Source organism: Triturus cristatus, chromosome 5_1 (assembly GCF_964204655.1).
Source record: "Triturus cristatus chromosome 5_1, aTriCri1.1, whole genome shotgun sequence".
NCBI lineage: Eukaryota > Metazoa > Chordata > Amphibia > Caudata > Salamandridae > Triturus > Triturus cristatus.
In genome coordinates this window covers 882,928,713-883,072,891 of record NC_140587.1, presented here as the reverse complement: position 1 = coordinate 883,072,891, position 144,179 = coordinate 882,928,713, and the positions used below count along the sequence as shown (strand labels likewise).

General features: G+C 46.7%; 1 long non-coding RNA gene across 1 annotated transcript; it reads right to left on the bottom strand.

The window, feature by feature from the left end:
• Positions 1-74,513: 74,513 nt before the first annotated feature.
• LOC146831569 (uncharacterized) lies at positions 74,514-120,208 on the bottom strand. Its single transcript, XR_014961313.1, has 3 exons — positions 120,132-120,208; positions 75,546-75,925; positions 74,514-74,856 (listed from the first exon to the last, which is right to left on the bottom strand). It is a non-coding gene; the product is annotated as an uncharacterized LOC146831569 (long non-coding RNA).
• Positions 120,209-144,179: the final 23,971 nt, after the last annotated feature.

Sequence of the window (144,179 nt, the reverse complement as noted above, 5' to 3'; positions counted from 1 at the left end):
AATTGATGCGATGCTAACAGGCCACTAACTGGCAGCCCTTTTCATTTTACTTTTAACATTTAACTAAAGCTGAGCATACATTCAGCTTACAGCTTTTAAAGTATTATTAGATTGAGAGGTGAATTTTGTTCTCTACCTCACTTGTTTAGTTTGATACTTTTATATATTTTAGAGATTATGTCACATTCAAAAACAGAATTATTTCAGCAGCGTAAATATTGTTTAAATCAGTTTATGGGCTGGACAATTATTTCATATTTTCCTTCACGAGGCTTTATTTGATATATTCTACAATTTTGTATGAAGGCGCTATAGATACAGTAAACAGCACTGCATATCTGTTTGAAGGATTTGTTATCATTCTTGAACATTACATTCAAGATAGTTACATATATGTGTGCTAAAGAGCTGCCAGGAGCATGACTATAGATACCAACATATTGGTGTGTCTTTCATTTTTGAATAAATAATTTAGCATTGAAAAAGCAATCATCTTGTTCATCATTGTAGCACAGTCACTGGCTAGGAAGCAGTAACATTGATGGTATTCTTGATAATGTTATGAAACTTGTTAACACAAAAAAGCTAAGGATTTTCCAGCGGGGGCTGGGGGGGGGTACGGCGCGTACATGCGGGGGCTGGGGGGGGTACGGTGCGTACATGCGGGGGCTGGGGGGGGTACGGCGCGTACATGCGGGGGCTGGGGGGGTACGGCGCGTACATGCAGGGGCTGGGGGGGGTACGGCGCGTACATGCGTGGGCTGGGGGGGTACGGCGCGTACATGCAGGGGCTGGGGGGGTTACGGCGTGTACATGCGGGGGCTGGGGGGGGGTACGGCACGTACCGGGCACCTGTTTGGACGTCTCCATGGTTGCTATGGGAGTTCGGTGCGGACGGTCTTTTAACCATACGGTTGTGAGATCGGACGCACGGGATGGATCGTGATTCCTCGGTCGGACTTGACTGTTCACGTTTGTACGGTAAATCGTCCGAGGACGTGTCGGACGCATTTTCCGACCCGAGGACGTGTGGAGACTAATTCCCAAGGCGGTTCGTATGGACTTTTTACCATGCGAATCGTGATTGCCAGTTCGTACGGCACTTGTACGATTCGTACGGTAAAAAGACCGGATATGAGTCGTAAGGGAATTTTTTTTACCGGATCGTAATTGGCACCTAAATGTCCTTAGAATGGTAAATATACATTTTAGGGCATAGATTTACCAATACCTGGCAAACAAGTAGTGCAAAGCCACACATGCTATTTGTTATCCTGCACAAAAGGAGTTTTGAGCTGGAGTGATGCATTTGTTAACCTGATTGGTGTTGCTGTGCTGCTTTGCATCAAGGGGGAGTTACTGGAGAGGATCAGTGCACACTCATTTTGTTTGTTCTGCAAAGCTTGATCTACTAATATTGCTTGACCAGTCTTTGGTTGAAAAACAAGCACATACTTGAAACAGACGTGAACAGAGGGAAATATTTTAATTTCGCACAAAAACCAATATAATGCACGTGCACTGAAGTGCATGGCAAACATACAAAGAGCTGGATCCTTCTGAACTTGTGTATTTATAAGAATTTGCACTCAAACCTTATGCTCCAGTATGAATGCTCTGCTAAACAGTGCAGACTCACCATTGCACTATGCTAAGAGGCAGTACTTCATACAAGGCAGTCATGTTTGCTCACCACTGCTGAGGATGACACCAGTAGCAGACCAAACTTCGTAGCTATAGAGGTATTTTTTGTTTTCCACCTTCACAATGCAGCACAGCAAATTAGAAGGTTGTGCTGCATTGGGTGAGTAAATTAGTAAAACTGGGCCTACATTTCTTTAGTAATGTGGTGGACCGTAATATTTAGTTCATACCATAGTCTCTTTTCAACTTCTAATTAAATCAGAACCTGTTAGTCTCCACATTGCTTAGTGGGAAAACAATATTCCATTAAATAACTTAAGTAACTGATGGGCCAAATTACAGTTTCACTGACAGGCTGCTCTGTTGCTAATGCAACAGAGTACCCTGTTAGCCAGACTATCAGTCTGCCTGTCCCATTTAGAGATGGGTGGACTATAAGCTTTCAAATGATGGACCCCTTGTTGGCTCAATTAATAGAAAGCTTCCTCTGATGCCCTGAGGAAGTAGGGGTCTCTGGAGGAAGGGCACTACCTACCTTATTTAGGGTGAATGGTTTAATGTCCTTATTTTCAAACTTTAACGTCCAGGAAAAATGTGGTGGAGAGGGACTCCCATAACTTGGGAGCAAATGATCAGGGAGAGGAGGTCATTAGGTTTTTGCTTTTCAAAAATAAACACTCCTTTGGGGCCTATTTTTAGAAAAAGCAAAACATATTACATGTTTGGTGAATGACCATGAAACTGACCGTGGCATGCAACACACTTTTTGACAAAAAATCCTTTCAAGGTACAGAGATGACTGCTGGTCCGGTGGTCATCTTTAAATTTGGTAGATGGTAGTCTGTCAAGGTGGCCAAGATAATATTCTCTGCCACCCTGGCAGAATGTACTCTGTCTGTCATTGGCCCATAAATTGTTACACAAACTTCCATGCTAAACACAGCTATGCATCTCACTTTCACTACCCATTTCCTCACCTGTTCAATTTATCCTAGGTTGGAGAACTGTGTTTCCTGGGTAGGGGCCCTGGAGCATTTCTATGTTTAAGGAATATACTCATTTGTTTCTTTCAATTATGTAGGAAGTGTCTGTATCATTCCAACACATCCATTTAACTACTAAGGAAATGGTTTTAGGCTGCTCAGCCTGAAGTAATTAGAATGCAAGTGATTGAAAATAAGAGCGGTAGAAGATCAATGTTGAGTAACATTGGACACTCCTATTGGTATCGTATAGTGTGCATCAGTGTTACTCTTACAATCGCAAAGCTGACAAACTGCCCACAGCTCTCTTTTTATTTCCCAAACATAAAGCAATTATATTGTTTCTTTTTGTTTTTACTGTACTTTGTTGTAATGAGATGGTGTCTGGCATCTGTTTACATCCAATAAACTTTTCATTAATGTTGCTTTTACGCATTTTGATAATATTCTCATACCTTTTCCCCTTTTTCTAACTGACATCTTTTGACTTATTATTTGTACTAATTACTCTTAATTATGGTACTTTTCCTGTATGTTGTCTTTTGCCACTTTGCTCTCCCCTCCTGCCCTTTTTCAGAGTTGGTCATGGTGACACTTATCTCTTGCTTCTTAATTCCCATAATAAGCAGCTATATTGCAAAGCTTTTACAGCACCCACCTTTAGGAGCATTTGATGAATGCCTAAGGCAAGCTAGTCTAAGTTATCGAGGCCCAATTGAGACCAAAGGCTAGTCTTTCTGGTAGTTTCCTGATCTACTCTACTGCCAAGTTTCCCAGGTCCATGCATGATGTGCTGGTCTAGTCCAGGGTTTGTTCTTTGAAATCTGAATTTATAGTGCTGTTTTATAATGGAATAAACAAGACTACAAATTACAGAATTCAAAGAAAAAACCTGGAGCAGCATATCAAGCATGGACCTGGATAATTCGACAGGGCTGTAGATACTATAGTATAGAAGAACCTAGTTATTCACTGCTTCCTAAGCTCTTAATTGTTTGGTTGAATGTTTGAAATTGGGTTTCTAGTTGGCAGAGTTATGCGCCCTGTCTCAGCAGAAAGAACAATCCTAGTCAGGGTAAGTCACAAATGCACCTTTAATTAACCTGGGCTCACCCTCTGGTAGCTTGACATAGAGCAGTCAAGCTTAACTTAAGTGACAATGTGTAAAGTATGTGTTCCACACTTTAAGGTGAAAAACAGTAAAAAAAACACTGCACAGAAAATCCCACACCAGGTTAGAATAATAGAAGTTAATTTAATGAAAAGAACCAAGATTAAAACAACAAAATTCCAATTATTAAAACTGGAGATATAAATTTTTAAAGAGCAAACAGTAGAATAGTGCTTAAAAGCACAAGGCGCCAACCGGGGGTATCTGGTCACCCTAGCCAGGGTCAAATCCAAATGTTCAGGATGAATGTGATGGAGCGCTGATCAGATAGAGTCTTAGATAAGTTCTGCTGAACGTTTACTTTCTCAAGCTTTGTGCTAAGAAGCCTGTTTGCAGGGAAGCAGGCTGCCAGGAGCAAAAAGAGCGTCACTGGTGGTGGTCTGTGTGGTATAAAGAGCAGGCCGGGCATCGTGGATGGGTGGGATGGAGCCTTGCAGTGGCAACCCACAATGGTGGATGATGCTGTGTGAAGAGATGAACTTGCAGCGACTCGAGTGGATCCTTTGTCTTTGTGGCGTGGTTTCAGAGCAAATGGGCCTGTTCACGTTCGCGAAGAGTCACAAAGCTTGATTTAAGGAGCCAAAAACCACTTCCAAGTGCCCAGGACCTGAAAGGCTCCTCTTGGAGGTCAGGAGCTTGTTGAAGACCGGTCCAGGAGCTGTGGAGAGCCTGTTGTGTCCCTGAAGCTCAAATTGAAAGGCCAGCAGACTAGCCTTTTGTGTCCTGGATTCAACATGGGTTCCAGGTCCAGTTCTGCTTCCCCAGGCAAGAGGGCAGCAGGCACAGCAAGGCAGTTGCTCCTTCAGAGTAGCAGTCCATCAAAGTGACAGTCCTTTCAGCATCACAGCAGGCCTTATTCCTGGCAGAGTTTCCACAGGTCCAGAAGTGTACTGAAGTGGTGGTGTGAGAGTTCCATTACTTATACCACAGCCTTTGAAGTGGGAGGGACTTCAAAGACTTGCCTTTGCCCTGCCTTTCCTGCCCTGGCTCCAAACTCACTACAGGGGAGAATGCAGCCCTTTATGTGGGGGACATGGCACAGCCTATTCAGGTGTAAAGGAGGCTGGGCCCAGCTCCTCCCTCTCATCCTGCCAGGATTTCCATTAGGTCCTACCTAAGCTCCTGCTCTGTGTGGCTGTCTAGAGGGAATACAGAAATCCCAGTTGTTACTCACCCCAGACAAGTGACCAGAAACAGGCAGCAGGTGCCAAATGGCTATAGCAAGAATATGCCACCTTCTTAAAAGCTTGCAGACCATTCAAGACTCCAAAGTAAAGTTTTGAGCAAGAGGTTATCCTCAACATGTCATTGATCAGGTGAAACAAGATCGCTTACTGTTAATCGTGATGACTTATTAAAAAAGAAAGTGAAGTCTTCTGGCCCTGCGCGAGAAGTATTTGTTTCAAAATTTTCCACACACTCAGATTTTGTAAAGAAGAGTATTTTACAAAGATGGGACTTGCTTCAATTCGAACCTGATTTCAAAGGATTGTTTGCTGATCCCCCGTTATTTGCTTACAAAAGATCTAATAATTTGAAAGAAATTCTCAACAAGACCACGGGTAACTTACAAGTTCCCTTCAAAGGAATGTCTAAATGCATGAATTGTTCTCATTGCAACAATGTGATTACAGGGAGGTATGCATCGCATCCCTGGTCTGGTAAGAAGATTTTCCTGAATTTTAATGCAAATTGCAACAGCCATCATGTAATTTACATGATTAAGTGTCCTTGCGATCTGTATTATGTGGGGAAGACAGAGAGGGTTCTTCGAACTCGTATCACTGAACACAATACGTACTAAGACAGTGAGTTCCCCGTTAGCACAACATTGGCTGGATAACAAACATTCTATAGCTCAGCTCAGGTTCTGTGTGTTGGAAAAGGTTCAATTACGCTTGGACAGAGATATGTCTTAAGTTCTCTCTCAGCGAGAGTCCTATTGGAACTGGTTCATGCAATCACTATCCCCCAAAGGGCTGAATGATACATTTGAATTGTCTTGCTTTCTTTAATGTCATTACTGATATCTATCTCGTAATTGTAATGTTTTCCCGCTGTGCATTTGTTGCTCTATTCAGACAGACTTATTCTATATGTATTAGACTGGGTCTTAATCCTTGATTATGTCATTTACTTCATGAGTACAATGTTTGTGTACTATATTTTGCTCTATTATGTTTTCTATTATATCAGTACATTGTTTGTGTATTACATTTTGCCACACTTCAGGTTTTCTTTCTCCTTTTTCTTTTCTTTTTTTCTTCACTTCATAAAACATTTCTTCAATTTTTTTATCTCACAATTTCTTCCCCTCTTTCTTATACTGGTACAGGTCACTATTTATTTATTTTGTTGATTCTGGGCTATTTGCATCTTTCTGTGATGGACCATAGGGAAACTCTGGTTCCATCACGCTTCTTCGTCCACAGGCACACAGTTTTTATCCAGCACCTCGTCTTTATTTATTTATTTAGCGACTTGTAAAGCGCCTGGTGACCCAAGGGCATCCCCGTGCTATACAAATTGGCTGTCCAGATGAGAGGGAGGAAAGAAGGGGGATGACGTTATTTAGGGAATAAAAGTGTTTTCAATTTTTTTCTAAAAATCAGATAATTGGATTCCAGTCTAAGGGTACGTGGGAGGGAGTTCCATCCAGTGGAAGCTTTCACTGAGAAGCGTCGACCTCCAGTGCGTGTCTTTTTAAATTTGGGGATGTTGGCTAGGTGCTCACTCTCGGACCTCAGGGATCTGGACGTTTTATATGGAGTAACCAGGTCGCTGAGGATCGAAGGACCACCTCCATTGATCAATTTGTATGCCGTGCACATGGCTTTGAATTCCACTCTTTGGCGCACAGGGAGCCAGTGCAGGGCCTTGATAGCAGGTTTCGCTGACACTCTGGAGGGAAGGTTCATGAGTAGACGGGCAGCTGCATTCTGTGTTCGTTGCAGTTTCGCCAGGGTGGCCTCAGGGGCTCCCAGGTAGATCATGTTACTATAGTCCAAACGTGACAGTATGAGCCCTTGGACCAGTAGTTTCCTGGATGCGGGGGGGAGTAGAGGGAGAATCCTGCGGGTAGTACGCATAAGCCCAAAACAGGTTCCTGCAGTTTTGGCCGCTTGCGTTTTCATGGAGAGCTCGGTTTATAACCATACTCCTAGGGTCTTAATTTCATGTTTCGGGGTAGGAATTTCTCCGAACACGTCTGGCCAGACCGCTGGGGGGATGGTCACCCATTGCTTTCCCATGAGCATCACTTCGGTCTTTGACCCATTTAGTTTTAGTGATGACTCACACATCCAACCGTGGATTTCCGTAAGGCAGTTTGCCAGCTTGTCTGGGTGGTCGTCTAGTTGGGATAGGGAGACGACCAGCTGTGTATCATCAGCGTAGCTCACTATTTTTATACCGAATGGGATCACCACGTCTTCAAGGGGGGCCATGTAAGCATTAAAAAGCGTTGGGCTCAGGGAAGATCCCTGAGGAACCCTGCTCATGAGGGGAAGAGTGGACGAGCGATGGTTGCCGTCCCAAACCTGGAACGTGCGCCCAGCAAGGAAGGACTCTATCCATCTGAGTGCCGTCCCGGTGAGCCCTGCTGCCGTCAACCGATTGAGGAGGACACGATGGTTGACTGTGTCGAAGGCTGCACTAAGATCCAGGAGGATCACTGCCACTGACCCTCCTGAATCTAGAATGCGCCTTGCCTCCTCGATGACGGCAAGAAGGGCAGTATCTGTGCCATGGCCCGGGCGGAACCCAGTTTGGGATTGCCGTAGGATGTTATTTACCTCGAGAAACTGAGACAATTGTCCGTTGACCAATTTCTCGGCTACCTTGCTAATACCAGGGAGGAGTGAGATTGGCCGTTAGTTGGCCATATCTGCTGGGTCTAGCTGGGGTTTTTTAAGGAGTGCCTTCACCACTGCACTCTTCCAGCTAGCGGGAACCGATCCCCGGGCAAGTGAGCTGTTAATAAGCTCCGTGATCGTGGGAATGATGACGGGGGCTACAGTTTTAAGGAATCTAATGGGTACAGGGTCCAAAGGTGATCCGCTTTTCATTTTGGTCAAGGTTGCTTCTACCTCATTGCAGGTTACTGGCCTAAATGTCGCAAGTTGAGGGCGTAAGCTGCTTCCAGATTGGTTGGGGGGTGAACCATTGTCCATGTAGCTAGAGGGACAGGAAGGGGGAAGGGATGCTAAGATGCGGGCAATTTTGTCGTTAAAATAAGTGGCTAATTCGTTGCTTCGGTCCACAGGGGGGATATTGGAGGACGGATTGGTTGGTACTTTCAGAAGCTCTTTTACAATTAGGAAAGATTCCCTGGCTGAATTAGTGGATTCTTTTATCCGAGTATCATAATGGGAAGCTTTAGAGCGCCTAATAGCAGTTTTGTATAATCTAACTGAATTTTGGTAGGCTTCCTTGCTGGCATGCTGCCAGTCTTTCCTCCAAAGTCGTTCGGCTCTCTTACAATTTTTGCGTAATAGACGAAGTTCCGGTGTATACCACGGGGCGTAACCTAGTTTCCCATTTTTGTCCTCCCGAGTCCTAAATGGGAGTACGAGATCCAGGGAGGTAGTAATCCATTCTCTATATTTACTATCGGCGACAGCCGGGTCTTCTGCGTAAGCAGGGGAAGTTGACTTTAGGGTCCTGGCCCATTCTTCGGTGGGGAGCCTGGACCAGGCCCTGTCCCTGGTATAAGTGGGCGGTTTTTGAGGTTTCCTAAAAGTTCCTGGTAGTTGGAAGGAGACTAGAAAGTGGTCCGTCCAAGGGAGGGGAAGGGACTCACTAGCTAGCATAGTGAGGGAACTCGTGAACACAGGGTCCAGCAAGTGACCCTTATTGTGAGTAGCTCCAGAGTTTAGAAGGCGGATGTCAAGGGCCGCCAGATCAGTGATCAGGTCGACAGCCCCAGAATCTAAGGGGTCATCGAAATGAATATTCAGGTCTCCTATTATCATAAAATTAGTGATGGAGTGGGCCTGTGTAGCTACTGTGTCCAGGAGAGTACTAGCAAAAGGACCTGGATGACCAGGGGGGCGGTACACTAGGATCCCTGACAGAGAGTTAGTCGGGTCTAACTTAATTGTAAACTGCAGGCTTTCAGAATCGGGAATATGCGCGTCATTAGTATTGCAGAGGAAATGGTCCCGATGAATAATGGCGACACCACCACCCCTACCTAGGGGACGAGGTAGGGACTGGATGAGGAAGCCTGGTGGGGTTGCTAGCACCATATCTGACTCCGAGTGGGCAGAGAGCCACGTTTCCGTCAGGAAAAGGACGTCTATGTCATGGTCTTCTACGAGGTGGTTAATCAGCGTCGCATGTTTGGGGAGAGAGCGACAATTCAGCGAAGCGAGTTTGAGGGCTGAGAGCTTGGGGGCTCGAGTAGGGAGAGTAAGCTGGACTGGATGGCAGTAAGTACAGCTGATGAATGGTCCATTCAGGTCGTGAACATACTCACAGGAGGAGGCGATGGGGGGGTCTGAGACTTAGGAGGTCCCGACGAGAGTAGCTTACCTTCGGGGCAGCTTTATCAAGCAGGGGTTCTGGCCCTGGGCCCGGCCGTGCACGGACGGGCGCAGACGGGCTTGCCTTAGGGGCGCCTTCAGCGCGCCGGCGTCGCGCCCGCTGCGCGCGTCCGCTGCGCGGCCAAAGAGACCGTCCCATGATAAAGGGGTGGTGGTGGGCGTGGCCGAGCGTCAGTGGGCGTGGCCAGGCTCGAGGGCTTGTCAGGGTGGCGGCAAACACCGAGGCAGCTCTTCGTTCAGCTGTGCGGTGTGCGGGGATACCGGTGTGAAACAGGAATGACAGTGAGTTTTTAAAACAGAGTAACAGGTTTAAAAACAAGAATTACAGAGTAAAACTCCCGGCTTCCGCCTCAGGAGACAACAGCAGCACTAATGCGCGTAGGGGCGGAGTCGCGCTTTAAGTAGTGTGATGGTGGGCGTGGCCGAGCGTCAGGGGGCGTGGCCAGGCTCGAGGGCTTGTCAGGGTGGCGGCAAACACCGAGGCAGCTCTTCGTTCAGCTGTGCGGTGTGCGGGGATACCGGTGTGAAACAGGAATGACAGTGAGTTTTTAAAACAGAGTAACAGGTTTAAAAACAAGAATTACAGAGTAAAACTCCCGGCTTCCGCCTCAGGAGACAACAGCAGCACTAATGCGCGTAGGGGCGGAGTCGCGCTTTAAGTAGTGTGATGGTGGGCGTGGCCGAGCGTCAGGGGGCGTGGCCAGGCTCGAGGGCTTGTCCGGGTGGCGGCAAACACCGAGGCAGCTCTTCGTTCAGCTGTGCGGTGTGCGGGGATACCGGTGTGAAACAGGAATGACAGTGAGTTTTTAAAACAGAGTAACAGGTTTAAAAACAAGAATTACAGAGTAAAACTCCCGGCTTCCGCCTCAGGAGACAACAGCAGCACTAATGCGCGTAGGGGCGGAGTCGCGCTTTAAGTAGTGTGATGGTGGGCGTGGCCGAGCGTCAGGGGGCGTGGCCAGGCTCGAGGGCTTGTCAGGGTGGCGGCAAACACCGAGGCAGCTCTTCGTTCAGCTGTGCGTGTGCGGGGATACCGGTGTGAAACAGGAATGACAGTGAGTTTTTAAAACAGAGTAACAGGTTTAAAAACAAGAATTACAGAGTAAAACTCCCGGCTTCCGCCTCAGGAGACAACAGCAGCACTAATGCGCGTAGGGGCGGAGTCGCGCTTTAAGTAGTGTGATGGTGGGCGTGGCCGAGCGTCAGGGGGCGTGGCCAGGCTCGAGGGCTTGTCAGGGTGGCGGCAAACACCGGGGCAGCTCTTCGTTCAGCTGTGCGGTGTGCGGGGATACCGGTGTGAAACAGGAATGACAGTGAGTTTTTAAAACAGAGTAACAGGTTTAAAAACAAGAATTACAGAGTAAAACTCCCGGCTTCCGCCTCAGGAGACAACAGCAGCACTAATGCGCGTAGGGGCGGAGTCGCGCTTTAAGTATTGTGATGGTGGGCATGGCCGAGCGTCAGGGGGCATGGCCAGGCTCGAGGGCTTGTCAGGGTGGCGGCAAACACCGAGGCAGCTCTTCGTTCAGCTGTGCGGTGTGCGGGGATACCGGTGTGAAACAGGAATGACAGTGAGTTTTTAAAACAGAGTAACAGGTTTAAAAACAAGAATTACAGAGTAAAACTCCCGGCTTCCGCCTCAGGAGACAACAGCAGCACTAGTCTTTGCATGTATTCACATGTACTCACATGTACTCACTTTCAGAACAGGCGCGTTTTCGGCAGCCGCATTTAGTTTTTGTGCTCATAATCCCTTTTCTACTTTCATGTCAGCTCACCGTCACGTATTTAAGTGACACAGATGCGCGGGCTCATTGTTGTGAAACCGGCGTCTTTGTAGAAGTATCAGAGACCAAGTTCCTCGTGTTCTCAGTAAGCATTATTTAACAACAGGCGTTTCGCCTGCCCGCTTTTTGAACCATTTTGGATATTCAGTGCATGTTAGTTTTACTTTGCAGACATCACAATTGCGTACCACGCTGTTTCGGATTCTTGAATCAGCCGAACGTTACCGTTCTAGTAAGCGTCATTTTAGTTCTTGTGATTGTTGATTCTGCTGTTACACCACATCGCCTTAAGTTCTCATGCACTGTTTTTTTCTTTAGGAGCTAATTCATTTTTTGGTTTAATACTTCATTGTGATACCACTCATAGTGATACTCATTGACGCTGGCATATACGCGCGTTTTGAGTGTGTTCACTCTATCGCTTGGAGGTATGATTATTACCATTATTTTAGCCCACTCGCGTTATCACATTTGGACACTAGTTTTTCTCCTTCTTCCACTATTTCTGCTGTTTCATGTCACTTTTGAGTTGCACATCCAGGTACTTTAGTTTTTTCATTTTCTATTTTCTCCTTGGTGTAACTCACGTTTACCTTGGTGTGGTACACATTTTGTACAAGGTGACAGGACCTTGCCGCACTCTTGTGAATCCAATAGATTACAGGCTTTATGATAAACTCAATGTTGTTTTATACTGGTTATTACATTTAGCTCATTGATATATTGCAGTCCCCTGATGAAGGGCTCATTCCTGGAGCCCGAAATGCATTGGGATTTTTGAAGAATGTGATCGTTATATGCTGAATATAAGCTATATATTTTTGGTCTTCAATTTAACTTGAAACTATCTGCGACTATCAAGATTAAAGCCGATTATCATCTACCTCATGGTTTGAAGATCTGATTTCCTGAGTGTGATTCATTTAATGGAGGACTGTCATTTACTTATAAATATCGGATACAATTGATGAATGCATTTTTTAACATTGAGTACACTGTATAGTGACATTATTGTAGTGTGCTTGGTATTCCCAGATACATATCTAGGATTGTTTACTTTCACCTTCCTAAAAGCGGCATTTTTCAGAATTGCAATTTGAAATCTGACTTAACCATAATTTTGGATCTTAAATCGTGATTCTAGAGATACCAAACTTGAAAAGTCTATCTCTTCACAATTGAGACTTACACTTATAAAATATAATAAGTTAATTCCAACTGTATACATTAGGAGACATAGGCCTTACAGAAGTGAAGAAAGAATTTAAGAGTTTTGTACTACTAGTGCATGTAAAACTTAAAGGTATTTGTCCTACATTTCACCCTCCCCTTGTGCTGTCCAAGACCTACTTTAGGGGTGACTTACATGTATTAAAATGGAAACTGTGTGCCTGGAAAGAGGTTTAAGGTACCAGGCCGACATGGCAGTCTAAAACTGCACACACAGTCCTGCAGTGGCTATCCTGATATATGGTTAAAGGGCTACTTAAGTTGATGGCACAATCAGTGCTGCAGGCCCACAAGTAGCATTTAATTTACAGGCCCAGGGCACATGTATTGCACTTTACTAGGGACTTATATGTAAATTACTATGTCAATTGTAGATAAGCCAATGTGTTTTAAGCAAAGAGCACTAGCACTTCAGCACTGATTAGAAGTGGTAAAAAGCACAGAGTACTAAACAAATTCCGCAAAATGGGGAGGAGGAAGGCAAAAAGTTTGGGAGTGACCCTGCGTAAAGGTACATTTCCAACATTAGCCAAATGGAATATTCTAGGTCCTACTTTCCACCAATTACTCTACCTCAACTAAAACTATGAAACCTCTAACATCATAAAGTCTTAAGGTAACATTTGTTAATGCTCTTCCTCTGATGAAACATGTTATGGACGTCCATGTCATGGTTACTGCCTAAAAACAAGAACTAACCAGGGATATTACTTATTCCAGAAACATGGTTAATGGAAATCACCTTTTTTTTAACTAAAGAAGCCATGCCACTAAGATATGGTATTTGCATAAGAGATCTACCGAAAGTAAACAAGCGGGCAGTGTAGCCATGATAGACGTAAAGGGCCTCATTTACAAGAAACTGATGCATCTATACATCAGTTGCCTTGCACCTACGTCAAATGTCCTTGCAAAACCATGGATGTACTGTATTTATAATACAGGGTTCCATGGCGCAAGGATTCTACAAATGCATCAGAAATTCTGACACATCTGTTGGCACAGAAGTGACGCATTGCTGGAGCTGGTCGTAAAACTGCAGCATCTCCAGCAATGCGTCACAACACATAGGCGAGTCTCATTGTAAAAGCCCAAGGATCCTCCCTCAGCCCGACACTGTCCAACATTTACATGGCCCCGCTCGCACACGTCGCACGACCTCAACATAATCTCCTATGACACTCAACTGATCCTCTCCCTCACTAAGGACCCCATCACCGCCAAAGTCAACCTCCACGAAGGAATGAAGGCCGTCGCTGACTGGATGAAGACCAGCCGTCTGAAGCTGAACTCTGACAAGACGGAGGTCCTTATCCTCGGCACCAACCCTTCAGCCTGGGACGACTCCTGGTGGTCGACGGCACTGGGAGCAGCCCCGACACCCACCGACCATGCACGCAACCTGTGAATCATCCTCGACTCAATGCTCTCAATGACCAAGCAGGTCAACGCCATCTCCTCCTCCTGTTTCAACACTCTCCGCATGCTCCGCGAGATCTACAGATGGATCCCGACAGACACAAGAAAGACTGTCACCCAGGCCCTCGTCAGCAGCAGACTCAACTACGGAAACGCTCTCTACGCAGTAGCCCGACCAAGCACATCAAACGACTAGAACGCATCCAAAACGCCTCGGCATGACTGATCCTCGACGTACCACGCCATGGCCACATCACACAAGGCACTCCACAAGACCGGCCCAGCCTACCTCAACAGACGGCTCTCCTTCTACATCCCCAACCACCAGTTACACTCCGCCGACCTCTCACTAGCCACCGTTCCGCGCATCTGAAGAACAACCACCAACGGGAGATCCTTCTCCCACCTCGCCGCCAAGACATGGAACACCCTCCCATTGAGCCTACGACAGACCCAAGACCTGCTGACCTTCAGGAGGATGCTCAAGACCTGGCTGTTCGATCAGTAGCGGCCCCCCAGCACCTTGAGACCCTCCCGAGTATGTAGTGCACTTTACAAATGACTGATTGATTGCGTCGATTCTAACGCCTGGTCTGAGCAGGCATAAGGATTTTGACGCAGTTAAGACGTTGAGAGACGCAGTGAAATGTTGTCAATTTCCCTGTGCTACTTCTACGTGGATGTTTTGCATGGGAAGTCCCACCCTGCACACATTATACCTGGCACAGGTATAAAGTGACAGGGGGACCAAATGCATCAGTCTGTAGAAATGGAGCAGTGTGGTGCACTGATTGCGCTGCCGCTGTATAAAGATAAAGTGATGCAGCGCAAGGGGCTTGTAAGTAAGCCCCAAATTCTCTTATTCTATCATTGCCACAGTCTGTACATAACAGGACTCAAGAGCTTTCAATTACTTATCTCTCCAACCCCCAACTTCTGCCTTCTCATTTGTACTAACCTATCGATCACCCAAGCATGTGCCTCTGTTTGCTGCAGACCTATTTGATATCTACTTCTAAATTAAATTGTCAGTGGATCATTATGATTATTGGGCTAACTCCATGTCAGATAGATCTACCTGGAATTTTTAAAACACCTTTCCTCAGTCAGCTCATACTTAAGGACTGAATGGTCAACCCACTTTAAAGCTTTATTCAGGCTTGATGTGCAGAGCTGCATTTAACAGTAGAGCCTTAGCTACCTCTCTAGCCATATGAAAAGAATATCCATTAGCAATGTTTTGCATTCTTTATTATTATTTTGTTGCTCGGATATAAATTTACCATAAATAAATTAAAAGACAGGAGACGATGGCAAAACAGGAACAAATTGGTTTAATTAAATGCTGTAGCTTGGAGAGCCTCGACAAAGTTTGTCTGCTCAAAGTCTCTCAGTGCCTAAAGTTTCACACATCATTATATACAGTTCATGAGGTACAATAAAACAATTTCTACATTCCAAAAAAGCATCAAAGTTATAAATTAACAAGAGCAGTAATCTAATAAGGACATAGATGTCTCTCGACCATGGGGAGAGTTGGTGTAGACCAGTGTGTGTATGTCCAGATATCCGACATGAGGAGTTTGTGATCATTATGTGTGTTATGCATGTCTTGATCTGATTGGCTGAGTGTTTCTATCTACATGTGGTATCTAGCTTTGTGGTATTTTTGGGGAACGTGAGCCTTTTGCCAAATGTGTTTGAGCCCATTTGCAACAGTCTATCTGTGAGATCGTTCATGGTTTTCCCTGGGGGCACGTTTGTCTCTGGGTGAAGAGAGACCCCACCTGTGACCCAGTATTCAATAGGCGTGGGTGTGGATCATAGCACCTGCCTAACCACAGCGAGGTCACCTTGGGCAAATCCAACAGCAATGATATAAGTTCATTAGAACTCCCAAAAATAATATGGCAGTTACTGTTTTCATTTTTATCAACATTCTTAATATTGTGCATACAGTTGTCATAGCATACATCAACATTGGGGCATATGCATCAACATTAGCATTTGCGATTCCTTATTAGCGAAAAATAAGGAATCGCTAATAAGGAATAGCAAAAGGCTATGCATGTAGGAATCGCTATTCAAATAGCGATTCCTTAACATTCCTTATTACCGAATCGGTAATACCGAATCGGTAATAAGGAATACCTACCCATTCATTCCTATGGGCTTGGAGGCCCATAGGAATGAATGTAAAGCCATTCTGTATTAGCGATTCGGTATTACCGAATCGCTAATAGCTGGAGCACTTTCAAGGGTGCCAGGGTGTCAAAAGGACACCCTGTTGCACCCCTGAAAATGATATGTGCACATATGTTGCACACACACATGCTCTAAGGGCATGTGTGTGCGCAACATGACACTTTGAAAAATGCACAAAAGTGCATTTTTCAAAGTTTTTGCAAATTACCATGCAGTTCATCTTCATGGTAATTTGCTCCCCTTATTAGCGAAATCGCTAATTTTTTAACTTTGATGCATTGCATTTAAGGAATCTCACTTTGGGATTCCTTAAATGCAAGAGCTATTTAAGGAATCGGTATTTAAGGAATCCCTATTTAAAGAATCGCTATTTAAGGATTCCTTAAATACCGATTTCTGCTTTTGGGTTGATGCATTGGGATTGGGTATTTTTTACTTAATACCGGGAGCTAATAAGGAATCGGTATTTTACCGACTGGATTTTGGCTTGATGCATAAGGGTGATTGTCCTTACTGGTATTGACAACGTTATGCTTGCATAGGTCATAACGTACATCAACATTGTTCTAACTGGTAACAACATTGTCATTTGTGCATGGAGTATGGCATGCATTGACATTGTTACTGCCAGTGTCGACACTGCTGTGTGGGCACAGGTTATGAGATACATTGATATTTTATTTATTAGTATTGCCGTTCTCAGGCCTGTACATATAATGGTATTAATGGACATTGTATTCTCTCATTCCAAGATTTTTGTAACATATGATGAACAAACTATGTGTAAATTTAAGACAAGAAGTTGGGAACATGGGTTAATGATTTGCAACATGGAAATAAGATCTAGTTGTGAGCATTAGTTTATTGAATTTAAGCTTGTGAAAACATACATTGCAACAATTGAGTTTCAAGCATCTGAATCTATTAAAAGCGCATAGCACATCTTCCCAGAAGAGAACTCTAGCAGACTAAATATTTGAGAATTAGGTCCGATGGGCTGATTGCAAAGGTCAATGATCCTCATTTTTATCAATCATAAAATTTGATGAAGATTATATTGCTAATATCGACTACTAGTACCAGAATTGTTCAGGGAACCATAGAAGGCGCAAGAAAGTGCTCCTCTGAGGGTCGTCATCCCCATTTTGTGTGGTCTGACACTGCTGTTTTTTTTTTCTATGTGAACTGGGACACTGCTAGCCAGGACCCACTGCCTTTGATCTGACACCTAAACCACGTAAAAATTGGCTTACTCCTAATTAGCCAATTTAACTTTACTGTAAGGACCTAGTATATGGTGTCCCAAAGTACATCAAAGCATACAAGAAAGTGATTGACGCAATGTTTGAATTAACGTCAGCCACTAGAATTTACTTTGGACAGCATTCCAGTCCATTGTTATCTTGCACACCATGCCACCTCAGTTTGGATCCAGCCGTAAACAAATCAGTCTTGACCCTTCTCAAATGGATCAGTCCAGCCCAAACTGTCAGGCGGGCCCTCCTTAGACAGGAACACAAAAAAAAACAGGTCCAGTTTCTCTCTATGTGGAAAGAGTATGTCCAGGCATGGGTCCTGTGCACACATTATCACTTGAAACCAAGATATACTGAGCCTTAACTAGGACGAAACTGGTCCTGAGTTGCTTGTGTTCTGGCTCAGGGAGGACCTGACAGTTCAGGCTGGACTTTTCCAGTTGGAGCATGGTCAAGCTTGATATGCATTTGGCTGGGTCCAAAATTAGATGTATGACGTGTAAAATAACGATGGACTGGGATGTGTCCCCAAATTTTTACCAGTGGCTTAGATTAATTTAAACATTCCAGCCATCACTTTTTGTATACTTCAAAATACATCCATGGCATGTCATTCACTAGTGTGACATGACAAACATGACTCCAGGCCTAACATTCTAGCATGGCTTTTGCAGTTTTAAAACAAGCTGCAAAAGTCTTTTTTCCTGAAGTATCCAGCTGACCAGTACCAAATGGTCCTGGCCTGAACCCTGCTGGTGGCCTCTGGCCTGAATCTTGACCATAAAGTGCTGTCCATGAGGTCCTGAGACCCTTAGCTGTGTCTGTGACTTCTCCTGCCACCTCTGAAAAACTGGGACTTTGAAAATCTTTGATCTCCTAGGATACCTATGGACCAAGACAATTGTGTTGATCCTCCCAAGGTGCAACTTTGCTGGGCTGAAAAATAGGTTTCCCCCAACTCAGAAGCACTCTGCAGCAACAAATCTGTATCACAGGGACCTCAGGAAGAATATATATGGCCTTGTGGAATCTTCATCAGGCACAGCCCTCAGGTGTGGATAGCTGGTTGATTTGGAGCTCAAAAAAAACAGACTAAGGGCCTGATTTGGATCTGGGTGGATGGGTTACTCTGTCACAACGGTGACATATGTAAATAGTCCATTGAAATATATATCCAGTAGGATATAATGGGATTTAGATGTCAGCAGACAGGATATCTGTCACTATTGTGACGGAGCAACCCGTCTGCCAAGATTTAAATCAGTCACATAAGTCTGAAAATAGAAATCTTGACTTGGCAAAAGTGCCAAAAGTTTTCGGCCGGCCAGAGGACTCCCTGGGGAGCAAAATTGAAATTTTGCTGCTCTGAGCTTTACCCGTGAAGGCCAGAGGCTTACCAGGAACTCGTCCACTAAAAGCTTTTAGCTCAGGGCATACAATGCACATATAAACATACTTGCCATCTGACACACCCCCAAAGGGTGCAGGCACCCCTCCTTATTTATATGAATAAGTGGCATTTCTTCACCTCAAGGTTGTTCCCGTCTTTCTTTGCATTGACTAAATGGACTCCTATTTAGAGCGTTTTCATACAACGGTTGCAACAACAGTTTCACAGAATACTAAGACCACTACTCAGAATAATGAGACTGATTCAGAATTAAGCAAACAGGTCCCAGCAGGAATTAAGTCTGCGACATGATGGGGGCCGCAATGCTTTCCACAGTATGAGTCCAGTCACCGGATCCTGCAGCCTAGTTTTACACACTGTTCTAGCAGCTACTCTACAAAGGCAAGAATTCACACAGCACTGCACTTGATTGTACAATGATGCCATACTGCCGGGTTCCTCATTAGCAAAATGTGCAGAAATTCTACCTAGGGTCTACACTCTGGGCTAGCCCTTTGGAATGATTGTTTGTTTTCATTTCTAAAAACAAATTACTTTCCTTAACCTTTAGCAAAATTATGTTAATTTTCTGCAAAGTATCTGTTGGACTTGGCCCTTTTTGCAGGGTCATCCCTAAACTTTTTGCCTTCCTCCAGTATTTTTTCTGACCTGTTGTTGGCTGTTTTATGACTCTGGGCACCTTACCACTGCTGATCAGTGCTAAGGTGCATATGTTCTCCCTATGGTAAAATGTATACATTGATTGGTGTCCATGTTTGGCTTATTTGGTTTACTATCAGCCCCTAGTAAAGTGCACCAGGAGTGCCAGGGCTTGTAAATACAAATGCTGCTGGTTGGCTTGCAGCACTGGTTGTGCCACCCACAGAAGCGGCCTAGTAAAATGTGTCTAAGGTCTACCATTGCAGAACCTGCGTGCAGTCTGGTACTGTCGCGCTGACTGCGCAAGTGCACCCACTTGCCAATCCCTAAACCTTCCCTTAACTGCATATTAGTCACCCCTCTGGTAGGCCCAAGGGCAGGGTGCATTGTAGGCATAAGGTAGGACATGCCCTGATGTGTGTGGCATGTCCTAATAGTGAATTACAGCCATTTTGTTTTTCACTATTGAAGGCTACCTGCTCTCCATAGGCCAGAATGGGCTGCTGGAATTACTACATGCTGTAATCCCAGTGGACTCATAGAGCATGGTAGAAAGTCATGTTTAGTATGCCTGAACTCAGAATAATAAAATACTTCTTTTAGTAAAGTTTATTTTAATATCCTGCGTTTGTAAATACTACTTTTAGAAAGTTAGTATTTACTGATCTGGCCATTCAGTCCGCCTCTGCGCTGTGTGTGTGTGTGTTCTGCCCAGCAAACAGTGAGGAGCAGGGCTGGGGAATTCCAGGAGACAGGCTGGCTGCCAGGTGGTGGGTAGAGAGATTACACCAGGATGGGTGGGATGAGTACACCCTGACTCTTGAATAAACCTGTGCTCTGCCACCACAAAGCCGGCTCCACCCCCTGTGGAGCGGCTGACGTCTCTGCCCTGCTGCTGAAAGGAAAGAGCAGAGTCACCACAACAAAGTGCTCCAAAACTGGACTGAGCCAGGCCCAGGCCCCCTGGCGCTAAAGAACAAAAGAATTGTGCTATAAAAGTAGGAGTCTGACTCCTAAGAAATCAGATCCTGTTTGCGCCAAGAAGAAACTCTGCCTGAAGGAGAAGGACCTGGAGAAGCTGAAGGAGGAATACTGTCTCTCTGCCTGAGAGACTGGCCTGCAGTGGGTGCCTGTCTGCTGGAAGGAGAAGGAAAGCCTGAAGAAAAAGACTTTAATTCAACTTGTGCTTTTACAAACAATCTCCAAGGGCTTGCGTGTGAACTTGCCCCCTGACCTGCGCCCCAGGAACAGTGGGCGCTACCATCCTGAAAGAAGAGGAGAAGTGCCTGGAAGTAATTCAGCAAGCTGACCCCGGAGAACATGTGCATCCCCTGATTTCCCTGAGCAACGCGACTTCTGCTGCTGGTGTGGCTGCAAACAACGTAAAGGCCTGACAGCCCGAGCACCGTGAAGAGCTGCCCCCTCGAGCCGTGCTCTCAAAGTAAGGTGGAGATCTCCGTGCCTGAGCGCCGAGCCCCTGTGACCCCTGTCGTACTTTGCAATTTGGGACCGCGTAGGAGACAGGGCCCTACCCCTGTCTATCCCGGTATTAGCGAACCACGAATGGTCAATGCAGTATGTACAAGTGCTTTATATAACGTTTCATTGATAAATGCACTATGTATACAATATCATACATCACTACGTGGGTTCCATCTTAGAGCGGTGGCCATCTTATGGTTGCCCTCACATAGGCTACATATTTTGAAGCAAATACGGGCCTTTGGAGCACATGTGCCTTCCTTTGACTTCTCTGTGACCTGGGCAGCTTGGCTCCGCTGCCCCAGGTCAGTCCGGTCTCACGAGCTCCCCGTCCCCTGGCCACCTGTGATTAGCATCAGGGCTTGACACACCATAAATCCTTTTCATCCCACACGAGCCTCCAGCTAATCTCTTTCACACCTGACTGTTCCTGCTTTATGGCTTGTTTTCCAAACAGGAGATGCTCGTGTTTATTGGGTCCTGTTGATATCTGATGTGGGATCTGAGCCTCGCTGGGTAAATAATTGTGGGCTGGCTTAACTGGAATGTGGGATGGTCATCATGACTCTGCCTTTTCGTTTGTAATGTATACATATGAGATGACCATGCCATAAAACAAGGAATGTGTGCCTGAAGCATGATATTTTGTATTTAAGGAGAAGCTCGTTTCTGTAACTTGAAGTAGTCTCCTGAGAACATACACGATGTTGTACTTCTAGGATGTCTGTAATTGGTCTGCAGCCAATAAACAGATCTTTGACTTCACCCAGAAGACTCTGTGTTTCTGTAGGTCTGAAACAGGAAGAACCCGAAGTCATAGGGTGTGTTCCCCTGCACCGCTGGGCTTAAAATTCCCAGTACTTCAGTTGGCGCCCAATGTGGGGCGATTTCAGCGGTACCGGTCCAAGCCAGAGGTTCGTGAGGAGCTTCGTGTGGAAATTCTGGAGGAAGGCCGCCACTTCATCGACCCCTGCATGTCGACGTGGTCCGAAAGTCTTTTCTGCGAGGTTCTCCGCGTCCCGACGGCTACGAAGGACTGCTGCCCTGATTAATCGCCCTGTTTTGGACCCTTGACGATTTTGGTAGAGCGAAACAATCGAGAGAGTCTTCTGGTGACGCCATCATCATCGATATTCAGTTAAGTATAAGTGGAGCGTCTCCCAGTTTGAATTTGGTATCCTTCGGGACTCGTGTATTCACGAGACTATCGTAATCGATAATCCTTTGAAGTTTGGAACTAGACTAGTGAGCGAAGATGCCTGGTTCTAGTGTATTTGGAAGATTGTTTTGTTTGGGTTGTGGAAGGGATTTCCAGTTGGAGGATTCATGTCCGGTCCAACTTATGAGCTTTATGTAAAACATGGCGTGGGCCCCATTGCATATAATGAAGTATGGATCCAATACACCAGAAAGGACGGTGTTTTAAAATGGCCCCAAAATGGTAGTTTCGATACAGATATCTTAGATAATTTGGAAGTGAAATTGTTTAAAAAGAAAGCCCGGCCGGCGATGTTTGATTCTTTCCGCCTATGGCGAAAGGAAGCCAAACAGAAGGAAATTAAGCTAGCGAAAAGGAATAAGAAAAAAAGAGGTATGCCAGTGATGCAAGCAGCTGTGCAATTTAAAGATAATGAGGAGGAACAAATGAATGAACAGTTACATAGACAGCGCAAACTAGGGATCGATAAATGTTACCCTGTTTTGTCACCCCTTGTGCAAGATGAGACAAAAGAGAAAGAGAAAGATTCCCTAATGTCCCATTTGCTAAGTTCGCCACCCCCGTATGCGCAAAATGCCACAGCACCTCCACCGCTTGTAAATGTGCAGCCTCCAGTGAATATGCCGCATGCCTTCCCACAGCCGCCAGCTCCTCCTCAGCTGGCTCCTATCCCTGCAGTGTAGCCCTCTCAAGGGCCGCCAGTTTTGTTACCTGTTGCCCCCGCGCTTCCTGCGACTCTGCCTAGCACGCCAGCGGCCTCCCCTGGCGCTCCTTCTTGCACTACCCAGGTACCTGTATCTGAATCCGTTTTTCTCCCCTCTGTCTATCCCCCCGTTTTTGCCTCAACTTCTCCTTCAGCACGCCAACGACTAGCTAATGTAGTTACTAGTTTAATGTCTCCTCTCTTTGGGTCATCTAGTGCGACTCCTGGTTTACAACGTAAGCAATTGCGTAGTCAGCTGCCTGGTCCCGACGAGAAAGAGGTGTTAGATCATCTGGTGCGTAGGTGGATTCGTTTCCCTTCACTCTATGATGTGGAATCAGTGGTTAATGTTTTTCACCAATGGGATGCCCCGAAACAGAGGTATGTCTTTGACAAAATGTGTGAATTCCTCTGTGAGGAATTGGAGGACCATGGTTCAAACCCCAACCCGCAGGAATTGTGTCGAGTGCGGTTTGATTTTGAAACAGGTACAATTGTGGGTCCCAATGTAGATAAAGCAGTTGCAATTTTACTGTCCTTCAGAAATGATGATTGTCAGCAATCGTTGTTTGAGCAGGACTTCCCTGTGGGGAAGAAGGTAAAAGCACGCCAATATGAAATGCGTGAGGTTCCTCCAGTTTGGAGACCTGGTGATTTGGCTGCTAACCCACCTGTTCAGCCATATTTTCAGCGTGTTTGGGTGCATGTCCCTTGGAAACGATCTGAAGTGTTAGCGCTTAAACAGACATTGCCTGACCCCTGTAAAAACCCTACAGGATATTATAAGGAGTTATCACAAACTGCAGAATCATGTGTAATGAATCTGGCTGACATAGATATGCTGTTTGGGAATGTGGTTCCACAGCCTTTATGGGGATCCATTCGTAATGTAGATCACGCTGCAGAATTGGGTAACACATGGGCTAATATTATTGCTGCAGATGCTGGACAAGTTGGTGGCGTGAAGCCTGACCCTTTAGTAGCAGAACTCCCTGGTAGAATTATCACATATATGAAGACTATAATGCCCGCGATGCGCGTAAATTGGGATAAACTATCTGCATGCAAGCAGAAGAAGGATGAGACAGTGTCCGATTTCTTTACACGGTTTGAAGAAATGTTTATCGACCACAGTGGTCAGGACATGAGTACTGAAGGTGGCCAACGGTTGTTTGTGGATACATTTGTACAGAATCTACTTCCCGAGTTGTGTAAGAAATTAAAAGATTCAGAAAGTTCTTGGGCTGTTTCCTCTTCAGCGCAAATACTGGCTACTGCACAGTATTATGAAAATAGAGACAAAGATGAGAAGGATAGAACAGATAAGAAAACGAAAGAACTGAAAACGAAGGTCCTCTTACAGCAGGCTTATCCGCCACGTGGAGGACAGAATAATTATAGGCAAACACAAGGTATTTATCAGCAGCCCCAACAGTTTCAGAATAATCAGCAAATGAATGGGTATTATCAACCACGCATCCCTGTAGGTCCCAACCAATGTTCATATTGCAAAGAGGAAGGTCATTTTAAATATAGTTGCCCTAAATTAATGCAGCGTAACAGTAATGCGTATGGCGCAAGAGGTAGAGGTGGTCAGCAAGCTCCTAGAGGCAGAGGGCGTGGAAATGTTCCCCAGAACGCGCGTCCTCTTCCGCCTCAAAATACATAAATAGCTTTGATCAGCAAGCCAACGCGACTGGTAATACAGCTCAGTACTACAATAATGATTATTATGCAGAAGACGACAATGTAGAAGATAATGATTACTAGGACAGCCGTAGACAGAGAGAGGGAGTTGTTTCAGTGCCAGTGGATCAGAGCGGACCTTATGTTAAAGTAACTACAGCAAATGTAACGGAGCCCTTTCTGCTGGATACTGGTGCTGCAAAGAGTTCAATCATGCATTCAAAACTCCCTGGCGCGCCTTTGTCTGGCGAAATGAATGTTTCAGTAGGTTTTTCTGGCGCCCCAGTTAGGAACCCGATTTCTAGTCCTATGTCTCTTTCTGTTGGACCTTGTGAGCTAAAAGCACCCCTCATCCTAACGACAGGTTGTGGTGAAAATTTGCTAGGATTAGATCTGCTAAAAAGATTGCATGCAACACTATATTGTTCTCCCTCAGGAGTACAACTTACATTAGGTAAGAAAGTGATTTCCCCAATGTATTTGTCTAAAAATGCAATGCCACCCGAACTGTCATCCCTTCCGGATGGCCTTTGGGCTACTGGTCCCAATGATGTGGGTCTTCTGGAAATACCACCATACGTGGTAACTTTAAAAGCCAATGTTAGACTGCCACGTATTCCCCAGTACAAGATCTCCAATGAGGGTCAGAAAGCTTTGTTAGCAATTGTCAGCAATTTGGTTAAAAAGGGTGTAATTGAAGAGACAAGAGGCAACGTTTGCAATAGTCCTGTTTTACCTGTCTTAAAACGAACGGACCCTTCACAGCCACCTGTTTACAGATTTGTGATTGATCTTAGAGAGGTTAATAAGATTGTTGTGCCACAGTTTCCAGTTGTCCCTGATATAACTGCCTTGTTAACCATGATTCCAGCCTCCGCTGCATGGTTCTCAGTGATCGATTTAAAGAATGCTTTCTTTAGCATCCCAATTGCAGAGGAGAGCAGAGACATTTTTGGCTTTAGTTTAGGAGGTCGAAGCTTTCGCTTTAAACGCGCTCCCCAGGGCTACTGTGAAAGTCCATCAATATACAGTCAGGTTTTAAAAGCGCAGCTTGATGCACTTGTTTTACCAAGTGGCGCTATCCTCATTCAGTACGTTGACGATTTGCTAATCGCCGCGGATACTAAAAAGATTTGCAAAGAAGCTACACTGTCTTTGTTGCGTCATTTGTCTGCCTTTCATCACAAAGTGTCTCTCTCAAAGCTGCAATATTGTCGACAAGAAGTGACCTACTTAGGTCATCTCTTATCGAAGGAGGGAAGGAAACTGACCCCAGAAAGAATTCAAGCCATTGCACAGTTGAGTATGCCAAGAACACAGAGAGAAGTGCGTGCTTTCTTGGGCATTACTTCATACTGTAGGCATTGGATTCCCAATTTTTCCTTGCTGGCAAAACCTTTGTTAGCATTAACATGCAAAGACACACCGAATCCTATTCCATGGTCTGAAGAGTGTCAGAAAAGTTTTTTGGAATTGCACAATGCATTATGTTCAGCTCCTGTGTTGGGTACCCCTGACTACAGCAAGCCTTTTACATTGTATGTTCACGAAAAGAACGGTTGCGCATTATCAGTGTTAACACAGCCTTTTAGCGACAGACCGCGTCCATGCGCATATTTTTCATCAACCTTGGACCCGGTAGCGAGGGCATTGCCAAGTTGTCTGAGAGCTACAGCCGCCGCAGCTATGTCTATTCGACAGTCTGCTGGCCTAGTAATGGATAATACATTGATTGTTATGGTTCCACATGCTGTGGACACATTGTTAAACAGGACCAAGACACAGCACTTAACTAGTGCGCGATTATCCGGATATGAGTTGACACTGTTAGCAAATCATATACACATAAAGAGATGCAACACATTGAATCCAGCTACATTATTACCAATCCCAGCAGACCTAGATGAGATTGAGCAACATGATTGTCTGTTCAGAACAGAAGAAGAGACGAAAGGGAGAGTAGATCTTAAAGATACTCCCCTGACTGAGTGTGATGGTACCTTATGGGTGGATGGTTTGTGTTTCAAGCTTCCAAATGGTGATACGACTGCTGCATATGCTATCACTACTTTGCACACGATTGTTGAAACTGCACGTGTGCCACAAAATTCGGCTCAAGCAGCAAAATTGATTGCCCTTACAAGAGCATGCGTGTTGTCTGAAGGAATGAAAGTGAACATATATACGGATAGCCAGTACGCCTTTGGCATGGCTCATAGTTTTGGGCGATTGTGGAAAGAACGTGGGTTCCTGACTTCGCATGGAGCTAAGATTCAGAATGGCAAGTTGGTGAATGATCTTCTTGAGTCACTGACCCTACCGTTGCAAGTTGCGATTATGAAATGCAGTGCGCACAAGAAAATCACTGATGATGTTGGTCGTGGTAATGCGTTTGCTGATGAAATCGTGAAAGAAACAGCAAAAGATGTGAAGACTCGAATGTATGTTGCAGGCCCTGCCAGATGGGTTGGTGATGTTGGAATGTGTGAAAACACCATAGAGAGTGTAAAGTCCCTTCAAGCTGAAGCCACAGAGAAAGAGTTGAGCAAGTGGAGAGAAAGTAAGGGTAAATTGGATGAGAATGGTTGTTGGATTGATCTGTCAGAACATAGGCGATGGTTGTTACCTGATGCATATGTGCTTCCAGTGGTTACTATGGCACATGGAATGGCACATTGTTACGATTTGTAGTAACAATCATGTGCAGAATCATGCACAAACTCTGTTAGAAGACCTTTAATGTAAGAGCCATGTTTAATTATGCTATTATTTTTTCTTCTGTTCTTAAACTGTTAGCCAAATGCTTACTTGCATGTATTATAACATTCTTTTCCACAGGGTGTTAGCCAATGCTTGTTAGATTTCTTTTATCATGGACTTGCAAGAGTGTGTCATCCTGTATTAGTAACGTGCTCCCCATAAACTCATTAGCATGCTTGTGAAACGTGCTCGCTCTCTTAGCCATGTTGCACGAGGGAGACACGTTTCTGGATAACCGGCAGTTACAATTCACGTGAAGGAGCAGGCTTTCTAGCACGTGTACTTCGGTCTTCTCCTTGTGCCGACCCCACCCGTTAAACAACTCTATTTAAACCCCAGGCTTCCTTTCCTAAGCGCTTGCGCTCGCTTCAGCCAACACTTACCGGAAAGCAGGAACCCGACGCCTTCATCTTGCTCCAGCTCCCGAGTCACACAGAGTTTCCGGTCCGGTCTGCATAATCATCCCCGTCGTCCTGGAAGCAAATAAAGCATCTTCCGGAGCAGCGTGAAAGACTCTCCCTCGCTGCACTCTCTGAACAAAAGAAACAAAGCCTGTAACTGAACAGTGAGTAATCGGCAGGAGTTTGAAGAGCAAAAAGTAAGTCTCTGATCCAGACTTATATTTAAATCACGTTTTCAGTGCTTTTAATCACGTTTTCAGCGAATTTAACAAAAGTTTGGCCAGATTTGCAGGACAATGTGTCAAATCACCAAATAAGGATTCTTTGAACTTAAATAACTTTGCACTTATCTGATTACTGGAAATCTTCATTTTTTGCATCACCATCTCTGCAGTCAAGACACTAAGGATAAAAGAGAAAGACAATATATTGTAAGGGGCAATCATTTTCTAAGAACACTTTGTGAATAACAGTGTGCTCATACAAAGGTTAACAGCTAACAAGTAAACAGCTGTTCTTTACTTTTGCAGCATTACCATACCATAATAACCAGTAATCAGGTCCTCAAAAGTTCCTGAATGTAATCAAGGTATACAGACTATAACTCAACTTAGCGTGCATAATAATAATTGTCGCTCTTACTTATTTCTGCGTTAATGCATGTCTTTATTGTTTATTTGTTATCATTATTAGAGTTTTTTCCGAGGAGAGCAGAGAACAGATAGAAGCCAGCAGAGAGTGGCAGTGTTTTCTCTATTTATTATTTTGTCCCTCTTCCCCCTTCCCTTAAGGGGTTTTGCTAGGTAAACTGTGTAAACTATCAGTTGCGCCCAGGGAAAGTTCTTGGGGGAAGTCGAGAGCAAGCTTCACATCTCTCAAGGTGAACGTCCTGCATTTCAGGTGAGTGAAGGTTTAACAGAAGCGCAAGCCTTCACAACATTTAAGTTCTCCTTGAGAGATGGATTCAGATTCAGAAAGAATTGATGGTCAAGCTATGGCTCATGCACTTGCAGAAGATGTAGTAAGGAACCAATCCATTTCAGAGATGTTACAAAAAATGCAATTAGAAATTGATTCATTAAAACATGAAAACACAGTGTTAAGACAGGAAGTTCTTCGTTACAAACCAAGAGAGCCTTTATGGACAGAGCCTCTTTTGTCGCAACATACGGATTCTGCTGGGTTTAGTAGGTCTAACACTTCAAAAGTAGCCATGGGTTCGAACTCTAGTTCAGCACCAGTGCAAGTGACAGTAGCAGTTCCTAATGTGGTTCCTTTGTCAGCCCCTGAACGCTTTTTGGGAGATTCTAATAAGTATAATGTATTTCTTAGTCAATGCCAATTGCATTTTATATGCAAACCACAATTATTTCCCACTGATGCAACTAAAGTAGCTTTTGTGCTTTCTTATTTGGGCGGCACAGCTGCAAATTGGTCCATACCCTACATTGATCGAGATGACCCTATTTTACACAACTGGCCTTTGTTTAAAAATACCATGACTAAATTGTTTGCAAAACACACTTATTTACAAGCTAGCGACAATGAGTTACTAAATCTAAAACAAGGCAAGCAAGATTTATTAACCTATGTAACCATGTTTAATAGACTCCTGACAGAAACACAGTGGCCAGAGGACAAACGTACCTCTTTGTTTTATAGAGGGTTGCGTGACGACCTGAAAGATGCCCTGGCTCATATTGTGGATCTTCCAGAGGACTACTCTGATTTTGTGGATCTAGTAGTAAAACTAGATCATCGATTAGGAGAACGAAGAAATGACAAAACACGATTTGAACCAAGGTTTTCTGCGTCCAAAAGCGAAAGGAAGGAACTGGATACTAAAGTATCAGAGTCCGAACCAATGCAGATTGGGACTATTAAAGGTCCTTTATCAATAGAGGAAAAAGATAGAAGGAGAAAATTAAACCTCTGCTTATATTGTGCTAAGGCAGGGCATTATGCCAAGGAATGCCCTAGTAAACCTAAAGGGGCAAAGAAGGTTAATTCAGTAATCTCACATCCTACAGAACAGGAAAACTAGGAAACTCGGCAAGAAGGGGGGTCTCTTGTGCGAGTGAGGAATGTTTATTGACCTCCAATATCTCCACTAATATGGTACCTAGAATACCTAGACATTTTGTGATACCAGTAGTTCTCATTATAAGTGTTCATGTGCGACACTCCGTTCCAGTCTTGTTAGATTGCGGAGCTACTGGAAATTTTATGGACATTAAAATGGCAGAGCAGTTACAGATTCCCACTGAGTGGAAAACCCAACCTGAGGCGGTTTGCGCTGTTGACGGGACAGCCTTATCTTCAGGTATGATAACCAAGAAAACTACTCCATTGGTGATGGTATGCCAGAATGGTCATACTGAAAAGATTGGTTTTGATTTAATTGATACACCTGCCTTTGGTTTGATTTTAGGAGTACCATGGTTAACCCAACATAATCCTAGAATTAATTGGGCGCAAAGAACAGTGACTTTAGATTCCACGTTCTGTCGAGAATCTTGTTATCAAGAAGCTCTCAATGAATCTATGACAACTTTACACTGTGCCACTACACACACACAGATGACTGGTCTACCTCTTGAGTATCAAGAATTCCAAGATGTATTTGATCCTGTAAAAGCTAGTTCTTTACCACCACACAGGTCATATGATTGTCGCATCGACTTAATACCTGGAGCAATTTTGCCTAACTCTAGAGTGTATGCCCTCACAGAAGAAGAAACAAAATATTTAAGAACATACCTTGATGATTTATTGGCGTCAGGATTTATAAGGCATTCTACCTCTCCAGTATCCTCGCCTCTATTTTTCATTCCTAAACCAGATGGCAGTCTTCGTGCTTGCATAGACTACCGCGGTTTAAATAAGGCCACAATTAAAAATAGATACCCGTTGCCTTTGATACCTGTACTTTTAGATCAATTAAGGCATTCCACTATCTATACAAAACTTGACTTGAGAGGTGCATATCATCTGGTTAGAGTAAAGGAGAATGATGAATGGAAAACTGCTTTTAAAACCAAGTTTGGGTTGTTCGAATATACAGTTATGCCATTTGGTTTATGTAATGCGCCTGCAGCATTTCAATTTTTTATCAATGAAGTGTTGCACGAATTTCTGGATGTATGTGTAATCGTGTATATTGATGACATACTTATTTACTCAAAAACCAAGGAAGAACATGTACAGCAAGTAAGAGCAGTGCTCCAGAAATTGTCGACAAATCATTTGTTCGCTAAGCTTGAAAAATGTATTTTCAACACTAACACGGTAGATTTCTTGGGGTATTGTTTATCTCCAACAGGTATTATGATGGATGTTAAAAAGGTACAAGCAATTAAGAATTGGCCAGAACCCACCACAGTTAAAGAAGTACAAAAGGTTTTGGGTTTTGCCAATTTTTATAGGCGTTTTATCCCTCATTTTGCTGAAACTGTTGTACCTTTAACCAAATTATTGCATAAGGGTCAGAAGTTTGTATGGTCAGAACAGACAGCTAAGGCCTTTGAGTCACTTAAAGAAAAATTCACTTCAGCACCTTTGTTAAAACACCCCGACCCAGATATACCTTTCTTTGTAGAGGCAGATGCTTCTCAGGTGGCAGTGGGAGCTGTGCTCTCTCAAAGAGATATTCAGGACGGGCAATTACATCCTGTAGCCTTTTATTCGAAAAAATTGTTACCTGCAGAACAAAATTATACAGTGGCAGAGAGGGAGCTCTTGGCCATAAAATTGGCTTTTACTGAATGGAGACATCATTTAATGGGCACAAAGTTTCCGGTCACTATATTTAGTGATCATAAAAATTTGCAGTTTTTTAGTTCTGTAAGAGCTTTAACACCTAGACAGATGCGCTGGCTAAATTTTTTTAGTGCCTTTGATTTTGTTATAACTTACCGACCCGGAGCACAGCAAATTCAGTCAGACGTCTTATCTAGATATGGGCACACTGCAGAGTTAAAGAAAGAAACAGGTCCGCCCATAATTCCTTCACAAAAAATAGCGGCGCCAATTTTGCAACAAGGCTTTTTAAGTCAAGTCAGGGAGGAACATTTGAAAGTAAAGACACAAGAGTGGTTAAAAGATCCTCATAATATTGTACAAGATGGTTTGTTGTATCACAATTCCTTGTTATATGTTCCAACTAGGATTTTACAACAAAAACTGTTAACATGGCATCATGATTCGATTTTAGCAGGTCATCCAGGTTCACAGAAGACATTGGAAAATTGTAAAAAACATTTTTGGTGGCCTTCAATGATTTCTGACATTAAGGAGTATGTCAAGTCCTGTCCAATTTGTGCAAGAAATAAATCTGTACACAAGGCTCCTATGGGCTTATTGCAACCCCTGCCCACTCCTCCAAGTCCTTGGCACACCATAAGTTTGGATTTTATAGTTAGTCTACCTAAGGCAAACACTTACACAACTATTTTAGTAGTGGTAGATTATTTGTCAAAAATGGCACACTTCATTCCTTTGGTGAAACTTCCTACCGCAGCAGAACTAACAGATGTCTTTATTAAGGAAATTGTAAGGTTACATGGTTTGCCCACTAAGATCCTTTCGGACAGGGGGAGTCAATTTACTTCTAAATTTTGGAACAATTTAGGAAAAAGTCTAAAAATGGAAATAGCCCTTTCAACGGCCTTCCATCCAGAAACAGATGGCCAGACTGAAAGGGTTAATCAAACGTTATTACAAACTTTACGTTGTTTAATGGCAGAATTTACCACTGAATGGGATAAGGTATTACCAATTGCAGAGTTCATTTATAATAATAACGTGCATTCTGCAACAAAGTGTACTCCTTTTTATTTTTTACAAGGGTATCACCCACAAGCATTACCCGAGTCAGTAATCCCCTCTTTAACTCCAGGAGTTACGGAGAGACTTTCTACACTATTAGACATACAAGAAAAGGCAAAGAAACATTTAAACAAGTACAAAGACTCCATGAAAAGACAAACAGATAAGCATAGACTAGATGCTCCACACTATCAAGTAGGAGATAAAGTATGGCTTTCAACAAAAAATTTAAAGGTAATAGGAGCAAGAAAGTTACTACCAAGGTACATAGGACCCTTTATGATAAATAAGGTTCTAAATCCTGTAACTGTTCAGTTGGACTTGCCTCCAGAATATCCTGTGCATCCTGCCTTCCATGTATCTTTATTGAAACCCTATGATCCCCACACTAGGTCTGAACCTCCTCCCCCACCCATTCAGGTTGATGGACATTTGGAATATGAAGTGCAAAAGATTTTGGATGCAAAAAGAATACGAGGTAAACTGTTTTATTTGATAGCATGGAAAGGTTTTGATGCAACTGAAAATTCATGGGAACCCGCGTCATTTGTTCATGCTCCAAGACTGCTGAGACAATTTTACCTACGTTTCCCCCTCAAGCCTCGTCTGGTGGGGCGGCCTTTGAGAGGAGCGACTGTTACGATTTGTAGTAACAATCATGTGCAGAATCATGCACAAACTCTGTTAGAAGACCTTTAATGTAAGAGCCATGTTTAATTATGCTATTATTTTTTCTTCTGTTCTTAAACTGTTAGCCAAATGCTTACTTGCATGTATTATAACATTCTTTTCCACAGGGTGTTAGCCAATGCTTGTTAGATTTCTTTTATCATGGACTTGCAAGAGTGTGTCATCCTGTATTAGTAACGTGCTCCCCATAAACTCATTAGCATGCTTGTGAAACGTGCTCGCTCTCTTAGCCATGTTGCACGAGGGAGACACGTTTCTGGATAACCGGCAGTTACAATTCACGTGAAGGAGCAGGCTTTCTAGCACGTGTACTTCGGTCTTCTCCTTGTGCCGACCCCACCCGTTAAACAACTCTATTTAAACCCCAGGCTTCCTTTCCTAAGCGCTTGCGCTCGCTTCAGCCAACACTTACCGGAAAGCAGGAACCCGACGCCTTCATCTTGCTCCAGCTCCCGAGTCACACAGAGTTTCCGGTCCGGTCTGCATAATCATCCCCGTCGTCCTGGAAGCAAATAAAGCATCTTCCGGAGCAGCGTGAAAGACTCTCCCTCGCTGCACTCTCTGAACAAAAGAAACAAAGCCTGTAACTGAACAGTGAGTAATCGGCAGGAGTTTGAAGAGCAAAAAGTAAGTCTCTGATCCAGTCTTATATTTAAATCACGTTTTCAGTGCTTTTAATCACGTTTTCAGCGAATTTAACAAAAGTTTGGCCAGATTTGCAGGACAATGTGTCAAATCACCAAATAAGGATTCTTTGAACTTAAATAACTTTGCACTTATCTGATTACTGGAAATCTTCATTTTTTGCATCACCATCTCTGCAGTCAAGACACTAAGGATAAAAGAGAAAGACAATATATTGTAAGGGGCAATCATTTTCTAAGAACACTTTGTGAATAACAGTGTGCTCATACAAAGGTTAACAGCTAACAAGTAAACAGCTGTTCTTTACTTTTGCAGCATTACCATACCATAATAACCAGTAATCAGGTCCTCAAAAGTTCCTGAATGTAATCAAGGTATACAGACTATAACTCAACTTAGCGTGCATAATAATAATTGTCGCTCTTACTTATTTCTGCGTTAATGCATGTCTTTATTGTTTATTTGTTATCATTATTAGAGTTTTTTCCGAGGAGAGCAGAGAACAGATAGAAGCCAGCAGAGAGTGGCAGTGTTTTCTCTATTTATTATTTTGTCCCTCTTCCCCCTTCCCTTAAGGGGTTTTGCTGGGTAAACTGTGTAAACTATCAGTTGCGCCCAGGGAAAGTTCTTGGGGGAAGTCGAGAGCAAGCTTCACATCTCTCAAGGTGAACGTCCTGCATTTCAGGTGAGTGAAGGTTTAACACACATATCAGTATGAAAGGAATCTGTAAGTTGTTGGCTCCAGTATGGCAGAATGCTGGAATTCCCAAGTGTGCAGAGAATGTGGTCAAGAATTGTATGGTATGCTTGAAATACAACCCTGGTAGGGGAACCCCAACTCCAGCTGGTCATTTTGCGCCTCCATCATATCCATTCGAAGTTTTGCAGCTAGATTTTATCCACATGGAAAGGTGCAACAACCTGAAATATGTATTGGTGGTTGTTTGCGCTTTTTCAAAATGGATAGAAGCGTATCCCCTAAAAGACAACACTGCTCTATCCACAGCCAAAGCCCTTGTGAAGGAATTTTTCCCTAGGTTTGGAATGCCAAGAATGGTGTGGAGTGATAATGGGAGTGAATTTGTGGGTCAAGTGATGAAGAATGTGTGTGAGGGATTAGGGATCAAGCAGAAGTTCCACGCTGCAAATCACCCCCAATCAGCTGGATTAGTAGAGCGCTACAATGGCGCTCTAAAACTCAAGCTGGCCAAAATCCAGGCGAGCTCCGGTCTTAAATGGCCTGACGCTCTGCCTCTAGCACTCCTGTCCACCAGAATGACCGTACACTCACGAGTGGGACTTAGCCCATATGAAACAATTTTTGGCCGCCCGGCCAATGTATGGGGTGTGCCAAGACCGACGAAATTCAGCGAAATCGAACATCCAGTACTGCTTGATTACTTGTATGAATTGACGGCTAAATTGCGTGTTTTACACCAACAGGTGCATGATACTCTCCCCCAGGCCTCTGAAGCTCCAGGACACCCTATCGACCCTGGCACATGGGTGCTCATCAAGAATTTCCAGCGCAAAAGCAACGATGAGCCCCGTTGGATTGGCCCTCATCTCGTACTTCTGTCTACAAGATCAGCTGTTCGAGTAAAGGGGAAGAAGAACTGGATCCACGGCGCCCACATCAAGAGGATCCCTTTGCCTCTACCATATGACCAGTGGGTCCAGGAGGGTATCGCTGACTCTGAAATAGACACTGTACCTCGTTTTGTGCCGTTCAGTGATGCACGCGTAAGAGGCACAACTTCAGCACAACAGAGTGACGATATTTTGCAAGAAGCTGTGCCACCGTCAATTCGATTGGACACTACAGAGCCTGAACTCTTGTTTCAAGATCAGACAGTACCTGGCCGTTTTCACTATAACTTAAGACCAAGGCCTATGGACAAATAAATATTCTTTTTTCCTTACCTTTTTGTTTTTGATACCATAGCTCTCCCATCTGAAGGACTTTCTTGATTTTTGTTTTTCGAAACACCATCCGGGTTCAGCCGCAGGGTCGCGGTGCCAAGACTTTGGGGTACAGGCCGAAGACTCTAGGTCAACGGTTCTGGTTGGTCTAGGGCGTTCCCTGGACCGACAGGCGTACTCCTTAGCAGAAGATACTCACCCGCCGCGAGCGGCACGATTAGAGGATGGAGTTTTTCAAGATGGAGAGACTCGCTGAGGAAATGAACTTTAAAGCAAGAATGTGTAAAATAATGAAGAGCAAATGTTTTGTATTTTTATGTCTGTTTATATTATGTAGTATGATAGTGTTTACTGTAGGATTTGTATTCTTCTCCTCTCAAGAGCCTATTGCACCCACTGTACAGCCTATATCTCCTTCTACTGTCTCCTCACACTCTTTTCACCCTCTGCCTGAACACGAACAAGCCAGACGATCAGAGTTTGTAAACAACTCGTTTATTCAGCTCCTGCACCAGCACCAACTAGTCATGAACACAACCAATTGTTGGGTGTGTGGTTTAATGCCACATACCATTAATAAGGGTATTCCTTATCTAGTGCTGCCGTTTAGTTACAATGGGTCGTCATGGGCATTCCAGACCATGTTTCTCTTTGCACTAGATGCCTACTCCCCGCGACAACCGCGTTCCATCAGACCTAGCACCAATAATAAGGCCTTAATGAAAGGAGTTGCCGATATGAGCAGAGATATCGACGCATACTCATCTATACCCAAGGAAGAATTGAGAGCTTATGTAGGGTGGAACGCGACGGGGTATAGTATTAGTCTGGGTGAAAGACAAGGGAAAATCTCATCCCCAATTTGGGTTGTACCCCACATAGGTCGGTTCTGTTTACAAGGTAATGGTCAGAATCCAAGAGCTCAACTGGGGAGAAGTGACTGTACTGAAATGTACACTTTTCCATCGCAGTTTTCCCCTGCGTTTTTGGCTGCCAAGGGTACATATTTTGTCTGCAATGACCGAGCATATACATGGATGCCCCCTGATTTCTCGGGCACATGTTATATTGCAAATCTGCTACCGCCAACATTTCCTGCTGCCTCTGACTATCACAAGACCAGAGTTGTGAGAGGCGTGATTAGTAAGGAGGATACTGCCGGTCAAGAAGCGGGAGACTTCTTTTTGGGTTTCCTGCCGTTTTGGGGACCGATGGTCAATAGTAGGAACCTGAGACAACTGACTCGTGTGGTTGAATCCACCGGTAATGTTACGGCTGGTGTCCTTGGTAATTTAACAGCTGAGCTCCAAGCGGATCGCCTCATGACTTTGCAGAACCGCATGGTTCTAGACGTTATACTTGCAGACCGCGGTGGGGTATGTAAGGTTATCCAATCTAGTTGTTGCATTTTCATTCCAGATAACGCTCCAACAGTTTATCAAGCCATCTCCAAACTGCATAAAATATCTGAATCCATACACGTGGATAAAGGAGATTGGTCACTGGTGGGGTGGTTCTGGGAACTGATATCTGCCTGGGGTTGGAAGATTCTGATGGTCATTGGAATGATCTTAGCCATCCTTTTCCTGTTCTGTTTGTGCATCCAGTGTGCTCCTGCGATATGTGGCCTCTGTGCTACATTATGTGTAAGGAAACCTGTATCGAGGGACGAGCTAAGTAATAGGATGATGCTACAGCAACATCTCCATGACTTTGTGAATGTTGACCTAGACTCGGATTGAAATGAGTATAGTTATGGCCTATGTAAGGGCAAAAGGAGGGTCTGTCGTACTTTGCAATTTGGGACCGCGTAGGAGACAGGGCCCTACCCCTGTCTATCCCGGTATTAGCGAACCACGAATGGTCAATGCGGTATGTACAAGTGCTTTATATAACGTTTCATTGATAAATGCACTATGTATACAATATTATACATCACTACGTGGGTTCCATCTTAGAGCGGTGGCCATCTTATGGTTGCCCTCACATAGGCTACATATTTTGAAGCAAATACGGGCCTTTGGAGCACATGTGCCTTCCTTTGACTTCTCTGTGACCTGGGCAGCTTGGCTCCGCTGCCCCAGGTCAGTCCGGTCTCACGAGCTCCCCGTCCCCTGGCCACCTGTGATTAGCATCAGGGCTTGACACACCATAAAGCCTTTTCATCCCACACGAGCCTCCAGCTAATCTCTTTCACACCTGACTGTTCCTGCTTTATGGCTTGTTTTCCAAACAGGAGATGCTCGTGTTTATTGGGGCCTGTTGATATCTGATGTGGGATCTGAGCCTCGCTGGGTAAATAATTGTGGGCTGGCTTAACTGGAATGTGGGATGGTCATCATGACTCTGCCTTTTCGTTTGTAATGTATACATATGAATGACCATGCCATAAAACAAGGAATGTGTGCCTGAAGCATGATATTTTGTATTTAAGGAGAAGCTCGTTTCTGTAACTTGAAGCAGTCTCCTGAGAACATACACGCTGTTGTACTTCTAGGATGCCTGTAATTGGTCTGCAGCCAATAAACTGATCTTTGACTTCACCCAGAAGACTCTGTGTTTCTGTAGGTCTGAAACAGGAAGAACCCGAAGTCATAGGGTGTGTTCCCCTGCACCGCTGGGCTTAAAATTCCCAGTACTTCACCCCTGCCGGGTTGTAGAGGCTTCTGCAAAGGACTAAAGTGCCCTGGTTCGCGTCCCGGCCGAAGCTAATAGCGCGCGGCGCTGTGATCTCACCCCGAGGTTGCCCTCCTGCTTCTGACCCCCTTCGTGGCAACCTGCATCCTGTCCGAGCGCCCCACGAAGCTCCGCCGTCCCCTGGACACTGTGGACACCAGCGCGACGTGGGACACCCCTGGACTGGACCGCGAGGCCGCCACGATCCTTCCCCGTGAAATCTGCAAGGTATTGTGCAAGCGTGTGAAAAGTACGGCCCGTACTTGCCTTCGTACGGACCGTACCTATCTTTACAGCTTTGAGGTCTGGTTCGTCAGTTTGAGCCGTACCTGCCTTTGCCAGTTTGAACCGTACTGATTGCGCTCTGAAAACGTACTGCCTTGCCTTGGTCTGCACCGTACCTACACCTGAAGTGTTTTGCCCCGTACTGCCTTGCAGCGTAGTTCGCACCGTACTGCCTTTCAAAGAACAAGTGTTCGCACCGTACCGGTGCATCAATCTATGTTCGGCGCGTCCCTGGCTGTCCGGACCGTACCGCGCTAAAAGACTTTGTCGGTGCTCACGCGAGAAGAGTGGGACTCGGCAAGCGTACTCCGGCTCACGCGGGAAGCGTGAGAAACGGCAAGGCACTGCAAAAACCTTGCCCAGAGCATCACAAAGGCGCTACGAAGTGTGCAGAAGACCTAAGAACCTGATTTTAACAAAAACTGTGCCATATTGAGATCTGTGGACTGCCCTTAAGCAACTAAAGAGTAACTGGATTGATATTCTCCAAGAGAACTGTATTTATGCAACCTACCTGAAAGAAAACCTTTTATATAAAGAATTATATTTTGGATAAATACAGCCTTGTGTCTTTGTGTGGTAGGGTGGTGATTATTGTGTGGGACAACTTGAACGCTTAACCTTATGCCCTCTGGAAATTTAGCCTGACTGCTCGCGCCACGTTACCTAGAGGGTGAGCAGGGGTTATTTTTAAAGAGGTGATCCTTTGCCCTGACTTAGAGGAAAGGGTCCCTGCTTGTCGCAAGTGCATACCTGCGCCAACCAGTGACCCCGGATTCTAACATTGGTGGCAGCGGTGAGGATTTACGGATTTGCGTTCTTGGTGTCTGCGCAGTGATTACTAACCATTGCACAGTAGACAGTCCAGTAGCTTGAGCCACAGAACTTTTTATTTTTGCTTGCCAAGAGAAGAAGATCCCTTGTGTTTGGAGTCATGCCGGGCCCAAACAGCATAGCGAAAACTGCGCTGAAAGCCTGGATTAAATCAAGGGGTGCAACCAAGGAAGTTACACCATTGAAACCAGTGGGAAGCGTTCACAGTTTTGGCAAAGACCTGTCGCCAGAGGAGCTGGCAGACAGACAGGCCGCCAGGGATCATGAATTGAAGTTGGCAGAGCTGGAAGTAAATGCCCAATTGGAGCTAGAAAGCAAGAAGCTGGCTCTGGAAGAAAAGAAAACGCAAATGGAGCATGACTTGAGAATGAAGAAACTTGATATGGAGCTCGAGAGGCTTGAGACCATGAGTGTCTCAGCCCAACAACCAGAAAGGTGCGTAGCTCAGAGATTGAGTTTTTCTGAGTGGGAGGAGGAATCCAGCTCAGATGGTGGCAGCAGTATTGAATTCTCTAGTGCTGAAAGAGTAGTACGCACACCCAGAGATGTGGCGCCTGACTTGAAGGAGGGGGTTAACACACACCAGGAGGTTCAAGGGCATGAGGTAGCTCCAGTAGTGCGCAGTATCCCTGAAGGGAATAGGGTAACTGGCGCAGGGGTTCATAGTCCTAGTGGCGGGAGGGACACTCTACTGGCTCTAGATGAGAGGCGCAGGGAGAGGGGTTCCCCCTACATTGAAGTCCTGGTAGGTGAGTGTGAAGACCGCCCAAAAGAGTGTGGGTTGTGTGACAGAGACAGTCAGATACTGTCTTGCCAGTCTCAGGAGAGTGGTGTGGAGTACGTGTGTGAGGCACTGGATGGTAAGGTGAAGGCTAGTTTGGTTAACCCCGCTAGGGGGCTGTGTGATCCAATTGTGGGAGAGCATATTTAGTCCCTGTTTTCCAGAGCTATGTCAACACCTGTTGGAGAGTGAGTTCTCTTACCGCAGGGAGCTCGCATTGGAGGCAGACCTTTTGGTGGATTCCAGGGGGTCTGGAGAGGCATTGGGGAGTGACCCCGTGGGGAGTGGCTCAGGTATCTTCCAACCCAGAGTGGTGGAAGTGGTGCAGAGTAGCCCAGCTAGGACCCATGGTAGTGGGAGGGGTGTAGGGGCTCATGTCCTGTCTCAGTGGAGAAGGAGTGAGTGTGGGTCTGCGTGCCCCCAGGTGCCCGAAACCCAGTCTCAGAGCCTGGATGGTTCTTTAAGGGAACACCAGGCGGGGAGCCTAGGCTGTCCTGATGGGCCGTCCGTTGAGGGGGATCCCCTAGTGTCTGGTGAACAGGGAGTGTCTGTAAGCAGGCCTCCCTCAGTTCTGGTGTCTGGCAGTACCGCTCCGGTTGGGAGGGTGCAGAGGTCCAGATTGAGGGGTGAGAGGGGGAAAGAGTCCCCAGTGGAAAAAACAGTGGGTCAGGGGCCAACCAGAAGGGCTGAATCACCAGTGAAGGACCATGGTGACACCACTTCTGTCCTGGGGGACCTTCCGGCACTGTCGGGTGGACAGGGGTCGGGAGATCAGCGCCAGGCAGACTGTCACACGACATAGGAGTTCTGTGTCACCCTCAGGGGGGGCCTGCGTGCTCCCCGGGAAGTCCTGGTGCACCAGGCGAGCGTTCAAACGCATGGGTTGGTCCCAGGGTTGGGAAGCCAGGTTCAGGTGTTGTCTGACCTGGAGGGTGGGACCACTGTAACCAGTGTCCTGACCCATGTTGCTTCTAGGGGTACCATGCCAGTGGGGAGTGGGCAGTACTCTGGAAGGGGGTGCAGAGGGAGGGAGTCCTCGCCTCTGATCCCGGCTCAACTGAAGGGTTTAGACCCTAGGTTGGAGGGCCAGGTTCCGGGTGTCCCCCCTGACCTGGACGCCCAGTTGCAGGATAGAACCCCTGAACTGGTGGACGAATTGCGCAAGACACCTGCCCCAGGTGCCCTGGCAATTCTGGAAGGGCGTGCCACTCCAGGTGGGAGGGTACAGAGCCCCAAGGAGGAGGACCGGGTGTGGGAGAGGCCACCCCAATCTTTGGTCCACCCACTGGGTACAGTCCCGGGGCTGGTGGGTCAGTGCCAGGATGTCATACCTGACCTGACAAGGGGGAGAATGGACAAAGCGTGCCAAGCACCTGGGGCTACTGCCCCCCACTGCCTGGCGCCACAGCGGATTGAGAGCCCTGAGAGGCATGCGGCCTGGGTCTCATCCCTGACTACTGTCAGTGGCCACTGTAGCATTTTGCTGTCTCTCTGTTGGGACACACCTGTGGGCCAGTTAAGGTTAGGTGCTGCACAGGTGGTGTCCACAGGTGAGGAGAAGGGTTCCCCATGGATTGGCTTGGTGGGCCCTGAGAGTATGGACAGAGGGAGTCTGATAGGCTCAGATTGGCGTAGAAATGGAGTCTGCCCCTGCAGTTGCGGGCCAGGTCCTTGTTCTATCGCCCCAAGCAGGGAAGACCATCACGGTGGTGATTGGTCTACCCTGCGTTTTGGCTGGAAGGGGGTTGTGTTGGACTTGGCCCTTTTTGCAGGGTCATCCCTAAACTTTTTGCCTTCCTCCTGTATTTTTTCTGACCTGTTGTTGGCTGTTTTATGACTCTGGGCACCTTACCACTGCTGATCAGTGCTAAGGTGCATATGCTCTCCCTATGGTAAAATGTATACATTGATTGGTGTCCATGTTTGGCTTATTTGGTTTACTATCAGCCCCTAGTAAAGTGCACCAGGAGTGCCAGGGCTTGTAAATACAAATGCTGCTGGTGGGCTTGCAGCACTGGTTGTGCCACCCACAGAAGCGGCCTAGTAAAATGTGTCTAAGGTCTGCCATTGCAGAACCTGCGTGCAGTCTGGTACTGTCGCGCTGACTGCGCAAGTGCACCCACTTGCCAGTCCCTAAACCTTCCCTTAACTGCATATTAGTCACCCCTCTGGTAGGCCCAAGGGCAGGGTGCATTGTAGGCATAAGGTAGGACATGCCCTGATGTGTGTGGCAGGTCCTAATAGTGAATTACAGCCATTTTCGTTTTTCACTATTGAAGGCTACCTGCTCTCCATAGGCCAGAATGGACTGCTGGAATTACCACACCCTGTAATCCCAGTGGACTCATAGAGCATGGTAGAAAGTCATGTTTAGTATGCCTGAACTCAGAATAATAAAATACTTCTTTTAGTAAAGTTGATTTTAATATCCTGTGTTTGTAAATACTACTTTTAGAAAGTTAGTATTTACTGATCTGGCCATTCAGTCCGCCTCTGCGCTGTGTGTGTGTGTTCTGCCCAGCAAACAGTGAGGAGCAGGGCTGGGGAATTCCAGGAGACAGGCTGGCTGCCAGGTGGTGGGTAGAGAGATTGCACCAGGATCGGTGGGAGGAGTACACCCTGACTCTTGAATAGACCTGTGCTCTGCCACCACAAAGCCAGCTCCGCCCCCTGTGGAGCGGCTGACGTCTCTGCCCTGCTGCTGAAAGGAAAGAGCAGAGTCACCACAACAAAGTGCTCCAAAACTGGACTGAGCCAGGCCCAGGCCCCCTGGCGCTAAAGAACAAAAGAATTGTGCTATCAAAGTAGGAGCCTGGCTCCTAAAAAATCTGATCCTGTTTGCGCCAAGAAGAAACTCTGCCTGAAGGAGAAGGACCTGGAGAAGCTGAAGGAGGAATACTGTCTCTCTGCCTGAGAGACTGGCCTGCAGTGGGTGCCTGTCTGCTGGAAGGAGAAGGAAAGCATGAAGAAAAAGACTTTAATTCAACTTGTGCTTTTACAAACAATCTCCAAGGGCTTGCGTGTGGACTTGCCCCCTGACCTGCGCCCCAGGAACAGTGGGCGCTACCATCCTGAAAGAAGAGGAGAAGTGCCTGGAAGTGATTCAGCAAGCTGACCCCGGAGAACCTGTGCATCCCCTGATTTCCCTGAGCAACGCGACTTCTGCTGCTGGCGTGGCTGCAAACAACGTAAAGGCCTGACAGCCCGAGCACCGTGAACAGCTGCCCCCTCGAGCCGTGCTCGCAAAGTAAGGTGGAGATCTCCGTGCCTGAGCGCCGAGCCCCTGTGACCCCTGCCGGGTTGTAGAGGCTTCTGCAAAGGACTAAAGTGCCCTGGTTCGTGTCCCCGGCCGAAGCTAACAGCGCGCGGCGCTGTGATCTCACCCCGAGGCTGCCCTCCTGCTTCTGACCCCCTTCGTGGCAACCTGCATCCTGCCCGAGCGCCCCACGAAGCTCCGCCATCCCCTGGACACTGGGGACACCAGCGTGACGTGAGACACCCCTGGACTGGACCGCGAGGCCGCCACGATCCTTCCCCGTGAAATCTGCAAGGTATTGTGCCAGCGCGTGAAAAGTACGGCCCGTACTTGCCTTCGTACGGACCGTTCCTATCTTTACAGCTTTGAGGTCTGGTTCATCAGTTTGAGCCGTACCTGCCTTTGCCAGTTTGAACCGTACTGATTGCGCTCTGAAAACGTACTGCCTTGCCTTGGTCTGCACCGTACCTACACCTGAAGTGTTTTGCCCCGTACTGCCTTGCAGCGTAGTTCACACCGTACTGCCTTTCAAAGAACCCGTGTTCGCACCGTACCGGTGCTTCAATCTATGTACGGCGCGTCCCTGGCTTATTTTTAAAGAGGTGATCCTTTGCCCTGACTTAGAGGAAAGGGTCCCTGCTTGTCGCAAGTGCATACCTGCGCCAACCAGAGACCCCGGATTCTAACAGTATCCAATCATTTGAACAAATATCCTGAAGAAGGCAGATTTATCGAGATGTAAGTGTTCAGGCAGAAAGACAATAACAAAATAGTGTGAAATCTATTTTGACATAGAACTGATTCCCTCATTGTCTTGAATTTTCCCTATGGTAAATACACTTAAAAAATCAATCTAACATTTTGTGATAACCCAGAAGCTCTGGTACCAGCTCTCTCTACCAAAGATAGTGAAATCACTCTTCTCAGAAAATTACTTCAGAACTACCATCCAAGCATCTATACTCTTTCACCTGGATTGCAGGAATCACCTGCTTCTTGACTTCTCAGACTTCACACTGGTCAACCTTAAAAAGCAACCTGTACATAGCAGAATACCCCGGAAAAACAAAAAAACACAAGCAAAAAAAACAAAACAAAAGGGGGGAGTGAAGAGGGGTGAGAGTAGAATTGTCCTCCTCTAGAAACAAGAAAATTCTACCACTTTTACAATATATTCGTCCTTGTTTGGAGAGTTATAATGATGGTGGTGTTATGTTAAACCCAAGAAATGGTTATGGGAAACACTATGAGGTCCATTAGGATGTAGGGCGGAAAAACACCCCGATCACCCTGGAAGCGGAAAACAACCGCCCGCCGGCCCCGTGGGAAAACCGGTGGCCAAATTAGCATTAACCGCCTCAAAAACCGACCGGGGCGGTTCTTGTCCCAGAATAACAGCCCGTAGTGGGCAGAGATGGCCAAAATCAGTCCGCGGCAGTCGGAATGGCAGTGGAAAAACAACAGCCTGCAGCAAGTATAGCGGAGACACCGCCCCAGAAATTAGTATATCCCCGACGGTCCAGCGGTACGTACCGCCGTCTCCGACCGCCACGGTCGCACAATGGGATGTATGGGAGAGCCAGCGGAAGAGCTGAAGCACAGCCACCGCGGCTGACGAACCGTCAAAAATATGGCGGACGAAGCCAAAACCCCACAATAAGGCCAAAAAGTGCACACAGAAATCTAGACATGCCTCCCAAATACACAAAACACACCCCAATGAGACAACCACATGGCAAAACGAAAAATACAAATCCCAGGACTACACACCTGTCAGCAACACCTCAATTGGACACACCCACATAGCTGTGTATAAAACCAGCCCCTTCACTGACCACAATCCCTTGCAAAACTCCAGGAGAGAAGGGACACATACCCCAGCTGACAGGAGAGGCAGAGGACACCATCACCAGCCACACCACACACAGCACCACCACCACCTCCTAACCAGCACAATTAACCCCCCTTCACAACACACACCGTACACAGCACAACCACAACCACCACTCACACCCCTGCACCCACAATCACTTTGCACACCACACACCATGGCCACACAGAAAATGCCCAAATTCACTGAGAGTGAGATGAAGGTCATGGTAGATGAGATAGTCAGAGTGGAACCACAGCTTTTTGGTACCCTGGTCCAACAGACACTATTAGCCACAAAGACACAAATGTGGGCTAGGATAGTCCAAGGGATCAATGCAGTAGGGACCACCCCGAGATCAAAAAAGGAGATCATGAAGCGGTGGCATGACCTGAAGAGGGTGTTCAAGGAGAGGAGGAGCAAGAACCGTGAGCTGGCTCAGAGGACTGGCGGTAGCCCTCCCATTCCACTAAAAACATTCACACAATGGGAGGAGAAGGTGCTTGCCATACTGCATCCATTGAGTCTCACAGGTGTAGCCGGGGGAGTGGAGGCTGGTAAGTACAAACAAGTGACTACTGCCACTCTGCTATGTACTGCTTTGCACAACTCCAAAGCTACACCACCTAGGACACACACTATCCATCTGCACCCCACACTCACAAAAACATGGCTCACAGATCCAAGATTCACCCACTCCCATTCACCACAAACATAGCTAACAACATAACCATGGGGGCATGTGTACAGGCAGACAGCACTACAGCAACTACCAGGCCCCCTGGCCCACACCTGAGCAGGATTTATCCCTCCCCCACCCCACCCAGGAGCAGTTGGAAGCCATTGCAGTACAACAAACAAACTTACAGGTAGGTAGCCTTCTTCACAATGAGGGTGTCTGGGGTGGGGGGCCTCCAATACTACTCCCATTATGCCCCCTGTCCCACAGCCTAGCAAGATGTATCCCTCCCCCACCCCACCCAGGAGCAGTTGGAAGCCATTGCAGTACAACAAACAAACTTACAGGTAGGTAGCCATCTTCACAATGAGGGTGTCTGGGGGTGGGGGACCTGCACTACTAATCACACCATGCCCCCTGTCCCACACCTGAGCAGGATGGATCCCTCCCCCACCCCACCCAGGAACAGTTGGAAGCCATTGTAGTAGAACAAACAAACTTACAGGTAGGTAGCCATCTTCACAATGAGGGTGTCTGGGGGTGGGGGGACTGCACTACTACTCCCACCATGCCCCCTGTTCCCTAGCCTAGCAAGATGCATCCCTCCCCCACCTCACCCAGGAGCAGTTGGAAGCCATTGTAGTCCAACAATCAAACTCACAGGTAGGTAGCCAGTACGTGCACCCACACATTCTCCCCAAATTAAATGGTGCCACATGACAACACCAGCCCTCACATTGCACAAAGAGCCATACCTACCCCATTGCCAAGCACAGTGTGCACACAGGTAAGCCAAGGAAACTGTCACAACCACCAAAGTGTGACACACCAATGCACAAGTAGAAGAAAGCCTGGGCACATTCATGCACAGCAACTAGTTACGTGTGCATCACCATTGGGCAAGTGCAACAAGGACCATTCTCAAAATATGAAAGCATGTGTGGTGGCACAAATCAAGATATGCACATGACAGGACAAAGGGATGCAGGAGATGACAATGGCCAGTCCATGGCCAGATATGACGTCTGCTAGGTCAGACAACTAAAACATGAGTCCACAATTAAACACATGTTGTGCCAGGCCCTAGATGGCAACAAGTCCCAGTAAACCTCAATTGGACATGGTTTGCATGGTATGCCCTGACACCTCGTACCATGGACAAGTAATGCTTTTACCACTGTATCATGTCAGGGAGCACAGTACTGCACACAGTCAACAATGTGATGTTATGTCAATTGTGCAGTGTACAAAATGTGAATGACACACAGCTAACTCAAAGCTTGCCGGGTGCACTGCAATGACCATTTCCCATCTGACCCACAGGTGACCAAGAACTCACTGCAGAGGACAACACCAGCAACCTGCAGAGCCAGTCTCCAACCCCGGTACAAGGACTCTTGGATGTTGACTCCCAAGATTCCGTGGACGATGAGCTCGAGGCCGGCCCATCTGGTGTGCCAGGGAGCAACAGGTCCCAGGACCTCAGCGTCCCCCCACCACATCTGCGGCAAAAACAACTCCACAGCAGACCCCTGCTGTCATGGCCTGTGCAGCCACAGCCACCACCACCAGTGCTGCCGGCAACACCCTCCCTGTCCCAGAGGATGCCCCACACACACCACCCATGGAGGAGGGCAGGGAGAGGATGTGGGTGCCCACAGTGGTGAGGCAACAAGTCTGTGGCAGCAGGGCAGGTGGGAGGGGCAGGGTCACTCAGGGACACCAGGAGGCTGGGACCCACTCCCTGGAACACATCACCAGAGTCCTGGGCACATACGAACAGGCCCAGGGACGAACGGGCCAGTCGGACAATCTGTTGCATGAGCTCATCCTGCTGATGAGGTCCATCGACAGACGTATGGGACAAATCATGGACCCCCTGGGCCAGCAAATAGCGGTACTGAGGGACAGGCATGCACCCCAGACAACACCTCTGCCTCCCTCTGGTGGGCTGCACACTAACAGTTCACCATCCTCCCCTGCGCCCACAGAGAGGGGTGAGTCCTCAGACCCCACTGGCCCTGCAGCCCCCCATGCCAAACGAGAAAGGGGCCGTCCCAAGAAGACCCTGGGAGTATCTGGAGGCAAAGCACCTGCCAGACGCAAGTCATGGAGCCAGCCATGATGGCAACCCTCTCCACCACTCCATTGACTCTTTGGACTATCCTACCCCACACTGCCTTGTGAATGGCATCTGCCTGTTGGACTGGGTCACCACAGCAATGTGGTGACTACTCAACCATCTCATCTCCCACGACTGTCAACTCACTCCCCCCCAATGGAAATGTACACCCCCCTTGCATCTCACCATAGTAAATAAAATATCCTCACACGCATGTTGTTATGTCTGCTCCGTCTTTATTGGAGGGTGTACAGACTTCAACATGATCACAATGTACCCGGACCATGGGCTGTATGCAGGCAAGGAGAAGTCGAAGGCACCTAGGGAAACACAACAGAACAACTGTCACTGGTCTGGGAGTGGCATCACAGACATCACACAAGCCCTAACACCAGGATAACCCAACATGCACATGTCACAATGGCCCCCAAGTGTCAACATACACGTCCCGTTGATGTTCCCAAATGACATGTCCTAGAAACATTTCCAACCACCACTGAGTCTACACCTGGCTGATGCTACAATTCTCACATGCCCCTTCACAACAACAGCAATCACATCAGACAATGGGTATGTTGCATATTGCCACCCACTGTCAAGTAAAGTAGCGGGTGATGAGCTGTTCACGCAGGTCAACACCTTCCTCCTCTCCACTGTCCTCATCACTGGACACGGCTTGGTTTGCAGGCTAGGGCCTTGGGTCCTCACCATCATTCAGGAGCACGGGAATCTCCCTGCGAATGGCTAGGTTGTGGAGCATGCAGCATGCAAGAACAAACTGACACACCTTCCCGGGCGAGTATGCCAGTGCACCTCCGTTCTTGTCCAGGCACCGGAATCGTGACTTTAGCAGGCCAAAAGTGCGCTCCACCACACGACGTGTCCTCCCATGGGCCTCATTGTAGCGGACTTCAGCCAGGGACACAGGATTCCGCAGTGGGCTCAGCAACCAGGGACGGTTGGGATATGCAGAGTCACCTAGGTATGACAAACACAAATAAGGAATAAAAGTATGTGTGGGAACAGTTATTTCTTTGTATGGTGTCAGAAGAGCAATCATTTATTTGCAGACAGAAATTTCCCTGATGAGGAATAGTCCAAATTGGTGGAGATTTTCTTTGTTTGATCCTATCACTTAAGCTAGTGACATAATGGGTGACGTTCCAGTTTGTATACGCTTTCCTTTCGTCAATGGAAATCTTACTATTTTCCATGATTTTAGCCATAGCTACCATTCCCTTTATCAATGAGCTATGACTAAAATCTGGACCACCAATATATGAACTAATGGATCGTTTGAACTTGCTTTGGTAGGCATTGGAGAAGATGACAAAATAAGCCCAAGCAGAACCCTCATTAGAAAACGGGGGAACTAAATATGGCATTCCTTTCTCTGTGGTATGTGGCATAAGTCCGCACACCCAGCAGTCAGTTGTATTGACCACTAACTGGTGTTAATGCAATAACTGGATAAAGGAATTGTTATAATATTCAGTTCTTCTAATGAGTTCATGTTGAGGAAGGGTATGAAAGAGATGTGGAGAGACAGTAGAAGAAGACAAAGAGGAAGAAGGAGAGACAACTTTCCACTGCAGAGCATAAATAATCCAACTTATAAGGATACACAATAATATAATGATACATAAAGTTATACTGAAACGACTGTACAATAATTTACAGGATTCTTTCTTCATTTCATCCTTTCTCTCTCTTTTGCTTTGTGTAGTTTCCATCTTTTTAATGGATGTTCACGGCAATCTTCCTCGATCACTCAATTATGATTATCTGCCGTCCTATGACACTGCAAGTCCTGCAGGCCTATTGCCACTACTCAGGTCACAATCAAGACTCCTACCGTGACCCTGCAACCGGGACAGAATGCTACACAGGAGAGAGAAAAATCTTAAAAGTTCTTTGGTCTAGGTCTCAGATTATAGTGTTCTTTATCAGGAATGGTTTGGTTTTGGAACAATGTTCGTGGATTTGTCGTTTTCAAGCGACAACGTGGTGTTATTGCTTCCTGCAGAATGTCGTCGTCCTCTTTCTCATACAGTGTCCCATTCAGGCGTGCATCGCTAAAAGATACGAATCATGGAACCTTTTCACTTTCAGAGTCACCAATGCCCCTACGCACCCATTGATCGTAAGGTAAAGGCAAAGGCACTTTCTTACAAGGCACGCAGTGAATCCAGTTTTTCTTTCCTTCGACTTTAATTGCTGTTCTCGTGGTCAAAAGCACCAAACGAGGCTCCTTCCACCTGGGCTCCAAATTTCTCGTCCTTCGGAAATTCTTGGTGCAGACCCAAGTCATGGAATGACCTGGGTCTGTGGAGGCCTCTGCTAAAGCACTCTGAACCTGTTGATGGAGAACACGCAATTCAGTCGTAAGATCATGCAAGTAGTCAATCAACAATGGATATGGCAAGTCTGAGTATTTCTTAGGGCGAGGGACTCCCCATACATTAGCTGGACGCCCAAAGACCACTTCGTAAGGGCTAAATCCCAAACGAGTGTGCACAGCAGTTCAGGTGGACAGGAGAGCCAGGGGCAAAGCATTGGGCCAATTAAGTCCAGTACTAGCTTGGACTTTTGCTGGTTTTAACTTCAAGGTTCCGTTATAACATTCCATGGACTGCTGCCTGAGACCCCTCACCTGCTGCTGCCTCCAGGGACTGCTGCCTGACACCCCTCACCTGCTGCTGCCTCCAGGGACTGCTGCCTGAGACCCCTCACCTGCTGCTGCCTCCAGAGACTGCTGCCTGAGACCCCTCACCTGCTGCTGCCTCCAGGGACTGCTGCCTGACACCCCTCACCTGCTGCTGCCTCCAGGGACTGCTTCCTGAGACCCATCACCTGCTGCTGCCTCCAGGGACTGCTGCCTGAGACACCTCACCTGCTGCTGCCTCCAGGGACTGCTGCCTGGGGACCCTCGCCACCAAAATCCCCTGCTGTTGTCTCACGTCCACAGTGATGGCAGCGACAGAGAAGATCCGTGCCAGTCCCTTCACGAGCGAGGAGCTGGAGGTCCTGGTGAACGAGGTGCTCACACAGTACCCAAGGCTATATGGTGCCCCAAATGTTGTGGTGAGTCTTAAACAGTGTTGTGGTAGGGCAGGGGGGCCACACATGTAGTTGACTGATGCAGTATGTGCCTGGGAGTGTGGGGTAGTGTAATGCACTGCCTGACATGCTGTCTCCAGTGGGAGGGTGTGTGTACACAATGCCAAAGCTTTCCCTCCCTGCACATGTAAGTATGAGTGACCTGTGTTGTGTTGTAAGCCATACAGTGACACAGAAGGTTGTTCATGCTGTAGTCAGGACAGTGATTGCTTGGCTGGATGACTCTCTGTGCCCCTGTAGTCCATCTCAATGTGAGCCCAGCTGGCCTGCACAGTCCTCGTCTACTAAGACAAGGACACAGCACTTCACTTACAGAGTATGACATCAGTTTTTTCACATTGCACTCCAGCTGTGGCCCATCTCAGCACTGTAGATTGCACACAATCACCCTTGTGAAGGGCATTTTGTATTTGTGAGATCATGTCCCTCAATGTGACATCCATGACACAGTTATCTATTCACAGGGCAGGGACATTGAGGGCTGCACAGTGGGTCACCCCCCCAACACAGGTTGATATGTGATGTATGTGTTGCTCAACCCAACAATTGACTGGAGATGTGGGCAGGCAGTTTTCAGTGCTGGCATCCTGCATGTGTGTGAGATGTGCAGGGACTGTGTTCCCCTCACACCTGCATGCTTTAACATCAGCTTTTCCCATGCAGGGGTCACATGTGGGCTGTACTATAGTCTCTGATTAATCTATCTTTGGATATGTGATTTGGTTGTATCTTGCTGCTATACTGATAGATGTCGTTACATGGCACTGTATACCTGATAATTTCTCCCTCTTGTCTCCCATGCCTGCAGCTCAAGCTACACCAGCGTAAGGCCATGTGGAGGCCCATTGCAGCGAAGGTGCGAGCCCTGGAGGTCTAAAATTGACGGCGCACCCACTGCCACAAGAGATGGGATGACATCAGCCGGCTGGCAAAGAATGAGGCAGAGATGACCCTGAGGCTGCTTCCTCGCACTGGGCGTCTGGCATGGTGCAGCATGACACCACTAATGGGGCGTATCTTGGCAGTGACACAGTCTGAGCTGGATGCACGTTTGAAGGAGCATCAGCAGCAAGCCAGGGGTGAGCATTTGGGGAGTCAGACTTTGGATGGGAGTGGCTGCATGTGTACAGAGCCTGTGCCAGCGCTGGCCTCTGTGATGTTGGTAGTGTGATGCTGTGGCATGTAAGTGGCTGCTGGCCTGGCTGCCTGTGGCATGCATTTGCCCTACCTGTACTTACAAAGTTGATTTGGAAGCTGTGCCTTCACATTACATTCTGAGTTGTGCTCTTCAGGTTTCTTCTGCATTGGTGTAGTCTTGGGAATCCCATGGGAGGGAACGGCAGTGTGACCAATCTGACTGTGCGTACATCAATGCGTCCATTGCATGCACCCATATTGGGGAGGGCTAGATAACTTACAGCAATGTGCAGCATTCTATTGTCCCCAAGGTACGACATGGTGGGTGGCATGGGCTAATGTCCATTGTGGACTGTCATGTTGTAGTCTGGGTCTGTGTTGTCCCCTCCTGTTACATCCAGTTCTGTCATTGGCAACAAGTTGTGTGCCCCCATCATGTCCCTAGGTGTGCTCAGAACTAGTTGTGTGTCTGTTTGAACAGAACCACAAGCAGGGTGTTGTGCTGTGTGGTCATCACATGGCTCACTCATGCCTGAGTTTCTAGTTTCCATGCACTGCTTGAGTCTCTGTAGTAAGTTGGCACAATGTGATTGCACCGGGTGGTGTGCAACATGTAGATTTGCTCAACTTATGTCATGCATTGCTTGCATATGTTTGTTCTGATTTTGCCACTGACCTGACTCTACATCTCTCTCTCCAATGCAGCATCACCTGTGGTTACGGAGGGACAGGAGACGGACACCAGTGGGGGTGAAACTAGCACCACAGCTGCCCAGGAGCCCAGTGACACAGATGTCACCAGCGCCTCAGAGGGGGACAGGAGTCTGCTGGAGAAGTCCCAGCCTGAGACACAAAGCACCACATGATCCGATGCCAGCGAGGATGCATCCATGTTGGATTGCACAGGGAACGGGGACTCTGCATCGACTCAACAATAATATATATAAGGGTCCTAGGGGAACTAGTTTAAGGACTACAGCACCTTCAATCCCCAAAAGACACAGAACTACACTAACAGAAGGTCTTAAGTCCAAAAATAACAAACACAAAGCCGTGTGATACTGCAAACACCGTGCAAACCTATTCAGATAGTTAGTACATCACTGAGCCAGAAGATTAAGAGTCCATCAGCCCACACTGGTTGGCGGAGCTTCGTCATCTGAGGCTCTAAGGGGTCAAGGTCTGGGCCCACATTATCGAGCCAGCCGGCCCTACTGGGTGCCCAACCCAATGACCCCAAGATAGAAAAATCTCCTGCCACAGTGTGCAATACAACTTTTGAAGACTCGAAAAAACATATGCAGTGCTCTAACGTGAAAGTGCTTTAAAAATGATCACGTGGTCAAAAAATATGTTTATTAGGAATTGACCAGGTGTCATATCTAAAAACCAAAATAGTCTTAAACAACTACGACTATTTCCTGACTTGGTCTTGTAAGGTCGACTTGTTTCAGCCGATAAGGTCGACTGACCCGGCTTTCTTCAGGACCTCATTTCGATAGTATTCAAGGCTACTGCAGGATATATTTAGTGAAAATAGTGTAAAGAAACAACGATTCTCGAAGATAATTATGATATTATCATAAAATGAGTGTGTGGCTGGAGCCACCCTACCAGACTAGCAAGGTTTTTGCTTGGGTACCGTCACTTTATCTTCTTTCCTGAAAGGAATAATGAGAATCAAACCATTAAGAAGGTCTCGCACACAGACGTTTGCAGCATCCGCGACTTCTGTCATATAGTGCCCTTTTGTGCACTGTACTCCTTATGAATAACCCAAAACGTGGTTTACAGATCAATGAAGTTTTTTAAAAACATGGATTTAACTCACCCAGCTTTCTGTGGGAGGAAAGCCTCACCTCACCTGGCTGACTGCTCGGTGAAGGAGGCACCGCTCTGTTAAAATGTAAGGACAAAATAGAACAAGTTGCACAAAGATACTCGTACCCATGTCATCCCTACAATAAATTCAACATCTAGAACCAATAAACCCTTGACTCTAGAAGACATACCCCTCATGCGTGACAGGCCAGGTGTACCAGGCAAATGGTTCACTTGCAAACCAACTCGATATACGAATCCTGATGTCCCTTAGCAAAAACAGGGACCATTATTTAGACAACCTCATGCAGTCCAATCAGGGGAACCTTACTCCCTTCATATACTTTATGAGATGTCTGTGTAGGACTTATACCAACCGATCCTAGGGAGAACATAATGCCAACCGCTTCAAAAGGTTCACAACATAGTGATCTAGTTCTCTCCCCGAACATCCCACAGTGAATTAAAAGTCAAAAAGTCAGCCAAACTACCCAGTAATGGCGAAAAGCCTGGATGTCCCTTTCCTTACCTGTCCGTCGGTTCCTCGAGCTTGACTGCGAGCAGTCTGGGAGGTGACGGCAGGCAGGAAGGGAATCCATAAATACCCGCTCTGATTGGTCAGATTAGACGTTCAGGCAACAGGTGTTTGTATTTGACCTAGCTCCGGGCGCCCGATTCAGAACAAGCAAGCGCGGGAGTGGCGACACTGGTCTTTAAGCGCATGCGCAGTCCCGAGTGTTCCCAAGCCGGTAGTGTCTCTCCTGTGATTCAGGGCATGCTGAATAACTAGCTTAATTTATGCTTGCCGATATCGCCATACAGCAACCAAACCAAAACCGGGCATCAAACCTCCGGACATGAGACATTCATTAGCGATGGAGTGTAAGGGGCCAAAGGTTCCTATCCTGCTCCGTAAACCAGATGTGTCGCTGTCCGCGAGACCAATCGTGTAGGGACACTAGTCTCTACGTGTGCACGGAATTATCGTGTAAAGGACAGCCGAAGCAAGTGGAATAGTAAATGGCTGCCGCACTTCTAAGCTTCATGGAAGTAGTTGAAAACACGATCAGTGGGTGAATGAGCACCCGTGTTGACGTGCTCAGGCCAGCCAAAGCGAGATGGTAAATGGCTGCCGCCTCTTTCTACTTGGTAGGTGTAATTAAGAGATAGAAAGGCACTGAAACTGGCAGTCCAAATGTAACCCCTATACAGCAAATGTAATGACAGCGCAGATGTTCAATTGATTATTTCAACATCCAAGCCTCATTAGATAAGGCTCGTCTAGATGGGAGAGTTTAAGTTAGGTGGAGGGACCAAGCGAGTGAGAATAATACAGGTCAGCCATGAAGTCTAAATACAAGGGCTGACTCGATTCATTGAGATCTAATTTTATCATTAGGATATTTATATCTCTGCGTTGTAATACGAAGATGTTAAACAGTATAACAGTATTTGTCACTTGGATCTTGTAACAAAAGTGTTGGTGGAGTTTGTGAATGTGGATAGTGCGAGGAGAAGGCAAGCAACCCCAATCTAGTTCCTGTCCACGACACACGTGATCTTAGAATCCCTATCAAGTGGTAACTGGGATATACGATACTGTCAGTACTTAGTCAAGCTCTACCTTGAGATGTGGAATAACATAGAGCCATCAGATGTTTCTACTGTTGGGTCCTCATTAATATAGTTCCCTGTAAGTTCAGTACTGATCAAGGTCATGACTATCTTGGACAAACATTCTCATAAGTGATGGAATTGTAGGTAAAGTACAGAGATCGTGGTAAACTCAGTCAGATGGAGGTCTATGGAATGCTGTCATTCAGACCATGTGTGTCCGTTTTCATTTTGAAAATCCACCTTTGTTCCCTTGCAAACAGAAACCTAGAGATGTCACTTACATGTTGGGGAATCAAAGGTCGTTCGAGCACGATCCACCTTAGATCGTCAGCTTTATGTTGTTTACCCAGAAAATGATCTGTGAGGCAAGTGGACTGTTTCTTACATCGAATCGTGCTCTTGTGCTCACTGATTCGGAGCTTGATTTTGCGTGTAGTGTACCCCATGTAGTGTAGAGAGCAGGGGCACGTAATCATGTATATCACGCACTCAGAGTTACAGTTAGTATGGCTGTTAAGTATCCATGGGCGACTAGTCCCTATGTCAACTGATGTAGTCTTGGTAGTCTGAGGACAAACACTACAAGACCCACAGGGGTAGTGACCTCGTACCGGGGGTAATGACCACAAAGTATTGGCAGTACATATGGGTTGTGTAGATGGTCGTGTGTGCACCAAACTACTATGTAAACTAGGACCCTTTTTGAATGCAAATAAAGGAGATGGAATATTGTCTGTGGTCACATTTAGAATGTGCCAATGTTTACGTACCGTCTTTTGCAATCTGTTAGAGAGGGCACAAAAGGTGGTTACAAAAGTAAGCCATCGTTGGGGGTCCTCAGAGTGCTGTTATCCAACAGCGCATCCCGATTGTTATTGGATGCTCTCTTCCAAGCCTGACGTACTAATCGTTTGGGATATTGACGTGACCGAAGTTGGTGTGCCAGTTCTCCAGCATGTTTGTTGAAGAGATCCTTGGTGGAACAGTTCCTCCTAATACGCAGGAACTGCCCCACAGGAAGATTCTCTCTTAGGGCCCTCGGATAGTGGCCGTCGAACGAAAGGAGAGAGTTTCTGGACATCGGTTTTTTAAAAAGTTCGCAGTGTAGTGTGTCCCCGACAGGAAAGATGGCAATGTCGAGAAAGGACAGGCGTTGTTGATCAAACTCGATAGTGAACTTCAGAAAGGTATTCCGCTCGTTGAGCCAGGTGTGAAAAGCCTGAATCTCCTGGCTCGTGCCTCGCCAAACAACCAGTACATAGTCTATGTACCTCTTCCACAGCACCAGATGTTTAAAAAAAGGGTTGCTGTGGTTCAGTACATGATGTTGTTCAAATAGATGTACATAGAGGTTGGCGAGGCTAGGCGCAAAAACACTCCCCATCGAGGTACCAGAGATTTGTAGAAAAATCTGGTCCTCGAATCGGAATTTTTTTTCCGTCATTGCTTTCCTCGCACACTCCATAATGAAGTGAACGGGAGTCATGCTGTTCAAATCACGTGCTTCCAAGAGTCTCCTGATGAAATCCAGAGTTTCTCGTTGCGGAATACACGTGTAGAGAGACTCTACATCAAAACTAGCCAGAATATCGGTATTGGTGTTAAACTCGATGTCTGGCAACATTCGTAGGACATCGGAAGTGTCTTGAAGATAGGTGGGCATTTCTGACTCCATTGGTCATAAAAAAACATCCACGAACTTGGACAGAGGCTCTAGAAGTGAGCCAATCCCAGAAATGATGGGACGTCCCGGGGGGGGGGGGGGGGGGGGGGTCGTTGGCTTTTATGAATCTTCGGGAGGCAGTAGAAATAGGGCATCACTGGATTTTTAGTCACCAGAAATTGAGCCTCTTGCGATGTAATCCATCCTTCTGCCTCCCCTTCCTCAACCAGATGTTTTATCTCCAGGGTAAGCCTTGGTGTTGGATCTGTCTCCAAGATCCGATAGGATTTATTGTCCATAAGTTGCCGGAGGCACTCCGTCCGGTATGCGACAGTGTCTTGCAGGACAGTGGCGCCTCCCTTATCCGCTGGTTTAATAGTAACGGACGTGTCCATACTTAGATTCTGGAGGGCCAATCTGTCTTTTCTGGAAAAATTACAGAAATTTGTGGGCCGTGTGTCACATAACGCCATCACATCAAAGGTCACTGCTTTCTCAAAAGTGCACACCTGAGAGGGAACTTGGTGTGCCATAGGTGTAAAATTGCTTTTGGGTCGTAACCCAGTGTTAACAAAGTTGGTATCTTCACTGGGAGAGATGTTGTCATCTGGCTCTCTGTTCTTAAAGAAAAAATGGAGTCGGATTTTCCTAAAGAAATTTTCCAACTCACATCTCAGAGTAAAAGGGTCACCTGGATAGGTGGGCACAAATCCCAACCCTCTATTGAGGACACTTAGTTCACTATCTGTAAGGGCCCTTGAGCTCAAATTGACTACGAGATCATTCAATCGTTGATTGAGCTGGGGGTTGGTTGAAGATTGCCCCTCCTGCTCCGAGTGTTCGGAAATGTCGGATCTGATTGCCAATGGACGGTTGCAGTACCTCTCCGTTTGCCCCTCGTCCGCCCTTGGCCCTGGTCTAAAAAAGACTGATTGGGAAAGAATTGTTGTTGTGGTGGAAAGGGTGGTAAATGCGGTGGAAAGGGGGATGGTTGGTAGCCCCAGGGCCCCAGTGGCCACCATTGGCCTTGGTTAGGATAGAAGCCCTGTGTTCCGCGTCTCTTATTGTATCTACGGCATTGTCCCCTCCCTCGTCCTCGAGGAAACCCGTTGGTAGATGACTCAGAGTCACTAGATCCAGGCTCAGACCCGGATGAAGAATAATTAGATCCATAGCGCCTACCTTTGTTCTTAAAGAGTGGGGCCACGTAATTCTCACTTGTATAGGGGTAGATTTTCTCCCATGAAAAACGAGCTAGGTCCTTATTGAACTTATCGATCTTATTAATCAGGATATTATCTCAATATTCCTTATTGGTCTTATTCGCCTCATCCAGATGCTTTTTATACATGGCAGATGTGATGGTAGTTTTGATCTGTCCCTCCAGTGTTTGAACTTCAATGAGGATAGCATCTGCCTGGCGCTTCGCCGTGCTGATAATTAAAATTAACCAGTCACGGGTGCAGCGCCAGGCGATGAGGGACCAATCTCGCATGAATTGTTTATCAGTGAGAAAAAGTCTCGGTGTGTTGGTGACTATCAAACCGATCGGGGCACATCTGCCTCTCAAATATTCAGTCATAATTAGCCCATGGACTGCTGTTCGTGATTGCGTTTTTTTTAAATTGAGTAAAGTCGCCCAGTCATCATTAGGATGTCCTGTCATTTCTGGTAAGGAATCTAAAATACTGGGATTGTCAACGAGCGGAATACCTTTCTGAAGTTCACTATCGAGTTTGATCAACAACGCCTGTCCTTTCTCGACATTTCCATCTTTCCTGTCGTGGACACACTACACTGCGAACTTTTTAAAAAACCGATGTCCAGAAACTCTCTCCTTTCATTCGACAGCCACCATCCGAGGGCCCTAAGAGAGAATCTTCCTGTGGGCCAGTTCCTGCGTATTAGGAGGAACTGTTCCACCAAGGATCTCTTCAACAAACATGCTGGAGAACTGGCACACCAACTTCGGTCACGTCAATACCCCAAACGATTAGTACGGCAGGCTTGGAAGAGAGCATCCAATAACAATCGGGATGCGCTGTTGGATAACAGCACTCTGAGGACCCCCAACGATAGGCTTACTTTTGTAACCACCTTTTGTACCCTCTCTAACAGATTGCAAAAGATGGTACGTAAACATTGGCACATTCTAAATGTGGCCACAGACAATATTCCATCTCCTTTATTTGCATTCAAAAAGGGTCCTAGTTTACGTAGTAGTTTGGTGCACACACGACCATCTACACAACCCATATGTACTGCCAATACTTTGTGGTCATTACCCCCGGTACGAGGTCACTACCCCTGTGGGTCTTGTAGTGTTTGTCCTCAGACTACCAAGACTACATCAGTTGACATAGGGACCAGTCACCCATGGATACTTAACAGCCATACTAACTGTAACTCTGAGTGCGTGATATACATGATTACGTGCCCCTGCTCTCTACACTACATTGGGTACACTACACGCACAATCAAGCTCCGAATCAGTGAGCACAAGAGCACGATTCGATGTAAGAAACAGTCCACTTGCCTCACAGATCATTTTCTGGCTAAACAACATAAAGCTGACGATCTAAGGTGGATCGTGCTCGAACGACCTTTGATTCCCCAACATGTAAGTGACATCTCTAGGTTTCTGTTTGCAAGGGAACAAAGGTGGATTTTCAAAATGAAAACGGACACACATGGTCTGAATTACAGCATTCCATGGACCTCCATCTGACTGAGTTTACCACGATCTCTGTACTTTACCTACAATTCCATCACTTATGAGAATGTTTGTCCATAATAGTCATGACCTTGATCAGTACTGAACTTACAGGGAACTATATTAATGAGGACCCAACAGTAGAAACATCTGATGGCTCTATGTTATTCCACATCTCAAGGTAGAGCTTGACTAAGTACTGACAGTATCGTATATCCCAGTTACCACTTGATAGGGATTCTAAGATCACGTGTGTCGTGGACAGGAACTATATTGGGGTTGCTTGCCTTCTCCTTGCACTATCCACATTCACAAACTCCACCAACACTTTTGTTACAAGATCCAAGTGACAAATACTGTTATACTGTTTAACATCTTCGTATTACAACGCAAAGATATAAATATCCTAATGATAAAATTAGATCTCAATGAATCGAGTCAGCCCTTGTATTTAGACTTCATGGATGACCTGTATTATTCTCACTCGCTTGGTCCCTCCACCTAACTTAAACTCTCCCATCTAGACAAGCCTTATCTAATGAGGCTTGGATGTTGAAATAATCAATTGAACATCTGCGCTGTCATTACATTTGCTGTATGGGGGTTACATTTGGACTGCCAGTTTCAGTGCCTTTCTATCTCTTAATTACACCTACCAAGTAGAAAGAGGCGGCAGCCATTTACCATCTCGCTTTGGCTGGCCTGAGCACGTCAACACGGGTGCTCATTCACCCACTGATCGTGTTTTCAACTACTTCCATGAAGCTTAGAAGTGCGGCAGCCATTTACTATTCCACTTGCTTCGGCTGTCCTTTACACGATAATTCCGTGCACGCGTAGAGACTAGTGACCCTACACGATTGGTCTTGCGGACAGCGACACATCTGGTTACGGAGCAGGATAGGAACCTTTGGCCCCTTACACTCCATCGCTAATGAATGTCACGTGTCCGGAGGTTTGATGCCCGGTTTTGGTTTGGTCGCTGTATGGCGATATCGGCAAGCATAAATTAAGCTAGTTATTCAGCATGCCCTGAATCACAGGACAGACACTACCGGCTTGGGAACACTCGGGACTGCGCATGCGCTTAAAGACCAGTGTCGCCACTCCCACGCATGCTTGTTCTGAATCGGGCGCCCGGAGCTAGGTCAAATACAAACACCTGTTGCCTGAACGTCTAATCTGACCAATCAGAGCGGGTATTTAAGGATTCCCTTCCTGCCTGCCGTCACCTCCCAGACTGCTCGCAGTCAAGCTCGACGAACCGACGGACAGGTAAGGAAAGGGACATCCAGGCTTTTCGCCATTACTGGGTAGTTTGTCTGACTTTTTGACTTTTAATTCACTGTGGGATGTTCGGGGAGAGAACTAGATCACTATGTTGTGAACCTTTTGACGCGGTTTGCATTATGTTCTCCCTAGGATCGGTTGGTATAAGTCCTACACAGACATCTCATAAAGTATATGAAGGGAGTAAGGTTCCCCTGATTGGACTGCATGAGGTTGTCTAAATAATGGTCCCTGTTTTTGCTAAGGGACATCAGGATTCGTATATCAAGTTGGTTTGCAAGTGAACCATTTGCCTGGTACACCTGGCCTGTCACGCATGAGGGGTATGTCTTCTAGAGTCAAGGGTTTATTGGTTCTAGATGTTGAATTTATTGTAGGGACGACATGGGTACGAGTATCTTTGTGCAACTTGTTCTTCTTTGTCCTTACATTTTAACAGAGCGGTGCCTCCTTCACCGAGCAGTCAGCCGGGTGAGGTGAGGCTTTCCTCCCACAGAAAGCTGGGTGAGTTAAATCCATGTTTTAAAAAAACTTCATTGATCTGTAAACCACGTTTTGGGTTATTCATAAGGAGTATAGTGCACAAAAGGGCACTATAGTACAGAAGTCGCGGATGCTGCAAACGTCTGTGTGCGAGACCTTCTTAATGGTTTGATTCTCATTATTCCTTTCAGGAAAGAAGATAAAGTGACAGTACCCAAGCAAAAACCTTGCTAGTCTGGTAGGGTGGCTCCAGCCACACACTCATTTTATGATAATATCATAATTATCTTTGAGAATCGTTGTTTCTTTACACTATTTTCACTAAATATATCCTGCAGTAGCCTTGAATACTATCGAAATGAGGTCCTGAAGAAAGCCGGGTCAGTCGACCTTATCGGCTGAAACATGTCGACCTTACAAGACCAAGTCAGGAAATAGTCGTAGTTGTTTAAGACTATTTTGGTTTTTAGATATGACACCTGGTCAATTCCTAATAAACATATTTTTTGACCACGTGATCATTTTTAAAGCACTTTCACGTTAGAGCACTGCATATGTTTTTCTGAGTCTTCAAAAGTTGTATTGCACACTGTGGCAGGAGATTTTTCTATCTTGGGATCATTGGGTTGGGCACCCAGTAGGGCCGGCTGGCTCGATAATGTGGGCCCAGACCTTGACCCCTTAGAGTCTCAGATGACGAAGCTCCGCCAACCAGGGTGGGCTGATGGACTCTTAATCTTCTGGCTCAGTGATGTACTAACTATCTGAATAGGTTTGCACGGTGTTTGCAGTATCACACGGCTTTGTGTTCGTTATTTTTGGACTTAAGACCTTCTGTTAGTGTAGTACTCTGCATCGACTTCCACCACACAGCGGCCATTACCCACCCTCCCAGCCACTTCCTCTGTTGCTGCCCATGTCCACCTCAGTAAGAGGGGAAGAGTGTCCTTCACCCCTGGAACTGCTGCCCCTGCCCCTCTCCCCCCTGCTGCCATCAGTGCTGTGGACCTTTTGTGCCAGCTGTGTGTAGGCCAGACAGCTCTCCTAAATGCCTTCATTGACCATGGCAAGAAATTGGCCCAGGTGGTTGCCTTCATGGAGGGCATACATTCTGCCCTGGGTGGGCTGCACCAGACTGTCCAGGCTTTGTCCTCCACAGTGATGTCTACCCTGCAACAGGCACATTCTCACAGTGCAGCTCCGGTCCCCTTGTCCACCCCCCTGGCAGTAGCCACGTCTGACGATAGTGACCACTGTCCACATACATCAAAGTCACAATACAGCACACGGAGCACACAGCAGCAACAACCTAAGCGGTCCAGTGCGCAGACACCATCCCCACAGAAGACCAAAGGCACCCCAGAGCGCAGGGAGAAAAGCCCGTCTGGCAACACCAGGGGACAATTAGCAAAGCAGCAGACCTCAGGCACATATGCATCAGTGGCATCCCCATCCAAGGACTCTCCTGCCCCTAAGGCATCACCCAAAGATAATCGTACAGTGTCTGTGCCCACCAAGGAGGTGGTGCATGCCAAGGGTACACCTGGGAAGGGCTCAAAGGCAGTATCACCAACCACCTCGACTCCCATTTCAAGCCCAGTGAAGCAGGGGCCAGAGAAGACTGTAAGGGTGACACCTAGTAATCAGGGGAAGGGGGGGCAGAGGCGAAGCAAGGCAAAGCCTTCCGCTGGGTCCAGCATATTACCGGAGGGGCTGCCAGCGCCTGCACCTGCTGCAGCAGTGGTGCTGAGTGTGCCTGTTGTGCTCACACTACTTTCCATTGATCCCAAGTCAGGCAAGCCATTTAGGATCCCGAAGAAGTGGAAGGGCACCCTCCACTATCTCCCAGCCACACCGTGACTCCTGTCTGCATGACTCCACCTCCACGTGCCATTACATCACCTGGTCCAAGCAGCCCTCCAGCCTGCCAAGACACTGATCGCTCTACGTCAGCTGTTCCGCTCTCTCCCCCTTTAAGTGTCCTGACAGTTCCTGAGGCACAGCCAGCTCCCAGTCTGCCTGACAGCCAAGTCTGTGTGGTAGTCACCCTCACACACCTGTGTCTCACACAGGAGGGACTGTACTGCACATTGTTGCCCCCTGACTGTGTTGCTGGCCATGGAAAGGTGCAGTCGCACACATTCCCTGTGCAGCTTCACATGGACATGCTCTGCACTCTGCCCTGCCCACTGGCCTTGTTGTTCACTGCTGTGTTGGACCCTTGCCTGTGCAGCTTCTCATGGAAATGCTCTGCACTCTGCTCTGCCCACTGGCTTTGTTGTTCACTGCTGTGTTGGACCCTTGCCTGTGCAGCTTCTCATGGACATGCTCTGCACTCTGCCCTGGCCACTGGCCTTGTTGTTCACTGCTGTGTTGGACCCTTGCCTGTGCAGCTTCTCATGGACATGCTCTGCACTCTGCTCTGGCCACTGGCCTTGTTTTTCACTGCTGTTTTGCCCTTGCCTGTGCAGCTTCTCATGGACATGCTCTGCACTCTGCCCTGGCCACTGGCCTTGTTGTTCACTGCTGTTTTGCCCTTGCCTGAGCAGCTTCTCATGGACATGCTCTGCACTATGCCCTGGCCACTGGCCTTGTTGTTCACTGCTTCTCATGGACATGCTCTGAATGTTGTGCCTTACTCTTCTCTTCTCATGGTGCCTGTCTGTGCAATTTGTGAATAAAAACAGTTGCTCCAGTTGTCCATTTTGTCAGTGTCCTTACTGAATAAAGTTATTTTGCTGTGTGTAAATGGTTTACTTTGCCACATGGTCTGTGTGGCACTTCAACATGGTCAATGTTTGAGCACACTTGCTCTCTTTTTTTCAGGGGTGACAGGGGCTTCAGTTCTTCTAGGCCCAGAAACTTGTGGTGGCAATGGTGTCAATTTCGAATGTTTAGCAGTAGTCATTTACTTGATTAGTTCATGCTGGCTCTATTGTATACATGTCAGGTTGGGGGGCACTGCCAGCACAGGGTAGGTTTCTGCACACAGTATTTCAGGCAGGCTGTCCAGGGTCATCATGTGTGTGTTCTTCCTATATGTGCACCCAGTGGTGTATGTGTGTGGTCATCTTGAGATGGCCAGTCATCCTAGTCCCATGGCTTACTTTCCATGTGTGCTCTTGGATGGCCAGGTATTGTGCAGTGTGAAGGGGGTGAGTTTGTGGGGAGTGTTGATGTGTGCATGCCTCTGCAATGTCAACTACACACATGTGTCACCCAGGAGTTGTGTGCCTGTTGTTTTTATTGTGCATCCCTGTGGATGTGGTTGTATGACCATGTGTGAGTTGTATGTTGTGCACTGTGCAGTGTGTTGGTGTGTCCTTGCAGTTCTGTCTGACTCCTACTTGTTGTTTGTGTCACTTGTGAGTATGCAGAGGGTGTTACTGGCAATTCAGTGTTGTGTTTTGTTTCACATCCCTGTGTCTGGTAGCTGTTTGTGGGGTCTGTGTAGACCTGCTGCTCCACATTGCCATTGTGGTTGTGTTTTCTCATGCCTTGCTGTTCCATGGTGCCTTCTTGCCTCCAGTGTGGCATGTTGTGTGTGTTGTCATGCCATCCCCGATCTGTGCTTCAGCTGCCTACCCATTGTGGGCCCGATTCACAGAACTAACTTAAGACAAAATCCTAAACTTACTACCATTTTGGTATTCACAGAAGGCACTTACTCATTTTGGTATTCACAGAAGGCACTTACTCATTTCGGTATTCACAGAAGTTAGGAGTCCTAACTTTAGGACTCCTAAATGCCTTCTGTGAATACCGAAAGTCTTAAAATTAGGATTTTTCTCAGTTTAGTAGTAGTATAGTTAGGACTCCTAACTTTAGGACTCCTAAATGCCTTCTGTGAATACCGAAAGTCTTAAAATTAGGATTTTTCTCAATTTAGCAGTCCTAAGTTTAGGACTCCTAACTTTAGGACTCCTAAATGCCTTCTGTGAATACCGAAAGCCTTAAAATTAGGATTTTTCTCAGTTTAGTAGTAGTATAGTTAGGACTCCTAACTTTAGGACTCCTAAATGCCTTCTGTGAATACCGAAAGCCTCAAAATTAGGACTTTTCTCAGTTTAGTAGTAGTATAGTTAGGACTCCTAACTTTAGGACTCCTAAATGCCTTCTGTGAATACCGAAAGTCTTAAAATTAGGATTTTTCTCAATTTAGTAGTCCTAAATTTAGACTTAGGACTACTAAATTGAGAAAAATCCTAATTTTAAGACTTTCGGTATTCACAGAAGGCATTTAGGAGTCCTAAAGTTAGGAGTCCTAACTATACTACTACTAAACTGAGAAAAATCCTAATTTTAAGGCTTTCGGTATTCACAGAAGGCATTTAGGAGTCCTAAAGTTAGGACTCCTAACTTCTGTGAATACCGAAATGAGTAAGTGCCTTCTGTGAATACCAAAATGAGTAAGTGCCTTCTGTGAATACCAAAATGGTAGTAAGTTTAGGATTTTGTCTTAAGTTAGTTCTGTGAATCGGGCCCTGTGGGTCTGCACTCCCTCTCTTTGTGTATGGTACACTTCTGCCATGTCCCCTACTGACACACAGTACACTTCACTTTGATGTGAGCTGTCCCCTTGGTTTGTATGTGTGTGTGCCTCCCCATGATTTCATTTTTGTCACTGTGCTTTGTGGTGCAGTTCTTTGTCCAGGATCAATGTGTCACTCAGTGCATTTCTCCAATGGGTCATGCGTGATGTACTGGTGCTGTTTGTCAGTCATGGTTGCTGCAATGCAGTTCAACTGTGTGTGCTGCCCAGTCATGTGGTCAAGTTGTTTCCACCTTTGTGTCCCAGACTTGTGCATCTATTGGGTGTTGTGTTAGATGTATGTGTGTTGTCTGTGTTATCGCTTCACTTCCTGGGTGTGCTGTTGTCTTTGTTCTGTGCTGTATGGTGTTGTGTGGATTGCTGTTCTGTCACTGATGTCTGTGTGTGTCTGGTATGCTTGGTGTGCATACAGAGCTTGTTGTGCTTGCTGTGCTGTGTGCATGATCCCTTGTGATTGCCTGTTGTGCATCCCCTGATGTCATGCTATGTTTGCTATGTGATTGTTCTGCCTGTGCATCTGTTGTTTGTTTGCTGTGGCTGTGTTGTTCTGTGATGGTGCACTTCTTGTGTGTATTGTGGAATGTTGTCTGTGCATTGTTCTTGAGTGATGAGGTTGTGCACTCCTGTTGTGTCTGTGCTCCCATTGCCTTTCCCCAGTTTAGCTGTACAGGGCATGTCTGTTGTTGTTTTTGTGGCTCTGTGTGTGTGTTTCAGTTGGGTTATGTGTTTGTCTGTTGTATTTGTCTCCACATTTGTGGTGGCATCTGTGTGTGTGTGTGATGTTTGTGGCTGAGCCCAGGGTGTGTGGTTGTTTGTGTGTGTATTGCCTGTCAAGTATTGGCAGCCTTCAGTGTGTTTGGCACTGGTGTTGTGTGCTGCTGGTGTGAGGGGGGTATGTGTGTAGATTCTTACTGGTGTTTGTCAGTCCTGAGGTGTGTCGATGGTCCCTGTGTGTAGGGCTGCTTGTGTACTCCTGTGAAGTAGTTGTATGTATGTGTGGCTGGTCCCAGTTTGAGTTCAGGGCCTTCCTTTCATCCTTTCATCCTTGTGCCTATACATGGTTTGCTTTGCCGTCTCCCTGTGTGGTTGCACTGAGCTGTCTGTGGTTTGATTTTGCTGACTGTGCCAGCCATGTGTGCTTTGATGGTGTGAGGGTGTTGTGCTCTGTTCCTTGTGTTGATGTGATGTACACATGCTTGTTGTGTGTCTCCATGGCCTTCCATTCGTGTGCAGCCCACTTTGGTTTCCCTATTTGTTGTGCTCCATTGCTGTTGGCATGTGAGGTGTGTATGTGTGTGTGTGTCTGTCTGTGATATGTATGTGTGACTGTGCAGGCTGTGTGTCCATTTGGATGTTGCTTCCTTGCGTGTGTTCATTTTTTGCTTGTCCTCATTGCTTTTTCCCTGAGTGTGGTGTAGTGTGTGTTTCCCTGGCCCTGTGCTACTGTGCTGTGTATTGTGTGTTCCTGTGCAGCCACTCCTGCATTGTGTGTCTCTATGATTGTTGGTTGTTTGGTGCAGGGTATGTATTGCCCTGGCTTGTTGTTGTGCATGGGGTGCACAGGGGGGGCACATGGCATGTACCTTCATGGGGTGTGCTAGTGTGTGGGTGTGGCCCTTGTCGTACTTTAAAATTTGGGACCGAGTAGGAGGCAGGGCCCTACCCCTGTCTATCCCGGTATTAGCGAACCGCGAATGGTCAATGCGGTATGTACAAGTGCTTTGTGTAACGTTTTAGCTATGAATGCACTATGTATACGTTATTATACATTGACTCCGTGGGTTCCATTTTGTAGCGGTGGCCATCTTATGGTTGCCCTCACATAGGCTATATAGCATGAAGCGAAAACGGGCCTTTTAGAGCACATGTGCCTTTCTTTGACTTTTCTGTGACCTGGGCAGCTTGGCTCCGCCACCCCAGGTCAAACTGGTCTCACGAGTTCCCCGTACTCTGGCCACCTGTGATTAGCATCAGGGCTTGACACACCATAAAGTCTTTTCATCCTACACAAGCCTCCGGCTAATCTCTTTCACACCTGACTGTTCCTGCTTTATGGCTTGTTTCCCAAAACAGGAGATGCTCATGTTTATTGGGGTCTATCGATATCTGATGTGGGATCTGAGCCTTGCTGGGTAAATAATTACGGGCTGGCTTAACTGGAATGTGGGATGGTCATCATGAGTCTGCCTTTTCATTTGCAATGTATACATGTGAATGACCAACTGCAAGAGAAGGGCGGTGTTGCCCAGAGCGTAACATTCTCCATAAAAGAGGAGACTGGTTTCTGTTCTGCAGACTGCCTCATTCAGTTGCTAAGGCTTCTGTGCGACGTAGTCTCACTCATTTGAGTTTAATAAAGATGTCTTTTCATATTTCAGCTTCTGTTGCCAAGTTCTTTGGTATATTATCAAGATATGCAGAATTTTATAATACCACATCAGGAAGTACTCGAAGTCATTGGGTGCTACCCCTAGCACCTCTGGGGTCTCAAAAATTGGAGTACTTCACCCTGTGGTCTTTGTGCCCTGCCCATGCCTGGCACTGGCCCTGCCTTCTGCATTGCGCATGTATTTGCTTGTGTTTGCTGCTGCGTGACCGGGACATTGCTTCATGGTGGCGGTAGATGTGTGTCCAGGATGCAGCGGGGTGAATTTGTGACAGGTGGGTGATGTGTGGGTGCTCTTGGGGATGTGTCCCTATCCCCCTAGAGTGTTTGATGTGGATTTGGGCCCAGTGTCTGGTTGTGCATTGGGTGTTGTGTGTTGTGTTATTATGTACCTGCGACGGCGTCCGCGGCCGTCCATGAGTTCCTGGTGATGTAGCAGGTACAGCACCGGAAGACGTGTAGAGCTGGGTCCATTACGGTCGTGTCCAGATGGTGTGGACCGAGACTCTGGTTTCGCGCTCAACTGTCGAGTTTCCGCTGTCTCTGGTTGGGCGCTGTCTCCGCTGCGGTGCGTCTGCTTGCTTGAGCCATCCTAATTTGTGGACCGGGGCAGACGTCATTTCGCAAGGCGGAGGGTCTCCATTGGCTCCCACCGCTGTGGTGGCGGGCGCACTTTGATGGCGGTGCGCATCGCACCACGGCGGTCGGGAATTGGCCTATGTTTGACCATACTAATATGGCTGACGTGATGTACGCTGCTAGTGGGCGGAAAAAGGCATTTTTCCGCACCGCCAGCGCTGTGGCGGTCCCACCGCCCTACATCCTAATGGACCCCTAAGTATTTTTAAAATACCCCTCACACACGAAGAATCCCTTAGTGTCATGCTTCATCATGGAGGTCTTCCTGTCCCTCTATGGGGCGAGGCGTGCTGAAACTTACGGAGACGCGGGAGCACTTAGTTCAGTGAAAATAATATGTGTTGTGCAGAGATAGGAGTGGTAGGGTCAGAGAGGATAGTGGTGCAATTTAAAAGTTGTCTAGCTAGTAGAAAAAATACATTTTATACGCTTCCCTAGCCGGAAACATTAAAAATGGGGAGACGTAGGAGGTATACTATAATGAGTTGCCTCCTACTAGGTCAACATGTTTCAAAAGCCATCCCCTTGTCTTTTCTTTTTCAGAACCGTGGTTGATCCCTAATTCACTCACACATTTGATATTTGTAATTTGTGTGCCTAAATTATATCATAATCAGCCAATGTTCATGCTCAAAATTAAGCATGCAAAAAAGACATCCACATTCGTTTTCTTTACTCTTAATAGGAATGGCAAAGTTGGACTTTTGAAGTGGCCTCAAATTCCCCCGCATTAATGCAGGCACACTAGAAGGGTGGCACACAAGAATCTACCAAGATTAAGAATATACCAAGGCAGAGTGTTCAGTGGTCTATTCTTCAGGCAAAACACACAAGATGATGGACGGAATGTTGCACATTGGCAAAATATTCACCCCCAGTCACAGATCTGGGTTTAATCCATCGTTATTTTGCTCACCACGCCACCCCAGTTCAGACATGGCCATGTGCAAATCAGTCTTGACCCTGTGCCTCATGGGAACAGTCCAGCCCGAACTGCCAAGCCATGTCTTCCTTGGACCGGAATCAAGCATCCTAGGACCGGTTTCGGGGTTTCACCCCTCTTCAGCCAGGATAGCTTGACTCCAGTGGCGTAATGAGCACGGGACCCAAGCCATGTCTTCCCTGGACCAGAATCTAGCTATCCTGGCTGAAGAGGGGTGAAACCCCGAAACCGGTCCTAGGATGCTTGATTCCGGTCCAGGGAAGACATGGCTTGGCAGTTAGGGCTGGACTGTTCCTATGAGTCACAGGCTCAAGACTGATTTTCACATGGCCATGTCGGAACTGGGGTGGCATGGTGAGCAAAATAATGATGGATTAAACCCAGATCTGTGACTGGGGGTGAATGGTTTGCCAATGTGCAACATTCCGTCCATCATCTTGTGTGTTTTGCTATTCTTCAGGCAGCCAGAGTAAAGTTTCCGTACATGAGTGTCTAGCATCTACTTATTGTGATGCTCAGGGTCCAATCCCTATGGAGAGAGCATAATCTTTGCCATCTGGTATTGTTACTGCAAGGTCTACTAATCTCATATGCCTCATATGCCTCATATGCTGCTTCCTTCTCTTCACCCTCTGGCCCTTGTCCTTATGGTCTGATCTCTGAGGAACTATCTGAGTGGATATCTGTATGGGCACCAACAAATCAACCACAACAGGACACAGCAACAACATTTTAAGTATAACACCCTTCACCTCACATGGGTAGTAACCTATCCTGCACTGAACTTCAGAGTTCACCATTATTCCATTCCAGGAATTCAATAATTCCTCTATATCCTCTCTGATATTCACAGGGTCAGTCACAAACAAACAAAGTAAACTAGGGCACTTGCTACCCTCTCTCTTGTTTCTTTAGCTGTTACTGCTACACCAACCACTGCATTAGGAACCGCTTATTTTCTCAGTGCCTCCCACTGGCATACCTAGTAGCCAACTCTGAGGGACCTCTGGACCAGCTAGTTTTTCTTACATCCTCAACCTGATAGCAGTTTATGGAGCCCACTCAGCTTGCCTGGACACATCTATACACTACTGCCTCCGAGATGTCCATGGAAAGTATCTCCTTCAGTCTCCCCTGTAAGCCAGCTGTCAACTATCTCCTACATGGCATAAGGAGACAAGTGCCTTTGTTCTTAGAACCTGCAGAGTCCCTGTAAGAACAACATATATTGAGTCCTCTTAATGATTGGGTTTATCCATTTAGTTTGCCCATCCTTCCTCTTCTGTAGTTCCCTCTTCTATAAAAGTATCTCCCTTTTGCAGAATCAAACCATGTCCAGAAGAGCTCTCCCTTTATCATGAATCATCAAAGGAAACACCTAGTACAAATGATGCCTGAGTTTGGCTTATCCACCTTGTCCTTGGGAAAAGGGTCTGCTCAGACTTGTCAGTTAGAGTCAGCTAATCCTCCTATGTAAGTTTACCACTGTCAACCCCACCCCTCCCAAGAAAGATCCTTAACGTGCCTGCTTTGTCCCCGCTAGATGCTCCTTCTTGAGGAGGTTCCCCTTTGGCAGTGTGTTTAAGAGGTAAATTTGGGGCAACACTCCAACGTCTTTGTGTGATCTATACTTTTCTGAATTATTGATGTTTGGAAATAAATTTATCTTGATTTGAGAGACGTATCACATTTCAAAATAAAAAATATATGTTTTCACCAAGTTTGTCTTGAGATTAGTTTTCATTTACTATTCTTTGATTCCTAGAACTGTTAATTAATAAAATGTGATAGATATATTTTAACTTAAATTTATGACAGAAAATATTTATTTGTACTTGATAAGTGATGAAAATAAACATATGCATTTCACTTTAAAATAATATTGGCTCAAATACAGGAAATGCACTAAACAAAAGGAAAGGTTAAATTGAAAAACTATATTATGCATATGTTTATGATTTTATAATTCACCTGTATTGTCAGTTTAAGATTTTGGATTGATGTCCATTTTTGTATGTGTCCATTATCATTATGGCAACTTGCACCAAATTTTAAATTGCAATAAAATATGTAGGTGTGTTTGTTTAAATTTCTTAAACAACATTACACACATATCCATTACACATTGGTATGTTATTGCTTGTTAGAGAGACTTCAACATGCACAAGTCTAGATCAAATGTGAACAAACAAGTCAAAAGGTAACAAGATTTCGGTGACAATGGTGCTGATTTGGTTCGGTCAAGTAGCAGCAGCAAAGGCAAGACTTGGAGAATTGGCTCTATGATAGTAAACAAAGTGTGAAACAGAAAGAAAGTAAGTTTCAGCATTATGTTCCAAACCGCCAACCTAGGTGTAAAGATTTCCCCGCCACAGTCACTTTGGGTCGGGAAGCACATTGTGACTGGCCTGGAGGACAAACTGGCTGTACTCCCCCTGATAGCTGCTTTTGTTTATGGCTCCGCCGCTACTGTGAACAAATGTGGCAGAGTCGGTGGCACTCTGATGGTCTTTCATCCAACGACCTGCCAGAATCTAAATAGAGCAGGACAGCCGCCTTGTAGGTGGGTGGGGAATCTGATGGAAAAATGACGGTGGAACCGATTCTGTCAAGATCTAAATCGGAGCTGTTATTCTCAACGTTGATTGAGGCTCCTCTCAGAAAAGGTTTTGAGTTGACAACGGCATCGGTGAAAGCCTGGAAGTCTTGAGCTCTGGAGCTTTCAATAGGACAAACTTGAAATCCAAGCATGGTCGCGGTTGCACGTAAGTGGATTTGCTCTCAGTGACGTGGCGGTCACCTTATGGAGCTTTCAACCAAAATGTCTCCAATTTTCTGCACAACTCTGGACCTTCTTCCAGAAGGCCCTTTTAGGATCCCAAAGTGTACGCAGCACCAATCCAAGGTTCCAGAAGCTCTGAGTTGCTCCTTGGGATGTTGGGACTATGTCTTCCACAATTTACTTGGCCAAGGGGCATATGTATCATACTCCCCTTTAGCGAATCCCAATTTGCGATATTTTGCCATTAGCAAATTGAGATTCGCTAAACGGGATGTAAAAAATAAATTGCAAATATTTTGCGATTACTCAGAAACCCCATTTGCGATTTCTTAATAGCGAAATTCTCTAATTAAGAAATCGCAAAAACAGGAATCTGCAATCCAGCTGCAGCCTGATGACATCACAAACAGGAAACTGCAGTGATTTCCTGCACCTGCTCACCTAAGCCACACCCAGAGGCTGCTTGGAGAGTGAGAGGAGGCATCCCAGGAGAGAGCAACCAGCAATGGCTTCCCACAAACAACAGGAGGGCAAGGATGCAGAGAAGAGGAAGAGAAAGCATAAGTTCTCAGAAAAGGAGCAGGAGGTCCTCATTGAGGAGATGGTGTGCAGCCATGAGCTCCTTTTGGCAAGAAGGCACTGCGTGTCCCAGAGGCGAGGAAAAGAAAAATTTGGCTGGACATTCAAAATAAGGTGAATGCAGTGGGGGTGACCACTCGTACCATTGAAGAACTGCGCAAGCTGTGGTACGACATGCGCCAGAGGTCCAAGGAGAGGGTGGCAGCCAGACTGAAGGACGCAAATCAGACTGGAGGAGGACCATCCACAGCAGAACAGCCAACTCCCCATGAGGAGCTTGTGGAGTCAACTCTCCTGCCTGAGAGCGTTGGTGGTGTGGCTGACATAGACAGCTCCGACCCTGCATCCAGCAGCCAAGGTAAGATGCATGCAAAATCAATCTGCACTCATCCCCATCCCATGCACACTTCGCCAAATGCACATAGTAACCTCCCAAAATGTAATTCCAGTCCAAGTCTTACAGCACACCCAGCAATGCATCATGGGACTCATAGTACTATGTCTGACAGTGGGTCCATGAGACAAAGGAAATTTAATGCAACATGTGGGTTGGGGATAAGTGAATGATACAGTGTCAGAGGTTAGCCAAAACAAACTGTAGGAACTTTATTGATTGCCAAATGCAGACAAATACACAAACTCATGTAGTCCCCTTTACATCCACAGCACAATCCAGGGCACGGGAAGACAGCGCAGAGGGAGAGGAGCCTGCACAGCCTGAGGACACCAGTGACGACACTGAGCAGAATCCAATCCAGCGCAGGAAGCGCGCACATGTGCCCCCACTGCCTCCATTTGAGGACGAATTACCTGCCACAGGGGATGACAGTGACAGGAGAGAGGGGAGTCAGGGTGTGTCACACATGCCCATTCAGGACACAGAAAGGCCAAGGAGTAGACCACAGGACACACGCAGGTCAAGGCCCAGGAGCAGCACTGCGACTGAAGGCGAAGGATCCGTCTTCTCAGGGCTGGAACATAGCATGCTGCAGGAACAGCACCTGCAAAGCAAAGCACTGAGGTCAACCAACAGGCAGCTATGCCGCATACACAAGGACCACAAGAACATGGGGGAGGGCTTCATGGTCATGGCAGGGGCGATCCGTGAGCTATGCGACACTTTGCGGCACAACCAAGCTGCCAGTGATAGGGCTGGCCGACGTCCAATGCACGCCTCAACAACTATACAAAGGCCGTGAACCGCCTCTGCACCACCACCAGCACCCTCACACGCAGATGCGTCACTATGCAGGTCGAAATGGCGCACTGCTGCCAGGATATAGCCCGAGGACTTGCACAGGTAACCACTGCTGTGGAGCAGCTGCAGACGGCCAACGCAGGTGGCAGCGCACTCATGGCCTCTGCCGAGAGTGAAGACACCTCCAGTAGGAGCAGCATCACTCCTACATTGCCAGGGGACAGACGACGCAGTGCCAGACAGGGTGCAGGCCAAGGGAACACCATGGGGGGCACTCAGCCTGGACGTTACCGAAGGAGGTGAACATGTGCGGTGACACTTACTGCAACACGGTGACTGAACCCTACAATGCTGTTTGCACAGTTACTTGTGCCTTACCTGCACTGTGTGCGTAACATGTGCTGGGGACAGCTACAATTTTCTTTTTTGTGAAGTGTGATTAAACACTGCACACATTATCAAGCTTTTTTGTCTCATTTCATCATTACTCACCTAGAAGTAGTTTTGTGTGATCTCAGTCCGTCTCTGGCGTCCAGCAGCTGCCCCAACTCCTGCTGCAGGTCTGGCAGGGGGAGCAGGGCGCTCGTCATCCGATGTGTCTGTATCGCTCGCATCAATTGTGGTGCCTTTCCTCATTGCCATGTTATGTAGCATTGCACGGCTTGCCACGATTTTACAGCAGGTCTCAGGGCTGTATTGCAGTGCGCTTCCACTTTTATGCAGGCACCTGAAGCGGCTCTTCAGGATTCCAAAGGTACGCTCAATGACGCGGCGTGTAGATCTGTGTGCCCTGTTGTAGCTCCTCTCACTTGCATTTGCAGGATCCAGATATGGGGTCAGGATGAAGTCCCGCACTGCATAGGCACTGTCACCTGCAGGGACAGACACAATAGGTAAGTCAATGTCGCCCCCCTCAAGTGATGTAGTGGATGTATTGATGTGTGCCATGTATTTACCTACCAGGTATCCCTCCCCAAACTCTTCAGCACTCAGACGTCTGTGTATTCCACTGTGTCTGAAGATGAAAGAGTCATGTGTACTGCCGGGGTATTTTGGTACGATGTCAGTGATGATATACTTTGCGTTGCACACAATCTGTATATTGAGGGAATGGTAGCATTTCCGATTTCTGTAGACATATTCAGTTGCTGATGGGGTGTGATGGCCACATGGGTCCCATCGATGCAGCCAATGACCTGGGGGAAATGTGCAATCTGGTAAAAGTCCAGTTTTGTTTGCTGTAATGCCTGTTGGGTGGTGGGGAAGTAAATGTGATGTGAGAGCCTCTGTAGCATTGCATCTAGAAAGGCATGTAAGAAGTGCGAAAGTGCACTCTGTGACACCCCAACAACCTCCGCTATTACCCGTTGAAAACTCCCTGACGCCAGGAGGTGCAGGGAGAACAGGACCTGCACATGTGTCGGAATTGTTTGTGTCCTGCGTGTAGGGTGCTCCAAGTAGGGTTTCAGCTCCTCAATCAGGTCCATTATGGTCTGTGGGTGCAGTCTGTACTTGTCATAGATGTCCTTTTCAGTGTGCTGGAACAGAGTGATGCGCAGCCTGAATATACGTTCTTGTCTCATTTTCCTCTGTGCAAGGTCCCGAAAACGCAGCCTCCTGGCTATCACGAACATTGCTGCCATTGTGGGTGGGTCTGTTGCATTGTGGGGTGGTTTAAGTACCTTGCACCAGTTTACAACCTGCATGCAATTGGTGTTAATAGCGATTTCTTAAATTGCGAATTTCCTGAAATTGCAATTTCCGACTTTTTCATACATGTGTTTGCGAATTCTTAATTTGCGATTTCTTTTTAGCGATTTTCGCTAAGTTAAAAAATCGCTAATTTAGTATTCGCAAGGAAAATCGCAGTTTTCATGTTTCGTAGCCTAAGAAATCGCTAATTTAGCGATATCTTAGTTTTCAGTGTGGATGTGTGTCATACATATGAAATTGCGAAAAATCAGTCGCAAACGCTGGGGCATATGTATCAACATCTCCATTTGCGATTCTCAAATAGCGATTTTTTGAGAATCGCTATTTGAGAATTGGAAAATGGGATGTATCTAAAAATTCGCACAAATTTTGCGAATTCTTAAAATTCCTTAATTGCGATTAGCAAATTGCGAAATCGCAATTAAGGAATACCTTCCCATTCATTCCTATGGGTCAGGAGGCCCATAGCAATGAATGTGAAGTCCTTCTCAATTTGCGAATCGCTATTTGCTAATCGCAAATTGAGAATATTTTCAAAGGTGCAAGGGTGTCATGATGACACCCTGATGCACCCCTGAAATCAGCATGTGTGCGCATATGGCGCACATACATGCCCTAAGGGCATGTATGTGCGCCACATTGCACTTTGAAAAATGCAAAAAAGTGCATTTTGCAAAGAAATCGTGAATTACCACCAACTTGAAGTTCGTGGTAATTTGCGATTTCTTAAGGAGAAATCGCACAACTTGGGTGCGTGTTACATAGCATTTAAGAAATCGCAATTTGCGATTTCTTAAATGCTTATGCAAACTTAAGAAATCGCAAAATTAGCGATTCCTTAAGAATGCGAGGCTGAAATGCCTCATACATTTCATTTTGCGATTTTATATTCGCAAACGCTGTTTTTTTGCGATTCGCAGCGTTTGCGAATACAAAATCGTTTGATACATATGCCCCGCTGTTTTTTGCGATTCGCAGCGTTTGCAACTAATTTTTGCTTTCATACATATGCCCCTAAATGATGTAAAGTCCATCTAAAGATAGTCAGCTGCTTTCTTCTTGCTGGAGATGATGGAGGTGGAGCTCTTTTAACCTGTTGCTTTCACAGAGTCCACTCCTTCACTTTTTAAAGCAAGGCAAATTCCACAGGGCTGTAGTTACCAAAATGTGCAGCAGCTGTACTTGGAGCACTCCACTGGCTCCCCATTAAAAAGAGAGCCCTGTCGCCTCACTTACAAATCAATGTCGGGACTAGGCCAAAATTATCTTCAGGACGGACTTACCCCATACCGCCCTAACAGAAATATAAGATATATAAGATCATAAAATCATCTTCTGCTAAAACCTTGATGCATTTGCATGTCAAAATATAGAGGCCGGGCATTTTGCTATGTCGTCCTGCACCACTGGAATATGCTCCCTTATTCGTGCATGTCCTAGTTTTTCCAGTTTTAAAAACATCTCAAAACATGGCTGTTCAAACTAGCTGCTCTCTTGATACCCTCTCATCTCTTGCCTGTTAGAAAGACTATATGTATCTTCAGGGATGAGTACTATATTAAAACCCATTTAACATAAAATAACACAACATAACATTAAGCAGACAGTCCTCTTGGTGCAGGACAGCATTTCATAAGGGCAGTCCTTCTTCTTCTTGTATTTTCAGACAGAGATCTGAGTAGCTAGGCAGTTCTCACATGTTTATCCAGTGTTCTTGGTTGACAAGCAAGGGGTATCCTTGACCAATGGGGAGAAGAATGCCACCCTCAGTCTGACACCTTCCTCCAAAGTGTAGCATATTCTTGTCCCAGAAAGTACTATTCCTTTAAAATCCAAAATGAAAAAAAACGCTCTCCTCAAGGTTAAAATCTGGCTAAGCCAACCCACTGTCAAGACTAAGTTTACCTAACACTCCCCACCAGATCCTCTGCAAATTCAATTTCTGGGGCTCCTGTCCGTATAGGGATGCAGGATGTGGGGGTGAGTCTGTGTCCTGTCCTAAATGTCATTCCATCTTTGAAGATCAGTTTGGCTACCCAGCTCAATTCCTGCCTTTTGCTCTTCAGCTGCAAATCTCCTCCCACCAGATGTCCTTTGTCTCTCTGCAGGTCACTTCACCCCTCATTAGAGCAATTTGGCTCAGCCTGCCAAAGGCTGTTTAATCAGGAGAGGCTGCTGGAAGGTTGGCTTATAGTTCATCAGAAAAGAAAGTTCTATAACTTATTTTCAGTGATAGTTATAATACATAGAACTTTGGCAAGTTGTTGGATTTATTCTAACTATCATTTTCATACTTTGAAGTATATTTTTAGCTGGATCCTGCCAATATGTATACTTTCTTAAACTATCCTCATGTTACCCTATAGGGCCAATGTGCTACAATGGGGGAAAACAACATAGGCAGTTTTTCTCTCACCAGGGCACATACAACATCTTTTATAATATATCTGCTTATAATTACAAGGCACCCTACCCCTAGGGCATGTAGGGGAGACCTTGGAGGTGGCATATCTAAAACTACAGTAGTTTGAGACTTTGTAAGTACCTTCAATTCCAAAATTGAATTTGCATATTAATTTACTTTTAAAAGCAGCCTGCAAAGCAGAGTTGCCTTTAAAATTGCAGCAGGCAACAGAGCAGAGTGCACATAAGTGCATTAATTCTGATGGGCATCATAACCTACATGCCTTACCATATACGAGGGGCTTACAGTTTGGTTGTGATACCACTCATAATTACACCTAATTTCCATTTACCTTTTACACAGAGTCTGGTTAGCAGAGTACGGGACACAGTCAGAGTCAGTTATCACCAGTATCAATCAAAAGATAGGGGTGATCAGGGCAAAAAGGCGGACTTTCTCACACAGCCCCACCATAGGTGGAAGGTGATGGGTAACTAACCTTAACCCTGGTAGTCCTCTCCAGCTACATGGAAAAACCTGGAAAGTCCATCTGCATTGGAATGGGCAGTTCCAGGTCTGTGTTCCACTGTGAAATCTATTGCTGTAGGGAAATGGACCACATCAACAGTTTAGGATTCTCCCCCTCATCTGCTTGACCTATCTTAGAGGTCTGTGGCCAGTTTGCACATAGAAGTGAGAAGCAAACAGGTACTGCCTCAACTTCTTCAGGAAACAGACCACAGCAAAGGCTTCCCTCTCAATAGCACTTCATTCTTGTTCTCTGGAGAGAAGTCGCCTGATAATAAAGGCAACTGACTGATCTATACCATCCTGATTTACTTGTGTAAACACTGCCCCAAACCCTTGTTCTGAAGCATGTGTCTGAACCACATATTCCTTTGTGTAGTCATGGACCAGTAACACTGGTGCTGAATGCATAGCCTCTTTCAGAGTGTCACAGGCATTCTGACACGCTGCGGTCCAAATTACTTTCTTGGGCTGCTTTTTAGAATTAATTTCTGTCCGGAGAGTCACAATGGTCCCATAGATCTGAACAAATCTTCTATATTACCCAGTCAGACCAAGGAATGCCCTGACTTGTATCTGGGTTGTAGGAGCTACCCAATCCAAAATGGTTTGAAGTTTGGGCTGTCACCAGTGTCAATGTCGTGTGCACCAGTTGGTGATAGCTAGGGTCATAGAGAACAGACAAGGAAACTGTTCCAACACCTGCTTGCAGTCTCTGTGTTGCTGGTCTGTCAATTTGGAAAAGAGTGCAACCCCCTCCACTGGCCCATCTTGCACATTGGTAGAGAGTAGTTCTGGCAGTGGCTCAGTCATCTCCTCTCCTCCTTCATATGTGACCATCAACATGGTCATGTCTGCCCTGTCTTGGTGGGGTTTCAACCTATTGACATGAAGGACCCTGTGGTGGTTCTGGGGGTAATAAAGTCTACCAGCTAGATAACCTCACTGTTCTTCTCTAGAATTTGGTAGGTCCCAGTCTACTTGTCCTGGAGGGCCATGGGAGTCCCAGGGTCCATCACCCATGCCAATTGTCCTGGAGTATACTCAGGCATTGTAGCATTTTGGTCATACCAGAGCTTCATGAGCTCTTGGCTGGCCTCCAGTTTTCTTGTTGCTTTATACATGTACTTTGTCATGCAAGATCTCAGACCTAGTACATACTTCAGCACATTGAGCTTGGCTTCCTTGAGAGGTTTTCCCAAGACTCTCTCACCAAGCAAAATGTCCATCTGACAGAGTGCCCAAACAACAACTCAAAGGTGCTGAAGCTCACCCCTTGTGTGGCACCTCACTGTATGCAAACAATAGGTATGGGAGGAGAATATCCCATCTCCTCTCGAGTTTGCCATACAAACCCATGATCATGCCGTTCAGGGTCTTTTTGAACATTTCCACCAGACCGATAGCCTTGGGATGATATGGGGTGGTGAACTTGCAGGTAACACCTCTTTCCTCCCCCAGTGCCTTTATACAGCAAGACATGAAATTTATACCTCTATTTGAGACCACCTCTTTTGGGAAACACACTCTGGTGAACACACCAAGTAGGGGCCCTAGCCACTGAAGAAGTAGTGACTGTCCTGAGGGGTACTTTTTAGTGATATCCTGTGGCATGGTCCAATATCACCAAGATATATCTGTTCCCTGATGAAGTTGGTGGGTCTAGGGAACCAACAATGTCCACCTCCACCTTCTGAAAAGGAGTCCCAAACACTGGCAGTGGTATCAAGTGAGCCTTCGGCTTGCTCCCTGTCTAGCCACTGGCCTGCCAGGTTGCACAGGAGCTGCAACATTCCTTCACTTTGGCAGACATGTTGGGCCAATAGAAGTGGTTATCCAAACTACTCCAAGTCTTAATCAGAACCAAATGACATGCCAAGGGGATATCATGGCTCAATGTGAGGAGCAATTCACTATACTTTTTGGGGACCTCCAACCTACTGGTGTCTCCCTCCTTGAGGTTTTCTGGCCTCAGTATATAGGACTCCCTAACCCCAGTAGACTTTCCAGAATCCACTGACATTATTCTTCTCTTGCCTGGTGGAGGTGTGCCTCAGGCTCTCAAACGCAGGACACTTTCTCGGTCCCTGACAGAACTCCTATCTGGAGGGTCCACCAGCGCCTGTCAATTTTGTCAAGGGGCAGATCTTGTAGGAGTGGAATCCCTACCTCATATGTCAGATTCTCACCCTCAGGGTCAGATTCATTCACTACTGGAGTTCCTTAGGCTAGATAAACAGACCATTTGCCCTTTCCCTTGTCATTGGATGATTTAACCATAGTTCCAAGGTCCTAGTGTACAGCATTTCCCTTCTAGGCAGTTTTTTTTTGTTTTTAACAAAACATGTTTGCATACCAATCAAGAGTTTCCAGTACAGGTTTAATAGCTCATATGGGTCCTTGATAAAAAATAGCGAGCATGTCAATACGGAGAGGCAGTCCAAGCAGCACCCTCCATCCTAGCAGTCATATAACATTGCAATTTAGAGCAGTAGTTTGCAATAACCCCATCCCTTCCCTCCTGTCCCAAGCCTCCCAGCCACATGCATCCTTGTGCAGCCTACTCCGGCCCATCTGTTGTGTTGGCAGCTCTATCTCTGAGGTGCGAGGCAAAGGGTTCCCAGATATCTAATGGTGTTGATCTCTCTGGCATGATTTCCCAATATGTGTTGAGTTGCTCCTGACAGTGGGCAGCAGATGATAACCATTAAGCATGTATGGGTCCAGGCTGCTGGCTCCAATGATTGCGACCCTGCGCTTTGCCTGCAATAGCAGCATCGCCACCAGCCGGCAGTTTGCAACAGGTGTCTCCTCAACATAACCCAGCAGATATGTCACAGGGTGCGAAGGCAGGTCGGCCTCCTTAATGCAGCAAATTGTGTCACATGCCCTCCCCTATAATTTTGCCACCCTTGGGTACTCCTTGGCCAAGTGGAGAAACGTGGATCCATTTGCGGAGCATCGACTGCAGTTTGAGGTTTCCTGCAGCCCCATTTTGTGTAAGTGCAGTTGTGTACGGTATAGTTTGTGAAGTTATTTGAAGTAGATCAATTGTAGTCTGTAATTGGGGAATAGGCGTTCCGTTTGCCCGCAACAGTATGCCCACCTGACATATTCAGTTGCTGATGGGGTGTGATGGCCACATGGATCCCATCGATGCAGCCAATGACCTGGGGGAAATGTGCAATCTGGTAAAAGTCCAGTTTTGTTTGCTGTAATGCCTGTTGGGTGGTGGGGAAGTAAATGTGATGTGAGAGCCTCTGTAGCATTGCATCTAGAAAGGCATGTAAGAAGTGCGAAAGTGCACTCTGTGACACCCCAACAACCTCCGCTATTACCCGTTGAAAACTCCCTGACGCCAGGAGGTGCAGGGAGAACAGGACCTGCACATGTGTCGGAATTGTTTGTGTCCTGCGTGTAGGGTGCTCCAAGTAGGGTTTCAGCTCCTCAATCAGGTCCATTATGGTCTGTGGGTGCAGTCTGTACTTGTCATAGATGTCCTTTTCAGTGTGCTGGAACAGAGTGATGCGCAGCCTGAATATACGTTCTTGTCTCATTTTCCTCTGTGCAAGGTCCCGAAAACGCAGCCTCCTGGCTATCACGAACATTGCTGCCATTGTGGGTGGGTCTGTTGCATTGTGGGGTGGTTTAAGTACCTTGCACCAGTTTACAACCTGCATGCAATTGGTGTTAATAGCGATTTCTTAAATTGCGAATTTCCTGAAATTGCAATTTCCGACTTTTTCATACATGTGTTTGCGAATTCTTAATTTGCGATTTCTTTTTAGCGATTTTCGCTAAGTTAAAAAATCGCTAATTTAGTATTCGCAAGGAAAATCGCAGTTTTCATGTTTCGTAGCCTAAGAAATCGCTAATTTAGCGATATCTTAGTTTTCAGTGTGGATGTGTGTCATACATATGAAATTGCGAAAAATCAGTCGCAAACGCTGGGGCATATGTATCAACATCTCCATTTGCGATTCTCAAATAGCGATTTTTTGAGAATCGCTATTTGAGAATTGGAAAATGGGATGTATCTAAAAATTCGCACAAATTTTGCGAATTCTTAAAATTCCTTAATTGCGATTAGCAAATTGCGAAATCGCAATTAAGGAATACCTTCCCATTCATTCCTATGGGTCAGGAGGCCCATAGCAATGAATGTGAAGTCCTTCTCAATTTGCGAATCGCTATTTGCTAATCGCAAATTGAGAATATTTTCAAAGGTGCAAGGGTGTCATGATGACACCCTGATGCACCCCTGAAATCAGCATGTGTGCGCATATGGCGCACATACATGCCCTAAGGGCATGTATGTGCGCCACATTGCACTTTGAAAAATGCAAAAAAGTGCATTTTGCAAAGAAATCGTGAATTACCACCAACTTGAAGTTCGTGGTAATTTGCGATTTCTTAAGGAGAAATCGCACAACTTGGGTGCGTGTTACATAGCATTTAAGAAATCGCAATTTGCGATTTCTTAAATGCTTATGCAAACTTAAGAAATCGCAAAATTAGCGATTCCTTAACCCCTTCGATGCTGCGCAGATTCCGCCGCTGTGCTGGCGGAATCTTGCGCGGGTGTGGTCATGACGGAATGGTTCCGTCATGAGCACAGCTCAACCGTGGGTCATGACGGAACCATTCCGTCATGAGCACCGAAGGGGTTAAGAATGCGAGGCTGAAATGCCTCATACATTTCATTTTGCGATTTTATATTCGCAAACGCTGTTTTTTTGCGATTCGCAGCGTTTGCGAATACAAAATCGTTTGATACATATGCCCCGCTGTTTTTTGCGATTCGCAGCGTTTGCAACTAATTTTTGCTTTCATACATATGCCCCTAAATGATGTAAAGTCCATCTAAAGATAGTCAGCTGCTTTCTTCTTGCTGGAGATGATGGAGGTGGAGCTCTTTTAACCTGTTGCTTTCACAGAGTCCACTCCTTCACTTTTTAAAGCAAGGCAAATTCCACAGGGCTGTAGTTACCAAAATGTGCAGCAGCTGTACTTGGAGCACTCCACTGGCTCCCCATTAAAAAGAGAGCCCTGTCGCCTCACTTACAAATCAATGTCGGGACTAGGCCAAAATTATCTTCAGGACGGACTTACCCCATACCGCCCTAACAGAAATATAAGATATATAAGATCATAAAATCATCTTCTGCTAAAACCTTGATGCATTTGCATGTCAAAATATAGAGGCCGGGCATTTTGCTATGTCGTCCTGCACCACTGGAATATGCTCCCTTATTCGTGCATGTCCTAGTTTTTCCAGTTTTAAAAACATCTCAAAACATGGCTGTTCAAACTAGCTGCTCTCTTGATACCCTCTCATCTCTTGCCTGTTAGAAAGACTATATGTATCTTCAGGGATGAGTACTATATTAAAACCCATTTAACATAAAATAACACAACATAACATTAAGCAGACAGTCCTCTTGGTGCAGGACAGCATTTCATAAGGGCAGTCCTTCTTCTTCTTGTATTTTCAGACAGAGATCTGAGTAGCTAGGCAGTTCTCACATGTTTATCCAGTGTTCTTGGTTGACAAGCAAGGGGTATCCTTGACCAATGGGGAGAAGAATGCCACCCTCAGTCTGACACCTTCCTCCAAAGTGTAGCATATTCTTGTCCCAGAAAGTACTATTCCTTTAAAATCCAAAATGAAAAAAAACGCTCTCCTCAAGGTTAAAATCTGGCTAAGCCAACCCACTGTCAAGACTAAGTTTACCTAACACTCCCCACCAGATCCTCTGCAAATTCAATTTCTGGGGCTCCTGTCCGTATAGGGATGCAGGATGTGGGGGTGAGTCTGTGTCCTGTCCTAAATGTCATTCCATCTTTAAAGATCAGTTTGGCTACCCAGCTCAATTCCTGCCTTTTGCTCTTCAGCTGCAAATCTCCTCCCACCAGATGTCCTTTGTCTCTCTGCAGGTCACTTCACCCCTCATTAGAGCAATTTGGCTCAGCCTGCCAAAGGCTGTTTAATCAGGAGAGGCTGCTGGAAGGTTGGCTTATAGTTCATCAGAAAAGAAAGTTCTATAACTTATTTTCAGTGATAGTTATAATACATAGAACTTTGGCAAGTTGTTGGATTTATTCTAACTATCATTTTCATACTTTGAAGTATATTTTTAGCTGGATCCTGCCAATATGTATACTTTCTTAAACTATCCTCATGTTACCCTATAGGGCCAATGTGCTACAATGGGGGAAAACAACATAGGCAGTTTTTCTCTCACCAGGGCACATACAACATCTTTTATAATATATCTGCTTATAATTACAAGGCACCCTACCCCTCGGGCATGTAGGGGAGACCTTGGAGGTGGCATATCTAAAAATACAGTAGTTTGAGACTTTGTAAGTACCTTCAATTCCAAAATTGAATTTGCATATTAATTTACTTTTAAAAGCAGCCTGCAAAGCAGAGTTGCCTTTAAAATTGCAGCAGGCAACAGAGCAGAGTGCACATAAGTGCATTAATTCTGATGGGCATCATAACCTACATGCCTTACCATATACGAGGGGCTTACAGTTTGGTTGTGATACCACTCATAATTACACCTAATTTCCATTTACCTTTTACACAGAGTCTGGTTAGCAGAGCACGGGACACAGTCAGAGTCAGTTATCACCAGTATCAATCAAAAGATAGGGGTGATCAGGGCAAAAAGGCGGACTTTCTCACACAGCCCCACCATAGGTGGAAGGTGATGGGTAACTAACCTTAACCCTCGTAGTCCTCTCCAGCTACATGGAAAAACCTGGAAAGTCCATCTGCATTGGAATGGGCAGTTCCAGGTCTGTGTTCCACTGTGAAATCTATTGCTGTAGGGAAATGGACCACATCAACAGTTTAGGATTCTCCCCCTCATCTGCTTGACCTATCTTAGAGGTCTGTGGCCAGTTTGCACATAGAAGTGAGAAGCAAACAGGTACTGCCTCAACTTCTTCAGGAAACAGACCACAGCAAAGGCTTCCCTCTCAATAGCACTTCATTCTTGTTCTCTGGAGAGAAGTCGCCTGATAATAAAGGCAACTGACTGATCTATACCCTCCTGATTTACTTGTGTAAACACTGCCCCAAACCCTTGTTCTGAAGCATGTGTCTGAACCACATATTCCTTTGTGTAGTCATGGACCAGTAACACTGGTGCTGAATGCATAGCCTCTTTCAGAGTGTCACAGGCATTCTGACACGCTGCGGTCCAAATTACTTTCTTGGGCTGCTTTTTAGAATTAATTTCTGTCCGGAGAGTCACAATGGTCCCATAGATCTGAACAAATCTTCTATATTACCCAGTCAGACCAAGGAATGCCCTGACTTGTATCTGGGTTGTAGGAGCTACCCAATCCAAAATGGTTTGAAGTTTGGGCTGTCACCAGTGTCAATGTCGTGTGCACCAGTTGGTGATAGCTAGGGTCATAGAGAACAGACAAGGAAACTGTTCCAACACCTGCTTGCAGTCTCTGTGTTGCTGGTCTGTCAATTTGGAAAAGATTGCAACCCCCTCCACTGGCCCATCTTGCACATTGGTAGAGAGTAGTTCTGGCAGTGGCTCAGTCATCTCCTCTCCTCCTTCATATGTGACCATCAACATGGTCATGTCTGCCCTGTCTTGGTGGGGTTTCAACCTATTGACATGAAGGACCCTGTGGTGGTTCTGGGGGTAATAAAGTCTACCAGCTAGATAACCTCACTGTTCTTCTCTAGAATTTGGTAGGTCCCAGTCTACTTGTCCTGGAGGGCCATGGGAGTCCCAGGGTCCATCACCCATGCCAATTGTCCTGGAGTATACTCAGGCATTGTAGCATTTTGGTCATACCAGAGCTTCATGAGCTCTTGGCTGGCCTCCAGTTTTCTTGTTGCTTTATACATGTACTTTGTCATGCAAGATCTCAGACCTAGTACATACTTCAGCACATTGAGCTTGGCTTCCTTGAGAGGTTTTCCCAAGACTCTCTCACCAAGCAAAATGTCCATCTGACAGAGTGCCCAAACAACAACTCAAAGGTGCTGAAGCTCACCCCTTGTGTGGCACCTCACTGTATGCAAACAATAGGTATGGGAGGAGAATATCCCATCTCCTCTCGAGTTTGCCATACAAACCCATGATCATGCCGTTCAGGGTCTTTTTGAACATTTCCACCAGACCAATAGCCTTGGGATGATATGGGGTGGTGAACTTGCAGGTAACACCTCTTTCCTCCCCCAGTGCCTTTATACAGCAAGACATGAAATTTATACCTCTATTTGAGACCACCTCTTTTGGGAAACACACTCTGGTGAACACACCAAGTAGGGGCCCTAGCCACTGAAGAAGTAGTGACTGTCCTGAGGGGTACTTTTTAGTGATATCCTGTGGCATGGTCCAATATCACCAAGATATATCTGTTCCCTGATGAAGTTGGTGGGTCTAGGGAACCAACAATGTCCACCTCCACCTTCTGAAAAGGAGTCCCAAACACTGGCAGTGGTATCAAGTGAGCCTTCGGCTTGCTCCCTGTCTAGCCACTGGCCTGCCAGGTTGCACAGGAGCTGCAACATTCCTTCACTTTGGCAGACATGTTGGGCCAATAGAAGTGGTTATCCAAACTACTCCAAGTCTTAATCAGAACCAAATGACATGCCAAGGGGATATCATGGCTCAATGTGAGGAGCAATTCACTATACTTTTTGGGGACCTCCAACCTACTGGTGTCTCCCTCCTTGAGGTTTTCTGGCCTCAGTATATAGGACTCCCTAACCCCAGTAGACTTTCCAGAATCCACTGACATTATTCTTCTCTTGCCTGGAGGAGGTGTGCCTCAGGCTCTCAAACGCAGGACACTTTCTCGGTCCCTGACAGAACTCCTATCTGGAGGGTCCACCAGCGCCTGTCAATTTTGTCAAGGGGCAGATCTTGTAGGAGTGGAATCCCTACCTCATATGTCAGATCCTCACCCTCAGGGTCAGATTCATTCACTACTGGAGTTCCTTAGGCTAGATAAACAGACCATTTGCCCTTTCCCTTGTCATTGGATGATTTAACCATAGTTCCAAGGTCCTAGTGTACAGCATTTCCCTTCTAGGCAGTTTTTTTTGTTTTTAACAAAACATGTTTGCATACCAATCAAGAGTTTCCAGTACAGGTTTAATAGCTCATATGGGTCCTTGATAAAAAATAGCGAGCATGTCAATACGGAGAGGCAGTCCAAGCAGCACCCTCCATCCTAGCAGTCATATAACATTGCAATTTAGAGCAGTAGTTTGCAATAACCCCATCCCTTCCCTCCTGTCCCAAGCCTCCCAGCCACATGCATCCTTGTGCAGCCTACTCCGGCCCATCTGTTGTGTTGGCAGCTCTATCTCTGAGGTGCGAGGCAAAGGGTTCCCAGATATCTAATGGTGTTGATCTCTCTGGCATGATTTCCCAATATGTGTTGAGTTGCTCCTGACAGTGGGCAGCAGATGATAACCATTAAGCATGTATGGGTCCAGGCTGCTGGCTCCAATGATTGCGACCCTGCGCTTTGCCTGCAATAGCAGCATCGCCACCAGCCGGCAGTTTGCAACAGGTGTCTCCTCAACATAACCCAGCAGATATGTCACAGGGTGCGAAGGCAGGTCGGCCTCCTTAATGCAGCAAATTGTGTCACATGCCCTCCCCTATAATTTTGCCACCCTTGGGTACTCCTTGGCCAAGTGGAGAAACGTGGATCCATTTGCGGAGCATCGACTGCAGTTTGAGGTTTCCTGCAGCCCCATTTTGTGTAAGTGCAGTTGTGTACGGTATAGTTTGTGAAGTTATTTGAAGTAGATCAATTGTAGTCTGTAATTGGGGAATAGGCGTTCCGTTTGCCCGCAACAGTATGCCCACCTGTCCTCTACGACCTCAACACCCAGCTCCTACTCCCATTCCTCTCTCGCCCAAGATGCACCCAGTTGGGGGGACTTCAATGTGATCATGTATAACCTAGTAACAATTTTCCTCAGGGACGTAGTGACATACAGGTGCTCCAGTGCAGCGAGGGCCGGGGGGGCTCAGGGAAGGTGTCATAGGTTGCCCGGCAGGTCGCTTGGAATCGGTAATGTAGCAGCATGTCCAGCGCTGTGGCCTCCCACACAGAAGGGTTAGACAGTGATTCAAGGAACTGTCTTCCGTGAAACAGATCCGCATTAGTTTTAACTCCCGGCTCGGCAGCCCTACCTGCTGACCCTTTGTCTTGCAGCAGGGGCAGTAGTGGGTTTTCTGACAGTTGAGCTGATGGGGCTTGTAAAACCGGGAGCCCAGCCCATGTTGTTTGCGAAGTAGTCTACTATAGTAGAATGTATTTCCTCCATAATTAGAATATACAGATGAGTACGTTTCTCCACACCAGCAGTCACTGAGTCTGGCCTCATTGGCCTCCATCAGGTGTGTCTCTTGCATGAAGCACACATCCACTCCCTGTCTAGCAAGGTAGGCATGAACTAGCCTAGATTTCCAGTGGTCATTAAGACCTCGGACATTCCATGTTATGCAGGTTATCTTAGCCATGTAGTGCGGTGCATGTCATGGGCATTTTATGATGTGAGGGAGTACGTGACATTTCACAAAGGGGGATGAGGGTGCACTCACATCTGCCACGTGTGTTGCAACTGTACTGCCAAGCACATTTTTTACCCATCTGGCCTGTCATCTCTGTTCCTTCCTCGTAAACAAACCCCACCCTCCTGCACTTTGCCCCCAAACAGTACCCCATTGAAAAGGAAACCCAAACTCCAAACTCCCAATCCCTCCCCGCCCTCCTACATCAACTGCCCAATTAGGTTGTGACAGTCTGCCCGCCCTCCTTCCCAATCCCCAATTTACAAAGTCTGTCTGAAAGTACTCACGGAATTATCCTGGGGGGGCATGACCTCTTCCAGCGGTCTCCCCTGTCAACAAGGACTGAGTGGCCAAGCCATACTCGGGAATGTGGACTTTTTAATACTGCAAACTAGAATAGCTAGTGTCCTGCCTCCCTAGGGGGCATATCCTTTCTGCGAGCGTGTTTCAGTTCTCGTGTCAGCTCACTCTAGTCCAGCTCACCAGCAACCCTTAGTGTTGATTCATTAATCATTGACGCTGGTGGTGGCTTCTCCTTGGTGGCCAGGGGTCTTGGAGGGTGCCCATTATGTTCTTTCCAGTTTCTTGGCGATTGTCAGTGCGGCCTTCGGGTCCGTGAAGAACTGCATCTTGTCCCCTCTCTTGATAAACAGTTTGGCCGGGTAAAGCAGGGCATAAGGTACTTCTTGTTTTAGGATGATTCGCAGCCTGAACTGACAGTGTAAAAACCAGAAAAGAAGAGAGAGCATTTCCTTGGTGCCTCACCTCTTTCATTTCTCGTGCGGATTGTAGAATGACATCCTGGTCTCTGTAATTTAACAGTTTGGCCTTTATTGGACATGCAGGCACCCCTGGCGGTGGTCTGGGCCCCAGCGATCTGTGTGCCCGCTCCACAATAAAGACCATGGAGAGAAAATTTCAAAAGAGTTCACGCAGCAGTGCCTCCACATAATCCTCCATCCGCGATATTGCAGTAGACTCCGGTACTGCTGTGATGTGGAGGTTATTTTTCCTGTTACTCGATTCCAAGTCGTCATTCTTGGCTTTGATCAGTTCAAGCACCTTATCCATCTTAAGCAGCCGCTGTTTGTCCTCTGTCAGGGTGTCCTCATTGGCCGAAACTCTGGCCGTGGGTGAGCCCTTTCCACAAAATTTCCGACCCCAGCCTCTACCTTAATCTCGGGCCATCAACATTGTGTGGCGCCTAATGTGGCCAGATCCATGTGTTGAGCCCTCTGTCGCAGCTTTGCCCCCAGTTGTCATCTCGCAGATCAGCCCGCCAGATGGGGAGCAAGAGCCAAGTGGGAGGGCTGCAGCAGAGGCTCACCGGGTCAGAGAGAAAGGCACTGGTCTGCTCCTCCACTGAGCAGGGATGCGGCACCAGCACCTGACAGCCCCCGCCCCAGTCCCATCACAGCTCCCCATCACCTCCGCAGAAGCAGTGCACCCTCTCAAGCAATGCCCCAGCCCACCCACGGGTCTCCGAGCCACTCACCTAGGGTCCTGTCCATGTCTCCTCTGCAGCCTGGTGGTTCTTTGGCAGCAGCTGCTTCAGCTCTCTGGAGCCGATGATCACCCCTACTCTCTACATGGATGGCAGTAAGTCGTGGGCCGCCCTACAGGCACGATTTCTTGCTTTGTCTTACTTGCCAGCCAGGTGAGCCTTTATTTCTGTTTTTCACCATCCGTTGGAAGTGGAACCGCGCCCGGGCCAACGCAGCACAGATACGGTACCCAGACACCCGGCCTTGTTGCTCAGCCACCTACAGGCTGCTCCATGACGGGTTTGTTTATTGCATCCTCCTCACCAGTCGACCTCCTACGAAAGCAATCTTTCACACCCCAGGGTGCTAGGCACAGCATCAGGTGTTCTGGGTTGGCAAGGCGCCCCTCAGTCAGCAGGATTTGGCTGGACTATTTGGATTGGCCGGCAGAGCCCACTCAAGGTGCAGCCATCTTGCAGCCGGCGAAGCCACCCCTCCACTTCTGGGCAGTTTCTGACCTGGTCTTATCATATGCCAACTCAGCGAGATTCCGTATACTTGCTTGGATCATTCTCTCCACCCCTGCCCAGTCAGACCCTTAAAGAACATTTCCCAGTAACATGCCACTGGGAATGCAGGAGACACAACTACTTTCTTAGGGCCTGTCACAAATCCCCATTCCAAACTCATCATTCCCTTGGGATGGAGTTTGGCTCTTCTGGCTGCATATATTACCAGGAGATTCACACCAGGTATGATCTGTTGTGGGGAAACCAAGTTCTCTATGACCATAGTGACACCGGCTCTTATATCTCTCAGTGTTTCAACTGGAGTTGTATTGATTTTATTCCTCTGCCTGCACCTCTCCACACTCGGATGCAAGGCATCCAGGGTTGAAATTTCCACTCCACAAATGGATACTGAGGTTGCCTCTGTGATACCCTTCCTCTAGGAAAATTACTACACCCACATCTATGCTGACAATTCCATGGGACTGCCCAACAGTGGGGGTCTTCATTGTGCACTCCTCTTTTGTGTTCTGTCTGATTGCAGCCAAAATACCTACCCACCATTGAACCTTTCATGCCTCTGCAGGGTCAAAAGACTTTCCCTGATACCCTTTTCCCCTGAAATTGGAGTGGGCAAGGCCCCCCTTCCTTGTGTAGGTTTTTCTGTTGGTCTTGAGAGGACTCTTGTTTTTTTATCATCTTTTCCCAGGAATTTCCCCCGGGGGGTCATTCCTCCTTTTTTCTGTCTGTTTACTCCCAGTAATGTTGATAGGAAATCCTGGTTCTCAACCACCTCACCAGCGGTCTCCCCCTGTTCCCTGGGGCAAAACAGCTTAAGGTCCACTACATACTAGGGTAACGTCTCTTGTACACTATAAGTCTGAATGTGCTCTTTAAGAAATACATTGTACAGTCCCTCATAAGTACTCACCAGGTTACTTTGAATCCAGCTCTCTAATGCCTTCACTGAGATTTCTAAAAAAGTCTACCTAAGACTGTTTGTTTTCTTTTTGCATGTCCCTGAACTTCATCCAGTACTGCTCTGGAGTAAGACCAAATTTCTTGACTAGACATTTTCTCATGTCGGAATAGGATTCTTCCTCATCACCCACAAGGTTCCCACAAGAGTGAACATCAGCATTTGGAGTGGACCTTTGTCAATGTCACCCTCCTTCATACTTAGGCACTGTCCCCTTGGGAAGCCTGGGATCAATCCCACCACCGGACAATCCCATCATCTTCCTCCTTTTCACTGATACCATTTCTTTTCTCTTCCACCCTTGCCTACTTCTTATTAGCTAGGTCAAGATTTTCCTTATCTACAGCTATGTATGCCAACTGACCCTCAAGCTCTTGTCTTCTGAGGGCCCTTTCTGGGTCTTCTGTATTGGAACCTCCCCTCTACTATTAGCTGGAAGTTTGAACCTAGTATTACAAGTTATGGATGAGTTGTCATCACCATCCTTCTGGAGGTTGTTGGAGTGCCCCCCTATCCCCTGGAGCTGACCCTTCCCAGGCCTTAAGAGACCTTACCATCTCTGCCTTTCTGATTTGATTAGCAGTTGGCAGCAACCTAGCCCTACACTGTACCCTAAGCTTAGCTACTGTGAGGTTAATTAGGTTAGCTTGATCCAGCTCCATGGAATCCCTAGTTTTTGGTCACTTAAAAACTTTTGCAAAGAGAAGTAGAACAATTTAGAAAAACCAAGGCAAATTAAAAACAATTTAGTCCAAGCTTCAAAAATTCAAAGATCAATGTTTGTTCTGATCAATTTTCTCAATTTTTTAAGATCTTCACTTAACTACTGTATGGTATGGAGTGGTCAAACACAAGTACTGGATCCCACCATTGCACACCAAATGTTGGAACATGGTTTATTAGTAGGTGAAGGTAGGTACCTATCACTAGTAATAGGGCCACAATCACAATATAAGGTCCAATCAAGGTCTCAATAATTGTTTCCCTTCCTCTACCCTTGGTAACTGGCTACAAGCAGGCAGGCTTAACTTAGGTGACAGGTGTTTGAAACATTTTAAAACACCAGCACATTAAATGAGTAAGACACAACACACAATAAACATCCAAAACCAGTTTATAAAAATCGGAAATATTTGTATGATTAAAATGGCAACCAAATGAGAAACATCTAGGGGTCGATTCCAATCCTGTAAAAATGCCCTACGAATAGTCGTACGGAGTGTTTTTTCCGTACGACTCGTACAAGGTAAACTCATTTCACAACCTAGGAAGTACGATTCGTACAGAAAGCCTTTTTCTGTACAAATCGTACAAAAGACCGTAGAGCAAAAAAATACCCACGATTCCGATCCGGAAATGCTTGTACGCGACGTCCGTACGTATTTCACCAGTGTTTTCCAGCCCAGCAAGTACGATTCGTACCGACGTCACTCCGTATGGCTCTTTGTTTACAGGAGCCAAACACAGCCGGAAAAGCAGTGTCCGACGCGAACCGCTACGCCACGAAGCCCCAGTACGCGATGTACAGCCATGAACCCCATCGTACATGTCATCCCGGTCCTCTTGGCCTACGACCTGGTGTACCGCACCCGACGCACACGCCGCAGAAGGTGAGACCAAAATGCGTGGGTACGGTGCGTACCACACGTACCCCTACGGCACCATGACAACAGTGGTACGGACAGTACCCACGCATTAATACGTGGGTACGGTGCGTACCCCTACGGCCCCATGAGTACTCAGGTACGGACCGTACCCACGCATGAATGTGTGGGTACGGTGCGTACCATACGTACCCCTACGGCACCATTACAACAGTGGTACAGACCATACCCACACATTAATACGTAGGTACGGTGCGTATCCCTACGGCCCCATGAGTACTCAGGTACGAACCGTACCCATGCATGAATGCGTGGGTACGGTGCGTACCATACGTACCCCTACGGCACCATGACAACAGTGGTACGGACCGTACCCACGCATTAATACATGGGTACAGTGCATACCCCTACGGCCCCATGAGTACTCGGGTACGGACCGTACCCACGCATACATGTGTGGGTACGGTGCGTACCCATACAGCCCCATGAGTACTCAGGTATGGACCGTGCCCACGCATACATGCGTGGGTACGGTCCGTACCACACGTACCCTGTTACGGCAGCAGGAAAATTTGGATACGAGGCGTACACATGCCAGGAATGTGGGCATAGAGGACTGGCCCAGCATATTACCTCCAAATTGTTGTGTGTGTAGGTCCTGGCCAGCAGTGTACAGCTTCAAGGGGGTGTGTGGGTGGGTGCAGAGGCCTCCCAGCAGTGGACAGACATATGAGGGGTGGGTGCAGAGGACTCCCAGCAGTGCCCAGACATATGAGGGGTGGGTGCATATCACTATCAGCAGTGGACAGACATATGAGGGTTGGGTGCAGAGGACTCCCAGCAGTGTCTAGACATATGAGGGGTGTGTGCATATCACTACCAGCAGTGGACAGACATATGAGGGTTGGGTGCAGAAGACTCCCAGCAGTGTCCAGACATATGAGGGGTGGGTGCATATCACTACCAGCAGTGGACAGAGATATGGGGGTGGGAGCAGAGGACTCACAGCAGTGCCCAGACATATGAGGGGTGGGTGCAGAGGACTCCCAGCAGTGTCCAGACATATGAGGGGTGGGTGCATATCACTACCAGCAGTGGACAGACATATGAGGGGTGGGTGCAGAGGACTCCCAGCAGTGCCCAGACATATGAGGGGTAGGTGCAGAGGACTCCAAGCAGTGTCCAGACATGTGAGGGGTGGGTGCATATCACTACCAGCAGTGTCCAGACATATGAGGGGTGGGTGCATATCACTACCAGCAGTGGACAGAGATATGGGGGTGGGTGCAGAGGACTCACAGCAGTGCCCAGACATATGAGGGGTGGGTGCAGAGGACTCCCAGCAGTGTTTAGACATATGAGGGGTGGGTGCATATCACTACCAGCAGTGGACAAAGAAATGGGGGTGGGTGCAGAGGACTCCCAGCAGTGCCCAGACATATGAGGGGTGGGTGCATATCACTAGCAGCAGTAGGCAGACATATGACGGGTGGGTGCATATCACTACAAGCAGTGGCCAGACATATGAGGGGTGGGTGCAGAGGACTCCCAACCATGTCCAGACATATGAGGGGTGGGTGCATATCACTACCAGCAGTGGACAGGGATATTGGGGTGGGTGCAGAGGACTCACAGCAGTGCCCAGACATATGAGGGGTGGGTGCAGAGGACTCCCAGCAGTGTCCAGACATATGAGGGGTGGGTGCATATCACTACCAGCAGTGGACAGAGATATGGGGGTGGGTGCAGAGGACTCACAGCAGTGCCCAGACATATGAGGGGTGGGTGCAGAGGACTCCCAGAAGTGTCCAGACATATGAGGGGTGGGTGCATATCACTAGCAGCAGTGGACAGACATATTAGGGGTGGGTGCATATCACTACAAGCAGTGGCCAGACATATGAGGGGTGGGTGCAGAGGACTCCCAACCATGTCCAGACATATGAGGGGTGGGTGCATATCACTATCAGCAATGGACAGGGATATTGGGGTGGGTGCAGAGGACTCACAGCAGTGCCCAGACATATGAGGGGTGGGTGCAGAGGACAGCAGTGTCCAGACATATGAGGGGTGGGTGCATATCACTACCAGCAGTGGACAGAGATATGGGGGTGGGTGCAGAGGACTCACAGCAGTGCCCAGACATATGAGGGGTGGGTGCAGAGGACTCCCAGAAGTGTCCAGACATATGAGGGGTGGGTGCATATCACTAGCAGCAGTGGACAGACATATTAGGGGTGGGTGCATATCACTACCAGCAGTGTCCAGACATATGAGGGGTGGGTGCAGAGGACTCCCAGCAGTGTCCAGACATATGAGGGGTGGGTGCATATCACTACCAGCAGTGACAGAGATATGGGGGTGGGTGCAGAGGACTCACAGCAGTGCCCAGACATATGAGGGGTGGGTGCAGAGGACTCCCAGCAGTGTCCAGACATATGAGAGGTGGGTGCATATCACTACCAGCAGTGGACAGAGATATGGGGGTGGGTGCAGAGGACTCACAGCAGTGCCCAGACATATGAGGGGTGGGTGCAGAGGACTCCCAGCAGTGTCCAGACATATGAGGGGTGGGTGCATATCACTAACAGCAGTGGACAGACATATGAAGGGTGGGTGCATATCACTACCAGCAGTGGACAGACATATGAGGGGTGGGTGCAGAGGACTCCCAGCAGTGGCCATACATATGAGGGGTGGGTGTATATAACTACCAGCAGTGTCCAGACATATGAGGGGTGGGTGCAGAGGACTCCCAGCAGTGTCCAGACATATGAGGGATGGGTGCATATCACTACCAGCAGTGGACAGAGATATGGGGGTGGGTGCAGAGGACTCACAGCAATGTCCAGACATATGAGGGGTAGATGCAGAGGACTCCAGGCAGTGTCCAGACATATGAGGGGTGGTTGCATATCACTACCAGCAGTGGACAGACATATGAGGGGTGGGTGCAGAGGACTCACAGCAGTGCCTAGACATATGAGGGGTGGGTGCAGAGGACTCCCAGCAGTGGACAGAGATATGGGGGTGGGTGCAGAGGACTCACAGCAGTGGACAGAGATATGGGGGTGGGTGCAGAGGACTCCCAGCAGTGCCCCACTCCCAGGAGGATGGATGTCATTCACACACTGCATGACACACCACATGTGGGTGTGAGGACATACAACATATGCATACCCACCCATGGCTGATGCCCCACAATACACACCCTGATTTAATGCCAACAGACTGTATAGTCATGGAAATGCATACTAAAATAAGTTAGCCAAGTGGAACACACACTGTCACGCACATCACAGGAGTTATAGGAATGTCCAGGTGCTGTTCCAGCCACCCAGATGTTGTCTCTCATGTAAGGAGTAGGGTTCACTGCGACTAGATACAATGCCCACAATTGTGAGTCAGGTGCCCAAATACCCTGCATTACACGTGCCATTTGTGTGTTAGGCCGTGATTACACACATGCATAGTGCTGAAAAGGGGCAATTGGTCCCTGATGTCATTCCTACATACACAAAACACAAGTACAGTGACTGGCAAGGATGGCACAGATGATTCAGCAGGAGACATCGGAGAACATGCATGGCCATTGTTGAAGGGATCCGTCACCAACAAAGGATATGTTTACACAGGTCAGCACAACAATTGTGCAACTGTTTGCAGGGAACATGTCAGGTGCCACAGAGGAAGGAGGACTCCTTGGGACAATGTCTCACAATCCAAAGGAACACACACTACCAATTAATATTTTCACAGACATTGTGATGGCACACAAATACCATGGTCCACCTCATGACCATCATACTAAAACATTTCTCAGAACCCTAACACATTACCAGAACACCAACTTCATGAGCCTCATCACCAACATCAAGTACCTGAAATGCAATAGTGTGGAATCTAAATGAAAAGGCTTTATTCAGCACACAAAAAACAAAATTGTTATAATACACTATTTACAATGGCCAATGGCCAGTCCATAGTTCGAGTCCAAGGGTGGACGTATGCAACTGTGTCCACCCCTACCTTGCCTGCACAAAGTCACCTCAAGGTTTGTCGACCAGGGGGGGGATCATCAGTGGGAGTACCAGGCACCGCAGGGACAGGAGTGGGTTGGGTAGGTGTGGTGGGTGCAGGGCTGGACGTATCCACCACAGGGGGTGGTGCAGCGCCAAAGGTGGTGGTGAGCAGCTCGCTGCACACTGCTGCCAGGGCATCCAGAGGAACCCCTGCACCGGAAGGAACACCAGGGCCAACAGAGGGGGGGTGTCCGAGGGATGTGGTGCAGCGCTCTCGGGGGAGGTGGTGGACATGGGGGGGGACTCAACTCCCCTGGCCGGAGACTTCCTCAACCGCTTGCGGGGTGGTGTCACAGTGGGGCTGAGGGACAGACTAGCCATGTAGGTCTCTTTGGGTGACATATTGGCAGGGGAGCTAAGGTGAGTGGATTTGGAGGAAGTGGGTCGTGAGGACTGCGGACTCTGACTGTGGCTGCGTGTCTGCCATTTGCCCCCAGACCCTGTGGGTGTGACTACATCCCCCTGAGTGTGCGTGCCAGGAGGTGTGCGCTGTGCCTTAGTTGGGAGTGCGCTGGATGTGTCTGTTGTGGTGTGTGCCAGTGACTGTCTGTGTGTGCTTTGGACAGGCATGGGAGAGGGCAGTGTGGATGGGTCCGGGGTAGGGGGGGGATGGAGCGCCACAGGAGAGACACTGCTTCCGTCAGTGAAGAGTCCATGGACCGCAGAAACCTGCGTTGCTCAGTCATTGTTGATGACATGCCCTCCACGAACGACACCAACTGTGTGAGCAGTCTAGTGTGTTCATGGAGGACATGCAGCATCGATGCCTGACCAACCTGCAACTGGTGCAGTGTGTCCACAGACTCCTCACTGAGGGCAGCAGGGGTGACAGGGACAGGGGCTGCGGTGCCTGGTCCAAAGGAGACACAGTGGGACCGTGCATGGACAGAAGGGACTGGAGCAACTGGGAGGGTGGAGATGGCAATGGAGGAGGTGGGTACAGATGGTGGGATGCTGCCAGATGTTGTTGCATCCTCCACCTCCTCAAGGATGTCAGCCTGGGACCCGTCGGTGTCGTACATGCTCTCGCCTCCGGACAGGTCCTCTGGCTGACTCCCCTCGCCCTCCGTGCCACTGTCTCCTGCTGACTCCACAGCACTGGTGGCACTGTCACTGGGTCCCTCCTCAAGGTCCATGCCGGTGTCTCCCTCGTGTGTGGATGATGATGCTGTGGGCAAGGAGAAGAAACCAGAAAGCATCAGTCACCTGTATACATCTGACACATGAGCACAAGAACAATTGGTCACAGTGCATATCAGGCAATGCATCATGAGTAACAGCTGGATTACTCCGCACATATGTCAGCCCTGTACTGCCCAGTTGGTAGACCCACCATGCCACTTTGACACCAGGAAACTCAATACACAAAAGACCACAACTTGAATGAGCAATACACTGAGAAGCTAGTGTCTGTGAACCGGTGAGCACAGCAATACAATGAAGTCATGACACCTCTTGTTTACCCTGAAAGAATAAGGAGTGGTGCACTCAAGGTTAACTAACACACCTCAATACTCAAGGTGTCACCACACTCAGAGACCTGTAAGTCCCTTGGAACACAAAACGAACAAATGTTGGTACCTTGGGACTCACAAAACTTTAACCAATCTACATGTTTGGGATGTGCCAATTGGCCATTTTGCGAAAAGAACACTGATGTGCCTGCATGCAAGATGTTGCACAAGGCAGTGCACACAAAAGTACATTGACACTGTCATTGAAGAATCTGGCACCTTTTCGGAGGAGCCACTGTTAGAAATAGATGGTGTTTCAGAAAGTACATATACATGGGCCCACGGAGGTCTGGACGTCTTGACACTCGTTAGTTTGTATCACCGACAACTAATGAGTCTCACAAAATCAAGACCACCATGGGAACATGTATATGGAGAATCTGCAACAACATTTATTTATAACAGTGGCTTCATTGAAAAGGTGCCAGCTTATTCCATGACAGTGTCAATGTACTTTTGTGTGCACTGCCTTGCGCAACATATTGCATGCAGGCACATTAGTGTTCTTAACACAAATCAACAAATTTCCACATGTGAAACATGAACAACTGTTGACAGGTGCTGTGAGTGCCAAGGTACAATTCATGAAGAGTAACAACTTGAATCATGTCAGTTGTCACCAGGCCATCCGTCACCTGATTACACAGTTGGCTACACATATGACCTACTGCCTGTCATCTGGAGTGGCACACATGTCCACACCCAGGACAATGCATAAGCTAATGGGCCTGCAATTGGGTGGTAAAAAAGACCAGCTGTACTGTGGGGACACCCTCATGGCAAGCCTGAATGTACACACAGATGTCAGCACACAAAGTCCAAACTGCGTTGCATCTGAACCACACACGTGCCAAAAACTTATGAGCAGGATTATTGTTGCTCAAAAAATGACACAGGCTGCAAAGCACGTACATTAAGCACTGGCCAGCATCACAGGGGCACTGCCCAGTGTATTTTAGTCCAGGCAATTCTCACACACAAGTCAGACCTGGCACTGAAAAATCAGAGTTGCACATATGTATGCCTCTCCCGCACCCCCCTCCCCCAATTCCTGAGTCAATGTGATTTATACAGATCAAGAAGTGACACCTCCTATTCAGGGTTACAACAACTGTGCTTGCAAAATTGCTTCATTGACACCGCATCGTGGGGCTGACAACACATCTATGTGACAAACAACCATCAACAGATTGTTGTGAATAGCCACACAGGCACTGCCCAGTGTGAGTATGCACAAGCAAAATGTTGTATCCCTGTCCAGTGGACACATGTAGCACACATTAACCAAATCAAACTAGGCCAGGGAACAATGCCACAGAGGCAGACCTATGCAGCACACACAGAGAATGTGCACAGTGTTGGATGACACACATGATTAGGAGGCCAGGGTGTCTCAGGGGACTGTAGTGGGCACACTGCTCTATGGTCCTGGAATGAGCTGACTCTACCATGTACAACCGTCATGGCACTATGCATATCTCACACTCATGCACATCATGTCTGAGGCCACAACATTGCTCATTCATGCTGCAAGGGTGTCCAGTTGAAAGCTCACACTCCTATGTTGAGAATCAGCATCAGTGACAACAACTATGGACCCCGTACATAGTGAACAGGTCATGGCACAGGCAAGGTACCAACACAAGTCACAGACCACCCTCCCACATGATTCAGAAAGCAATGTGCACTTAGATGTACTGGCACCCTAGATGACCATGTGCAAATGTGACTACACACACACCAGGGGACATATGTCAAGGAGAGGAAGGGATGAAAAGATCCCCAGGTGACATTTGGGAACAGAAAATGAACTCTGGGAGTGTATTCATGCAAAATAGCACTTCCTAAAGCTGGCGACTCATAACACGACAAAAAAGCCATGTACCTACCTCCTCCTTGCTGCAGTCTCTCCTCTAACTGCCTATCGAGGTCAGGGAAGACCACCGCCAGGACACGTTTCATGTGGTGGGTCAGGTGTCGGCACCCGCTGTGGCGGCGACGTGGAGAGAGCTTGAGGTGGACCCGGGCGATCCGCCGGTTCCAGCACCGGATGTCCTGCCACCTCTTGCGGACCTTGGCACTGCTGCCGATCACGCCCCCTGCAGTCCTCACGGCCCTGACGACATTGGTCCAGATGACCCCCTTCTCATAGGCAGTTACCTGTCAGGATGACAAAGTGACACAACATCAATACACCTGCTCCATGTCCCAGAGACACACATTAGAACATCTTTGAAATGTTGAACAGGGCATAGGATGCTGACAGGAATAGCCTCATTCACAACAGGCCAATGCAGTACATGGCATTGAAAGTCTACAGGTGGCATGAGGGGTGCAAAACACTCAATGAACATGCCATACACTGTGCAGCACATGCAACAGCAGGCTGATGGGCAGCACGTGCCATGCAGTCACATGTCCCACTCCACTGACGCACCCTCAGCAGACTAGACAGACACACCCAGCCACTGATCACTGGCCTGTCATTGACTACAGCGGATACAACCCTCACTCTGCACATGTGCCATTTGCCAGGGGGGAGTCACAGGTGTCGTGCTAGCTCTGCAAGTCAGACACAAAGCACGGCTCACTTGTCACATCAGATCGTTAGATCAGTAGCCTTCAACATGCAGCTGTGGTGCAACACTTCACATAGACACTCACCCACATGACAAGGAACATTCACACATGTCAATGTCCATGAGGTGGTACACGTCATTTGGACACTCTCACCACAGGTCCACCCAACTCATACACATCTGTGGGTACAGTCACCTGTCACACCGGGGGGACCACTGAATCACCTCAGGACAACATGAATAAAAGCCCCCAAGGATTAGCCAGGCTGAATGTCTCATGCACTATGCAGTGAAAGTCACTGTAAGCACCATGCAAGTGAGGAGTGCACACAGGAACTACATGATGCACTGCATGAGAGACATAAGCATGCCCCTCCCGGGACACACTCTGAACAACATTGCATGTCAGTCCCACCTGGAAACAATATTGACAGGCACACAACAGGTGCATAGGCAAAGGTAGTGGACTCAGCACTCACCTGCTCCCCTGGTCTCCCATCCAGGCTGGTGTACTGTGGGAGGAGGACGTCCAGCAGGGCCTGATTCTCCTCCAGGGTGAATGGCTGGGCCCTCTCCACAGCACGAGACATGATCCAGGGAAGCAGAGACAGCAGCAATGTTGTCGACAGGAAAGTTGTGCAGGCAAGTGCCCTCTCATGGCTTCTGGCTGCCTTATATCTGTCTTGCTGAGGGCCATTCATTTTGAGGAGTACATAGTGTTTTGTCTGAATCATTTGCATCTTACGTTTACTCCAATCCCTTTAAACATACACCAGTGACAGCATTTGCATTGTCCAAATTTAGAGCATCATGTCAAGTCAACAACCACTTTGCAACATTGTATTTTGTGGCCAACTGACTTTTCCAGGACACCTGCTGGAAAAATTTGAAGAGAAAACTCGGTATCCATGGCAACCTGCATGCATTTAGGGCCTAATACCTATCCCTTATGTGTCCCCTATGTAAATTTGAAAGCCACACACAGGTACTGTGCGTTTCACACGTACCCCTATGGCACCAGTTGCACAGTGCGTTTGACACGTACGTATAGGCACTGGTAGTACACGTACGTGTACTACCAGTTCCTACACGTACGTGTACAGGTACGTGTACGCACTGGTAGTACACATACGTGTATATCTAGTGCCTACACGTACCTGTACACGTACGTGTACACACTGGTTGTACACGTACGTGTACTACCAGTGCCTACACGTACGTGTACTAACAGGGCATACACGTATGTGTACAAGTACGTGTACGCCCTGGTAGTACACGTACGTGTAGGAACTGGTAGTACATGTACGTGTACAACTAGTGCGTACACGTACGTGTACAGGTACGTGTGCGCACTGGTAGTACACTTACGTGTACAACTAGTACGTACACGTACAGGTACGTGTATGCACTGGTAGTACACGTACGTGTAGGCACTGGTAGTATACGTACGTGTACTACCAGTGCGTACACATACGTGTACAAGTACGTGTAGGCACTGGTAGTACACGTACGTGTATATCTAGTGCCTACACGTATGTGTACAAGTACGTGTAGGCCCTGGTAGTACACGTACGTGTGCTACTAGTGCCTACACGTACGTGTACAAGTATGTGTACGCCCTGGTAGTACACGTACATGTAGGAACTGGTAGTATACATACGTGTACAACTAGTGCGTACACGTACATGTACAGGTACGTGTGTGCACTGGTAGTACACGTACATGTACAACTAGTGCGTACACGTACTTGTACACATACGTGTAGACACTAGTTGTACACGTATGTGTAGGCACTGGTAGTACATGTACGTGTACTACCAGGGCATACACGTACTTGTACACGTAGGTGTAGGCACTAGTTGTACACATATGTGTACTACCAGTGCACACACGTACTTGTACACGTACGTGTGCGCACTGGTAGTGCATGTACATGTACTACCAGTGCCTTCACGTACGGGTACGCATTTCACACACTTACAATGGTGATACAGCCGTACACATGCCAGGAATGGTGGGCTACGAGTCGCACATGGATGTCCATCAAGTACTTGTCATTGCATACTTTCATGTGCAGGCCCTAGGTGTGTTAGCCAGTGATATTGCACAGGTCCTCTCATCTAGTTGCACAATTGATGTGTCCTGACCTGTGGACACATGTCATGTGTGATGGGGCACACATCACCTTGACCCTTGCCACATGTGTGTCTGTAGTCCAACTGTGTCATGCATAGCAGCAGTGGGTGGCACAGTCATCAACACCCACACCTGTCTCCTGATGCCAGGGACAGGGACACTTTATCAACTGACCTGTCACGATCAGCGTGCCCCTTTGGGACTATGTCGGCTGTGTGTCATGTGTTCACATGAGCTTCATGTCAGTGTCCCGTCAACGGCATCTGCTGTTGGTGCATCCAACAGGGATCTGTGTGGAGATGGGCATGTAACACATCTACGTACACCATGCCACATGTGGATTCCCAAGGCTGTAGGGTCTGTGTGTATGGGACATCATATATTTTCAGTCATACATGTGTTTGTTGTCTCAATGGCTGTGTCTTTGTGTTGTTACGTGTACCCCTTCATCGCACTGTGTTTGACATGTACATTTGAAATCTCATGTGACCTGTGCGTGTGCCTTGCAGTAAGCTGTCTGGATGAGATGACATCCTTCAAATGCAGCTATGTGGTTGTGTGTCACTCTGGTGATATCTGTGGCTCTTCACTCAGACTGGCCCCCAAATCTTTTCAGGGCATGTCATGTTGACTTGACAATCAACAGGTGCATCAGGCATTTTGTAGGAGTGCCAGCGAGCTGCCCTCTGTATCCTGGATGTATTGCACACACCCGACTCCATAGTTACCTGATGTGTTTTAGCAGTGTAGCATGTGCTATGTTCATTGACATTGATGTTTACCGACTCTCAATCTTCAAAAATATGTTTTGCAGGGCACCACCTGTCCCAAGACTAATGCCAGACTTGGGTGCCATGAGGGAACGTGCCTGCATCCGCCGTTACAGATTCACGCAACAGTTGATTGAGGACCTGAAAAACAAGCTGGCACCACACCTCCAACCGCCACACAGGTATCCTACTGCGCTGACCCCCAAGAAGAAGGTGATGGCAGCCTTACATTTTTTTGCCACAGGTACGTTTCAATTGACCATAGCTGATGGGGGTGGGATGTCCCACACTATGGTCAGCCGTGTCCTGCGTGATGTTTTAGCAGCCATGTTGGAGCACCTTGATGAATTCATCCAATTTCCGAGTCCAGAGGCGTTGAGGGATGTCAAGAGGGATTTCTATGCCCTGGGTGGAATGCCCCATGTAATTGGGTCCATTGAAGGTACACATGTGGCTTTTGTACCACCACAGGCACAGGAACAAACCTATTGCAACCGCAAACATTACCACTCGATAAATGCCCTTGTGGTGTGTCTTGCTAACATGCTGATTTCCCATGTCTGTGCACGTTTTCCAGGATCAGCACATGATGCCTACATCATGAGGCGTAGCAGGGTTCCACAAATGATTCTGCGGTTGCACAACGAACGAGCATGTCTTGTTGGTGGGTATAGTCTTTTTGTCCTATGTGTTGCGGTATCTTTGTCTCTTACGGCATCTCGTGACCCACTTATTTACATGATGTTTCCATGTAGGGGACTCTGGCTATCCCAACATGCCATGGCTGCTGACACCTCTCCGCAACCCATTAACAGCTGCAGATCACCGGTACAACGATGCACATGGCCAGACCAGGCGAGTGATTGAGAGGACGTTTGGACTCCTGAAGAGCCGATTCCGGTGCCTGGACAAGACAGGCGGGTCCCTCCCGGAGAAGGTCTACAAAATCTTCATTGTGTGCTGCATGCTGCACAACATGGCAGTTGAGAAGGCAGTGCCACTCATCCTGGATCCAGATGAGCAGGAGCATCCACCCGTGGAGGATCAAGGGCTTGGTCACGAGGCTAGTGATGATGAGGAGGAGGGGGATGATATCCGGAGTCAGCTCATACGCTACTTCTTCTCATAATGGTGAGTCACTGGCTATGAGTGTGCAAGCTTGTAGCGTTCAGTGGCATGTGTTGCAATGTGTGGGCCCGATTCACAGAATTAACTTAAGACAAAATCCTTAACTTACTACTTTTGGTATTCACAGAATGTACTTACTACTTTTGGTATTCACAGAATGCACTTACTAGTTTTGGTATTCACAGAATGGATTTACGACTACTAACTTTACGTCCGTACTCGGGCCGGAAATTCCGGCCCGAAGGCGGAGCTTCCGGCCCGGAGGCGGGGCTTCCGGGCCAGAGGTGGAGCTTCCGGGCCGGAGGCGGAGCTTCCGGCCCGGAGGTGGAGATTTTGGCCATGGCTAAATCTCCGCCACTGGCCGGAATCCCCACCTCCGGGCCAGAAGCTCCGCCTCCGGGCCGGAAGCCCTGCCTCTGGGCCGGAAGTAAGTGCATTCTGTGAATACCAAAAGTAGTAAGTGCATTCTGTGAATACCAAAAGTAGTAAGTTTAGGATTTTGTCTTAAGTTAATTCTGTGAATCGGGCCCTGTGTGTCCAGCTGACTGAATGCAAAGTGACTTGGATGTGTGATGTGTGATGTGATGTGTGATGATTTCATGCAACACAGTTTTGCCGAGAGACTTGATTGGCAATTTACATGTGTCCAACATTGTTCCTGTTTTGTACACTTCCATGTGTGCGTTGAGAATTTTTTTAGGTGACTTCTCATGTGTCTGTCATTCCCAGGTATTTGGCACCTGTTGTCTGGTCGTGTCATTGTTGTCCTCCTGCTATTCCTCGTGTGGATTGCAACGTGTGCTGAATCAGCGTTCCATGCACGGACATGTGGAAATGTCAGTTTGGGTAAGTATTGCAGCAAGGCTTTTTGGTGGTGGTACAGGTTGGGAATGTGTGGTCACTGTCTGTGCATGTTGTGGTACCATGCATATATGTCTTCTCACCATGGAGCATATGACATGTAGCATCACTCCCATGACATGATAGTCAGCCTTCTTGACAGTCATCTGTAGTGGAATATGGCGTCTGATGAAGGCATCAATGTGTGTGTACCTTGGCTCTGAAACATTGCAGACAGTGGACATAGTGGGGGACATCACAACAACATGCTCTATGGGGAATTGCAGCCTCTCCGTGTGCAGCAGAATGTCTTTTGCTCATTCCCTTACCTTGTGTGCCAGTTCATTGGGATTGACAACATCCGTGTTGTGAAGGGGGGGTCCAGCGTATGTCCCACATGTTCTGTCAACTGACCTGTGAGTCTGTTAATATGGAGGCATATCCCTTTGTGTGTGTATGTGGAATAAAGGTGTTCAGCACAATCCAAAGTGCCTCATCTCGGTCACTGCAGATCTCTTACCAGTTTGCATGCGTCATCTATGGCAGAATTTACAAAGATTGAGCATATGAGTGTATGTGTTCATGGCAAATGATCTCTATTGTGCATGAAGTACCTGGTTGTGTATGTATTTGTGCAGGTTGCTGCTCACAATGGGACGTGAATGCCTGCTGATGGTGTGTCTCCCTTGCGCATCTCCGCATTTTGTTGCCTGACACGGTGGCTGTCATTTATGGTGATTGATCATACACTTTCTGGGAGTGACCCATGAGTGAGCTGACACTCCTTCCTTGACATACACCTGTTGCACTGTGCCTTGCAGACCTCCTTGTCTTTGTGTGTTGATTTTTGCATGATTTCTAACCCCTCCGCCTGCTGCTGCCTCACCTGCGGCCCCGCCACTCCGAGTGCCCTGATTCTGCAACCCCCATGCCTCAGAAATGCTCAGCCCTTCCCCCTCCACCCATTTGTAATGCAGCCAGCAGCTGTTCTGTGCCACTGTAGCCCCAGCGCCGTGCCACAGGCCGGACCGTCTGCGCCTGCAACATGCACAGTGCACAGTGCACGACCCTCTAGTCTTTGCATGACCCACGTCACACAACAGGCTCATGCTGCAGCCACTCTCCAAGCAATGTCCTCGTGACAATCATCCTCCTGCCATCAGGCAACCCCTAATCACACACACGACACCTCCGCATGCTGAGTGTGCTACTCCAACTGCCTACACAGCGCTGCCCAGCCTACCAGACCCTGTCAGTACAACCAGTATGTGTTATGTGCCTCCTACTCCACACCCACCCATCCACCAGCACGCCATTGGACTCTGTTACCTCCTCAACACTACAGCCCCACACATCACCTTCATGACAGTAACCTGGACAAATGCATCCTCAGCACATGATGTCTTCATTGCCATCTCAGACGGATCCAAGATCACCCGCAGGGACACCAACACCAATCCCGGGGCTGAATTGCTAATTATTCACAAGTACATCCTCAGAGTCACAAGTCCGGGTTCGCAGCAACTCCCTAGCAACCCTCGGAGTGACACTCATCTACAGATCTGCAGGCCTACATCCACAATTCCACTAAGCCATCAACACGTACATCTGCACGCAGGCCCTCACCTCCACAGGCTACATGTGGCTGGGGGCCAGTAACTTCTTGCTGGAGGGGACACACACCACCATCCATCATTGGTCCATCAACATTTGAATCCACGTCTCCAACAAGCAACACAATGCCACTCACCCCGCTACTGATCCCTCAAAGATGCCTGATGTACGTCGCCCCAGGCAAGCTGTGTGGGACACTCAAAACAACACCACCGCCACACCCTGCAAACTCACACACTGGATCAGCAACTGATCCATCAATCTTGCCACATTGACGGACTTTTCTGTGAAGCACAACAACAGTTAAGGCTCCTGGGACAAGGCAGACCTACTGGACTCCGACAGACCTAGCCGGACTCTTGTGCAAACCATGCAACACAAAGAGACATCATTTTCCTTACAGCCCTGGAAAACACTACACACAGCCATCACCATTTCATCAGCAAGGCCAAGTGGAGATCCTTCAGATAGTGCCGAGAAACCCAAACACACGACATCAAGGAGCTCATCAGCATTGTGAGTGAACTGACAGCAGATCTCCATCCAAGACACCCCACCCTTGCAAGGCAGATCCCATCCCTTGCTACTTTGTACCACTGCAAGCTCATGGCCATACACAACAGCCTTGGCACACAGAGGCAGACAGCACTATTATCCACTGGACAAACCCCCCTCAGGTCATGGACTCCCGTCAGCAGCAAGTACACAACCGGGATCATGTGCACCATCCACTCTGGCTCTCCATCAGGCCCCTTCCCACACAACATCTCAACCACATCATTCGCCATCCTTGAAGCCCACGTCCTGCGCGTCATGAATGTCTCCTTTGAGTTAGCCACATTCCATGGCTGCAGGAGGCATGCAGAGCCCCAGGCCCTTCTTAAACAATGGACGGCAGTATCGCAGGATCTCCTGGTACATCACCCTACTTCCCTACACAGCAAATGTCACCAGTAAGACACTCAACAAGCAACTGACCAATTTCCTACATGCAACCAGCTCCAGCCAACTGGCACCAGACCGTTTTACACAGTCATCACACCACTGCAACCGTCATCATTGCCAACACCAACAACTACTTTGCCCTGCTCAACAATGGTGAGGCCACCACCCTTGACCTCTCAACGGCATTCTACACCATGTGCTACCACACTGTCAGCTCACACATCTCCAACACTGGTATCCAGAGGAGGGCCCAGGATTCAATCAGGAAGTAGCTCACCAGCCAGGCACAGGGAGTCTGCCTCCACCCTGCAACATGTAGTACACTGGGGTCATTTGGCCCATGCCACAGGGCTCTGCTCTCAGCGTGACGATCTTCAATGTCTCCATGACCCCCCTCTCCACCATCACATGCGCACACAACCTCATCATCATCTGGTATGCCATTGACACCCAGCTGCTCCTCAAACTCACCAAAGAGCCAGCCATTGCCAGATCCAAACTTCAAGAAGGCATGAGATCCGTTGATGAATGGCTGAACATCAGCCATCTGAGGCAGGACTTGGACAGGACAGAGGTCATCATCTGAGGATTGTCCCGTTACGGCTGGGTCACCTTCTTGCGTCCCACTGGTCTGTGCACCGCACCAGCACCCAGTGGCCACGTAGGCAAGCTGGTGTTCATCATGGACCCATCGCTCACAATTAACATGCAACTCACCAACATCTGTACCTCATGCTGCAACACCCTCCACATGCTGCTGATGACCCCCAGATAGATCCACTCCAAGGCAAGACAGACCGTCCCCCTGGTCCAGGACACCAGCCGGCTCAAATACAGCACCGGCCTCTACAGAGGACAACAGCAAACATGCAGGAGAACTTATCCACATCCAGGGTGCTACATCCCCCGCCCCAGCCACATCACCGTCCACCTGAGAGAGGTACAATGGCTCACTGTGTGCTGCAGGATCACCTTCAGACTCCTCAACCACACTCAGGAGGCAGTCCACAACCCCAGACCCAAACCAACCTTGGACGTGTGTCATCCAACACCCCGTTGGCCCTACTCCATGCAGCCCACCTTGCCCTGGCCACCATTCCTCACATCCACATAACCTCTGCATGCAGGAGATAGTTCTCCCACCTCGCAAAACAGACCTGGTACTCCCTCCCCGGGCACATCAACATGACCCATGACCTCTACACCTTCATGTAACTCTACCAAATTGGTCTGTCAGAGCAATCAAGCAAGCCCCCCCTCAGCAACTTGAGGCCATCACAGGTGAGTGTTAGGCTCCATGTCTGTATTTTGTGATACATTGTGAGCCATGTGTGTCCTCGACCGGACTCAGATCCAAGTGTATGGATGGCTGGAGTTAGTTCCACACTCAGGCATACTTTAACATATCCCCACACGTAGGTTGTGGACTCATGCTAAATGACTGCAACATGAAATATCAATTATAATTTTTTTTATTTCGAGCTCTGGGGTGTGATTTGTGCACAGAAAATGGGGAAATGCAGGGACCATAGAATCCAAAGTTCACAGGGGGAGATGGGATACTTGCCATTTGAAGTCATCAGAGTCCAGCCCACAGTGTTTGGCATCATTGGTCAGACTGTTACCAGCAAGTCCATGTGGCAGATGATGTCAGTCAATGAGGTGATGCTGTCGCACATGAAGGCCAGGTGCCTGGCCAGGTGACCTGGGAGATGTGGATGGCCCGCTGCCTCTCACGGTCTTTTCCGTGGACGACCAACCTTCCTCCGGGGACCCTCAGATGCAGGCCTTGATAACGTTTGGGACGCTCCGTCGGACGAATCCTGCTCCTCCTCCCTCCCTGTGGCTGGTGCTGGTCTGCGCCTGGTGTCACAGGGAGGGTTGCCCATGTTGTTGGCGATCCGACGGAGTGAATGGCTTATGTCCCTTTGCACCGCCAGGAGCTCAGCCAGTCTTGCCTCCATCCGTCCTTGGTGTTGTTGTTGACTGGAGTGTTGCTCAGCCTGCTGGTTTTTGATCTCTGTGAGGGTCACCACTACCTGGCTGATCACCCTGGTGTCACGCCGGTATGCCTCCATGATGTTGCGGATGTGTGACATACCGGTCCCTTCAGCTGGCTGGTCAGGTTCTCGCCTCCGCCTGCCTCCACTCCCGCCACCCCTGCCCACAAGAGCCGGGCCTGCCGTTGTGGGCACATCGGGTCGACGGGACCCCTGAGGGATGGCAGTGGCGGTGTTGTCTGGCTCCTCCTGGGTGCGGGGGACAGATTCATATGTTCTCCTGAGTCTTTGACATGTCCATTTGTGGCTTGGGTGATTCTTCGGCTATGTATTGGTGTTATTGTGTTACATGTCCATTGTGGCAGTGGGTAAATCCATTGCCTGTCCTGGTGGTGTCTGCTTGTGTAAGGGGTGTGTGTGACAGGGCCTGCTGGTGGGTGTAGTGTGATTTGGCACCGGGGCTCCCAGGTGATGTTGCTGTCCCCCCATGGAGCATGCTGCCATGACAGTGAGTGTGAGTTCCTGTCCTAGATATCTGACCTTGTTGTGTTGGTGTTTGTGTTTGTACTGGTCACAGGAGGGCCTTGTGCTGCCTACACCAGGGCCAAGTGTGAGCTATCTTGTCAGTACTTTCCCAATCCCTGGGCATTGCGCATGGTGCATGGGTATGTAGCTGGGCCATATGGGATGAGAGCAATTGTGTCTGATTTGGAATTCAAACATGCGTTTTGGTGCACCCACCCTCCCAGCATACCGGACATCCATTCTTGGGTTGGTGCTTCGTGTAGCATGGGACATAGCATGGCCTTGCTTTCTCAATGGGGCATACACATGTTATTGGCATTCGCGTTGTTTGTGACTGTGGTTCTTGCGGGTGAGGGCTTGGGGGTAGTTGCGTGCATTTGGTGTATTTGGGGTGTGGATGCCATTACCCCCATGTTACGTAAGTTGTTTGTGTACTCACCAGGCTCTGGAGGTCCTTGGAGTCCATGTATTCCCACCGGCGGAAGCATGGCCATCACCTTCTCCTCCCAGGGATGGTAATGTATTGGTCTGCGGGGCGCACCACCTCCAGTGATGTTGGTCTGGGCGTGCTCTTCATTCATTTTTCTCTTGACCGCCCTCCGCAGATCGTACCACCTGGCTCGGCATTCATTCCTGGTCCTTCTGATGGGTGCAACAGCATTCACCCTCTCGACAATCCTCTGCCACAGGCGTAATTTTTCAGCTATGCTGGTCTGTCTGACCAATGTTCCAAACAGCTGTGGCTCGACTCTGATGACTTCGTTGACAAGGATCTCCAGCACCTCCCTTGTGACCTTTGGATTCTCGTCGGTGGGCATGGTGTGGGGTGAGGGTGTGGATGGTTGTGGGTGTGTGGGTCTGAATGTGATGGAGTGTGTGTGAATGTGGAGAGGGGGTATGTGTGAAGGGGTGTGTGTGTAGATGTATATGTTTAGGTGGTTGGGTGCAGTAGTTTGTGTGTGCTCTGTAGCAGTGGTGAGTCTGTTGCAAAGGCTCATGGTTTGTGTTTTTGGCCCCTTTTTATTGGTCCATTTGTGGGTGGGGCTCAGTTTGAATTTTTGGTGGGTGTGTTATAAGGGGTGGTTGTGAGGTTGCCCCTCTGTTTGCCTGTTTGGATGTGTCCATGTGTCCAGGTCAGTCCTTTTCATTTTTTGTGCAGTGTAGACGTGTTTTGTGGTGTTGTGCGAGTCGAATAGGCCCTCCTTGTGCTGTTTTACAGTGTCCGTGGTTCAGTACGGTACAGGGGTACGAGTCGTACAGCCACACACCCCCATGGTAGTGGAAGTGAGGTGTGTACATGGACATTGCTATGTACGGTGCATACACCCCATTGCTTCTGTACAGTGCGGGTGCGTAGACCGCCATCGCGTATGTACGGTGCGTACCCGCAACATCCGCCATACATACGCGATGTTGGGGGTACGCAGTGTACATTCGCACTGGGGGTACGGTGCGTACCTATGCGCTGGGGGGACCGTGCGTACCTACACGGGGGGACCGTGCATACCTATGCGCTGGGGGTACAGTGCGTACCTACGCGCTGGGGGTACGCACCGTACATTCGCACGGGGGGTATGGTGCATACCTACGTGCTGTGGGTACGCACCATACATTCGCACTGGGGGTACGGTGCGTACAAACTTCGCTTCATGGCGGGCAAAGTCATTCCCCGTGTACAGGATGTTTTCCGTACGAATCGTAAATTGTAACGCCGGTCGGGATCGTACTAGTACGGTCGGACTTCATTTTTACGATTTGTACGGAGAAGTGTCCGGGTCCGTCTCGTACTAATTTTCCCGCTACGATTCGTACGGATTAGGCCGATCCGTATGTACTTTTTCCCGTATGGATCGTACTTCACGGGTCGGACGTGACTTGTATGATTTGTATGGAAAAAAATATGGATACTAGTCGTACGGGGAAAAAAAATACAGGATCGGAATTGACCCCCTAATGTAGGGAACCAGAGATATGACTTTAAAAAAAATAAACATTTGAATTTCTTAAAACCCAGAAGCGCCCCTTTAGGACATCTGGTTGTGCTTGACCAAAGTCAAAGTTTCAGGCCAACCGCGATGGAGAGCAGGTCTGATACACTTGGCTGTAGAGCCCGGTCAAGTTTTTACCTTCTGCCGTAATGACTTTTTGGAGCTTTTTTTTTTCAACATAGAGCTAGGCTCCTCATCAGGCTGGGTTTTGGGTCTACGACAATGGCTTGGCTCAGCGTGAGGCTTTCAGCTAGATGAACCTGCAATCTAGGCCGGGGATTGATTCGACGTTGGCTGCTTGACTATCATCGATGGATCAGTCACCTCATAAAGCATTTTACCCAAAATTCTCCAATCTTCTCTAAACGTCTGGATCTTCTTCCAGACAGTCCATTTAAGGTTCCAAACTGTTCTCAACACCAGTTCAAGGTTCCAGATGCTCTTAGTTGCTCCTTGGGATGTTGGGACTATGTGTCCGAAAATAAGCATGGCCAAATCCTTTAAAGTGGAGCTGAAGGTGGTCAGCTGGTTTCTTCTTGCTGGAGATTATGCAGGTGGAGCTTAGTTTGCCTCTTTGCTTTCAGGGAATCCACTCCTTCATGTTTTAAAGGAAGGCAAAGTCCTTAGGGCTGTAGGTTCCAAAGTGTGCAGCAGGTGCAGTCATTCAGAATTTAGTCCTCTTGGAGCAGGCTAGGGTTCCAGCAGGGCAGTCTTTCTTCTTCTTCTTCTTGCAGTTGTGGGCAGGGATCTAAGTTGCTGGGCAGCTCTCCTATATTTATCCAGTGTATTGGGTGGGAAGCAGGGGGCACCCTTGACCAATAGGGTGCAGATGTCCACCCTCAGGTTGAACAACTTCAGCCAACGTGTGGCATTTTCTTTCAGAAAGAAGCACTATTCCTTTAAAATCCAAAATGGAGAAACTCTCTCCTGGAGGTTGAGATATGGTTCAGCCAAACTACTGACATTCCTAAGTTTCCCTAACACTCCCTTCCAGCCCCTCTGCTAATTCAATTACTGTGGCTCTTGTCTGGCTGGAGGTGCAGGATGTGAGGTTGAGCCTGTGTCCTGTCCAAACTGTTGTTCTCACCTTTGATGACAAGTTTGACTACGCAGCCCCCCTTCCTGCCTTTTGCTCTGCCGCTGCAGATCTCCTCCTACCAGATGTCTTTTGTCTCTATGCAGGCCCTTTACACCTCTTCAAAGCAGTTTGGCTCAGCCTGTCAAAGTCTAGCCAATCAGGAAAGGCTTTTGGAAGGCTGGATTTCAGTTAATCAGAAAAGAAAGTTCTATAACTTATTTTCTGTGATAGTTATAATAAATCTAACCTTGGCAAGTTGTTAGATTTACCCCATCATTTAAATAATTTGAAGTATATTTTTAGCTTTCTCCTGTCTATATTCATACTTTCGTAACGTATTTCCGTATTAGCCTAAGAAGCCAATGTGCTACAATGGGAAAAAACTAAATTGGCAGTTTAACCCTCACCGGGGCATATAACACATATTTTATAATGACCCTTTTTATAGTGACAAGGTACCCTATCCCCAAGGCACATAGGGGAGACCTTAGGGATGACTTAAAACTACAAATAAGGTACTTTGAGACTTTGTAAGTTCCTTTAATTCCAAAGTTGAATTTGAATATACTTTACTTTTAAAAGCAGCCTGCAAAGCAGGCCTGCCTTTAAAAGGACAGCTGGCAACACAGCAGTGCATACTTTAGTGCATTAATTCTGCAGGGCCTCTAAATCTACATGCCCTACAATATACTAGGGACTTACAGGTAGGTTGTCATGCAATTGTAACTACACCTAATTACCATACACCTTTTACATAGAGCACTGGCCCTAAGTCTGGTTGTTAGAGCCCAGGGCACATCCAGAGTCAGTTACCACCAGTATCAATCAAAAAACAGGGGTGATCAGGGCAAAAAGGAGGATTTTCTCACACCTTATTAGATATTGAAGGGAAATACTTTGCAAAGGCCATACTAAATAATTTAGAAGAGTGGGCAGATAGGAATGAACTGATTTCTAACTGTCAAACTGGGTTAAAAAAGTTTTGCAGCATTGAAGACACTGTGTTGCCACTATCATTAATGACAAATCAAAGAAACACTAAAGGTAACTTACTGTATGCTGCCTTTATTGATTTTAAAACCACTTTGGATTCTGTTGACAGAGGGATACTTTTAAGGAAGCTACATGCTTGGGGTATCCCTACCAGCCTGCTGAAGCCCATCAATTTATGCTCAAATTACTGGGTAAAAATGAGTCTGGCTTTGGATACAATCACCACCAAGCAGAGAAGGACACTCGCAGGCTTGAAACAAGATTGCGTCCTTGCACCACTACTCTTTAACCTGTATTTATCTGACATAGGAGCTGCACTGCTGAAGGCCGCTCCTTTTCCCCTAAATTGTCAGTCACTTAACTTTCTACAATACACAGATGATGCTATATTACTTGACAAAACACCTTTTGGCTTACATAGGATGTTAAATAAGCTAACCGAGTACTGTGCAAGCCACAACCTAAGTATAATTATTAAAAACACAAAGTGATTGGCCAGAAGATTGTAATAAAGGGTATGTGGTATCTCAATAAACTCTACACTAGAGTGGACCACACAGTGCAGATAGCTAGGACTATGGCTGAATGAGCGGGGAGCCCATAAAGTTCAATTATCCTCCATGAAAATAGCAGCAATTACCCTGAATGCAACCTTTCTTAATTTAATCAATAAGATGTGGGGAGCATCACTTACCCCTTATTTACAGGCAGTTAGAAGTAAAGTAATGCCCACACTATCCTTTGGACAGACATTCTTTTATTGAAAATATGCTAATTGGTTAGACATATAGACAACTGTGATATACTCAGAATGGCCCCAGAAAGGTCTTTACAATATCTAGAGCGGCAAGCAATCATGACCTCAGACACAATAACTCTTGACTGTCTGTCTGAATGTCTCACTTTCAGTCCTGCAACTCATATTCTGGAAACTATTGTTACCACCTCAAAACAAGCATTGGCAATGCCAATCGGTCTCGCCATTAGGATATCATATGTATTTAGCTATGCAGCACATTAGCGTGGGTGCTGAATCACTTTCGCTCTAGAAGTCAGGGTAAGTGCGTATCAATAAGGAAGGCACTTTTTGAGGCAGCAGAAGCCCTCCGCAGACTTCAGGTAAAATGCCGAGTGTCGTGCTCCCCCTCCGCTAATGCTAGCATAGCTAAATATATATAACATCCTAATAGCGAGACCGATTGGCATTACCAATGCTTGTTTCTTTCCTTTTCAAACTGCCGGTTTGTATCTATAAAGTACACCATATCCCTGTTCTATGCTTATATCTGTTGATTAAGTGTTAAATAAAAATAAAAAAATCTGTATAATAGATACCCCACTCTTAAAGGAAAAGCGTGTTACAGATTCAGTTCAGCAACAAATGTGACAACAATACAGAGATGTTTAAAGGCATTGGCAAAGTGGGCACTGGCCCAGGGATGCAGTGCTCCAGTGGGCCACTGATAGAGCCTGCTCGGTTCTGCAGACAGTCCTACCCTGATGACCATGAATGATTCTTAAACAGTTTGTTTAAAAATCTGTTTTCCTTTCATTTATTTTTAATGTGGATGATCTGTAGGACTCTGTAACAGACATTTTGCCGAGAAATGTAATGCTTGTTTTTCAACACCATGCAACATCCATAAATATTAGTTTATTTTAGGTCGGAAAAGGACCTTGCATTTGAGGAAAGAGGGGGCGTCACAAAGATTATTTGCAATAATATTCATGAGGTACTGCTTTATTACGATATTGAAACCACGTCACTATCACTGAGTATTAGATGTAAACACACTTAGACTGTGGCTCTGCCCTGTCACTGACCCTGCCACAAGGGCATAAAAGGCCTGCAATTTGATCATACATTCAAAGCTGTTCTGAACAGGGCCCTCAACATCCTTAGGATGCCCCTGAAACACTATGCCAAAGCTAACCACTATTGGACCTGTGCACTGTGTTAAGAGTCCATTTAAAAGGGCTACTGGAAAGCTGAGAAATTACGAAGTGTGAATTACATATTATTGAAATACACTTAACGTGACTGTAGGCAGAATACCTCATAACTCATAACTATTATAAGCATACAGGATTGGACAAGTGGGACAAATTAATCTTCTGCTTCTGTTTCCCATATCTGTACTAGTTCCAGAGCTTCAAGACATCTGCACACATACAGCGGTCTTATGGGAAGGACAAATACGATAATTTAGCATATAGACACGCTTATCTTTTGTATAGAACACAAGTGCCTAATCACATAACAGCCAGATTGTAGCCATAGCAAAGGACAAAATGCAAAACAAAAACAAATCGGCGGAACACACTAAACATATTGGATTCCCTCACAGTATCATATTATGTGTGAAAAGCCTTAACGGAGAAATAGAAGTGCAGGTACGCTGTTCCAGAGTGCCTGCTTGTTTCTAAGAAGTGCAGGTACTCTCCAATTAAAAGTAGTACGTTTTTCTTGATAAATGCCGGTACTCTCCTTCTCAAAATAAAAATATGTCGGTACTCAGTACCGGCCCATTTAAAGCACTGCTTATAGGTTGCACACATTTGTAGATGCACATTTCGGATAATAGTGAAAATGCAATAATTATGTTTCAAGACAATAAGCGTCCACTACCTTTAAACCCGCGAATACCGTCAAATGCTCAAGGAAAGGCCACATTATGATATTAAACTCCCAGAGCATGACGGGAATATAGGTTTTTTCTTTTTTTAATGCGTGTCAGGGCAAACACTGGGGACTGCCATGCACAAGCTGTATGTGTTCTCTTGGCCCAGTGTTGCTGGTTTGCATGCACAGGTACGATAGGCTGGGGGTAGGTGCGTGGGCAAAGCATGTGTGGTCTACTTTCATTCTGTTAATTTCTTTCTTCTCACTAGTCCAAATGATTGAGTTAATGAAGAACAGGAGAGACAGTGCTGCCCCCAAGAATATTACACTTCCGGCCCTTCTGAAAAACCTGGCGGAAGCTTGTGAATCTAAATAAATCTTACTTCAGCACGGGGATGTCCCAGCAGACCTAACACATATCAAGGCAACACCAATATTCTTTAGAATACCAACAAGCGCACTCACCATGCTGGCAGCTCCACTGCCGGAGCGGAAAGCAGCTCCTAGAAACCGGGGAAACGAGCACTAGGCAGCTGCACGCTTTGGAAGATAATAGGAAGTAGGAGGAGCACAGGAAAGTGACACGACTGTGCAAATAAGAAGAGGATGAAGTGACGATTCCGAAACGTACTGAGCAACATTGAAACAGAAGAAGGTCTTCAAGGAACGTCGCTCTCAGCTGTGTGTAAATAACGTGGCCATCTTTGAGAACTGCAGAGGTGAAGACAATGTCTAACCGTATGTAAGGGAAAGAGAATTTGCGCTGTCAAAGTGAGGCCCCCCTCATTGTCTGCACTCACTTTGAAAACAATTCTCAATTTCAGTAATTTTCCTAGCACAAAGAAAGCGATAATCTTTCAATGTGTAGCATATTTTAAAATTACTATTCTCTTCTGAAATGCCAATTACAAAATATATAATATGCTTCTAGAACGTACTAGTTATTGTACCCTTGGGACGTCTACTTAACTGTTCAATCAGCTCTGATTTAGCCTTGTGCTCTGATCTGCGGCCACACATATATTATTAGGGTGTAGCAGGACAGTAATTTAATTGTACGATGAACGGAGCAAACTACACAACGATCCCATAAACAACCAGTTGGAGTGGCAACAATATGGAAGTTAAGTCCCCAAGGGCGAGAACTGAAATTAAACACGCATTTGCAATGCAAGAGTACTCGCATTTACACGAGACCTCTTGAATTGCAAACGGGAGTGCGGGAGTGCGGGAGTGCGAGTGGGTGGGCATGATTAAGGGATGAACAACGGGAGTGGGAGGGGGAGGGAGAGAAGGCACGGACAGCGGGAGGGGTGGCAGGACACAAAGTAGTGCTCAGGAAATATGCAGTAAAGGGGCCAATAGCCGTGGAAGGAGACATAGCTGTCATAAGGCGGGACTAGCAGCCTTTAAACCAATCAGCAGGGAGCATTTAGAAACAACAAAGCCACAAGCCAATGAAAAAGTGGGTGGAGGAGTGGGCGGGGCTTCCCTCACCTTTAGTGTATACTGCATGCCTCGCAAAGCGAGCAGCGCATGCGCTGCACTGCTAGGCGAGACCTAAAAATGATAACAATGATAAAGCAGGCAAAATATATTTCAAGTGTTGAGGACCGAAGCTGCTATTGAGGGAAACCAACACAGCTGGATGCTAACAAGCATATATAAGAAAATAATGATGCACAAATGCTTTACTCCCTCCCAATTTTGCATCTGGAGATAAAAAGACAGCTGCTTAGAACCAGCAGCAGCCAGAGCAGGTAAGAGTGGTAAGGCCAGGTTGGGGGTGATTTGACAGACGACCACGAGGGAAAATTAAATAAATAATTAATTTTCCTTTGTGATCTGTTGAAATCCCCCCTACCCTGCCCCACCGCCCCACCGCTCTTACCTGCATGAGCTGCAGCTGCTTAGAACAAGATTCTGAACAATCGCTCTGAGATCTTACTAATATGATTACCCCAGCCCTGAAAAGGACGTTACAAGTTGTTTAGGCAAATAAGCCTGTGAATCGTCATAACATTGAGAAAAATCTGGTCATGCCAGTCACAAATATTTGCAGTATGCTTTTGTGAAGCTCAAGATGGATAGCTGAAAGGATCCAGTGTGAAGATGCCTGGGCAGAACAGATCCCCAACCAACAGTGTTTTTTTTTTTTCATTCTTTCATATCGCTTTAGCTGGGATCAAAATGTCTGCAGCACACAATCTTACAAATAATGCTTCTTAGCCCTCTTTGGATATTATCGTTTTTATGATCTAATAAATAAAGTTGTGTACTTGCATTATATTGCAATGATTTTAAGCAACTGTGCAATAAATATTTATTATTATTAGTAGTAGTAGTACTAGTAGTTGTATAACTATACTTAGCTTAAGCACCAAGCATGGTTTTCTCACCCTACTGAAATTCCATTTAGATTTTATCCGTCTCTAAAATGTTCTAATTCTTATCAAACTTATCTCGATATATAACATCTGTTTATCTCACAATTCTACTGTTATCATAGGGACCACTGTGCTTTGAAATATTACTTACACCCCATGTCCCTAGTAATCCCTAGGTCTGCCATGCACTTTAAATACAGTTACATTTTGGGAGATTCGTAAAATATACAGGGGCTTATTTACAAGCGTCTTGAGACACTTTTGCGTGATTTTTGACATGGGAAAAGTGACGAACAGGTGGCGAAGGGGTATGTATTTAGGCCCCACATTGTTTAGAAATGGCGTACACATCCTCATTATTCTGCACTTTTTACAGGAAGTCTTGAAAATCTGACCAGACCTGGTATGACAGGCATTGATTCAACGTGAAGGGTTGGTTCCAACAGGGTCATACTTACAGTGAGTGGAAATTGTTGGGAAGGGCTTTGAGTCTCCCACTGACCTTGCTCTGGTTTGCTGTGACCTTTTCCTTTGTGTGCATTTAAAGATCCCACCTCCTAACTTTCGACTTTTTTTTGCATCTGGGTCGATATCAATATTTTAGTGTTCTGTGTTACATCCACTGCAGCTTTTCCAAACAACTTGTCATTATCCAATGTCTTCCACTAGACCATTCAGTTCTTCTTCCATTATACATTTATTCTTTATCCTGACTTCTGCAGCACCATTGGTTTCCTGAGGTGTTAGAGATAGATGGCTGTTGATTTGCAAACTGTATCATCATTGTTGCTCTTTGTTTCCACAAAGGGTACTGGGAGACTATCAACACCTAACATGCAACTTACCTAAGTAGTGCTATTTAGCAAATCACAAATTAGCAATTCCTTAAAATGACTTTGAAATTGTGGGCAAATTGTTACTTATATGCCTTTAGACATGCTTTGCACAGATGGGGCATTTGCAAATCACTAATAATCACTATTTTGGCAACTGCCAGTGGTTAGACAAATTACAAGCATTCCTCCCATTACTTTTTGTGTGATTGATCTACCACGTTAATTGGCAAGGGTATATACCCTTGTTATGCCCAGACGTGAGTCTTGTGCTCACTGTGCCACTGGAACCAAGCTACACCCAACTGAAGAGCCCCAATCATAGTGAACCTGGTCTAAGGTTGCTTGCTTTCCAGTTTAGGAAGGACCTGGTCTTTTCAGTTCTGTCTGGACTGTTCGTATTGTAGCTGGGTGAAAACTGAATTGTATATGGCTGGGTCCAAACAGAGGTGGCATGTTGGGCAAAAGAAAGATGGGTTGGAATGCTACTCTGAGCAATTGCCAGTAGTTAGACAAATTACAAGCATTCATCCATTCACCTTTTGTGTGTTTGATGTACAGCCCTAAGCGGCAAGGGTATGCCCAGACATGGGTCCCATGCTCACTGTGCCACTGGAACCAAGACACAACTGAGTGAAGAGTCCCAATCAGGCTGAAACTATTCCTGGGAGGCTTGTGTTTTGGTTCATGGAGGACATTGGCTGGCAATTTGGGCTGTACTGTTCCTATTGGAGCAGGCTCAAGACTGATTGCGTATGGCTGAGTCCAAACTGAAGAGGCATGGTGGGCAAAAGAATGGCGGGTTGGAATGTCACACCAAGTTATTGTCAGTGGCTAGACTGATTGTAAGCATTCCTCCCATCTCCTTCAAAGGTTTACCAAATGTTAGGAATCAGTACTTGCCTGTCTGAGAGCTGAAGATTCACAATTAAGGAGTTATTTCTCGAAATAACGAAATGCCAGTGAAACTGTTTTCAATTTGAATGCATCAACAAATGACCTACAGCTCATGAACATGTGACTAATTTTATGTTTTGCTTTATGTTTATGGTTGTTAGAAATTTGGCTGCTGGTTGACTGGGGTATGAGCCTTGGTTAAGCAGCAACCACAGTCCTAGTCAGGGTAAGGGACAGGCAAACCCTAAATTAACATTTGCTCACCATTTGGTAGCTTGGACAGTGCAGTCAGGCTTAACTTAGAGACAATGGGCCCGATTCACAGAACTAACTTAAGACAAAATCCTAAACTTACTACCATTTTGGTATTCACAGAAGGCACTTACTCATTTTGGTATTCACAGAAGACACTTACTCATTTCGGTATTCACAGAAGTTAGGAGTCCTAACTTTAGGACTCCTAAATGCCTTCTGTGAATCCTGAAAGTCTTAAAATTAGGATTTTTCTCAGTTTAGTAGTAGTATAGTTAGGACTCCTAACTTTAGGACTCATAAATGCCTTCTGTGAATACCGAAAGTCTTAAAATTAGGATTTTTCTCAATTTAGTAGTAGTAAAGTTAGGACTCCTAACTTTAGGACTCCTAAATGCCTTCTGTGAATACCGAAAGGCTTAAAATTAGGATTTTTCTCAGTTTAGTAGTAGTATAGTTAGGACTCCTAACTTTAGGACTCCTAAATGCCTTCTGTGAATACCGAAAGTCTTAAAATTAGGATTTTTCTCAATTTAGCAGTAGTAAACTTAGGACTCCTAACTTTAGGACTCCTAAATGCTTTCTGTGAATACCAAAAGCCTTAACATTAGGATTTTTCTCAGTTTAGTAGTAGTAAAGTTAGGAGTCCTAACTTTAGGACTCCTAAACTGAGAAAAATCCTAATTTTAAAACTTTCAGTATTCACAGAAGGCATTTAGGAGTCCTAAAGTTAGGACTCCTAACTTCTGTGGATACCGAAGTGAGTAAGTGTCTTCTGTGAATACCAAAATGAGTAAGTGCCTTCTGTGAATACAAAAATGGTAGTAAGTTTAGGATTTTGTCTTAAGTTAGTTCTGTGAATCGGGCCCATAGTGTAAAGTACTTGAGCAACACTTCAAACTGTAGAACAGTGACACCACCACAAAAAAAGGATCCCACAACAAATTTGCATATTAGAACTGGCATTAATAAATAAAACAAGACCAAAATGAAAAAATTCCAATGAATAGAACTGAAGTTTAAAGTTTCTAGTGAGAGATAGAGCCAAAAAGTACAAAGCACTTTTAAGAATATCTGATCATGCCAGACTGGGACAAACTCCCAAGTTCAGACCGACCATGTTGGAGCACAGGCCAGGGGCAGGGACCCAGTTAGGTCCGTAGGAGAGAGTACCATAAATCCTGGTTGCAGAACGTTGAGTGGATCCACGTCAAAGATGTGTTGCTTGGTTAAGGCAATGCATCGGTTTTGAGAAGCTGCATGGCTGTGGTGTGAGGTCCTATTGCATTGATGTCGAGGATCCCATAAACAGGTCTTGTGGTGTCAGGGATGCAATGCGCAGCTGAGGCGATGTGTCGATTCTGATGAGTGGTGAAGCTGTGATGCAGACTTTCATCATCATTGTCAAGGCTCACCTCAACAAGAAATGCGAGGAGTTGCACAAGGGAAAGCATCACACAGTGATGGCTCTAAAGGAAATGCATTGGTTCCAAGGTGTGGGTTACGGTGGCGATGTGAGTTTTTTGTGACGACCCCAATCCACACAGCAGTGGCACTGCACCGTTTCTTCATGGGGATGCATTGTTCAGCAGAGAATATGCATTGGTTCCGTTGGCAAGCAACTTAGACTGACTTCGAAAGGTCCAGGTCTGGCATGGCACCATTTGGCAGGGGAGACTCACAGATGGCAGATTCCAGGTTCAGATCAGGAGGCCAGCCAGGTAGCCCTTGGAGTCACTCAGGGTCAGGAGATGCAGGTTCAGTCCTTCACACCCAGGCAAAAGGGCAACATTCAGCAGATCAGCAAAACAAAGCAGGAGTCCAGCAGAGTGGCAATCATCCAGCAGCACAGCAGTCCTTCTTCCTGGCAGAATATCCACAGGCCCAGACGTGTACTAAAGTGTTGGTGTCTGAGGTCCAGTACTGATATCCAGTGGTGTCTTTGAAGTGGGGGAGACTTCAAAAACATGCCTGTGAAGTGCACAGAGGTCCTCTCTTCCTGTCCCTCCTTCCAGACTCACTAGACTCACTACAGGGAGATGGAGCCCTTTGTGTGTGGGCAGGACACGACCGCAGCCTTTTCAGGTGTAAGTGGGGCTGTGCCAAGCTCCTCCCTCCCATCCTGCCAGAAATTGGCCCATTGAGACACACCTAAACTCCCAATGTGTGTGGCTGTCTTGGAGGAATACACAAAGCCCAACTGCCAACTTCACCCAATCATATGATCAGATACATGCTACTGGCTCCAAATGACTGAATCAAGAAAAGGTTAACGTTCTAAAAGTGGCATTTTCAGAATTTCAATTTAAAATCCCACTTCACCTCAAGTTTGGATTTCAAATTGTGATACCTAAGACACCAGACTTGAAGGGTTTACCTCTTTCCAATTGGAATTGACACTTATAAAATGTAATTAAGTAATTCCAATGTTCTCTTCTGGGAGAGAATAATGAGGCACAACCCATTGTTTTCGAAGTTGCAAAGTGGATGTTTAATGTCATGCAGTGCAATAGTGAAAAACACATTTGAGAGTGTACATGTCCTTCCTTTCAATGCATGGCACCCTGACCTCTGGGTTGTCCACGACCTACCTTAGGGGTAACTTATATTTATAAAAAGTGACTGATTGGTCCTGGAAAAAGGTTTATTTTGCCATGTTGACATGGCAATGTAGGCTGCACAAACTGGTTCTGCAAACGCAGGGTTGGGATATGGTTAAAGGACTACTTAAGTGATGGCACAATCAGTGCTGCAGACCCACTAGTAGCATTGACTTTATGAGCCCTGAGTATTACCACTTTACTAGGGACATATACGCAAATTAGATCTACCAATTGGGTATGAATACGTATTGCCATATTTAGGGATGGGGGCACAAGCACTTTAGCACTGTCAATGATGGTGAAGTGATCAGAGTTCTAATGCCAGCAAAACAATGTTAGAAATGTGGAGGAAGAATGCAAAAGGTTAGGGGAAGACTACCTTAAGGCTGTCTGGTCTAACAGTTGTGAACACGTTTTTGTTGATTTATGTTTTCTTCCAAATTTAATGAAATTAAGGTTTCTATCACATGAAAGTGTGCAAGCAGGATACATGTTGCCTACATGGTGATCAAATGGCTCCATGATTTCCCTGATTTCCATGGCCGGTCTTTAAAATGTGTTTACTTGTTTTTATTCAGGTCCTCACATTGTGGCATGAATCAGGAAGAACAGTTAACTTGTGAAAGATCTGTTACAGAAGAAATAGAAGTTTGTGTGGAGTCCTAAACACTGCAAATGGCTAACCCATATCAAACATCATTCATTGTCTGGCACATTCTATAATAACAATGGACAACTATTAGCCTTAGTTCCATTACATATAATTGCAATTGCATTTTATAGAGCTTACTACCTCTAATTAGACATTGAAGTGCTTTTCAGTGAGTAGCATGCTGCTCTGGAACCCAAAGGTGGATTAATGGTGGAATAGTAGAGGTAAATATTAATTGTTTTTGAGGATTGTGGGGGGGATAGACATGTGAGTCTGTTAGCTGGAGGAATAGGATAGAAGAAGGAATCATATAGAAAGGATTATTTAGGAGTACATAGTAGTAAAAGAGGTTTGGGATGAGTCAGAGAGACTGTTATTTAGACAATTAGGATAAAGGATGGATAGAGAATGGAAGCATTTGGAAAGGGTCATTTGGGTGTTCATAGTAGTAAAGGAGATTTGGAATCAGTCAGAGAGAGGAGTAAGGGGATATTTTGGAAGGGGAACATGATGAGTCATGATGAGTGTTTTTATTTTTTTTCTACAGTCCGAAGAAACTATATAAATATGCAGATACCTAACCACACATAAGAGGTATACATACAAAGAGATTTTAACATGATACTCATATGCAAAACAATCAGGAGATATATAAAATTGTACTAGATAAAGTCCCAGATGTACATCAATGCATAAATATTTACAAACCCAGGCTTTCCATTTTTGCTGCAAAGTAAGGTTTGTTTGTTTTATTTATTGTTATATTTTTTTTTTATTGTTCCCCAATATTTCAATAGTGAAGTACTGCTATAATCATATGTACACAGTATAACAGATGTGTGTTACTATAGGAAAATAAACCCATAAGCATGCATTCATCACCTTATACGTTACTGATGTAGTGATCTACTTATATAGGGATATAATGATAATGTTATACATAATACAAATATGAACTTAAATAATATTTCTTATTTTTATTTCTTTTTATTTTTTAAGTATATGGATTTATTTTTCATTCCTCTAGTAAGTATGAAAATATATATAGAGATACATATCCATATTATTTTTGTTTGTTCTTTTCATTTATTAATTAGTATAATTTGTGTTCATGATTCATTTATTTTTGATTTATGTTTTAATATTTTTGGAAAGTAACATGTGTATTGAATAGTTTATATTTTCCCATACTTTCTGTATGATCATGTTTAAATATTGTGATATGAGTGATCAATATAAATAGAGACCCATATGCATGTAGTCAAATACTTATATGGTATTTATTTAATGGCCTATATATTTATTTTAGACATACATTTAAAGAGTGTATATATTTTAACCACAAGTAATATATGTATACATGTGTGCATTTGCTAAGCATAAATATGAGAAAATATATATATTTTTATTTGTAAGTAATTTGCGCACTAGTACAAAGAAATCAACATATCTGAATATAAACATATAAACAAAGTACATATGTATACAAGCACATGTGCATGTGCACCATTGGTGTCTTTTGCATACTGTTGCTAAACATTTGTATTTTTAATATGGTGGCCATGTAGGGAAGAACTAGCTCCTGAATTATCCTCTGAAGATAACATAGTTATTTGTAGAGCTTATGCTTAGGAGTAATGAATTCCATAGATTGGTTGCTTGAACAGAAAAAGATGTTCCACCCATGGTTTTTCTTGTATGCTGGGATTTTGAGGCGGGCCATTTTGTGATCTCTTCCTGATTAAAAGTGGTCCTGCTCCATGTATTGCTTTGTGGTTGACACAAAGCAGCTTGAAACTGAATCTTGTGGTGTTATCACTGTATTATTGTGAGTGTTGGTACAAATACTTTACACATTGCCTTTGGAAATAAGCCTGTCTGCTCGAGCCAAGCTACCAAGGTGGTGAGCAGGGATTACCGACAAGCGTGTATCCCCAATAATCAGACTAGAAGCAAGGGTTCCTTTTTGGTTAAAGGCACCTGCCTCAGCCAACTAGAGACCCCCAGATCTAACAATTTACTTACCTTTGACTGAGGTGAATGGTTGATTTGCACTTGAACTTTAATGGAATGTGCTTGGTTCATATGGAAGCAAACAAAATGTGTAATTGTCGGTAGAGGAATTATAGAATACAATAACAATACTATAACACAACACAACTAACCAAAGAAAACCCATAGACAGCACTACAGGATAACAATAGCACAATGACAACACAACTGTGGTACAAAGCAGCAGGTAACCAAATAATCATACACAAAGGCAACACTGCCTTTACAAACAAAAACAGCATATTATAACAACACAAACACAACACAAATACGTTATTCCACATCTCAATTTCAAAACATAATAACACACCGAATCTTATTACGGTAAAGACAGAAAACAAGATCACAGCAGCAACACATTACATCAATTTTGAAAGTGACCATAACATAACAGAAAACTGCAACACTAAATCATTGTGTGTGCTGTGTAGACGTTTCTGGAATTTGGTGTGCATGACAAATACAATAAAAATCAATACACTGGGTATTGTTTTCTTTGGTGGATTATAATATTGTTTTCTTATGTTGCTACATTATTGCATTATTGTGTTGTGATGTATTTTGGGTAATATTGCTGGTGTGTTTTGGTGTGTTGTATTGCAGTGTTAGATTTTTGTGTTTGTGTTCTTGTGTTGTTTTTGGCTTCTGCTGCTTGTGTTTGTGTTGTTTCACCCTATTAGTGTTTTGCATTGCCCTATTGTCTTGTGTGTTTTATTTCCTATATTTGTTGCTTGGCTTTGCTGTTTTATGTGTTGCTCTGTTGTATTATTTTGTGTTATTGTGGTCTATTAAAATTGTAGTGCGGTACATAGTTTCGTTCCTGCTGTGGATATGGGTTGTCATTGTATTTCAGTCCTAATAAATATGAAAAAAACATGTCTGTCACATTTTACTACCTCGAAAAAGTATGCTCTCATGACATGATTGCAAAAGGCACTTGGCCCAAATACTGTGCAATTTCACCACAAAGATTTTTAACACCTACCAAAATATTGTGTGATTTGGCCCCCTATCGCTTCATCTCACTCTTGCAGACTCTTTACAGTCCACATTTCCACTCTTTTTCTAACTTCATCTTCCTCCTTTCTCCAATTTCTGACTTTCTCTCTCTTGCTATGGGTCAAAGTATAGTAATGAAAAATGTGTTCTGGTCTCCACCAATGAGTGTTGTGCAAACCACTGCCACACATTAAGCATCGCTGATGAATATTTGATACTGTATTTATTCACAGGCAAGCACATGAATAACCATAGATAGAAACATAGACCCCAAATCTACCAAACTGTTCCACAATGCAGTGCAGATGTCCTGGGTTGTGTGACATGGAGAGAGCAGAGACTTCTACAGAGATATAGCACTATCCTGCTGTCTACCTAGTGTTGGCACACAATCAGGCTGCTGAGTGCCATTCACACACTTCTGAACCATAGTCCAAATGTGTCTGTGTAGATCTAGCATAGGTTTTGTACTGGAAGTATACCCTTCCAGTACAAAATAATATGTTTAGACTAACATTAAAACGTTCCCATTTCCAATGTGTGCTGTACAGTGCAGCCCCTTTGCAAAGTGGGAAAAGTTAGGAGAAATAAAATATTTCTCTTTTTTAACTCCTGCATCAAAATGGCATTAACATTTGGTGCAAAACCCTGCCTAGGGTTTATGCCAAAAAATGGGTGGTTGCATTGGAGCAACCATGTACCAGACATGAAATGTCCCCTCGAATCAGAGTTACATAAAACAGCACTTTGCTCTGCTTTGCAGCAACTTATCAGCACAAAACAACTTGTGCATGCGAAAGTAGATTTGCTCAGGTTTGCGTTACTTTGTGATGCAAACCCAGCAAAAAAGATTTACAAATTCAGCCCAAATTACTGTGCCAAAAGCATGTCTTTTATTTATTATTTTTGTCACAATGACATTTTGAACTTATTTGCCTATAGCTATCCTGCCTTGAAAGTTCTTTCTGAAAATTAGAACTCTTTCCTTTTTTTTTTGTTTCAAAATTAATTACATCAGCAACATTTCTTAAGCACCAGAATCTTCTACAGGCATCTCAATATCTTCAAACTCTAAGCAGAGAATATGGCTATTTAGAAGCATCGCCTTTCATTTGACTAGATTGGCTAAACACGTCATGGCAGTCAACCCTAGTCCCTCTGCTGGTAATACACAGTGACACTTCATACTGTGAGCTTATTGGAATATTATTACCATACATTTGCCACATTTTCATAAATGCACAGCTGAATGTTGTGCTTATAGACGTCTTTTCTATGAAATCTTATGAACTCTAAATGATGCAGCCCCGGCCATCTCAGTTCCAAACGTTTGATTACTTTGCAATGAGATTTACAACTAAAAATGTGGAAGATCCAACAACAGTGTCTGAATCAGAATGCAGTGGGTTTATGGCTTTGTTTGGCCTGAGGCATAAGCAATAAAATACTCGTTTTAAGTGCCATTGTGGTTTATGGAATGAAGACATCTGCATTATTATATTAAAATATTCCTTGGCATAATAAATATAACTGACAGTAGAGCATGACTTACTTTTTATGAAAAATATGTTGATAGCAAACCAGTCCTAAATAGTGAGGAAGCAGACAATAAAAAATGTGTGAGTCTGGTTACCATCTAAATGCTTAACAGATGTCCATGTTTCTAGATCCCTGCTGGAAATGCCCAATAAAATCTTTATTTAAAAGGACATTAACATGTAACAAGGGAATGGCAAAATGTTAAAGAGAGGGTTCATTTCTTACTGCCTTACGAAATAAATCAGAAGTCTGTCTTTAACTTTTATCTGGAATTATGAAGTTAAATTAAGATATAACTAAATTATCTTTCCTATGCTTCTTGTTATCTTTTTTGTTTCTTCTGGTATAATGCAATAATTCTCTCAAAGTCTTGTTTTGCTTCAATAAAAAAAGAAACATCAAATATAACACGTTGTGGGACCTGGCCGTCTCTGCAGGGCCACCCCCAAACCTTTCGCCTTTTCCCTCCAATTTTTTCTGAGTTCCTTTTTGTTGGCCTTAGTGCTCTGTGCACTTTACCACTGCTAACTAGTGCTAAAGTGTTTGTGGTCTCTCTTTAAAACATGGGTAAATCGTCTTACACCTAACTGGCATATTTAAGTTACTTATTTGTAGAGGGGTATACCATTTACGAAGGGCCTGTAAATTAAATACTACTAGTGGGCCTTCAGTACTTATTGTGCCACCCGCTTAAGCAGTATTTAAAACATGACCCAGGCCTGCCATTGCAGTTTGAATGCAGTTTTAAGCTGCCATGTCGACTTGGCATTTAAACCCCTTGCCAAGCCTTAACCTCCCATTTAGTCACCCCTTAGGTAGAGCCTAGGTAGCCCAGGTGGCAGGGTGCAGTGAAATTAAAATATTGGGCATGTATTTTAATGTTTTACATGTCCTAGTAGTGAAAAACAACCAAATTCGTTTTTCACCGCTGTGCTGCCTGCCCTTCCCAAAGGGTAAAATTGGAGTGTCCTTATTACACTGTAATTCCTGTTTGGGAGCGGCAAAATATATCATGTTTGGTACATATGAAATTGTAATGATAAAACCTCTTTAATGGTAAAGTTAGAATTTCATGACAATTTTGAAAATGTCACATTTACAAAATTGACACTTTCCTGCCCCTTTGCCCTGTGTGCCTTTGGTCACATGACTAGGTGTAGCTGTGAGTTAGACTTTGTGAATGGCGTCCAAGACAGTTACACCATAGATGAATTAGATGTGCCTGGAAGGTCCATCTACTGGCAAGATGGGGGGAGGGGCGGAGCTGCGCACACTGCCACTTGGAGCCAGGGCAGGGGAGTCAGGAAATTCCAAGCACTTCAAAGAACCTTCGTAGACATTTTTCCCACCTTATAGAAGAATGGCACCAATGTAAAAATAGGACCATCGGACTCACTCTTCAGTTCACTGTTGAAACTGTGGAAGGACTCTCAGAGGACTGCCTGTTGCTGTGACCTGCTGTGCACTCTGACAGACTGCTGCTCTACCTGGAAGGACCGTCTTGCTGACTGGAACCTTCAATGACCCCTCAGAGGCCAGGCCTGTTTTTGAATCCTGCATCCTCACCTGCACCCAGGACTACCAGAAGGGACTGTAAGGGCTAGTATGCTGACCTCCTGTTCAGAGCCACAGGGCCATAACAGGTTACTACCATCTTGAACCTGCACCTTGACTCAGCCTGAGTGGATTCTGAACCCCCAAGAGATGTCTCACCAGTCCTGGACTCTTGTTTGTTGTGCTAAATTTGTGGTGCTAAATATGCCCAGATGGCCAAATCCCCAAACTGAGGACTTGGCCAAAAACTGCTCTGAGAACCAAGAAGAGACCGTGACCAACCTGCTCACCTATCTGTCTGAGGTGCGTTGCAGGACGGATTGACTTAGTGGCTTCTCCAGCTTTGTTCTTCTCTACAGCCGGCAACTCCTTTTCAGTGGTCCTTTACCAAAGGAGTATCTGACCTCATGGAACTGTTTTTGGCTACAGCCCTCTGCCTCGTCCCGCTGGAGATTTTCAACTTCCATTTCAGGGACTAAGTCCGAACGTATAAATCTTCACTGTGGCTTCAACCGAAAGACATCCCATAATGATAATCCCCCTTCAGAGACCTTCTGCAGCCTGCTGAACTTTACTTTCTCAGAACATTTTTCTCTGAATTTCTTCTAAGTCTGAATCTTTGCGCTGACATGGCCCAATCCACTTCTTGTATCCAAACTGCTCTCCATCTTGGTCAGCCATATTCTTTTACTTTGACCCAGACTAGTTGGTGCCCTGATCTTTTAGGCGCTAGTTTTTACTTTCAAAATTCATAGCTCTGGGTCTACTGATTAGATTTTTGTCATTTTGGTGTCAAGTAGTTTATTGAAATGTACTCTTTTTTGTCTAAATTGGTTTGAGATATTTCTTGTTTAGTGTTTTCACTTTGTAACTGTTTGTGTGCAGCATGCATGCTTTACACAGTGCCTCTAAGTTGAGCCTGACTGCTTTTTGAGCCAAGCTGGCAGGATTAGGCGCATATTAATTTAGCATATGCATAATTATAATGAAACAAGGCAGCTGCTTGCCTCTGTTCAGAACTACAATATGATCGAGGAAATCTAGAAACCGCTTTGAGCAATCCAGATAAATGCATAGTGGCTCTTTTCTTGCTCTTAGTGATTGCCTGTAAAGCATGTATTTAATTTTCAACGAGTGAGCAGAAAATATGCGGTTGATTTCCAAAGATTTTGCTGTTAATAGGTGTGACGTAACCCTCATTATATATGTTTCAATGTTTTCTGACCGCTGCACAAACCCCTGACCAGGGGCTGGTTTCTAGGTTATGAAATTGTTATCACACCCGGTAATTACTGAGTGTGATAAAGTTTCACTGCCCTGTCAAATTTCAATAGGTCATGTCTGCTGGAATTTAAAAGGTGAAAAATGCAAGGTAAATGCCACAATCTGCATGCTGTTCTCCATAAACAGGAATCTTTTTGTAGTAGGTGTTATCTATTGCACCTCAATAATGCCGAATCAGGCCCAATGTTTTGAAATAAGTGTTCATCTGCCATATATTTAATCTGATTTTAAGCCTGGTGGGTTCAGTGTCATGCCAGTTTGTCTCCAGTACACAAAATCATGAACATTTGTTTTACATTTCATGGATCACCTCTATGATGGAAATCCAAGAAGACCAATTGTAAATGGTTTGTATTGGAGGGAAGTCGTTGATCGTAGGTTTTCATAACATGTAATGGATGTCATGAGTCAGCGAATGGATGACATCAATCAGCTAAGAGAATTTCAGTTGAACTTGATTTTAGGAATGGGATGAACAAAACAAGTCTAAGTAGAATTCAGAGTCTGGTTCTCAAACCTTTTTGTCAGAAGTTCTGTCCTAGGTGACAATTACTCCTGAATGTCTTGCCTGACTCACAACATATTTTATGTGAGTAGTTTTGTTATCATCATTAAGGTGCCGATTCCGATCCTGTAAAACCCAGGTACGAACCGTCGTACGCAGCGTTTTCTCCGTCCGACTCATACCCGGGAAAACCACCTTACAAACCCCCAAGTACGATTCGTACAGAAATACCATTTCCATACGAATCGTACAAAACACCGACCGGCTAAAAAATACCCACAATTCTGATCCGGGACACCGCGTATGTGACGTCCGGATGGAGTCAGGCAGCGTTTTACGAACCAGCAAGTACGATTCGTGCCTACGTCAGTCCGCACGTAGCATTTTTTATGGGAGCCAAAAACTGCCGGGAAATTGAGGAGGACGCGAGGAAGGAGCACCTGTACGCGACGGACAGCCATGGACCCCATCCTACGTGTCATCCCGGCCCTCATAGCCTATGACCTGGTGCACAGGAACCGACGCAGACGCCGCAGAAGGTCAGAACAACACCCAGGGGCAAAGGTGGGGGCAGGAAACATAACCCCCACCCAAGGCAAAATGTATACATGCCCTGTACATACCGTACCTCCAGGGACTGGTCACTCAACAGCCAGACACATTACAGGAGTGACATACATCCACATATGTGCATTTGAAGGATGTCATCTCATAAAGACAGCTGCCGGCAAGCTAGACGCACAGGTCACATGTCATGGAAAAAGGACAGACCACACACCTTGCCATGAAGGGGTACATGTCTAATATGATCACACAGACATTGAGACTACGCACATGATCGTAGGTTTTCATAACATGTAATGGATGTCATGAGTCAGCATGTCCCTCATGTGTCCCCTGTGTAATTTCACTATCCACACACAGGTACGGTGCGTTCCACACGTACCCCTAGGGCACCACTACTCCAGTGATACGGTCCGTACACGTTTGTGTAGGGCCCGTATCACTTTGGTAGTGTTGCCGTAGGCATACGCCATTGTGATACGGGCCGTACACGCATGTGTAGGGCCCGTATCTCAATGGCGTACGCCTACGCCAACACTACCCTAGTGCTACGGGCCGTACCCGCGCGTGTAGGGCCCGTAGCACTATGGTAGTGTTGCCGTAGGTGTACGCCATAGTGCTATGGGCCGTACATACACGGGTACGAGCCGTATCTATATGGCGTACGCCTACGCCAACACTACCCTAGTGCTACGGGCCATACCCACATGTGTAGGGCCCGTAGCACTATGGTAGTGTTGTCGTAGGCGTACGCCATAGAGATACGGGCCGTACATACGTGGGTACGAGCCATATCTCTATGGCGTACGCCTACGCCAACACTACCATGGGGATAGGACCAGTGTGTACACGTACGTGTGTACGGTCCTTGCACACACGCGTACTCCTACCCAAACCCCATATTGTGATATGACCGTACACATGCCTTCAGAGCGTGTGGACGGTGCGTTTGACAGCTTACACTGGTGATAGACGGCGCACAGGAAAGGAATGGAGGTGTATGACTCGCACAAGGATGGACATCAAGTCATTGTCAGTGCAGTGCATCATGTGTAGGGCCTAGGTGTGTCAGGCAGTGAGCTGGCACATGTCTCCTCATGTTTTAACGCAATAGTTGTGTGATGACCTGTGTACACATGTTATGTGTGATTGGGCATTATGTGGCGCACTTCCCCTTCACACGTTTTACATGTGTGCATGTATTTCAAACTTGTCAAGCACTGCATCACTGGCATGGCACAGTCCCCAACACCCGCAACTGTCCCCTGATGCCAAGTACCCGGATGATGACACCTGACATCTCACTACCAGCGTGCCACGATGTGACTATGTCATGTGTGTGTCATGTGTTCCCATGATCTTGCTGTTGGTGTTCCGTTAACGGCATCTGTTGTAGCTGCATCCAACATGTGTCTGTGTGTAGATGCCCATGTCACACTATTACGCACACCAGGCCACATGTGGAATAACACGTGACGTGTGTCTGTATGCATCTAACAGGGACTTGCGAGCTTAGGACATATCTGCGTAGTCTCAATGTCTGTGTGATCATATTAGACATGTACCCCTTCATGGCAAGGTGTGTGGTCTGTCCTTTTTCCATGACATGTGACCTGTGCGTCTAGCTTGCCGGCAGCTGTCTGTATGAGATGACATCCTTCAAATGCACATATGTGGATGTATGTCACTCCTGTAATGTGTCTGGCTGTTCACTCACACTGGCCCACAGCTACTTTCATGGCATGTCATGTAGACCTTGACAATCCATGTTTGTAGCTGGCTCTTGGTAGGAGTATCACCTGGCTGGCATACGTGTGCAGGATGTATTGCACAGACCAGAATCTGTATGTGGCATATGTGTATTAGCTGTTGAACATGTGCTCAGTTCATTGGCATTGGTGTAGTAATGTACTCAATCTTCGTTATTCCTTCCAATTTTCTGCAGGGCACAGCCTCTCCCCCGACCAATGCCAGACTTGGCTGCCATGAGGGAACGTGACTGCATACGCCGCTACAGATTCCCCCAACGGTTAATTGTGGACCTGACAAACAGGCTGGCACCACACCTCCAATCACGACACAGTTATCCAAACGCGCTGACCCCCAAGATGAAGGTGATGTCAGCCCTACATTTCTTTGCCACCGGTACATTTCAATTGACCATAGCTGATGTGGGTGGCATGTCTCAGACCATGTTCAGCCTTGTCCTGCATGATGTTTTAGAAGCCATGTTGGAGCACCTGGATGAATTCATCGATTTTCCAACTCGTGAGCAGTTGACAGGTATCAAGGGTGAGTTCTATGCCCTGGGAGGGAAGCCCCATGTAATTGGGTCCATTGATGGGACACATATGGCTTTGGTACCACCACAGGCACAGGAGGTAGCCTTCCGTAACCGTAAACATTACCACTCCATTAATGCCTTTGTGGTGTGTCTTGCTAACATGGTGATTTCCCATGTCTGTGCACGTTTTCCAGGGTCAGCACACGATGCCTACATCATGAGGCGTAGCAGGGTGCCAGAAATGATGCTGCAGCTGCACAACGAACGAGCATGTCTTGTTGGTGAGTAGACTCTGTTTGTCCAGTATTCAGCGGTATCTTAGTATGTGACGGCATCTTCTGACCCACTTCTTTACATGATGTTTCCATGTAGGGGACTCTGGCTATCCCAACATGCCATGGCTGGTGATGCCTCTCCTCAACCCGAGAACAGCTGCAGATCACCGTTACAACAACGCCCATGGGCAGAACAGGCAAGTGATTGAGAGGACGTTTGGCCTCCTGAAGAGCCGATTCCGGTGCCTCCACAAGACCGGTGGGTCCCTCCCATATGCACCGGTGAAGGTCTGCAAAATCTTCCTCGTGTGCTGCATGCTGCACAACATGGCAGTGGAGAAAGCTGTGCCACTCATCCTGGATCCCGATGAGCAGGAACATCCACCCATGGAGGATGACGGCCTTGGTCACGAGGCAAGTGAGGAGGAGGAGGAGGAGAAGGACATCCGGAGTCAGCTCATATGCAACTTCTTCTCATAATGGTGAGTCCCTGGGTCTGAGTGTGCACGCTTTGAGCCTTGTGTGGAATGTGTTGCAATGTGTGTGTCCAGCTGACTGTATGCTAAGTGACTTTGAGGTGTGTGCTGATGTGTCATTCGAGTGCTGATGTCATTCCACACATTTTAGCTGACACACTCAATTGACAACTAGCATGGTGTCAACCTTATTCATGTAGAGTACATGACCATGCATGCGGATGACTATGTTTTTCCTGACTTCTTGTGTGTCTCTCATCCCCAGGTAGTTGCACATTGCACGACTCTCAGGTTCTTGCATGACCCACATCACACTACAGTGTGATGTTGCAGCCACCCTCCAAGCAAGGTCCATCCACACATCTCCCGCCTGCTCTCAGGCATGCACTGAGCACACACACAACACCTTTGCATGTTGAGTGTGCAACTCTGACTGCCTACACAGCGCTGCCACACCTTCCAGGACCTGTCACACCCACCAGGTCATGTCCCTCCTACTCCCCACCGGATCTGTACCCCTGCAAGGCCATGGGAGTGGGACTCAAGGCTTCGGCATGTAGTATGCTTTCGTCGTGAGGCACATGGCACAGGTATCATCTTTCAGCGTGTCAATCTACAATGTGTCCAGGACCCCCCTATCCACCATCACATGCGCACACCACCTCATCATCAACTCATATGCCATGAGAGCCAGGCGCTCCTCACCCTCACCAAGGACGCAGACATTTCCAGTTCCAATATTCAAGATTGCATGGGATCCATAGATGAATGACTGAACAGCAGCCACCTGAGGCTGGACTTGTACAGGACTGAGGTCAACATCTGAGGATTGTCCCCTTACAGCTGGCTCAACTACTTGTGTCCCACCCACAGAAGCCCCGCACAGGCACCCAGTGTCCACGCACACAAGATGCTGTGCATCATGGATTGCTTGCTCTAATTTGCCATGGTAATCACCAGCATCTGTACCTCACACTGCAACACCCTCAGCGTTATGCACATGATCCCCAGATAGATCCACTCCAAGGTAAGACGGACCATCCCCCAGGTCCACGACAACATCCGTGTCAAATACTGCCCTGCCCTCTACGGAGCAGCCACATCCAAAATCCAGGGACACTTGTCCACATCCTGGCTGCATCTGCACACCTCAGCGTCAACATCCCGCGCCCCAGCCACATCACGGTCCAGCAGAGATAGCTGCAATGGATCACTGTGTGCTGCAGGATGACCTTCAGACTCCTCACCCACACTCAGGAGGCAGGCCACAACCCTGACCCAAAACCAACCTTGTACCACTGTCATCCGAGACCCCGTAGTGCCATCTCCGTGCATCCAACCTTGACCTGGCCACCATTCTTCTGATACACCGTACTCCTGCATGCAGGACATAGTTCTCCCACCTGGGAACACATACCCCGGAAACCTCCAAATGAGGCATGACCTCTACGCCTTAATGTTACTCTTCCAAATAGGTGTGTCTTCACAGTTTCCCTAGCACACCCTCAGCAGCTTGAGGCCATCACAGGTGAGTATTGTGCTCCATGTTTGCATTGAATGATACATTGTGACCCTTGTGTGTCCTGTATCAGACTCCGATCCCAGGGTATGGATGTGTGGAGTTAGTTCAACACTCAGGCATAGTTTGACATTTACACACACATATGTTGGTGAATAATGCCAAATGACAGCAACATCTCATGACAAAATAAAGTATTTATTTTTGGTGGGGTAAGTCTTTTGGTGGATGAAGTAAGGTGTTCTACCGGGTGCATTGAATCCAAAGTTCACAGGGGGAGATGGCATCCTTGTCAGTTGGAGCCATCAGAGTCCAGACCACAGTATTGGTCATCATTGGTCAGACTGTGACCAGCAAGTCCATGTGGCAGAGAATGTCATTGGGTGAGGTGGTGCTGTTGCGCCAGAGGGCCAGGTGCCAGGCCAGGTGACCTGGGAGATGTGGATGGTCCGCTGACTCTCACGGTCTTTTCTGTGGACGACCCACCTTCCTGGGGGGACCCTCAGATGCAGGCCTTGACGATGCTTGTGTTGCTCCGTCGGACGAATCCTCCTCCTCCTCCCTCCCTGTGGCTGGTGGTGGTCTTCGCCTGGTGGCACAGGGAGGGTTGCCCATGTTGTCGGCGATCCGACGGAGTGAACGGCTCATGTCCGTTTGCACCGCCAGGAGCTCAGCCAGTCTTGCCTCCACCCATCCTTGGTGTTGTTGTTGACTGGCATGTTGCTCGGCCTGCAGGTTCTTCATCTCGTCGAGGGTCCCCTTGATGTCTGTGAGGCTCGACACAACCTGGCTGATGCCTCTGGTGTCACGCCGGTATGTGTCCAGGATGTGGCGCATGTGTGCCATACCGGTTCCCTTAGCTGGCTGGTCAGGTTCTCGCCTCCGCCTGCCTCCACTCCCACCACCCCTGCCCACACGAGCCTGGCCTGCCGTTGTGGACACATCAGGTCTACGGGACCCCTGAGGGATGGCATTAGCGTGGTCGTCTGCCTCCTCCTGGGTGCCCGGAGAACCTTTTCCCTCCTGGTCAGACTGGCTGTGTTGTTCAGTGCGAGCAGGGCTCCTGCGTGTCTCCTGGGATGTGGCAGGAATGGGGGTGGAGGTTGGCACAGATGTACCTGACGCAGGTGCTGCAGGGGCTTGGGCACAAGAGGGGCCAGGTTGGTCGGGGTCATCCACGGAGTGGTGAGAGTCGTCGCTGCCGGTGGGAGAATCTTCACGCTGAGCCTGGGACTGTGATTGTTCCCCCCCATTGTTGGGGGGAGGTCGATGATGTTGCCCTGTGTGTGAGAAAGAGACAATGTTAATGCTGTTTCATGCCACATCCATGTTTCAAACATATTCAAGTAGTCACAGTTCCTCCAGGTGGTTGGATGTGCCTAGCATTCCTCTCAATGTACACTTGGGGATGGGTATGTTGCGGGGGACAGATTGATATGTGCTCCTGAGTGTTTGCCAGTAGATTTTTGGCTGGGATGCTTATTTGGCTATGGATTGGTCTTGGTGTGTCATATGTCCATTGTGAGAGTGGGTAAATACGTTGCCTGCCCCCGCTTGTGCTTGTGTGAGGGGGTGTGTGTGACCAGGCCTGCTGTTGTGTGTAGTGTGATTTGTCATTGGGTCTTCCAGGTGATGTGTCTGTCCCCTCATGGTGCATGCTGGCATGACAGTGTGTGTCAGTTACTGTGCTGGGTATGTGAGCTAGTGGAGTTGTTGTTTGAGTGTACAGTGGTCACAGGAGGGCCTTGTGCTGCCTACAGCAGGGCCAAGTGTCAGCTACCTTGTCATTACTTTGCCAGTCCCTGTGCATTGGGCATGGTGCATGGGTATGTACCTAGGCCATATGGGCTGTGGGCATTGGTGTCTGGTTCTGAGTTGCACAATGTGTTGTGTGAGCCCCACCCTCCCAGCATCCCGGACATCCAGTCTTGGGTTTGTGGTTGGTGTGGCCTGGGACATGGCATTGCGTTTATTTGTGAATGGGGCATGGAGACGTTAGTGGCATGAGCGTGGTTTTGGGGTGTGGTTGTGTGCGGTGAGGGCTTGGGGGTAGTTGCGTGCATTTGGTGTATTTGTGGTGTGGATGCCATTCCCCCCATGTTACGTGAGTTGTTTGTGCACTCACCAAGCTCTGCGACTCTTTTGACTCCGTGTATTCCCACCGGCGGAAGCGTGGCCATCACCTTCTCCTCCCAGGGATGGTAATGTATGGGTCTGCGGGCAGCCCACCTCCAGTGATGTTACTCTGGGCGTATTCCTCATTCATTTTCCTCTTGACTGCCCTGCGCAGATCGTACCACCTGGCTTGGCATTCATGCCTGGTCCTTCGGATGGGCGCAACAGCATTCACCTTATCGACGATCTTCTGCCACAGGCTGGTTTTTTGGGCTATGCTGGTCTGTCTGACCAATGTTCCAAACAGCTGTGGCTCGACTCTGATGACTTTGTTGACAAGGAGGTCCAGCTCTGCCGTTGTGAACTTTGGATTCTTGTTGTGGGCATGGTGTGGGGTGTGGGTGTGGGTGTGGATGGTTGTGGGTGTGTGGGTGTGAATGTGACGGTGTGTGTGTGAAGGTGAAGAGGGGGTGTTTGTGAAGGAGGTTGTGTGAAGGTGTGTAAGTTAAGGTGTAGTTAAGGTGTGAGTGAGGTGCAGTTGTTTGTCTGTGGTGTCTGTGAGCAGTGGGTCTGTTGCAATGGCTCATGGGTTGTGTGTGTGGGCCCTTTTTATTGGTCCATTTGTGGGTGTGGCTGTGTTTGAATTTGTGGTGGGTGTGTTATAAGAGGTGGTTGTGATTTGGTCCTCTGTTTGCCTGTTTGGATGTGCCAGGTCAGTCATAGAGATGTATTTTGTCATGTTGACGTGTTTTGTGGTGTTGTGCGAGTCGAATTGACCCTCCTTGTGCTGTTTTACAGTGTCCTGGTTCTGTACGAGTCTTTTTCGCGTAGGTACGGTCCGTACATATGCGATGCTGGGTGAGGGTACTGGGGTACGGTGTTGGGGTACGGTGCGTACAGGTGCGGGGCTGTGCTACGGTGTTGGGGTGCGGTACGTACAGGTGCAGGCTGTGCTACAGTTTTGGGGTATGGTGTGTACAGGTACGGGGCTGGGCTACGGTGTTGGGGTACGGTGCGTACAGGTATGGGGCTGGGCTACGTTGTTGGGGTACGGTGTGTACAGGTACGTGGCTGGGCTACCATGTTGGGATACGGTGCGTACAGGTACAGGGCTGGGAGATGGGCCTGTGGTGCGGCCCGTACAGGTGGGGGGCTGGGGTACGGTCCTGGGGTACGGGGCGTACAGGTGCGGGGCTGGGAGACGGGCCTGGGATGTGGAGCACCTACTCCCGCAACCTCTTCTCTCCACACTGGGGGAACCTCTCTCATTGGATAGTTTTTCAGTGTCAACCTAACTGAGGGATCTGAGTCAAGAAAAGTCTGGGAGGTAAATAAGGTTCTAAAGGTAACAAGTCGCTTTACGGCGTCCTCAACCTTGGAACCCACAATGAGACCCTTATCAAAATCAGCCTGAATATCTAACAGACCCTGTGGGACCGAACCCAAATCCATATCCTCCCATCCTTTAACGAGAGTATCACACATGACATTGAAAACATATCTCTGCGTAGGCGCATTCCACTGTGAGAAGGTAGGCATAATGTCGAGCACACTATACTGAGGACTCTTCTCAATCCATTTACGAGCGAGAGAATTTAGCCTTTCTCGTTCTTCGGAAGCTGGGAACTGACTACGAGACTGTCTTCGAGAAAGAGCCGGAGACACATTTAAAGCTTCAAAGAAAGGAGATAAAAGACCAGAAACCATATCTGTGAGTCGTTTA